Source organism: Falco cherrug, chromosome 15 (genome assembly GCF_023634085.1).
Source record: "Falco cherrug isolate bFalChe1 chromosome 15, bFalChe1.pri, whole genome shotgun sequence".
Taxonomy (NCBI): domain Eukaryota; kingdom Metazoa; phylum Chordata; class Aves; order Falconiformes; family Falconidae; genus Falco; species Falco cherrug.
Genome location: NC_073711.1, coordinates 12,745,983 through 12,867,279, shown reverse-complemented (window position 1 = coordinate 12,867,279; position 121,297 = coordinate 12,745,983). Strand labels below are relative to the sequence as shown.

Below are 121,297 nucleotides of genomic sequence, written 5' to 3'. Positions count from 1 at the left end.
CGGGACTCATACACACCCTGTGCCTGCACACACGCTGCAGTAGCGCACACACCCCCAGCACACCCAGCCCAGCTGCCACCGCTGCTCCCCACACCTCGCTGCCAGCAATGAAGGGCAGCAGGGCAGTCCTCATGGCACCACCAGGTGACCCCAGGGCCACTGTCCCAGCCCCAAATCCTCCCCAGCAGCAGGTGCCCAGCAGCCATGGGGACAGCTGTGCCCTGTGCATGTGCCCAGGGATGCATCCCACCAGCTGATGAAGCAGAACTCGTTTCAGCAAGCCAGCCCTTGGGATAAAAATAACACTGTATTTTCACAGCTGTGGGCAATGCTTTGCCACCACACGCAACCCACAGCTGCACTGGCTCCAGCCACGGTGCCTCCTGGGGAGAGCTGGTCACTGCAGCAGCAACCCGGGCAGGCAAGGGGCAGCCCTTGCTTCTGAGCTGGGGCTCTTGCATTCCGTAGGAGAAAGCCTGGGGGGCAGTCAGCACAGACCAGATGAGCTGGGATGCATATGGGGAAAAACCCCACCACCTTCACGGGGAGAAAAAAGCTGAGAGAAGCAGAGGCAGCCCATCTGCTCCCAGCTGGGCAGCTGGAAGGGTAGTGCCAGTCCAGGGGGCACTCACGCACTAGCCACCAGGATGGGGAATTGTTGGAGGGCCAGGATGCCTAGGAGGCCTTGCAGTAGGGTCCTGAGTGGGGGAAAATAAAAAAAAAGAAAATAAAAGCATCCTGACCCCCATGACAGGCTTGCAAAAATCATTCTGCAGAGATCCCAGTGTCACAGCAAGTGGGAACCTGCTGTAGAACACCAGGTGTAGCAGCTGCACTGCAGCAACTCTCACACCTGCCTCCATCTCCTCCCAGCCTGCCAGCCCCTGGGTTTCCAGAGATTTTGCAGCCAACATTGCCAGCAAGCCTGAGGAAACACATGCTTTGTTTTTTAGCTAAAAGACTGCCATCTTGAGAGGAGGGCTTAGTGCTCTCCAGCAACAGCAGGTCTTGGCCAGATGCGACCCTTTGCAGCAAGTCCCGAGGACACAGGCAGTTTCCCACTCCAGCCAGCAAGTGGGCTCTGAATTAAAGAAAAGCCTGTGGTTGGTGTACACAGAAAAGGCAAAGGCTGAGATCTAAGGCCAGGTCCTAAGATATGGTTACTACTCAGAAAAGTCTGGATGGCAAACAGGCTGCAGTCCCTGTCCCCCAGCAGAGGCTGCAGGCAAAGCCCCAGACCAGGCTGCTCCCAGAGCACCTTTGTTTTGGTGTTGTAGCCTCCTGGCAGGGCCAGGTTTAAAGGGTGTCACATAGCCAAGAGCAGCAAGCCCAGGCAGGGCTGCCTTCACGAGCATCCTTCAAACCCACCCTGCAGACCCCGCATCACACAAGCACACGCCAAACTGAGAAAGGGCTCGTTTTACCTGCATAGCAAAAAAGGAAAGGAGAAACCCACCCAGCTTCAAATTAAATCAGGAAATCCTTTTTGCTTTTATGCAAATAGCCAGACAAGTGGTTTACCATGTGTTTACTCTCCAGCTGTGCCCACCTTTGCCCCAACTTCTTCCTTTCCCTGCCCATTCTCCACATGCTTCTGCTTTGCAGATACTGCAAAGTCTGCTGTAGCTTTTGTCCCTGGCTAGCAGCAAGTGTGAAAGAACCTGGTCCCCATCCTCCCCATGCACTGCCCCTGACTGGCATCAGCTGCACCCACCCCAGCCAAGGCACAGTGTGACACACTGCATCTTCACAATTCTGCAGCGATTTGCAAACCCTGGGGTCTTTGTCTGGGCACAAAGCCGCCGGGAAGAGGAGCTCCCCCTTCCCCGAGCCAACCACAGCTACTACACAGGCACCGCCACGCTCCAACAAACCACGTTGGGAGCAGCTTTAAAGCTAACACTCTGCATTTCCAGCAGGCAAGGTGTGGGGCTGCTGCTGGGGAGCTTTTAAAAATCCATCTTTCACAAAGAACAAGGAGCTTATATCCCAGCAAAAGCTTTTTCCCCTGACGAATTTGCAAAGCCTCCCATAACTGCACAACCTGCCTCTTTCTCAGGCATTTTGGTATTTCTGCTTTCAATAATTGATAACAAAAGAACTGAGACATCAACAGATAGGGGAAAAGCAAAACCAGCCCTGACCCGAAATAGAAAAGAACTACCATCAGCCATTTTAGATCAGTTTTAAATCTCCCACAGAACAAGGCTGTCAGGGCTCAGACACAGCCTTGCTGATGGCCATTTCCAGGAACACTTTATTCTCTTCTCCACGAAGGAGGTTTTCTCTGTCTGACCAGAGACTTTTTTTTTTTTTCCCAGCCTCCTGCCTGCAGGGACAGGCCAGGGCACCACCACAGCCAGCCAGGATCTGAGCCCCCTTCAGCCACCACTACCCAGCTGTGAGCCAATTCTCCCTACTCCACAGGGCAGAGTTTACTCTTTCCTGCTCATTTTTAACCCCAGCCTCCTGCCACAACCCTTCCCTTCCACTGGGGCAGGAGCACAGAGCCCCAGGAAGGCAGCCAGCACATTCTTAAACCAAGGCTCATTCCTCCCATGGATTTTGCTGCTCCTTGTAGTTAACAGATGGGTTTTCTGTTAACCCTTACTACTGCCCCACCACCCAACAGCAGCAGGGCAACCTGTTGCTTTCTCTAGATCACAGAAACACCAACTCTAGGGGGTGAGAAATCATCTGCACACTAGTAAGGCACAGGGAGAAGCAGCAGGAGAGAACTGCTGGTGAGAGCTATTTGAGGTGTCTTGCCTTGCTCTGAACAGCAGACAAGGCCCATTACTTGCAGGGCACAAATGGCCAGACCCACTTCCAGTGGCTTAAAGGCATCCCCACCCTGCACATCAGCTTCAGCTACCCAGGCAAGTCAGCTAGGTTAAGATGCAGGGCTTTTGACTGACTAGTGCCCTTCTACTGCTTTTACAGCAGGCAGCAAACAAAACAGCTACTGGCACCAATATCAGCATCTGCACACATGCCACCACACTCCAGCCGTGGATTAACTTGTTTTCTCTGGAATTTCTCCAGCAGCTGTAAGGAAAGCCTGAGAAGACACCACACAACTCACCTCCAGAGCACCCTGCATGCTCCATACTCACTCCACCAGCTGCCCAGGACAGGCTGGAGAATCACCTCCGCTACAGCAGGTGGCTCCAGATAGCCCAAGCACTTCACAGCACAGCTGATGCTGCTGGAGCTAAACTTGCCTGGGCTAAGGAATGAGCATCTCTGCATCACTCCCAAACTTTAGAGGAACTTGTCACTGCCATTCACACCTCAGGGGCTACCTTCCTCCCAGCCCACACTGCAGTGAAGGAACACCCTTCCCACAGCTGCCTGGTACTACATCCATGACTGCCTGGACACAGAAGAGTGCTTTAATTCTACTACAAGCTGTTAAAGGCAGCCATGCTTGCTCTAATAGCACAGCTTTCACTTCTGGTCAGTCACAACCTGCCTGTGAACAGGCTCAGTAATTACTTTTGAATTAGGGAAGAAAGAATTAGGGAAGAAACTTTGGTAAAGTACCCAGCCCTTCTGATCTGAAGGAGGCTTCCAGAGCAGACGATATTTACATCTTTGGGACAGCTCTCACACCCTATGTATCACCCATCACTTCATAATCTACAGTGCTGTCATACAGCATTTTGAGTCTGTACCCTTCCTCACTCCAACCCCCAAGTTTTTATTAAAGTAACTAAGAAAACAGTATATATGCACCAACAGCAATGGTCACCATTGTACAAATTTTTGGCTGTAAAGCTCATGTTCTGTTTCTCCTCCAAGGAAGGTGAAGTCTGCCACATCACCCTGACAAGACCCATATCACCTCCCCTGCTGTTTGAGGGGGAAAAAAATACACAGTTCACTTATTCATTGACTAGTGCTGAAGTTCATTTTAACAGAGGAATGACAATAGCGATCCTCAGCAAGAGTCTACCTGAGGCCACGCTTGTGTTTCCTGAAACTATGTTCAATCTGGATGCCTACTGTAAGGCCAAAGACCTTTCTCTAGGCCTGCTACCTCATCCTTCTTACTCAGTGTCTGCTTTCCCGATGTACAACACGCAATGAGAAAGGATCATTGTTTAGTTAGAACAAGAGCTTCTCAGGACAATCCTGTTGCCTCTGATCATTAGATTTGTGCAAGATACTTGCTAAACTATTCAAGTTCTCCTACCCAAACGTTATGTGAACAGATCTACTCAGATGCATCATTGAAGAGTACAAGAAAAGCTGTACTACCACCTCTAACAATTAAGTCTAGGAAATCAGATACAGACAAAAGCCACTACCCACCAGAAGTAGCTTTGTCCCAAGCTTTCTCTTCCAAGCAAAGTGAGCACAGCCAAGCTGAGCCTCAGTTACCCCACTGCAAGAGGGTTAAACCACATGACCTTCCAAATCCTTACTCCATGACCTACCTCGCAAGTGACTGAACTCAGAAGATGCACATCACCTTTGTGAAGCGATGCATTTATAGGCAGAGGCCATGTTTTTTTAAATAAAAGTTTAATTCCTTCATCAGGTCTTAAGTTTAAACACAAATGCTGCTGAAAATCCTCACACCGCTGCTCCGATGTCCTGGCTCTTGGCTCTCAGGGCATTGGCAGTGCAGCAGCAGGGGCTCCGATACAGGAGGCAGGAATCAGACACTCTGTAGAGCTCAGTGCAGGATGCAAAGCAAAGAAGCAAGACACATACACTTTCCAGACAAACACCAATTCTTATACAAAAAGAAAAACCCTACAATGTAATAGAAGTGTTAACATTGCCACCGGACAGGAGTTCTAGGAAGGGAGAGAAGTCTTCAGTGAAAGGCACAACTAAAAGTAGTACTTCCCTAGATCTTAACCAAGTCTTTCAGTTCCATTTATACCCCAGCCCCTAGCCTCTTGAAGCCATGCTGGTTACTCTAGCAAGTAATTTCAAGTTCTTTTCCCCCATCCTCCAGCTCAAAAAAAAAATATGAGTGCTTATAAAAACCAGAACATAAAACAGCTTTGTCTATAACCCCATCAAGAGTCCAGGAGAGACTTAACAGTTTACCTTACGATTGTCTGGTAGTTACCAAGTATTCAAGTTTCAGATGATAATTATTAGATTGAAGAGCCTCAGCCAGCTCTAGTTTTGGTATTTTTCCTTCAGGCACTTTGCCTGTCAGGTTGGTGTTAGATCTACAGTTTTCCCAGTACTATGTATCACCAGCCTCTTCAACCCATTGCTGTAAGCACTCATTAGCAGCATCAGACCCACTCCAAGGGCTTCTTCAGGTTCTGTAGTCCTGCAACCTCCTGTGCTCCTTGGCTTACGATCTTTTGCAAGGAGCAACACTTTTAAGGCAAGGCAGACAGTGACCAGGACACGCAACCAGAATGCATCAGGAACTTACAGGACAACAGAACTGCAGGCAATGAGAGGCTAGGACAGCTGGACACAAAGCTCTTGTGTATTAGATCACCCCAGCATTTGAGCAGGCACTTGCTAGATGCAACAACCAAGCTACTATGGGATAAAGAGGCTCAGTCTACTAGTGTACTGGTAAAAAAAACAGATCAAGGATTTGCACAGCAAGTCAAGGTGCAGCTATAGTATGACAGCAGTCCTCTAGTCACCAGCAAGGCTAACAGTAAGCTGTGAAACTGAGGAACTGGTTTTAGCCTACACTAGAAACCGAAGCACACTACCACCACAAGTCCTCTACATAAGAGGGAGAAGAATGCTTGTCCAGGATGCACCTTCACCACCAAGCTACACAGCAAGGCAGTACTGCACAGACTATGCTCTCACCTTCACTTTGCTGTGTAGTACACTAAAGGGTATTTAATTTCATCAATAATTAAGATGAAGTCAAGTTTACAAGCTACACTGATCTCCTTTCATGGGAGGAAGCTGCAGAAGACCCACCTCCCAGGTGTCTCCCAGGGCTTCACCTAGGGTCAAAGCTTGGCCAAGATACAAGCCTTCCCCATGGCTTTTCAAGGGCTTCTGTCAGGTATAGAGTGGTAAGACAGCCAGCAGTCTCTCAGGCTCTTGCTGTAGATCCATATCAGCATGTCCTAGGGACCTCTACTTCCCAAACAATTTGGAGTGCACATGCTAGATCATCTAACCCTGCCCACAGACAAACCCTCCCCCTTCCCCCATCTCAAAATAATTGTGGCAATTAGCCATGTGTCAGTCCTGCTCTCCACAGATCTAAAGAATAGAGTCAGTGCTACTGATGAGCCTCAATGCACAGGGTTGCTGGTGGAGTTGGAGTGTTACAGGGATGAGCTTCCCCCCTCCAGCCTCCCAGTGCTGGGATCAGAGCCAGTAAGCCTGACTTAAGCAGGAGGAGCTGTGGAGAACTGCACTGGAACAAGCAGGGTCTTCTACTGAACTTTACAACAAGCTGAACAACTTTTGGTTTTAAAAAAGCCACACAAGCAGCAGCTGACATCTGTTGTTATAAAGGGACATGGCTGAATAGGTAGGAGACAGATTCCCCATTATGAGTCCTCCTGATGGCCTCCGCAAGGATCATTGAGATGTCAATCACCTGGAGAGGAAGAGAAATGGATCAGCTCACTGAGAACATCACGCCTGGAAGAAAAGCTGGTAAGTCAGGAAGAACTTAAAGAGTAAACTCATCACCCAGATTTATAATATGCCACATGCAGACAAATTAAATCCCAGTCCTGTGTAGAATTCATTACATGAAGTTCTGAAGATATTCTACATACAGTTCTACAAGAATTATTTCACTGTTGACCTTTGTCAGGATGACAGCCTGTCACCTTTCTTCGCTGAACTCCCTAAGCTCAGTCTGTTTACCCTAGGACTATTTTAATCACTTTGTGTAGGTTGCAGAGAAGTTAGGGGAGTCTAAATCAAGATCAGATCACTTCCCTTGAGTCAAAAGGCTTTACTATCACCACCAGCAGTCTACAGATGAAGCTACATGCTGCAGCTCAGCTCTCAGTTATTGCACTGGCTCTGCCTGGCAGGGTAATCCAGTCAACAGGAGGGGGGTGGGTGGGAAAATCAGGTCTCTAAAACTCTAAACCCCAGCAGCTAAAGCATTATGATATATGCAGTCTCAGTAAGAAGCATGGAGTTCATGGTGCATTAAGGAAACCAAGTGAAATCATATTTAACATTCTTTTTTCCAGATAGTTTGCCTCCTAAGAAAGAAAACACACTTAAGAGCTGCAGAGCAGACAGAGCATGAGACTTACAACAAATTCTTCAGCTCTGTATTTCTCAACACTGAACATCAGATGTTAGTGTAAAGGAGTGAAGTGTTAAGTGAGAGCCTGAACAACAACTCCACTGCTGTCTTTGGCTACAACTTTTTACAAACTGATCACCTGTTTAGCATTTTGCCTACATGAACAGTAACATGGAGCTCTGAAAGAAGTTGAAGCATCAGACATCTTATAGATGTGCTCAGTTGTAGGAACATCATCCAGAAAATAAGTGTTAAAAAACTTGCAACATGATAGCAGGCTGCAATGGGCCTATAACTTACTTCCAAAAGCAGCTTAAAATTTACTGGAGTTCGATCAGTTGAGCTTTTTCAACAATACCCTAGTACTGGGGAACCTGTTACACTTAGAACAATACTAGCTGAGTCTTAGCAGTGCCATTCACTTTCCAGAGCTTCTCCAAATACCTGTTTCCTACACATCTGTGCTGTGACACTAGTATTTAGGATGTCCTTAGCTGTGTGTATACTACAGCAGTAACTGAAACTTTTGATGGACCTATTATGCCTGAATGCTCAGGTCAAGCTGCAACTTCCAGCTGTCCATTAACACAGGAAATCCTCAAGTTCTGCCTAGCTCAAGCTGTATAGCCAATTTTTTTTTTTCCTTCCAGGAAAAGTCAGTCTCAGCTTGGGAAACAGAATGTCACAGTGTTCTTCCTAAATGGAAAGCCGAAGACACAGAGTGACCATCGAAAGACCAGCTTTCATACAGATTGTGAACTTTGTTGTTTATCTTTGGCAAGTATCTGAACATTGTACCATTGAGCTGTGTCAACTGTTCTGAAGTCAAACCAGCAAGATGTGTCCATGGGACAAGACTGCACCCTCTCTCCAGCTCACCTGCACTATTATGACCAGACATGAAACATTCACCTTCCCAGGACCAGGCCTACTTTGCCTCACAAAAGGATGGGACACTCTGCTTAAAGTGCTGGGCACTAGGTTACACAACTGAATCTGACATTATCAACTTCAAAAGTTCTTATCTACTTCTGCTTCAGTATGTCATCAGCATATCACTCCCCCCAAATGTACAGATACAACTGCTTGTTTTCATCATAGCCCCATTAGATCAGTCATCCGATATAGGTAAAACAAGCCCTGAAAAAGATTACTTAAGTTAACATTAAGAGCTAGATTAGAAGCTGCATTTTATCAGTGTAACAGGTCTGTTATCCCACAGCAAGAGGGACAAGAGAACTAGTCAACACTGCCACTGATTCTAGTACAAATGAAACTGCTGCAAGCACTAGACAGTATTATGGGGTTTTCCCCTCAGAGGGACAGGCAAGTGCTGCCACCCTTCAGCAGAGACAGAAGAAAAAGTAGATGCTCACCTGGATTTTAGGGCACTGCTTCATCTTGTCCTCCTGGGGTATTGTGTTTGTGACTACAACTGCCTCAAAACAGGCATTGTTGATCCGAGAAATTGCTGGCCCAGAAAAGATCCCATGAGTTAAGATGGCATAAACTTTGGTGGCTCCAGCTGACACAAGCCTACAAGGGTGGAAAAAGGAGAAGGGTAAGAAATTCCTAGCAAGTATTAAACTGACATTAGTACAGGGCACATGGTAAGCATCAAAGGAGACAATACCATATGCTTAGGGCACTGGCTACCTTTGATTTCCCCCCTCCAGCCCACTATTGATTTGGGGGAACAAAACAGTTTAACAAGTACCATAAAATCCCCAACAGTCAAAGTAAGCATTAAAAAATTTGTTCTTAGCCATGGGACATTTGTACTAGATCATACCAATCACCTTTTGTGATTTTTGGCAACACAAGGTAACAGTGTTGCATATGCTGGCATTTGTACTGTAGAAGTCTTCTAAGCTTTTCAAGCTTGGATACCTTTCTTTTAAAAGAAATTCAGATGTATGACCTTCAGTTGATGGACCAGACAGCACTTAGTTCTACCCAGCGTAGTAAGTGATGGTCTAGTGGAAGTCACTTCCAGCACAAGTATTTTTCAAATAAAAGACACTATGGTCTTCTAGCTATTCCTTCTGTGAGAACTTTAGGGTTTTTACTTATTTTGTACGACATTAGAGTTAATACCAGAAACTGTACGTTACTTTGAAATTTGATGTGCAAATAATCTGATTAACTCATTGCACAGTTTTCACTAACAATAGGTTTCTGATTTAGGAAATGGTCAGTCCTACTCACTTGTCTGCAGCATGACAGATGGTACCACATGTGTCTGCCATATCATCTACCAGAATGGCTACTCTGTCTTTCACATCACCCACCAACACCATGCGATCCACTTCATTGGCCTTCTTGCGCTCCTTGTGAATGAGGGCAAAGTCTACATTCAATCGATCTGCGATGGAGGTCACCCTGAAGGGAGAACAGTTTCCAAACACCACTTATTTCCACACAACAGCTTCAATTGAATCTCTTAAAACCATTAAGCACAAACTGCCACCACACCTGTTACTGTTCCCAAGCAATTAATAGAAGTCACTCTGCCACCTCAGTTTCCCTTCAAGCAGTTAAACTGCAATCTCTGATCTCGCCTCTCCTGATGACAGCAACTAGATTAAGTCTTTTATCCTAACCACTGTAAATTATTTTGCATTTAAAGCTTAAAACAAACCATAACCAGCAAGTCTGGCAAACCTAAAGTGATCAGAATATGCTTGGGAGGTTGTCACCTTTATAACACTACACTGGAAGGACATAAGTTGCACTATGACAGGCATCTGCTTCCACTCATATAAGCATTCAACTGTCACACATGCAAGTGCTGACACAGAGATAGTGGCAGGACCACACATCCAAGAAACCCAAGTCTACCACCTTACATTTACTTTGGTTAATGTGACTGCAGAGCAACCTTACCAGAGGGTCCTAAACTTTATATATACTGATGAGTAGCAAAGAGTTTTGATGTATTAAGAGCTAGAATAAAATGCACATGCCCCTAACATTCTACACTTGACATGAGCAGACTCCTAGCCTCAGTAAATCAGATTCATCACCTTGGGAATCCTACACAATTTATGAACTGTTTACTGAAGTATTTAGTTCTGCAGTATCTCCATAAAATACTGCACCAGCCAAGATCAACACATTTCGGTTTAAGTGGCTTTTGAAGAGTATTTTCAGGAGTAAGATTATAGCTGGCTGACTTGGCACTTCATTTACTGCATTATGCAACAAGCTACAGAAGCAGCTGAATATAGAAATGGTCTTGTCCAATACATGGGCCACAACAGAGCTAGAAGAGCTACAGCAGCCTACAGCAAGTATCACTTGGCTTTTTATAACAGATAGCTTAAAACACTATAAAGTATGTGAATCAGGTCAGCACACCCCAACATTTTGGTGTTGCAGTCCTGGATTAAAGAATACAGCTGCATCCCTTTGCTGTTCACTTGTAGCAGCTATAGAGAAGCATCAAGGAACAGCTTCATTTCCCCTAATAAGCACCTGAGAACATTCTGAACTGCCCAGAAACCAGCATGTTTGTCTGCACAAAGATGGGAGATTGTCAGACTATTCAAGTAGGAATGTGCTATAACATATGCTGCTGCTTTTTGGAAAGGAACCATCTCTTATCTCCCTTGCTCTCAGGGAAGAGTAGCAGCAGGCTTAAGTATCCAGCTAGATATTAAAATCAAGAGCATAACAAGAAAATGTCTCAATAGACTAAGCTTAATACTGCAAAGAAAACAGCCTGGATAAAAGTATATCATTAGCCAGCAGCAATAACCTTGTCTTGGCATAGGGGTATGAGCTACATGATTCACTCCTTCAGCCTGCATAACTACCCTTCCACAAAAAACAGCTTTATCCAAGGGATATACTAATTGCACAATTCCTACCTATGCAGCTGTGGTTCTAGAAGCTATTGAACTCTCCACATAGCTCAAGAAACCTTCTAGACATTCCCTAGGAAGGGTATCCACCCGCTCTTCACTAGATGCCAAAGACCCTTACAGAAGGCAGGCTGACAGAGGAATCATGTTTTAAGAATAGCATCATGAGCACTCTCAGGACTTCAAGTAGACACAGAAGCAGCACCTCAAGCTAGCTGTCTGACAGCTTACCTCTTGGCTCCACCAGCATCTGGTGAAACAATGGTACAGTTCTTCCACTCTGCAATATTCTCTTTGATCCATTTAAGTACAGCAGGCTCAGCATACAAGTTATCAACAGGGATATCAAAAAAACCCTGCAAGGAAGATGACAGGAACAGATGTAGTTGAAGGTCACATTCCAAAAACAGTTGGAAGAAGCCTTCTATATGATCAGGCATGCAGCCACTGCCTCTCCACAGCTTTCAGCTTTTTTCTACTTCCCTTAATGCAAGGGCAGTAGTCTTTAGGATACACAGAATAGTAATGTAAGAAGTCTTCAGAGCCAAAAATAGTTTAGCAGCATAAATAGCTCTTTACATCAGACACCTTTACAACATGGAACTACTTCTATCCTAAGAGGGTGCAGAAAACCAGCATCAACCACACTCATTTTGTAAACAGGCAGCTAGCTGCTCTGAAAAGCAAGCTTTAAAGCTCATTACCCAAACTGTTTGCATCTACAGGAAACCTATGAAAAAGCCTTGAGTAACATTTGCTTTTAAACTAATGCAGTGAGTTCCATAACTTTACACTGACCCAGCAGACTCCTCCAGGTAAACCTCAAAGGTCACTAAAAGCCAGAAGTTAATCCTGGACAGGGAGTAACAGGCAAGAGAGTGGGGGCAGCGACTTTAGAGGAATGCTTCAGGGTATATATAGGGGACAGTCCTTCCTACAATCATTCCTCCTGCACTCAGCAGCCCAGCAACCACAAGAACCAGGCTAAAACCAGCCAGATGCTGGAAGCTTACAGACACAAACCCAATTATTCAATCAAGTGTCACCATTGGTGCTGGTGAAAGGTCAACCCTGTGGCACACGTCACAACTTCAGACTTCCTAAGGAAGAGACACAGCCCTTTGGGCTCTGTTCTTTTACTTCATGCTCTTCCTGAAAGTCTTCTCAGCTGTGCTCCCATAGATTCCTCCCCCACCCCCCCTGCCCCCCATCTGAGACAAAGTATTTCTGGGCAAAATTATACTGAAGTGTAAATGGCTGCATTTTCAACTGTTAATTTTAACAGCCAACCCACCTACTGCACCAGGCTGTAGATATCTTACCCTTCTGAATCAGTGTTTGCAGCAATACAAGATATCTTTCCCACTGCCACACCTCTCGGCTGCACTGAGTTGGTTTCTTGGTCTCAGAGCACTTGCTCAAGGTGAAAATAACACTGATAATTTAACAGCTTGCTGTCCCTCCTCTCCCTGGTACACGCTCTTGTCAGTTCTTATACAGCTCAGGTCAAGATTTCAATTGCTCTGTGAGACTATTCTATTCAGTAAGCCAGCAAAACCCATGAATAACTTTCAGTTCACTAGCAGCTTGGGAGAGAACCAAAGTGCCCTATGTGGAAGGGTGGCACTGAATGGATACAAGTGGGATGGCCCATCTTGTCAGCTGAACCCTCACAAGCAGCTGGTGCCAGTACACCTGGAGGCAGAGCTAGCACTGCTTGCTTCTCCCTGAGAATTCAGTAAATATCAGAAACCTCTACTCAATATTCAAGGACTCTTGATAAAGCCATTCTTAATCTCAAATTCCTCAAAGGACCAATAAAGAATACACAGTGTCACTGTGTGGCAATAGAGTTGCACGGATCATTTACTAGCCCAATATTCATTTACACGATTCAATATGCTCAGTCTGATCAAGAAGATCTATAATTTCATTTACAGATGAACCTGTTACCCATCTCCCCATCCTCTTCTGATTCTGCAAGTCCCTTCCATGTTCCCAAGTCCTGATTTCTGCCGTGTCTATAAGAAAGCAGACCACTGGAAAGCCTGCAAGGCAGTGAAGAGGCTCAGCCTGGAGCAGGTAAGTACTTCCCCATTTCAGCTCCTACCTGAATCTGAGATGCATGCAGGTCCATGGTGATTATATGATCTGCACCTGCCACAGACAGCATGTTTGCAACCAGCTTGGCAGATATTGGAGCTCGACTCTAGTAGAGGAAAATAACAACCCAGTATTTAAGACAAGTTTAACTCCATCAAGATGTCAGTCTTCCACTTCTAGGGAATGATTCACAAGCAGTTACTAAAAGGAGTACTCATTAACATTGCATCTTTTCATCAGCTGGAGATTACAGCTTGGTGTATTTTCAAGAACTACTACTTTATGAAAAGACATTTGCAGTCCAATTCCCTGAGGTTTAAAGAAATTAAAATAAGTTTTATCTCCTCCTCTACATATTCAACTTCACCTAATTTCCATTCAGCAGTCAGGACTTAGATGATTTGCATTCATTTTTCCCAGCAGAAACCTTTACCACATCCCTTACCTTGTCCTTTTTGTCCTGCCGAGCATACGGGAAGCAGGGTATGACAGCTGTGACTCTGCTGGCTGAGGCAATCTTACAGGCATTTATCATGATAAGGAGCTCCATCAGATTGTCATTGATTTCACCACAGCCACTCTGCACAATGTAGACATCCTCCCCGCGTACACTCTCACCTATTTCCACACTGAGAACAGATGAGGAGAGTTGTATCCAAATACAAATCAAAACACAGCCATTACATATGCCTCTAAGGTAACCAAGGGATTGCATTCCCAAGGGTCTGTGGGTGACAGTGTGATATAAACAGGGATGCTGAGCAGGAACGCTGTTGCTTATTTGCTTAGTACCCATTTTACATCACTCACTGCTCAAATTTAAAGGTTCAGTCAGTAAGGCTAGGAGCACTCAGCCTGTACTCCCAATTTCAACACAAGCTGAGCATGCAGACACCCTAGAACAGGCCTTGCTCCCCCTGAATCAGAAGTAAACTACCTCAGCTAAAAGCAGCAGCATACAAAGGAAGCAAGGATAATAGCAGATAAAGCCAAGCCAAACCTCTACCAGAAGCTATGCTGTAACCGATTATTAGATTTAGAGTCATAACAGCTATTCACAGGCTTGAACAGAGAAGCCCTCCAGCATTTCACTTTGGAAAGGCTCTTGGGGTTCATTTCCTCCTGCATGTAATGCACGCTAATCCTTGCTGATGAAGGGACTGAATACAAGCCAAAGGCAGTTTGCTGATGGCAAACAGGACCAGCTTCAGCACGTGTATCAAGACACCTGCACCAGAGGCAGAGTTGGAAAGAAAGCAGTAGTCTTTGGCTTGAGGTTTCAGACAGGGCAATGCTGCTTAAGGCCTTTTGTAGGAACAGATTAACTACCGAGTACTTCCAACATTTCAGTTTAGAAAAGCCTGCCACAGATTTGGAAGTCACCAGGAGTCAGTCTGCTGAGGACAAGTGTCTTCCACTGTTTCTTTCTTCCTGCACTCAGAGATGCTCACCCCATCTGCAGATGGCTACCACACCAAACTCTAGGAACAAGCAGACAATTGCCTAATCAGCTCTTAACGACTTCATTTATAGGTAGGGTACCTATAAATAGGCAATTTAGGGTAGATTTCCAATTTTAATATATCATCCTCTGATCTTCACCCTCTCTTCTTCAGTGCTGTTGATTATTGCCAGGCATTTGTAGTCTTACTGCTCAATATCCATCAGCAAACTGCTGTCACCTTCACTGCACACTGGCTTAGAACATACACAAACCTCTCATGAAGAATTTCAAGCAGCATGAGAACTTTTGGCTAAGTTAGCATCTAGATTAACAGTAGTGGGTACACAAGTGCCATCTCTACCTGTACTTACTAACAGTCTAATACTGAGCTGATTCAAGACATTTATTGTCCAGAAGTACCAATTAACTATTCTGCTAAAACAATCTTTTTCTGGGAAGCATCTCCTCTTGCGTTTATTTTGTAACTAGACACTTATTAGGTCTTAAAGTCACATCACCTGCTGACATAAGAATCTGCTGGCTAGCCAACTGGACAGGTAAGTGCAGTTAATAAAGGGCAATGAGAACAGTGCGATGGCTGTGAATCGGACAGACTCCTTTTACACCTCTCCTCTACAACTCTTTGTATTACCCCTGGAGTTCACAGCTAAAAATCAACAGCCATGCAATAGAAATATTTTACATCACATGTATATCCTGGATTCTCCAGGAGAAGCCTCCTGTATCCAGAAGGAAGGAGTGGGTCGGAGCACTCATTCAAGGTTCTTTGTATTACACTGTGTGGTGTGTATATGCTTAATATGCTTCTCTAAACCAAGCTTAAGAGCTCTGAATAATTTTTAGCCTCTCTTTACATTTAGCTGCTTCTTCACATAGGAAGACAGCCAGAGTCATGAAGCAGAGAGATGGAAACGAGATGCATCTGAGGCTTCAGCACCTGGGCAGGACACAGACTGGATGGATGACTGCAACATGGGCTGCAAGGCACTGCCACCCTCCTACCTTTCCTGAGCAGTTTTATCGATGCCTTTCAGGCTCTGCTGCTCTCCGGGGCTGTTTGAAGGCCCCAGCTAACACCCTGAGCCGGCCACTGCCGAGCTGCCAGCCACGGCTGGCTAGGCTATAAGGATGGAAGGGGCTCCACAACGCGGGGGAAAGCCGGGGGGTGGGATTCCAGCAGCTCCCTGCCAGCTTCTGAGGCGGTGGGCCCTGAGCTCTGCCAGCCGGGGAGGGGGCACTGCCCCTGCCCGGCGGGAGCACTGCGGCCCCAGGCTGGAAACCGCCCGTGGGAGCGGGGCCCGCTGCGGCGTAGCGCGCCCCGCACACCGGCCCTTCTCGGCACAGGCCGCTAGAGGCTCCGCCGGGGCCGCGCCACCGGCCCGCACATGGCTCGCCCAGCCGGGAGCTCTCCAAGGAGCACCGCAGCCCCGGCCGCCCCGGCTCGTCCCGTTCCCCCTCGCCCAGCAAGCCCCGACCCAGCGGCAGGATCGCGGCACTGCCCCACGGTAAGGGGCGCCGGGCGGCAGCTGCTCTGCGGCGGCGCTGCACGGCGGCCCCTTCCCCGCGGGAGGCCCCAGGAGACCCGGCTCCGCGCAGCGCAAGGGCGGGACGCACCGGGGGTCTCCGGCCCCGCCGGCAGCGCCCAGGGCTGCCCCGTCCCGCCCGGCCGCCGCTGCCCCGCGGCTGGGCCCGGCCGCAAGGCCCGCCCGGCCCCGCACTACAAACCCCAGCGGCCCCCGCGCGGCGGCTGTGCGGGGCTCAGCGCGGCGGCGCCCCGCGGCCCGCCGGGAGCTGCAGTGCGGCCCCGCCCCGCCTCACCACGTCTCCTGGTTGCTGAACTTCTTCGTGACCACCTTGCCCAGCTCCAGGCCCAGGCGGTCGGCGATCTTCTGGGACAGGTCCTGGTGCGAGCTCCCGCTGAAGATCTTAATGTTGGGCATGGCGGCGGCGGCGCCCTCCTCCTGCGCGCTGCGGCCCGCACCGCACCCGGCTGCCGCGCGGGGACCCGCCCGCCTCCTGCGCGGGGACGCGGCACAGTGAGCGCGGGCCACACCGGGCGGCGCCTACTCCGCCATCTTACCCCTTCCCGCCGCCCGCGCGCGCCCTTTATAGGCTCCCGCCCCCGCGGCCACGCCCCGGCGCGCTCCCCATTGGTCCTCGGGCGGGGACGGGCAGGGCCCGCCCGCCCCCGCAGTGGCGCGAAAGGGCGGCGGGCGCGGCTCGGCGGCCCGAACGGCCGCCCCGGGAGGGAGGCGGGGTGTACGGCGGGAGGAGGCCTGCGATTGGTCGTCGCCTGGCCGTTTGGCCTGCGATTGGCCGGGTCGGCCGCGGCCGCAGCTGGCCGAAGGCCCTGCCCCACGTGGCCTGGCGGGGGGGACTGGACGGGGTTCGTTGGTGGCATGATTGGCAGCCCCCTCCCCCCCGCGGCCATGATGGCCGCCCGCGCTGAGGGGAGGCCCGGCGGGGCAGGGGAGGGGAAGCGGCCCGGCTCCTGGCGCAGGGCGCTGTGCCCGCGGCCCCCGGCGGCCCCTCAGCCCGCGGCGCGGCGCGGCGGGGCGGGGGTTACCTCAGCATGCCGCCGGGCCCGCGTCCGCCGCCTCCTCCGGCCGGCCCTGCCCGGCGCTCAGCAGCTGTCAGCGCGGCGCGATGCGGAGCCCCGTGGCATGCTGCTCCGCCGTGTCACACCGCACCCGCGTCAGCTCGCCGGGCTGCTGCACCCTGCGCTGCGCAGCCTCACCCCGCCGTGTCCCGGGCCGGGCCGTCACCGGGCGGCAGCACCCGCAGCCCCGCTCTGACCAGCGGCTCGGGGTGCGCGGCAGCACCCGCAGCCCCGCTCCGCGCCGCTCCCCCAGGCAAACCCCCGGCGCGGCGGCGGCCGGCAGCGCGGGCCCGTCGCCCGCCATTTCACGTTCCTCAGCGGTTGTCACAGGGGGTGCGCCCTCAGAGAAACTGCAGCTTCTCCCGCAGGAGCCCGGGCGCCTCAGGCGGAGGCTGCGCGGCCAGGGGCGGCGGGGCACCGGCAGCGGGGCAGCGGGAGCGGGCCAGGCCCCGGCGATTAGCTTCAAAGGCTGGGTGGGACCGTGTGTGTCGACACTATCAAATTCCAGCAAGTTTTTAATTTTTGAAGGATAGTGCTTATCTTCTTCGCTTTTGCTTTTTTGTCTCACATGCTTCTACCTGCCAAAATACAAAGAATTAACTTTTCTTTGCCCTCGCAGTATGCCGTGCTCCGTCTCTTTTCCTTTGGCCGAATCGTGACTTGATCTCGTTGCAAAAGCAAAACGATGGTATTGATGGTATCGGGCTGCATGTGCAGGGGCACTGACCTCCCGCATGTCCAACTAGTCCCGCTGCACTCCCCGCAAACTCCATGAGAAAAAAACACCACGATCACCATCATCAACATTTTCGGCACTTGTCCTCAGAATGTGCAGCAATACTTCCTGCTATTTATTTTTCTGTTAGAAATAGCCTTTGGCCACGTTTTGAGATCAAAACAATCATAATTGCAGTGGATACACTGGATCGCAGGCACCCCTTTCCCCCCTGTCTTCTGCATCATTGTTAAAGCCCATGTGAGTGCTACTTTTAACAGGCTAATTTAATTTCTGAGGGTTTTTTCACATTTATAATCAGGGGTTTGTACCTAATTCTGTAGTCTCCTGTCAACTTTCAGCTTGTGTGTCATTACATTACAATTAAATTAAAAAGCTAAATCAATTGATTAATTTAGCTTTTTCAAAAATAAACATTGTTTAAAGGTTTTTAAAATACACAAAACAAAGCCACAAACAGCTTCTTCAAAATTTGTATGCAGTTGTGTAATTCCTACTTGTTTTACTTGACTGTCTTGCAGAGAACAAACTTCTGCAATGAAATTGGCATTGGGAAGTTATTGCTTTGAATTCTTGAGAATTGACCCAGAAGAAACAGTCAGCAATTTACAGAGGCTGGCCACATTTTCTTTTATTTCCTCTTGCAACTATACTGGCCCAAAACGCTGCTGTCACTGACCCCAAAGGCCAGTAAACTAATGATTACAAAATCCTACTTTTGAGGAAGTTTTCTGTAACCTTTTGTAGGGTGTCATTAAACTTGGAATTCATCTGGATTAAAATATATATTAATTGTCATACTTAGCACTGATGGAAACTGGAATATCAACATATGATAATTTTGATTTTTTGGGTGTAACTTTTGGTGTAGCAGCTTGTGAAATGCCATGATACACAGCAAATCCAAGGAATGGAGAAGGAAGAATACAGTGCTTTGCTTCTGATTTGTTGCTAACAAATCTTAGTAACACAGAAGAAAACTTCACTGTCAGATGGCAGCCCGGTGGTTCAAGTGATGGTGTATGTGGACACCTCCCAAATTTCTAGCTTGCAGTAAATCCACATCAGTGTAGCCATTCTCTACTAATGACTCTGGTACTTTTGGCTGGAGGACACCTACAAAAATCCAGCAATTTTGTTGGCATTCTTATATGGGCCTTTCACAGTTCACAGCATTTTTTTCAAATGATAGTTTGGGATAATTGCAAGTTTTCAATGGCTGTTCTGTACATATTTTTCAGTGATAAAGCTACACAGTCTAAAAATAGCTTTCAAGGACTCTCTTCCTTGCAAAACAGACTACAAAAGGTTTGTTGCTGCTATTGCAGAATTTAGAAGATGGATAACTTCTTTCCAGTTCCTGAAGTATTTGTTTTGTTTCTGGATTTGAACCATTTGCTTGTCTTGGTTTAAATTCCATTCTGCCCCCCGCCCCCGCCCCAGCTCTTGAACACAGAATGAGTGTCTGCTGTGCCCCAGCATCCCTGTCCCCTCCCAGTTTATTGGTGAACCACCACTGGGAACCTGAGGCTGAAGGCAAGCAGGAGGTAGACTAAAACATGCAAATTATGCCCCTCTGACGAACTCTGAGTTTCCCCTATACACGGCTTTGTAGCATGTCTATCAGTTTCCTCCTGGGATCACTGAGATGGGATTTGCAGGAGTGAAAAATCTGACAAAAAATGCCATTAGATCCTTAATCCTGTAAACCAGGGACTGGCAAGCTTTCAGATGTAAAATCAAAGCCTTTTTTTGGTTTTCCTCTCCATTCTGATCTAGAGGCCAAGCATGCTTTTGGGAGCCCCAGTGAGCTGGGGGAAGCTGCCTCTCGGGAGGGAGGATTTTGCAAAGCTTCAAATGGATGGCACCACCTTCTCCTCCAAGACCAAAAGCCAGGGGCTGGGTGCTGTGGTTGCTCATTGTCTCTTCTCCAGCTCTGCATCATCTTGCTGCCTTGCAAAGCTCACAGCAGCGTTAAATGGCCGCGAGTGCCATCTAGGAAAAGTCCCTGCTGCCCTTCAGTGTTTCAGCTACCACAGTATCTTTGTAGGTTAGACAGCACTTTGGTTGAGAGGACAAAAGTCCACCTACCTTAGCGATTTATCAGTATCACTAGCAAAGCTCTTGGAACAGGATAATCTCAGAGATTTGACTGAGGAAAAGCTGTTCATGCACCAAAGTCCTAGTTAAACAAAGCCAAAAAGCTTCCTCGTAGGGATCCTCAGCCATAGCTCATCTACTAGCCGCTTGCATTGCCATCACTTCAAGAAGGGACAAGGAGAACCAGCTTTGAAGATGGAGTTATTTATCTGGTTCTTGGCCTAAATGGTACGAAGGGAGAGACTGTGTGGTTGAAAACCACTGGTCTGAGGGTCAGGTTGTCTGTCAAAGGACAGTTAGGGAAACGATCACAGCCTAAGTGGAGGCTGGATGTGAAAGGGCATTGGAGTATTTCAACTCTTGTGTTGACACCCTTATTCAGAATTAAAGTGCTAATTCTAATTGGCTTGCTTCATTCAGAAAGCAAAGTATAATAAATAGAATTATCCACTTCCAATCTAAATAGGTTTATTTAATTTTCCCTGTGGTTTATAATGGAGACAAGCACAAGCCAGTTTTGGTAGTGGAAAGAAAAAGCTTATAGCCTGAGCTGCTGCGTTCCCACATGTTTTGGGACTTGTGAAGTAAATTACTGTCCCCACTAAGGAGAACCTGGAAGCACACAAATGGCGAAATGCCCCTTTTTATTTACCCAATTCTATGGAGGTGCATTTTATCAGAAATACCTTTTGTGTTTCATGCCCTGAAAATATATTTTCCAGGAAGTTTTAAGCAGCCCATTAATACCAGCAAACTTCATGGTGATGTTGATCAAAACAAGTAGCCCTTGTCCGTCTCTTGGCACATTCCTGCATACAATTGCCACTCAATTACCACCAGCCACTTAATCAAGGACATATTTTCATGCAGAAAGCCTATGGCTGAGGATTGTTTTTTTTCTTTCTGTTGCCTCGTGATAGCACAGCCTCACAGCTGGTTCTGTTAATGAATAGCACTTGAGTAACACAAGGCTCTGCCCTTCCCCTTGGTGGCTGAAAGAAGGGTAGAAGCTAGAAAAAAGCAGAGGCCAAAAAGAGGGAGGCAGAAATAAAAACAGGCAAAGAAGGGGTGGGTGGATGAATAGGAAAGCGAAGGCTCGAAGAAATATGGATGCCAAAAAGGTATAGGAAGCCTCCAAGGGGTGCGACAGCAAAAGGGAGTGGGAAGTCAGAGAGGTGTGAGGCCAAAAAGTGGTGGAAGACTGAAAAGGGATGTAGAGGTTGAGAAGTTTGGGGTGAAAAAGCGGGAGGAGGCCAAAGAGGAGGTGGCAGCTCTTGGCATTGGGACTCTATGAGCGCACGATGTACGCCGGCCTCACAAATGTCTCAATGAGGCTGCTTAGCACCTGGAAACTGCTCGTGATGGCGGAGAGCATGTGGGTAGGGCTCTTGTCGACGGCTGCCACGCGGCGGCAGGATGCCCGAAACTCCTTGAACTGGAGGGCGAGCTCTTGCTTGTACTCAGCCAGCTGGGAGATGTAGGACTTGCAGTCCCGCACGTCGGGGCTCACCACACACTGCCTCAGGATAGTCAGCAGCTCGTTTGTGTCCAGCTGCACTTGCAGAAACCCATTGGGAAAGCTGTAGGCATGGCCTCGAAGGGTGCTGATTTTTGCCAAGCTGCCCTCAAAACTGGAGGTCCTTAAATCTATTTCCTGGGTCTGGCTGTCATTGGGACTGCTGTAAGCTGCCGTGCAGGGAGCTGCAGCACAGCTTCGCTTCACTACGTCTTCTGGTTGCTGAACTTCTTCCTGACAACCTTGCCCAGCTCCAGGCCCAGACCCTGAGGCGAGCTCCCGCTGAAGATCTCACTGTTGGGCATGGCGGTGGTGGTGGTGGCAGCGGCGGTGCCCTCCTCCTGCGCGCTGTCGCGTGGGGATGCAGCACAGTGAGCACGGGCCAGGCCACGCCACGCCTACTCCGTCATCTTACCCCTTCCCGCCGCCTGCGTGCGACCCGGCAGTGGTGTGAAAGGGCAGCGGGTGTGGCTTGGCGGCCCGAACTCCAGGGCATGAGGCATAGGGCAGGCGGAGGCCTGCGATTGGTCGTCGTCTGGACGTTTGACCAGTGATTGGTCAGGGCGGCCGCGGCCAGAAGAAAAGGCGGGAGGAGGGGGAGGCTGCGGCACGGTGGGTGAGGCGGGAACTGAGGCTGAGGAGAAGAGGTGTCAGAGGAGGGCAGGGCATGGCATCCACCAGGGAAAAGCACACCATTTGTCAGGAAAAGGAGAAAACTTTGGGAAATAAATGGTATTTTTAAAAGTTTCCAGTAGAAACAATAGAGACTTAGGGATAAAAATCTCTAAAGGATCCTGACCAGTCTCTTTGTGTTTCTGATCTTTCTACTCAGCATTTTTTGCTATGCCTCTGTAAGAAGCCCAGTTAAAAGTATGAGGATGGAGTCCTGTTGCTGTAGCAAGAGGTGCATATTCATTAGATTCAGGAGTATTTCCAAGGTACTTTTCAAAAGTGGGATTTAGTGGAGCGTTATGAAGTGCCCTGGACCGTGTGCGAAGAGCCGGTGCATGTCCCCAGCCCTTTTGTCTCTCTCCCCAGCCCTTGGCATGTGCCACAAACCTCAGAGGAACAGCACTGGGATTTCTGCCACTTTGGACACAGTGTGTTTGCTTTTTAATCACTTTATAATCCAGCTGCAGAAAACGCCCTCCCTGTTCACTCTGTGTCTGGGTGACACTGCAAGGGGCACGGTCTCAGCTTGGCTGGAAGGCTGTGCAGTCACTGCTGTGGAATAAGGCATGGATAGGGTCCTCATCTGCCCATACCTTGACATGGAATCACATAGCCTGACACAAAAAACTTCTGGGAAAGCTTCCTATCATGTGTATGGACTGTTTTCACAGACACTAAATAAGGTTAGGTGATGTAAATAAATTGAAATACCTGTCTTCCCTGGCAGATTTCTCCTGTGTCCATTTAAAGCCATGGGTGTCCCGGCCAGCTCCACTGTGTCTGCCTATGCGTGGAATTTGTTAGGATGTTTTACACAGGAAACCAGACGTTGTGCTTTAAATGAGGATAAAATTTAGACATTACTCATTTCTATTTGACTGTCAGCTCCCTTGGGCATGATGAAAGCAGCAGTGGGTCCCAGCTATTCAGCTTGCCCTGCTGTTGTATCTGGGGCTGCTGTGATTCCTGTGTAGTGTTGCCAGGACCTTGGAGAGGATGGAAATCCCGACAGGAGAATGCGGCCACTACGCCGTGGGGATTAGAGTTCAAAGTGCTTTAAATCGCGGTGCCCGGTTGTCTCCAGCTGACAATGACCAGCAAAGTCCACAGAGACACAAGCAATTTTATCCAAACCTATCTTGGGACTACTGCTTGAGGTCTGCTCATTTTCCAGCTCCTGTTTTTGATGCTTTAACTCCTGAAAGCCAAGTCTTCTGTTTTTCTCATGTATAGCAGAGGGACCAGCACTAGCCCAGTTTGTCTTCCTTTTCTATCCGTTGTCACTGATAGAGCCCTGGTGAGGACTCCTTGAGAGTGGACATAATTTAGAGAAGATTAAGGAAGGGAGCAGACTAGGGGAGTGCAATGACATCAGACCGTCATGAATGCATGTTGTGGCTGAGCAATGCTCATGGGGGCTTTGAAGGCCCTGGAGGATATCTGCACCAGCTGTAACGCTACAGCCAAAAACTCAGGGCAAAGGCCGTGTGAGAAGGGCAGTTACTGCCGATGCTGCTCTGAGGGGGTGCTAAATGGCAGGCGAACACAACCTGCCACACTCAGGCAGATTGCTCTGATGGGAGGGGATGGAGAAAAATTGATTTATCTTTATGCACACACACCTGCAAAACAATGTTGTCCTTTTCTGAGAACCATATGCTTTGCTTTAACTTGCTGGGGGACGGTGGCTTCAAACTGAAGAAATGCTGATGCTGAGAACAAAGCAGTCTGCAGGAAGATAAATTAGATGGACAATGAAATGGGAGCTAGATTGGGGGAAAAAATTACTTTTAATTCCCTGTGCTGTGTAACTGAGATGGAGTTTTTTGAAAAATCTAGGATTCAAAACCATTAACATTTTACCTGAATTATTTCCTTTAGGAGTACTTAAAAGTGCCCAACAGAGTGAGGCGGCAGGGACAGCACCTAAAAGAAGAGTACAACAGTAGAGGCAGGGTTTCTCCATCCTTCTCAGGCTTGTACCAGTATAGCTCCTCGCTTCACAAAGGGACATTTGACTGATCCTGGAGCACATACACGTAACAGTGTATGTGTACAGGTAACAGTGTGCTGTGAAGAAACAATTTCTTTCTGATGGGGTGCCGATTGTCCACTAGATGGTACTAACCATCGACTCTGAAATGCTGATTGAACTGGCTACTGTCAATAGTATTTTCAGGCTCTGGGGGTTTTTAGAAAACCTCTCGGTTTTTCCATTTTTTTTGATCCATACCCAGCTTTATAAATAGGTGTGCTTTGTCCCATTCAGTGTCATCATTAGTTAGTTCAGCATGCAAAATGGTGTGATGCAGATTAAAATAACGACCTGGAGGCACAGAGAATGCGTGTGAGTCTTGACTGCTGCCGCCTTTGCTTTAGACAACACCTTCAATCCCCATACAGAGAATGACCCAGTTGCTAAGGTTTTTTTGTGTTGGATCTTTATCAGACTTGGCTTTTATAGTTCCTGTAGGCTTTGGGGCACATAGAGGGCACACATCAATGCCTTCCTGATAAATAGAGAGTTCATTGTGCCAAGAAAAACGTGTCCCCAGAGAGAACAGCCATCTGTAGCTAGGAAACTGTTTGCTTTGCTCAGATTTCTCCCCCGTCTGGCATTACGCTTTTGCTGGGCTTTCCTCTGCAGACACACCTGAGCAGTTCCACAGGGCAGCAGAACCATCAGGCCACTGATGGCAGGTCGCACACTGTCACCTCTTCCCAGGCAGAAGAGCAGATACCAGGCAGGGGCAGCAACTTGGCTGAAAGCATGCACTGGAGCTGGTCAGCAGTGCTCAGCTTGGTTTATGGAAAAGGGATTAGGCAGGAGTTTCCTAACAGAGGGGAGTTAAAGCATGTCCTGGCTCTCCCCTGCTTTTTTAGGGGCAGGAGGGTGTCCTGTGGGCACCAGGAGGACCACACTTTCCCTAGGGTGACTGCAGCGCCAGCATCAGCAGTGAAGGGGTGAGTGCTGCTGGAGGTGTTCCCCTCCCGGAGGGGAATAAGCCAAAATAGCCATTAACATAAAGTAAACCCGTGCCAAGTCAAACAGTTCATTTCAACAGTGCTGTTTTGCTGCTTCATGGCTTTCTTCATAGCCTGGTACTTAATTGCTGTGGAGTCCAGTGATGTTGTGGAGTCCTTATGCCCTTCCAGGATAGAGATACATGCATTTCTATAGCAGAAAAAATAAGGGGTTTTGCTTACGGACAGCATTTTGTACAGCTAAGAATAGCCACTTTTTGACAGTTCTTAAAAAGAGACACAAATGCTAGTTTTGATATTAAGATTAATATATTTAATCTTTCTTGTTTGTAAAACAAGACATAAATTTGTGTATATATATAATTTATATATTTTTTATTTATACATACTATATACAGACAATAAAAAAATTTTCCTCTGTATTAGACTGATAGGTTTATGGAGGAATGATATAGGTGTAACAGGGAGCTTGAAGAAACTCAGAGTTTCATAATAGATAATTCATGGGGAAGAGAAAAACACGGCTCCCTGTCGGCCTTCAGCATTGTAACAGGCTTCGCCCACCACAGACTGAAATCTGAATTGGCTCTTCCACTGTATATTTGCTACATGGTTCTTGAAAGCAGGAGGCTGTCCCCACAGCAGGATCCTCTCTGCCTTGCTGACAACAACGGCCAAAGTCCGGGACAGCCATGGGCCAGGGAAGTTATTGCACTCGGTAGAGGATGCGTGTGTTAAAAGCACATTGTGCATTTCTGTAACTCCTATGGAAGAACGAGAGATTTCGAATGTGCATATTTATAAAAAATAATAGAGATGGGAAGCGATTGATCATACGTGATCGTCCCCAAGCACTGAGGCAAGCTGGCTGGGTTTGACAACCTGTCTCGCTCCTGGCACTGTGAGGCCAATGCCACAATTTCCCTTTCCAGCTGGAGGTGGGTACGATGGGGAGAGGCACAGGGACCCTATCAGGACCCACTCTCCCCATGCATTCATGAAGTGCAGTGGGTAGCAGGGTAAGGGCAATGCAATGTGTAACCTTGCATTTTTCTCCTTGCTTTGTTTTGGAGACTGGGTGACTGCAGTGAAGCACCAGTTAAGGCGATCTGATTCATTAGGTCTAGAAGCTAGACTGGGAGGAGGAGGGAAACCTCAGAGTGTGAAGGAAAGCAATGAGGAATCATTTTACCATTCATCTGGAAGTAAAAAAACCAAACAATCCGAAACCCCCAACTCCAAATAAATAACCATCACACAGTACTAAATAATGCTTCTTACAGCAGTCAGTTCGGTAGAGACAGGAAAATGATCCCAGCGCCCTGGCAAGGATGGCAGCTCCTTTGGCCGATGGCAGTAGGATTGCCGGGCTCAGGGGCACGCTGTGGCTCACAGACAACGCTGATCAGGGGTTTCTCTCTAATGGGCACAGTGAAAGGAAATAGGAGAGAGTTTGGACTGACTCTTGGAGGCACAGACCTGACCACTGCAGAAAGGTCTGAAAGAGGTCTCCTCTCAGCTGCTAGCCCAGCTTCTGGCTTGCAATGGTCAAATATCAATCTGCGTTCCTTGCAGGCTCTCCAGCATGGACACAGGCATCAAGCAGAGGAAGGGAAACACAGAATCATAGAATTAAAGAATCATTGAGGTTGGAAAAGACCTTTGAGATCGTTGAGTCCAACTGTTAATCCAGCACTGCCAAGTCAACCACTAAACCATGTCCCTAAGTGCCACATCTACATGTCTTTTAAACACCTCCAAGGGATGGTGACTCAACCACTTCCCTGGGAAGCCTGTTCCAATGCTTGACACCCTTTTGGTGAAGAAATTTTTCCTAATATCCAATCTAAACCTCCCCTGGTGCAACTTGTGGCTGTTTCCTCTTGTCCTATCACTTGTTATCTGGGAGAAGTACTTCTTTTCAGGTAGCTGTAGAGAACAATAAGATCCTCCCTGAGCCTCCTCCTCTCCAGACCAGCCCCCCCAGTCCCCTCAGCCGCCCCCCATCAGCCTCGTGCCCCAGCCCCTGCCCCAGCCCCTGCCCGGCTCTGGACACGCTCCAGCCCCTCCACGTCCCCCTGGCAGTGAGGGGCCCAAAGCTGAACACAGGATTCGAGGGGCGGCCTCACCAGGGCCCAGCACAGGGGGACGGGCACTGCCCTGGCCCTGCTGGCCACACTGCTCCTGACACCAGCCAGGCTGCTGCTGGCCCCCGTGGCCACCTGGGCACAGGGCTGGCTCCTGCCCAGCCGGCCCAGCCAGCCCCCCCAGCCCCTTTCCCGCCGGGCACCTTCCCAGCCCCCTGCCCCAGCCTGCAGCGCTGCCTGGGGCTGCTGTGCCCCACGGGCAGGGCCCGGCACGGAGCCGGGTTGAACCTCACACAGCCGGCCTGGGCCCCTCGCCCGGCCTGCCCAGACCCCCTGCAGGGCCTCCTGCCCCCCCGCAGGGCAGCACTGCCCCAGCCTGGTGTCCTCCGCAGACCAGCTGGGGGTGCGCTCCATCCCCCCATACAGATCGCTGATAAAGAACTAAACAGGACCGGCCCCAGTACTGAGCCCCAGGGACACCCCGTGTGCCTGGCCGCCAGTGGGATGTCACTCCATCCCCCACCACACTCTCTGCTCGGCTGCCCAGCCAGCTTTTTACTCAGCAAAGAGTACTCTTGTCCAAGCCATGAGCAATTTCTCCAGGAGATGCTGTGGGAGACAGTGTCAAAGGCTTGACTGAAGTCTAGGTAGACAACATCCACAGCCTTTTCCTCATCCACCAGGCAGGCTACCTTGTAGAAAGACATCAGGTTTGTCAAGCAGGATCTACCTTTCATAACCCCATGCTGGCTGGGCCTCATCACCTAGTTGTCCTGCATGTGCTGCATGATGGCACTCAAAATGATCTGCTCAGTAACTTTCTCCGGCTCTGAGGCCAGAATGATAGGCCTGTGGGTCCCTGGATCCTCCCTGCTTTCATGCATTAAGCCCTCGCCTTTTGCACAGTGTCTGTGCTCAGGACTAGGGCAGTGGTGCCTAAGCTGTGAGTAGAGCCTGCTAGGGCGACCTAGCTCTGCCCCAGGATTATGGCGTCCTGTCCATTCTAGGACTACTTTCCAAGCCCTTGCATAGCAGCAGCGACTTGTACCCCGGAAATCCCTTCTGCTGCTAATTATGTTGCATTTGTGGGCCAGGAAGACCCTGGAGGCAGAACAGCTGTTTACGTGGCAAGACACTGGTTTGGCTCCAAAATGCCCCAAGTGAAGCCAGGAGATCTCAGCTCAGTCCTGCTGACTCACTGGCACACCACTCACCGTGACAAAGGTCTCTGCACAAATGAGGCCCAGAACCACATAAAATCAAACCGGCATGGAGACTGGCATGCTGTCACCAACAAGCCAGCATGGGACAGCAAGCAGAGCATCTGCTTGAGATCCCTGATGAGCTGGTTGCACAGCTTGCAACAAGGCATGAATTTACCCTTCAAAACCACCAGCACAACCAACCATTCTGTAGAGATAAAAGAGCGTCTGGGCTACCGCAAACCCCAGCAGATGTGGGCCTGTAGACACGCATCCTCAGCAGACCTATGCTATTTGAGAACCACTAGCACATGGCCCGGCACACACTGCACACTGGCTTGTTGGTTTTCGTAGCTGGCTTACTTATTGATCAGTGTCTTCAGGGAGCGTGTGAGCGTGCTCATGACAGTGGCAACCGTGGCTGACTGGCGGGCAAGCTGCTCCACCGTCTGCTGGTGGGTCAGCGTTCTGGCCGTGGACTCCTCTGCAGCCTTCAACAGGAAGGTGTAGTTCCTCACCACTTCCTCCACCTTTGTCAGCAGCTCTTGGCGCTGGGACTCTGAGCGCACGATGTACGCCAGCCTCACAAATGTCTCAATGAGGCTGCTTAGCACCTGGAAACTGCTCGTGATGGCGGAGAGCATGTGGGTAGGGCTCTTGTCGACGGCTGCCACGCGGCGGCAGGATGCCCGAAACTCCTTGAACTTGAGGGCGAGCTCTTGCTTGTACTCAGCCAGCTGGGAGATGTAGGACTTGCAGTCCCGCACGTCGGGGCTCACCACACACTGCCTCAGGATAGTCAGCAGCTCGTTTGTGTCCAGCTGCACTTGCAGAAACCCATTGGGAAAGCTGTAGGCATGGCCTCGAAGGGTGCTGATTTTTGCCAAGCTGCCCTCAAAACTGGAGGTCCTTAAATCTATTTCCTGGGTCTGGCTGTCATTGGGACTGCTGCAGGCTGTTGCATCTAGGACCTGAAGAGTCCTGCTCATGACTGGGACCATCTGATTGTCCAGCTTCATTCCTGGGAGTATCTGCATGGGGATGGAATAGGACAGCTCATCCTTCTCACTCCCATCATCTGCAACATCACATTTCCTGTAGTAGAAGCAGTACCGGATGGAGCAGCACTTCTCATCCTCCATGTCTTCATCCCGCAGCTCAGCAGGACTTGGATACATCTCCTCCTGGACAGAGAACACTGCCGAACCCTTCTGGTTCTTTTTCTCTTGTGCTATCTGGACATAGGAGGGGTCAGCTGCTCCAGAGGCTTCCTGGATTTTGCTCTTCAGAACAGGACAAAGGATGCTAGGCTCAAGCTCTTTCTGGGGGCCTTTCTGCTTGGTTGTATAGATGTTCTGGTAGATGTCAGAGGACAGGGATGTCCTGTCAGTCTTATCTATTTCACTGACACTGTAACGACGCAAGAGTTTCCTGTAGTGTGGAGCACCCATGCACTCCCCCCGGGAAGTGCACGTTGCCAAACAGGACATGCTGTTCTCTGGATCTGACCGGTAGTCTCTGGACTCTAAACTTGTGGATCGTATCCGCTTTCCTTTGGAAGGGCTGCTCACGCTTGTCAACCTAATGGCTTCAGCCTGCTTCTGGTCATTGGTAAGTATATCCCTCCCTCGCTTCTCCAGTTCTGGCATCACCAGCTGGTTAGGGGGTGGCCTCACCCCCCTGCAAATCCGCTTGCAGTCACAGCTGCGCCTTTGTTCTCTGGACATTCCTGGGACTTTTTGCACAGGACTGCTCCTTAGCTGGCAGCTGCAGCGCCCAGGGGCAGGAGGGTGCAGATACTCCTGTGGTGGGAGGTCGCCTTTGCTCTTTGGTTTGAGCAGCTCTTCAAGGAATTCCAGCTCATACTGCTTCACCTTCTGCAGCTGGGCCTGCCGCTCATCTGTCTCCTTCTTCATCCGGGTCGGAAATGTTGCAGAGAACAGGTTCCTTAACCTGAAGGGAGCTTTTGGAGCTTTGGGTTTAGCTGGAACATCAGCATCTTGCTGGGTCACCTCCAGGAGTTTTTCTACTTTTTTGGAAGGCACAGTGCTGATCTGCAGGCTCTCAGATCTGGGCACCAGCTGGATTGGCCCTTTGGGTTCCTCACTGGTGCTCCTGAAAGTGCTACCAGGTGATGGAGAGTGCAGATTGCTACTTTCAGCTTTTAAGCTTTTGGCTGAACTTTCCTGTTGCATTTTCTGTCCTTGGTTTGAAGGAGCTGTGTGTTTCTGAAAGACAAGGCTCGTGGCTTCCCCACCTGCCTTCTGACCTGGCTCTCCACTTGCAGCTTTTCCTGGAGCATCTCTAGTCACTTTTTGCTGGTAGCTTTTAGAGGCAAAAGTCTTACCAGGCATCATTTCCTCACCTGCTGAGGTGAGGTGGAAAGCTTCAGCCTTATTGCCATGAGCTTCTTTAGGACTTGGAGAAACTTCACAGTGCTGCTGTGGAGAGAGTTGCTGCTGCTGCTGCTGACAGCTGCACAATGTCTCTGCAGTTTGTGGACCTCCTTTATGTTTCAAAGGCTTGCTGCTGGCTGAGGCACAGCTGCTGGTACTGTTCATGTTCTTGTCTTCTTTCAAGGCTGCTACCACTTGGGGAGCTGAGCCTTTTGCATTTGCCACTTGCTGCAGAGCAGCTGAAATGACCGCTGGAGGTGCACCGCTCTTCTGATCCAGGATGAGCCTGGAGCTTGGCTGGACTTCTTTGGGCACCTTCTCTTGCAGATCCTGTGCCTGCTCCCTGCTTGGGGCTGCTGTGGCATGCAGAGAAGCCTCAAAGCCAGCTTTTGTATGGCCTGCACCTTTGCATTCAGACCCTGGCACTGGAGCCCCCCTGTCCTGCTCATTAACCTGGGGGGTCAGCACCGGCTGGACAGCCAAGCTGTAACTCCGCTCAGCATGCTCCTGCTCCTGTTGGCTCTTGCAGTTGCTAAGGTTGGGGCTTTGGTGAGAGAAAGCTGGCTTCAATGAAGGGCTCGGCTCTTGGTGGCTGAGGGGGTAGGGTGAAGTGAGAACAGCCTGGGCAGCACAGCTCTGGATTCGGAAAGGCAAGTCCTTTCTGGCCAGGAGGTTTTCTTTGTTGATGTGTTGAGCGAGGAAGTAGGCTGCGTTCTGATGCTGCTTCATAGCAGAGACCATCTCCGAGACGTCGGTTAGCTCTGAAGAGTTGGTTTCATGGCCTGAATCCAAGGATGACTCAGGAGTGATGGCAGCCAGGACAATAAGACCTGAGGAGGGACACAAAGAAAACCCCACGACAACACTCACACCACACTGCTACACACAGGAGGGGGGAACTCCATGTGGCAGGAGGGTCCCTGGAAGGCAGGATGCAGCATCCCATCAGAGAAATTTTAGTGATTTCTCACAACTAAAGAGTTAATGCTTTTAAGAGATATCACTTGTCAGCACCAAGCTGGCTTGCTAGCTCAATTTGGCAAGAGCTCTTGGCCCAGGAAAAGGTCCTGGGAAGCTTTCCAGTGTTAGTGATAGCTGAGCTACAGGGACTTGTCTGGCACAAGAAGGAAAATAGGGCAACAGCTACTCTGCCATACTGAGTAGGGCACCCAAGGTGGGCAGAGGGACAAAGGACTATGCTGCCAGAAGGCTGGTCCCAGATAACACCCATCTGACAGCAGGTTTGCTCTGTGAAGGGCTCACATACTGCAAAACCTGGGTGGGAACCTGTGAAGACTGAGGGCCAAAGGTACCAGCTGAGTGGGGTCACAGCAGGGAGGAACTCATGCTCACAGTACTGGTTTGTTAGTGCCTCACCCCAACATTGTGGCATGTGGACCATGGCAGATACGGGATAACCATGAGACTCCTTCAGTCACTGTCAAGGAGAAGATTCCCACCTCAGCTTCTTGGAAATCTGAGCAGCAGCTTGGCTGCTCCTGTTAGAGCCTGTTGCCACAACTTAGTTTTTACTAGAAGCTGCTCCACAACCACATACAGGATGGGAGGAGGAGACCAAAGGGAAGGATGTACCATAGGAAAGAAAGGCTACAGGGAAAAAAGAAAGTCACAGCCACTGAAATACCTGCTGTCTGCTGTGGTGGGGGATGCGGGCAATCCTCTGAAGCAGCCAGGGCTTCCAGTGCCTGCAGGGTGGACACCAGGGCATCGTCCAGCTCTTGTGCATGGTCTCGGACCGTCCGCGGTTGCACGTTGTCTATCAGCGTGACAGGGATCTTGTCGTAGAGGATGCCACACAGATGCCGGCCCTGCTCCTGGCTCTGGGCAGCTGCCCGGCGCTTGGGATCATCCTCGTCTGAGCTGTTGTCTCGGAAGCCAGGAGGAGGTGCAGCGATGGCGGGGAGCAGAGATGTTGTCTCATCTTCTTCCTCATCACTCCCAGGAGGGGGAAGTGACATCAAGTCCACCATATTGTCCCGGGCACTGCTGGGCTTGCCCCCCTTGGATGAGGCCAGACGGCTCTTGATTTTGGCTTGGCAGGACTCGCAAAAGTGCGAGGTGTCACCCCGCAGGTGGGTGTCTATGGTGTGCGCCCTGGCCCTGCTTGTGTGCCTGTCTTGGTCAAGGCCATTTGGGTCATACTCGTTACCTGCCCCGTTGTAGCCTTGGCCAGAGCTTTTGGAAGTGGGGTCAGATTTGGTCCTGGGACGAGTTTCTTCAAAAAAAATCAGGTTTTCATTGATATCCGTCCTGCTCTCTCTTTCCTTCCTCTGCTCTCGCATGTGCAGATAGCAAAAGCTGATGAGCTCCGAGTCCGAAGCCCTGGCAGCTGGAGTTCCAGCTGCTCCGGTGCTGGTGGCAGAGCCACCCACCAACCCGCTCTCTTTCTTTCCCGTGTGTCCCGCTGTGGCAGGCCGGTGGAGATTGTGTGCGTTGATGTAATCTAAACCAAAACCACAGCAGGCACGTTAGCAGCAGCACCCAGGAGAAGGAAAAACAGCATGGGGAAGCTCCTGCTCACCCTGGCAACGCATCCATGTGCTCTCTGTCCTCCAGCGCTCGGTGTGCTGGACTGCAGTGGGACATGCATGTTCCCTGCAGCACAGCCAGGCCACCTGGCTGGTCTCTTGAAAAAACATCTGCAACCAGCTGGGCCTATCTGCCAGTAATGAGAGCAGAAGAATTGTCCTGCAAATGCAGATCACAGAATCATAGAATGGTTTGGGTTGGAAGGGACCTTTAAAGGTCATCTAGTCCAACTCTCCTGTAATGAGCAGGGACATCTTCAACTTGCTCTGAGCTCTATCCAGCTTGATTTTGAATGTTTCCAGGGACGGGGCACCTACCACCTCTCTGGGCAACCTGTTCCAGTGCTTCATCCCCCTCATCGTAAAAAATTTCTTCCTTTTGTCTAGTCTGAATCTACCCTCTTCTACTTTTAAAGCCTTACCCCTTGTTCTTTCACTATTGTCTCTATTAAAAAGTCTGTCCCCATCTTTCTTATAAGCCCCCTTCAAGTACTGAAAGGCCACAATAAGGTCTCCCTGGAGCCTTCTCTTCTCCAGGCTAAAAACCCCAACTCACTCAGCCTGTCCTCCTGGGAAAGGTGTTCCAGCCCTCTTATAATTTCTATGGCCCTCCTCTGGACCCACTCCAACAGGTCTATGTCTTTCTTGTACTGAAGACCTCAGAGCTGGACACAGTACTCCAGGTGGGGTCTCAGCAGTGCAGAGTATAGAGGGGCAGAATCACCTCCCTCGACATGCTGGCCATGCTTCTCTTCATGCAGCCCAGGATACAGTTGGCTTTCTGGGCTGCAAGTGCACATCAGCAGCTCATGTCTAGCCACCACTGCCCCCAAGTCCCTCTCCACAGGGCTGCTCTCAATCCCTTCATCCTCCAGCCTGTATCAGTATCAGGGGTTGTCCTGACCCAGGTGCAGAACCTTGCACTTGGCCCTGTTGAACCCCATAAGGTTCTTGCTTCTTGAGCTTGTCCACATCTGTGTGCCACAAGAATGGCATCTCATCCCTCAGGCCTGTCAACTGCACCACTCATCTTGGTGTTATCTGGAAATTTGCTGAGGGTGCCCTTGATCCCACTGTCTGTGTTGTTGAAGAAGGTAGTAAACAGTACTAGTCCCAATATGGACTCTTGAGGGACAACACTTACCACCAGTCTCCATCTGGACATTGAGCCTTTGACCGCTACCCTCTGGATGTGACCATCCAGCCACTTCCTCATCCACCAAACAGTCCATCCATCAAATCCCTCTCTCTCCAATTTAGAGAGAAGGATGCTGTGGGGGGCTGTGTCAAAGGCCTTACAGAAATCCAGGTAGATGACATCCATAGCTCTTCCCTCATCCACAGATGTAGTCACACCATCACAGAAAGCCACTAGGTTGGCCAGGCAAGATTCTCCCTTGGTGAAGCCATGCTGGCTGTCTTGAATCATCTCCCTGTCCTTCATATGCCTTAGCACAGCTTCTAGGAAGACCATGTTCCATGATCTTCCCAGGCACAGAGGTGAAGCTGACAGGTCGGTAGTTCCCAGGGTCCTCCTTTCCACACTTTTAAAAAACGGGTGCAATATTCCCTTTTCCCAGTCACCAGGACTTCACCTGACTGCCATGACCTTTCAAATATCATGGAGAGTGTCTTGGCAACTACATCAGCCAATTCCCTCAGGACTCTGGGATGCATCTCATCAGGTCCCATAGACTTACGTCTGTTCAGGTTCCTAGGTGGTCATGAACCTGATCTTCTCTTACAGTGGGAGGGACTTTGCTCCCCCAGTCCCTGTCCTAAGGTCCATCCACTTGAGAGGTGTGGGAAGACAGGTTGCCAGTGAAGACTGAGGCAAAAATGTTGTCGAGTACCTCAGCCTTCTCCTTGTCCATTGTTACCAGTTTGCCAGCTGTGCTCATCAGGGCAGGTGTGCTTGCTCTGACCTTCCTTTTCTGGCTGATGTACCTATAGAAGCCTTTCTTAGTATTCTTTGTGTTCCTTACCAAGTTCAGCTCCATCTGTGCCTTGGCCTTCCTTTAACATCTCCACACAACTGGGCAGTGTCCCTACACTCCTCCCAGGATACCTGTCCCCACTTCCACTGCCTGTGCATTTCCTTCTTGCACTTTAGTTTGACCGGCAGGTCTTGACTCATCCATGCTGGTCTCTTGTCTTCCTTTCCTGATTTCTTACACTTGGGGATCGAGAGCTCTTGCACTCATGGAAAGCACCCTTAGAGATCTGCCAGCTCTGTTCTGCTCCCTTGTCCCTGAGGGCAGTTTCCCAGGGGGTCCTGTTGACTAACTCCTCGAACAGATCATGGGCTGGAAGGGATTTTGGGTGATCAGCGTGTCTGTACCCTATCTCTGAGGCAGGAAAACTGTAACTAACTTTCATAAAAACATGTGTGATGGAGGTGAACACATTCCTATGGGTGGCTTTGTATGTGCCACACTTGCCTTGGCCTCCCCACCTGAGTGTGTGGGCCTCTCTAGAAGAAAGGGTTAAGCTCTGAGGGATACCACATGTGTTGCCACCAAGAGCAGAAGGGGACTGCTGACACTGAAGACAAGGGATCTTCTGGCTATGAGACATCAACCCCTCCCAGCTATAAGGAGGCAGAAGGGAGAGGGATGTACAGAGATTTACATGGTGGATGTGGAAGACAGCCAGCAGCCTGCATGGTATCAAAAGAAGCAGCAGCAGGCCACCTCCTTGTGTGGTTTGCTCCACTGTCTCCAAAATGATTACGTGCTATAGAGTTTAATCCTATAAATTTTATAAAGTTAAATATTATGACATATATGATGAGAAAGTATTGACCCTAAGGCTGTTTTTTGTGAGGAATTAGATCAATGACACCATGGACCGGCAACACACTGAGCAGTGCCCTTTTACAAACAACCTTTAGACATCAGAAATATTGTCCTGTTCTTCCCTTTCCAGCTCCCCACCAATCTCTTCTCTAGACTAACCACAGCAAATTCCTTTAACCTTTCCCAATGGGTCTGTTTCCTAAATGTCTCAGCTTTCTTACTGCTCTGGGCTGGACTCCATCCACGTCAGCTACCTGGGAAAATGTGTTGTTTCTATGCTGCGTGACAGCAGCAGGCAGAGGAAGCAAGATCCCAGTAGCTTGCTGGGAGGCAGAGCTGGGCAGAACCAGAGGAGGGCTGGCCAACACAGCAGGCACAGAGACACAGGGATGCGGGTACTACATCACTGAGCCACCAGCCATATTCAGAGGGCAGTGGGAGCAGCGTGGCTGCACTCATGAACAGGGACCTTCAGCCTCAGTCTGCCAGTTGGCCAGACCAAGCAGTTTTCCTCAGGGAATTGCTAAACATGGTGCGATATTGCCTTTCAGGGAGGCATCCAATGTTGCCTGGCTGATTCTGACAGACACCCCTCCCAGTCCCTTGCTCCTTGCTGCCCACGATCCACTCTCTGTCTGTCTGGCTGACAGCTATCGGATCAGGCTTGCTCTGAAATAGCCCTCTGCTCCTGCTGTTAAGCGTTTTGCTGCGACAGCCTCTCCTTGCTCCCTTGTGTGAAGCAAGTGGCTGAAATACTGCTTGAACTTCTGGCCAGTGGTCCAGCCCCCAGGAGGGGCATCTGTCTGCATTACAGACTGAATTGTGCAGCTGTGCTGAGAATGGCTGCCAGGGGGATGCAGGCTCCATCTTACCAACTATAAATTAAATCAAATACATTGTAATTAAATTCATTAGCTCAACAAATTGGACAATTTGTCTCCCCAAACACACGTTTGCATTATACTGTTCATCACCTGCCATGCTAAGATCCCAGCCAAAACAGTCTCTCTCCCATTTATGGACATACCAGGGCTCAGAAATGACAGCTGTGTGAGTGAGCACAGGGCTGCCACAGCTGGGGACGTGCATTCTGTGCTGGGCTGTGGTGGGACAGTGTGAGCTGAAGCAGAGGCTTTCCCAAAGTCAGACACCTCTGATGGGTCATGCTAGCAGCCTGCCCCGCTTGGACAGCCTTGCTGGCTGCCCATGCCAAGCCAGGGCCTGCTGCTGAATGGGGCCAAAACCCCCAAATCCACAATCCAACTGCTGGATGCTCTGGGGGAGAAGGTCCTGACAATGTGCTGAGAGAGCAACCAAGGCCACAGAGCTGCTTGGCTGACCATGGTTGCTGGTGGGAGCAGGCAGAGGAAGGGGCAGGGAGGCAAACCGATGGTGCAGCTCCAGTCCAGCACAACCCTTGCTGTGGAGGGCAAGGATCTGGCATACAGCTTCACAGGGAAATGCAGAGAGATAGATCTAACTGATAGCATCCAGACAAAGCATGCATTTCTAAAAATGTCTGCAGTTCAGCAGGAGGTTTTAATGGTCCTCAGGGAAGGTGGATGTGCTCCTCTTCTAGGCAAAAAGCACAGGCCAGGGCTCAATTTTACGTTTAAGATTCTGACACAGCCTGCCTGCAGCCTGGAAAGTCAAAGCCTGGGCTAACTTGATTCATCCCAGTGGGGCTTTCTTATCATTCCTGCAGAAATGTGCTAATGATCAGCAGTCCCTGCTCCCTGTGATCCGCCTAGCTCCTGACAGCTCAGCCTGCAGCTGTGGTGAGACCAGAACTGTGAGCAGACTTAGTTTTCTTGATACACACTGAATTCACTCCTTCTGAAGGATGCCTGGGTGGCCGGGCCGAGTATACTGGGTCTGAAGGGACACTGTGCCACTCCACTGGCCAGAGGGGTTTTCATTGCACCCCTGAGGACATACTAGGCCAGCTAGAGAGGTGCTAGCTTTTTGGTTTGAAGACCATGGATCCATTGCTCCATTGCTGTCTGACCCACACCGTGACTTCCCCTTGCACTCACTCCGGCTCCCTGCAGTGACATTGGTTTCTTGAGACTGCCAAGAAAAGAGCAAGATCTGCTTCCCCTTTTGGCACAGGTTTCGACCATGCCCACGAAGCAAAATCCCCGAGAAACAATCCTGACTGCTACCACAGTTGCTAGTGTGGAAAAGCACCAGTATCTTGAACATGTTGAGATATCCCGAGTGTCCAGTAACTGGGTGCTGCCAGCCTCCCTCCAAGCCCTTGGGGATGTTCTGGGATGCTCTCTGCTTCCCACTGCATTCCTCTGACTCCCCACAGCCGTATGTCCCATGTGTCCCTGTAGCCCATCTCAGGGTGACATGACCCAGGGAAGGACCACTCTGATGACAGCCAGTTAAGTTGGAAACGCTCTCCACTCATAGCAAAATGTGACAAAATGTGTTTCTGTGGGGCACCCAGAGCAGAGAGCACGGTGACAGCCATCAGTAAGAGGTGCAGGTGAAGAAATGAAAGGAAATCATGTACATATACTTACACCAACATCACCTGCCAGGTCTTTCCCTGGATTTGCTGAGGTTGCTGCAGATGCTTTCCTGATGCCTCTTGTGAGTGTGTCCTCCCACATGTGCTAAGTCGGTGTCCAGGTGCCTTCCTCAGACCTCAGAGGCACTGAGTCCTTTCTCAAGGACAAGGACTCTGCTAGCTCTCAGCATTCCTCCTACCTCCCCAGCTAGTCCCATCCTGAGAAGGCAGCTTTGAAACTCTGTCAGCTAAACTGAAGAATTGTCACAGCTCTCTACATCTGCAGCGTCACTTGGGAGGTCTGGGGGACAATGTTCCAGAGTCAGCTGGGTCAGTATTTTTGCCCATCATCCAGCCACTGATCTTGTATTTTATATTTCTCTATACAGAACATATTTGATGTGAACACCTGCATGGAACAATGGCATGGCTATGGGTGCTCATGGGTGGCTCTTGTTTGAAATCACTCTTGAGAATCATTTTGAGGGTGACTCACACCTGCAAGTCATCCTCAAAGAACAGAGCATCAGCGCCTGGTGGGACAGAATGTGTCTTTACTTCTTCTTGTCTCTTGCTGTGCCCAGACCAGACCTCTGCTCCTTGCATCAGTCTGAGCACCTGAAGAACTGAGACGCCAAAGTTTCCTTCCTGGTATAGGAAATCAGCAGAGCAGCCATGCTGGCAGAGTTGCCCGTGCAGCCCAGAGCCCCACTGATGAAGGCAGCAGTGTCCAAAGGCAGCAGGAGCGCAGTCCCTGGCTGACTGCATACACTCCCATTGGTCTCCGGAGCCAGGATGCTGGCCAAGGAGCATGTGCTGCATCCCTGTAGCAATGCACAGGCTGTTCTGTGAGGACCCAGCATTTAGCTGGCAGCATTATAGGTCTTTTCAAAACAGCACCTCCTGGATCTGCTCTAGGAGTAGCCAGGGACAACACTTGCAGGGAGTATTTAGGGCCCAAGCTGACACTGCAGGTCAGAGCTTATCCAAAATGAGGACTTGTCTCCCTGCTCCTTGTTTTTTGGTTCTGCAAGGGGAATGGGAGCAGAGGGGAGGTGCCAGAGAAACCCTTCTCCTTTCTAATGCTGCAGAGCCCTGGGTGGAGGGAAGATGAGGAGGGGGAGGCTGGTGAAGGGGCTCGCACAGAAAGCAGAGGCTGAAACGTACCTGCCTTGATAATCTGAGGTGGGGGTGGCTGGCTGGGGGCCCTGGAGAATATCATCTTCTTGGAGTCCACCAGGAGACGGCAGTAGCCTGCGATCAGGCAGGCAAAGTTGGTGGCATCGGGCCACTCCATCAGCAACACCAGCGGCTGGAAGGCAAGAGAGGCAAAGTGCATGAAGACCGTGTGGCTCAGCTGACACAGGACCCATGCTCCAAAGAGGTTGTGCCAGGGCCCTGCATTGGTATAACTGGTGAGCTGGCTGGCACTTTTAGCACCCACACAGGAAAAAACAACCAGGTGCATGTCCTTGCTCCTGTGCTGTGCACAAGAAAGCGCCTCACTGTAGCTGTAATGCCAGCTTGCTGACTCCCCTAAGGATGACGGAAGAGGTGGAGTCCCACAGGGCGCAGGCTGTGCATGGCAGGGTCCCCATGCTGGCTCCTGATCGTTTGCCTGCATGTCTACATTCTAAGCCTACCTGCAAGCACCAATTTTACCATCAGGCCCTGGGGAGCTCAGGGAGTTTGTGGAGTCTCCAGCTGTCAGAACCCGTTTCGCTGCAGGCACCACATCGCCCTCCCATAAACTGAGACATCTGCTTCCAGCAAGATGCAGAGGGGGCAAAACCCCATTACAGGCTCCCCCAGCCACCACTCTGAGCCTGTAGATCTTATTTAAGTCTAACCCTTCAGAAAATTAAATTTATGCTTAGGAGCAGATGGTGTCTTCTCTTTTAGGAGAACATTTATTTACATGCTAAAAAGGGTCTTTGCTTTAAAGAGAAGGAAAAAATCTGACACGATCTGTGTGCTACATATAACCTTACTGCACAGTCTAGCAGCAGACGCCGTGACTCCCTGACTGCCAGCTTGTCCCAAGAAGGTTAACTAGCCTAGGGAAGTTGTTGGAGTGGGATCCACTCTTACCCACCCAGTGAGGTCCCATGTACTGCTGGGACCTGGCTGGGCAAAGCATCCTGCATCAGCTCTGCTCGGTCAAGCAGTCCATGCTTGGTCTGAGCCCCCAGCACCACTCAAGGTGGACCCATGAGATGGAAAAAAAATTGACAGTGCCTTCAATGAAGTCATTGCGTGGCACCTCTACCCCTTGCACAAAGCAGCCCCGCCTGAAGGGCCTTTGTACAGGGCTTACATGAGGCAACTGGGGGATGTTTAGCTACTGCTGTGGCTTGGGCTGCCTGTCCTGCTGTGCTTGGTCTCTTGCACACTGACATCCCTCCAAGACTCAGAAGAACTTGTTTACAACATCCATGGCAAACCAAGCCCATTTTAAAAATGACTTAAGCCTATGCAGTGGGAAAGGCATTGAAGCTATTTTGGTCTTCTTGTTTTATAAACACAGGAGGTTTCTGATACCCACTGGCCAGTTCTCTGCCCTGCTCACCACTCGCTTTTTTAAGCCACCAAGACAACTCTGGCAAAGGAAGACCTGGCCTTACAGCACATCACACTCTGGACACAATAAACCCAGGTGTGAAGCCATCAGTCCTGGACAGAACCACGTCTGATCCCCAAGACACATGAGCCTCTGGCAGGGGCTGATTCCTCCTAGGGCCAGGGTAAAGAAGTTCCCTCCTTGGCTGCTGCGCAGGAAGAGAAAGGAAAAGAAATAACCTGACGCGTAAGAGAAATAACCTGACAAGTGAACACGCTCTACTGAGAGGCTCTGCCTCTGCCTGCTTGATGAGGCTCCTTCTGCATCATGAAAAATAAATCTGAGATGACACAGATCAAAGGGAAATTATCAAGATAGAGAAGGGAGAGAAGAGATTCTACACATAGCTCAAAGGAGGCAGGCGTGCAGTGGTGAGGGGGGGTGTGACATCTCTTAGCCCAGCTCCAGTCTTGACATAAGTGATGAAAGGAAACCATGTGTTCCAGTTCTGCCATATGAAGCATTCTTAAAACAACTGCATTCCACACAGGGCTAAGCCTTGTTGGTTTTTTTAAGCCATCTGTTGAATAAAGAGACATTTGTGCATTTTCCCCCGTGTTATGCAGCAGGAAGGGTTTGAGTGCTAGCAACAAGAAAGGAAGCAAACAGCAAGGGTAGAGAGGCAACGGCTGATGGGTACCCACTACTGCCAGATTAAATCAGGAGGCCAAGGCAGGCTGAGAATTCCCTTTCAAAAGCAAAACTAGAGGGGTAGTTTCTACCATGTATGAGTCACATGCCAGAGATTCACAGCTAGCTCCTGGGGACACAAAGGCTGAGTGGCACAGAGCCGTGACCATTCATTGCCTTCCTGTCGGCACCTGCAGTTCAGCCCGTGGTGCTGTCTGGGGACCCCGGCTGGGTACCAGTACCTCTGAGACCCAGCCCTATTTCCATCTTCGCTCAGACACCTCTGCTTCAGGATGAACCCACCCATCCAGAGATGGGACTGTAGGTTTGTGCTGGCAAGAAGCAGCCCCTGCATCTCCCCTCCTCCTGAAGGGAGAAAGGACTGAGACACAACTGTTCCAACTGGTGTTCCTTGCCTACAAATAACACACACACAACACACCATGCCACCGCGAGCTCCCCGCCAGGTCTCCAAGCAAGCCCAGTTTCCAGACTGGCTTCCAGCAATCGGTGCATGGCATGCTGTGGTTAATTGTAGCACTCCGCTCTGAAAAAGAGGAATCTTAATACTGATTAGCATTACAGCTTAGCGAGGGGTCTTAGAAATGATTACTCTCACATCCTGGCAAACAAGCAGTGCGACAGTTCTCTAATTGTCAAGCATTCAAATATTGTTATTAGGGATTAAATCACTTCAGGAGCAGCTTGAAGCTGTCCACCTGCACTCATGGCAGTGCTCCAGCAAGCTCCCCGTGGCCTGGGAGCCTGTCCTGCAGGGGCTCTGTGTCCTGCCGATGGATTACTGGCTGTTTAAAAAGCTACTGAATGGGAGCAAAGCTGCTGCAGTCAGGCTGCTTGTCTCTCCTGGCCTTGGTGGCTCCTCTGCTGCTCAGTAACAGAGGTCTGGCTGGTTACAAGGCTGTACCTCTCTCTTCCACCCACCTAGGTGATTTTACCGACATTGCAGCAGCTCGGCTGCCTTCAAGACTTGCACCTTGCTGACCCATCTCCCTGAAAGTGGCCAACAGATCTGGAAGTGATTTGTGGGGTCAAAAGGCAAAGCGGCAACATGACTGCAGCAGCCTTGTTTCCTTGGAAAATCAGGCCACAGAGAGGAGGTGTCAGGGATGGCGGCTAACAGAGATGTTATTTTTAGACATTGGCAATCTTGGTCACCCTGTTCCATGCAGGCAAGGCAAATGAGATCTTGTGGAGAGAGCCAGGCACAGGCGAGCTGAGCAAACATTGACTTTCTGAACAGTTGCATGAAAAATTTCCAACTAGTGTTGCTAAGGGTTTTAGATGGTAAATTCAGGACAGCTTTGCAAGGAGCTCTCTGATTACCAACAATGGAGGGGTGTAGTCTGTGCTTTGGGCTTCCTTGTAATACCCATGTCTTGTGGCAAATGGGATTGAACACCTTTCCTTTGGAAACATCCTGCAAGCAGCAGTGAGGGCTTGTGCCCGTGGTCAATACTGGCCTGGTCTCCAGGGGGCTGGGGCTCACGCAGCATGCCTGCCTCCTCCTGCAAGTTTTTTAACTCACTGCTCAAGCTCAACCAGACTTGACAAAAAGGCAGCAACCTGAAAAAGCATGAATCTTCGTAAGTTTTCTAAACCCAGTGGTGCAGTAGAGCTCACACCTATGAGCAGCCAGAAGGCAGGGAAGGATGCAGCAGGAGCAAACCCGGTGTTGTTCCTCTAAGACCTGCTCTTTGCCCTGTCAGCACTGATATTTTTTGGAAGTGGACACATAGTGCAGTACCTCTTTCCTGGCTGTTAATCAGGAAATGGTGTTCATCACCAATGGGGAACAAGTTATTAACTAGGATGACCCTTTGGTTATCCTCCAGCCATGCACTGATGATGTGTCTCATGCCAACCAGCCCATTCTCTTCCTCCTCTTCACTGGCACATTCTCTCTGCAACAGTGGTGGTGGCCCATACCTTGGTGGCCCTGAGGGATCTGCTTCCCTGGGATGCCAGAGCAGAAATGCCTGTCTGATTTTTGACAGGGCAGCAGCACCTTTAGCATGAAAGCTGGTTTTACACAGAAGCAAACTTACTGGGATAATCCTACTGCTCTAAAAATGCCAAACATCAGATTCTCAGCGGGATGCACAGGTAAAGGTTTATCTCTGACCTGTAATATGCCAACATGAAAAGAAGCAAATTTTAAAGAGAACACTCTTTCAATATCTAAATGTATAATAACAGCCTGAAATGACTGATGTTTTGATCTTTCACTCAACTGGTTTCCTAGATTTTTCTAGTCTTAATCAGAAAAGGACATTTTTTTCACTTAAAGTTTCTTTCTTGGCAACCAGTTTCTCTGGAAAGTAAAATAAAATATATTTACACTGGATACAAGAGATGAGTTTTCCATTAGCCTATTAAGGATATACTGCTTTTTCTATTATGCTCTGGCTTTAACTCAAACCTTGATGTCCTTCTGGAGAACATTCCCTTGTTCAGACAAAGGTGAAGGTTTCATAAAAGAACGTCTGTAGGAAATTTTATGGCCAGGGTTATGCTAGAGGATCTTAACAGTCCACATATTTAAATTAATTTATGACCTGATCTATGTACTCTATAACCCTTAAGCTTATGTGCACTTCCTTTTAATCTCCCCCCTTTATCATGTACTTCGGATCTCACCCTGCTTCCTTTAATGTAGTGCAGTAGAAAGACGGGAGATGAATTTACATAACTCATGTCCCCTGGTTTATTTGAGGTGCAGTGCCAAGTTTATATTCGATAATATTAGGCAGCCGGGCCTAATGAGACAGCTGTCAATTTTTCACTTGTACATTTACCTTTCCTTCCCTCCTCTTAAGCATTGTTAAATCAGCCCTATTAATGTGCTGCTTGTCATTAGGACCATTATTTCCCATTTGTTGACCAGAACCCCCCTGCCTTTGTTTGCAGCAGACCTTCAGGTTTCTGCAGCAGTGCCTCCTTCCTTAGGGTTTGAGCAGCTGCCACCTCCACTGGGTGAATGCCCTCCTTGTTCCCTGCACGATCCCACACAACATCACAGTAGATCGAGAGGTACCTCTGTAGACTGCAAACTTGTAGGTGTCTCCTTCTCTCCACTCTGATGGTGCTGCCCTGTCCCCAGGGAAGGCACAGGTCCAGCTTGTCTCCCCATCATGCTGCAGCTGCCACCCTGGCTGGCTTTCATCTCCCCTCTCCAGCCGCTCAAAGGGTTCATGCTCTTCCCTGTGGGATTTCTAATAACGAGAGCCTGCCAGCACTTTTGGCATCCTCCACGTTTCCTATTTGTTGAAGCAAGTTCTCAGGACTCCCAAGGTTGCAATACCATTGGGCTGCGCTCACGCCCACAGCACAGGACACCTGAAGTCTGCGTGGTTGGTTTTCCTTTTTTTTTTTTTTTCTATTTTTTTTTGGGGGGGGGTTGTTCTTTGTTTGTTGGTTCTTTTTTTAAATAAATACATCAAATACTTGTAGGCTTGGAAACTGATCCTGTCCACATGTTGTCTGACTCTTGTGTTTCTGGCTGGCTCCTGTCCTGGGCAGTACCATAGGTGGCACTGGGGCTGGCACCACACGCTGGTATGTGCTGTGTTTTGCTTTATGCCTTGCTAGAAAGGTGCTGCGAAGAGGGAAACTGCATCCACCCCTCCCACCCCAGGTACTGAGCCAAAGGAAATCTCAATCTCTCCCTCTCTCCCACGAGATGACAGTGTTTCAGAACGCCTTAATGGAAAGAAAGATGAATTCAGGTTAGGGAACCAGAGCGTTTAGGTCTATCATTGCTCCAAGCCTCACTCTTCATGTAGGAGAAATTCAGTCGGCTTCACTCATTGCTTGCATGAGCAGGAGTAATGCTGGCCTTACCTGCCCTCATCAGCTTGATGTGGCTTCCCACCATTTTCAGACTACAATTTGGCAAATATATGGCACCAGCCTTGGCACCCATAGCACGTCCCTGCCACACTCAGCTGGGGGAAGCACCACTGGGCTCGGGGCCGGCTGCAGCCCCGCTGAGAACCGCTGCTGCTGGTGCTGGCAGGGAAGGCTGGAGGCAGGGGGTCACCATCCCATGGGCATCATGAGGGAGGGGCGCCCGGCGGGCAGGGCTGGCCTCCCAGGGGGAGCAAAGGCGGCTGCACCCTGGCCACGCATGGTGGCTTTTTATTTCCATGGCAGGCTGGAAGCATGCCGTGGCCCCTGGGACAATGACATCAATAGCCACATTCCAGGCACAGCAGCAGCCAGGGATCTTTTTGAATTAATTTTTCTTTTTTTTTTTTTTTTTTTTTTTTTTTTTCTTCCCCTCTGTTGAGTCTTGATCTCAGCTAAAGTGCTGGCTGGCTGCAGGCCCTGCTGGGAGACATAAAGTCAATTACCCTGATGCCTTTGATTGAATTGCACTTGGCAAATGGCCAGCCACCCGGGGCTCCTGTCCTGGAGCCCAGCATGGGGACAAGGCACAGCATGGGACAGCTCCTCTGTTAAATTGCAGACGCTTGTCCGGGCTCAGGCAATCCAGCTGCCCCCAGAGCATTCCTCTTTCATTCCCGTTCAGAGGGCTTCGGCAGCTTTTTTTCCCAGTGTCAAGACCATTAATAATAAAAAGCCCAGTGGCGTGTAGCTGTGTAAATCAGAAGGGAGAATAAATGCTCCATTTGAAAAGGCATTTCAGTAAGCACAAAAGCTTTGCTTCTGCAGGAGCTGTGGAGCTGCAAAGCAAGGGGTGCGACCTGGTGGAGCCACCCAGCTGGACATCAGGAGCTGGCTCCAATCTGCCCACGGAGCTGAGCAACTCTCCCCACACCTTCTGCACTGGGGAGCTTGGATGAGCACAGTGAGCAGCAGCCCCTCTGCCTCCTCTGCACCCCATCAGTACTGCTGGGCTTGGCCACATGCCAGGCAGGAGCTGCTGACACTGCCCTTCCCAGGATGCTGGGAGGTAGAAGAGGACTTTGCAGTCCTGTACTGGGGAGGAGGGCAGATGCACGCCTAGAAGCCCAAATCTGAGCTGGCTCAGAAGCATTGGCTGCTCTCAAATGTTGGTCCCAGCACTGCCAGTGAGCTGGAGGGGAAAGCCCCTGGGAGATGCAGGCCTGAGGGCTCCCAGACCACTGAGACAAGCTACATTTAATGCATAAAGATCACAGGAGAGACCATGTGCCACCACCCTGTCGCCAGCAAATCTATGAGCTCCAGAATCAATGTTTGAACACTGGCAAGTCCAGGGCGCAAGAGGAAGAGCGAAGAAGCGACAGCCCCAGCAGAGAGGGGACTTTGCCAGGTGGGAATGGCTACACAATCCTGCAAAATGCCCACAAAGCTGCAGCACAGCTGGCGAAGCACCATCCTGCCACCAGCCGCATACTGTGAACTTTCTCAGCATTTCCAAGCAAACATGCCCCACTCCTTCCAGGGATGTTGAGGTGAAACCTGCTCCTCTCCTCCCAGCAGCTCCCTTAGACATTGCAGGAAATAAAAATCCTTCTTGGACCCAGTAGCAGAGGCCTGGAGGCTTTGGTTCCTCCGTTCTGTGGCTGTGCAGCTCCTCTACGAGGGGTCCGGCCAGCATCTGCTCCCCCCTTGCCACTGTAGCCATGGCAAAAAGCTAAAGAAAGCAAAGCAGAGGCACCAGACCTGCGTTTGTATCACAAATGGGCTGTTTTAAACAGAAACTGAAGCCCAGGATGGAAAAGCTCCAAAACAAACCAATTAACTACCCAGTGAATAATTTATAAGACAAACATCGTTTTTTTCCTTCTGAACTAAATGCAAATGGCTTACAATCTCCTCAAGCCTGCTTGTTACCTGAAAATCTTCCCCAGCTCTTTCCCGGCAGGTGCGTCTGGGCTGTGGTTGCAGCCAAGTAGTGGATGAGAACATTTGGGTGGTGCTGGCTGCTGTGGTCAGGGTGTGCAGACCTCCTGGCTGACAGCCACTCTGTGACCCGACTCCCTTTTTTTAACCCTTAGGATCAACTACACAACAACAACAACAACCCTGGTGCTTAGAAATTCAAAATGGCCTTTCAGTACAAATCCCTTAACCAACACTGACCATCTGCTGTTTCCACAGTAACCCAGTGAGCAGCTGTGATGGGCCACCACCACCCTACTGACTCAGGCTGGCTCACTCACATCCCTGCCCTTCCTGGAGCTGCCCCAGCACCAGCATCCCTCAACGCAGCATCAGGCGTCACAGTACAATGGCCCCAGGGACATTCCCACCTGCTCTGCAATCCCTAGGGCTCTGACAGGCTTCCAGGGGTGATGCGGATTTGAGCACAGGTCCCCAGAGCAGTCAGGACACTACTTCAAACACAACCCTCTAATGGTTTACAACTCATGGCAGAAACAGATTTATTTGCAACCCAGGGCTTTAGCCAGTGACACATTCGGTGCAACAGAATAATTGCAGAAAGCAGATTAGCACTGCAAGGTAACAACCTTTTTGCCTGCTTTTCTTAGCCTTCCTCATTCATCGCTGTCCTGCGCAGGATTAGCATATGCCTCATTTCAGAGCAGACATTCTGACTTTAAAACCCAGCCCTTGGATAACGGCTAAATGAAGACAGGTAACAGCAGCCTCTGTGCTGGCAGGATGCTGTTGAGCCTGTTGAGATTCACAAATGGGATGCTCACCCTGCTCCAGGCAGGCAGAGGGGCTTTCAGTGGCTGTAGGCAGCTGCCTGGAACTTCTCAGGGAGATAAAGCTGCCACACGTGCGTATGTGCTTGTGGGAAGTTGTATGTAAGCTGCCTTTTCTGCAGCAATTGGGAGACTGCATAGAAGGGACACAGAAGAAAGTCTGCTTCTACAGTAGGAAAGGGCTGGTGGTGTTGCAGAGTTAATTACTGCTGCAGAGCATGGCTGAGGGGAGCAGCACCGCTGGATCTGTGCAGAATCGCCACCTAATTTACAGAAGATGGATGTCAGCATCACGTCTGCCGCTCCTGCAGCCAGTCTCAGCTGGACTGCACTGGGGGGACAACTGCACTCTGCCACGGCAGCGAGATGATGGCAGCACCAGAGGGGCCAGCGCACCCCACCGTGAGCTCGGTGCACTCCCGGGGCTGAGCAGCACCACGTGGAGCAAAGCTAACGCCACACACCTCCCCGCGCAGTACTCGCAGTAGGTGAGACTGCCATGGAGCTATGTGGCAGTGGGAACACACTGTGCTATGAGCGCTCACAGCGAGCCATGAGCAGTCAGTCACAGGGTTGTGACCAGCCTGTTATTAATACAGTAATATTTCAATTTATGCATACATATCCAAGGGGTGTGGGCACCAGGAGGAACCAGAAGGGTTACTCATGGTGCAGACAGTATCCCTTGGTTATACCTGCTCCATAAGCAGTAAGGAGGAGATCTGGTGGGCTCCTGCACAGCCCAGGCAGCTGGAGGGGACAGGCAAGGAGGGCTTCTGCCTGCCCAGGTGGCAGTGAGGGAGGTTTGAGGGTTTTCAAGGGTAGGGACAGGCACAGCAGGACACCAGGACTTCATCTGGGCAATGACTGACCTCAGTAGGTTGCAGATGGAATATTGCAGGTGTTACAGTTGACCAAATATCCACTGAATTACAAACGCAAAAAATGGGCTTCACGGATGAGGCTGCTGGGGGTGGTCAGACAAAGCAGAGGGGATGAGGATAAGCATGGTGCTGGCGGAGGCTGCCAAGGCATTACTGCAGTTCAGCAGAGCTGCTGGAGCAGACACAGCAGCCGGAGGAAAACAGACTTGGAGGAATTAATGCGCCTGGTGGGAGGAAGTGCTAAAATCCACCAGGAGAGGAGGCAGCAGGAGAATCCTAAACAAATCCACCATGATTACATCTGTGAGGCTACAGCTGAAATACAGAGTGCAAGGAAAGGGCTGCAGAGAGGGCTGAGGTTTAGAGACCTTGTAGCAGATGAGGAAATGCAGAGGCAGCCAGCAAAGCAGCTCAGCTTCATCGGCCTCTGGGGGAAAAGGGGTGAATGCAGGGGCAGTAAAACTGACCTACAGCCTACGGCTTAGCAGGCTTGTGCAGATACACCCTGTCAGCTGTGCAGCAGCATCTCCATGCCCCACAGTGGTCACAGCTCCGCTGTGCCAGATGTCACTGTACGAGACAGCCTCTGCCAAACACTGCCTCCGTCCAATTTAGCCCAAACTTAATCTAACTCTGTCCTGTTGAATTCAAGGTGGGAGCAGAGGATGAGGTCTGGCATTTATCTGTCAGATTGCTGCACCTCAGCTCCATCCTTCCCCATGGGGCAGGGAAGAGCTGGGCACGAGGAGGCAGTAAAACCTAGGATACCCTGGAGCAGGCACATGGCTACCTGCCTGCAAGTCTGCCAGAGATGCGTCCTAGCTTATTAAAAACCCAAGCAAAGGCCACTGGATGATGTCCTTAGGATCTTGTGGCTGCCGGACCAGACACCAAAGAAGTCAGTAAAGCTTTTACTGTATTGCTGACAGTCCTTTGGAAGGGTTTGGGACTCGGGAGAGGCAGGTGACTCTGAGGGGTGATGGGGGTGGCAGGGCCTGACCATGGGGACTGACTACCAGAACCAGCACTGCACCACACAACAACTAGCAGGGGACGGCAGGATGATAACACACAGGGCCCAGGAGGGCATGTACGCCCAGGGGTAGAAAGTCTGCTCTGTGGGCTGAAGGCCAGGATAATGGAGGCAGCTATCAAGATACCCAGGGTTTATTTGAGCCAGGGATGCCCAGCAATCTCTTCCCACACTCTGAGTCTGACATGCCCCATCCCATCATTTCCAGTTCATTCAATGATCCTGTATGGCTTGACAAGTTTCACAAGCGCTGCTAATGCATGAAACCCCACCAGTCCCCTCCAGTACCTGCATCCAGCTCAGGTATGGCCATGGACTGCTCCTCTCCAGCCCTGAGCAGAAGCGAGGTGCTGTCCTGCCTCCAAAGGGCCCTGCTACCTGCCTGGCCTGTGTCACCCGTCTGCCCCACGGGCACTGCTTGAACCATTTGGTAGGTGTTTGGGTCATGGCCAGAATGCCACCATGCCTGCACCGTGTACCCTCTGTGTCAGTCAGTCCCTGCCTCTATGGCTCAAGGAGACAGACAGGCAGAGGAGATGTCACAGACCATGTGCCCTGTGACCACAATGTGAAAGGGGCTTTTGAGTCCCTAGAAATCTCAAGGCAGATGCTCCAACGTGCGCTTGTGTCCTGAACCCCCTCAAAGACGAGCACCAAACACCCAACCACAGCCTCCGTACTAGCCCCTCTCCCCAGTGCCTGCCTCCGTGGCACCTGTGCCTACCTTGGCATCCAGGATGCTCGTCTCCACCCGGGCCACCCCGTGGTTCTCCCTGAACAGCTGGATCTTGCTGACCTTGCTGAACTCTGACAGCACTGTGGTGAGGTTGGTCTTCAGGTCAATGACGTGACTGATGCCATGCCGGGGTCCCACAAGAAGCGTGGTGGCTGGCTGCTTCTCGTCCTGGTAGCAGGAGCACATGGAGAAAGAGTGACAGACAGATGGGTGAATAAATGCAGCCTGGGGCTTCACAGACTGCACCTGGCTTTCTCTGTGGAGCCAGCCCTCGATGTCAGCAGCTTGGCCAGGTCCCAGAGGGCTTTTGCAGAGCAGCAGGTGAAGCTGGTGCCATGAACCCCCCTCCCTAAGCCTCTCTGCAGAGCTGGGAACAGTGTGAAGGATGCCAAGGCTATTTAAAAATAAAGCACTGAACTGACTGTCCACATGAAATATTCAGGTTTGCTGGTGTTGCTACAGAAAAGTAAGAGCGTGTTACAAATCTGCCTGATCTGACAATGCCTCTGAGAGAAGGAAGCAGAGGAGGGAGTGAATGCATTTTAGAAAAGAACTAAAGCCTTGACTGAAAAAAGAGATCACTTGCTCTGGACTGCCCAGGAAGCATGCTTCAAGCCAGACCTGGAGGTGAAGAGGAGCTGGGCAGACCAGTGCAGAGGAGAATAAAGGAATACTATTTACCACTTACAAGTGGTTCAGCTCCTAGGTCAGCTCAGAGTCATTGCTTTGGTGTCAGAGATTAAAAAAAAAGCAGGGCACCCACACCAGAGGTGAGCTGCCCAATGCTGCACACCCAGTCAGTATCAGAGGCAGGCTCCCCCTGCTCGGCCATGGCACTGACCAGACACCACGAGGTTCTGCCTTTACTGATTTCCTACAGGCAGCCCTCTGAGTTGCGAGGTGAGCAGCTCCATGGCATGGTGGAAGCAGAGCAGGTCAAAGGCTGCAAGAGGTGGAACCCAGGAGTCAAAGCAAGGGAAGCCAGGGAAGTGCTGAAACCTCGGGTGTGGGTAAAGGGAAGGATGGCAGAGAGGTGACACTTACATGGAGACCCCTGGATGGGAGGTGGAATGAGGGATGGAGAGGTGAGCCAGGCAGCAGGGAGCCGTAGTGGGTCCACTGTTCTCCTATTTGGCTTGGTGGCTTTCATTCTGCCATGGAGAAACTGAGGTGGCTTGGGTGAGGGGTGGAGGTGCCTCTGATGGAGATGAGGGAGGAGTGGGCAGTGGCAGCTTCCTGAGAGCGGTCAGGCTGGACCACTGCTGTCAGAGATGGTAAGGCCAGCTGGGCTATTCCCTGTGGGGACAAGCAGGGAACACAGTGGCCTTTGCCATGGGTGGCCCTCCTCTGAGATGGAGAGCAGGATGCTGCCAGGGCAGGACTGAGCTACTGTGTCCGAAACTACGGCAACTTAATTGAGCGGGTTATGTCATTGCCCAAAAGGCTGGCAAGAACAGAGCCGACCCAGACCCTGTGGAGCTGAAGATCTGACCTACTGTCAGCAGAGGCTCTGAAGGCTTCTCTGGATGGGCTTGCACCCTAGTGGGGCAGAGCAAGAGCCCGAGGAAGTGATTTCTATAGAAGTCACATCTCCCCTGACTCTCCCCTCCAGCACAGACTCAGGACCAATGCCAAGCACCTCCCAGCCCACTCTGAATTACCGTACCAGTCCCACTGTGTTGAAGAGGACCCCAGCAAAGGTGGGCAGCTCGTTCAGGATCCTCAGGTACTGCAGCTTTGCCTGGGCTGTGGAAACCTGACAAAACACATCACACAGGTGATCACCATCAGCATAAGGGGCAATAAATGCAAGAGGCTGGTGCAAACTTGGGAGCTCCCAAGCAGAGGTGCGCAGCATGTTGGCAGGCAGCCTGGGGCATGGGCTGTGCTGGCAACGAGCCTGGGGTTTGACATGGGGTGGAGGGGGTCTCCACTCCCCTGCTGTCTGGGCAGATGCTGGGACGTTACCCAAAGCAGAGGCACAGCCAGGGAGGAGCCCAGACATATGATATGTAACCCCCTGGGAGATGTATATTTCCCCCCCAAGATGTATAACCCTCCTGGGAGATACATAGCCCCCCCAGGGAGCTCTGATGGTTGCAGGGACTGAGGCAGTTGCTCAGCAGCCTCCTCTAGAGCCTTCCAAGCCCAGAGATAATGATAAACACAGGGTTAACGGATGTGTGCCACTTTGGCCAAGCTGAAAGCACAGCTGCCACACTGGGATTTATCTCCCATCCAATGGGACTTAGGTAGCAATAACAGGAGTCCCCAGGCAGCCGGGGACAACAGGACGGCTGGGGCAGAAGGCACACTGCCACCCTACCAGTCCTGAGCCAGGGCCACGCAGGTTGGGCTCACCTTGGTGCCGCCAGGCTGGTTCTGGTGGGCTTTAAGCTGCTGCGAGAGAGATTTCCGGAGGCTCTTCTCTTTGATGAGCTGCAGGAGCGAGGGGGGCAGGAAGGGCTCCAGGCCCCACTCCTTCCTGCGGGGAAGGAAGCCTGCCTGAGCCACCAGAGCAGAGATCCTGCCGACGGGCAGAAACCAGGGATGCTGCCCAAGAGCATCCTCTTGCCATTAGTGGGAACGGGAGCCACACCAGCACTTCCTTGGTGTCACAGCCGGTGCAGCAGCAGCCCCCAGCCCGGGTTCACAAGGGGACTGGACCCCCAGTTGGTGGCACAGCCACTAGCACTGGGCTGGCAAACAGCAGTGCCAGGCTCTGCAGCTGAGCCCAGCTCCTGCTCACCTTCATGTAAGGTTAAGGGATGCAGGGCAAATTCCCAAGCCTCTTTTGGCATCCTCCCTGGGGTGCCATCTCCCCCCGTTCCTCCCCATGCACACTGGGCAAAGCCAGCCTGCACAGATGGACTCCATATGGATTTAAGACCACCGGGAGCCACAGGAGGGCTGAGCCAGTTCTGCACAGCTTGGTGATGGGCTGAGATTACACAGCCACAGTGCCTTCTCTTCACCTTGGATGCAAGGTGGAAAATCAGCCTGGGTTCCCATGGAAATAATCCCAGGCTGGCACCAAATATCACCGCCAGCCCTGGCCAGGCTGCCATGTGTGGCTGGATGTCAGTGTGGGGGTCTCACACGGCCCTGTGGTGGGACCAGAGACTGCAGGTCACTGCTGTCAAGCCTGCGAGCCGGCCAGCTCCAGGGGGACTCTCAGGGCATCTCATGCTCAGCACTCCAAAACTTTGCTGGTAGCACCCCAGTTATGGCAGGGCTGTGAGCAGGAGCATGGGGAAGGCACTCAGAGGAGGGCTGCGCGGTGGTGTGGGAAGAGGGAGGGGGACTCACTCCACATTCTTGAGGGAGACCTTCTGGCTGGGGCGGGTGGCTGAGACGGTGATGTAGATGTGGAGGGCGGCCAGGCCCAGCAGCATCTCTGGCTTGGGGTCTGCGCCGAAGCGCTCTCTGATCACATCGTTGCGGCTCTGCAGGAGGGAGGAGAGGTGTCCTCAGCCAGCCACGGGGACAGGGCACCCGCCACCTGAGGGATGCCTCCACAAAGCCCGGCCTGGGCAGACGCGTGGCCCACAGGCACCATCAGCTCCCAGTTCTTAGGGACGAGTCCCCTACCTGGATGTACAGGTACTCAAACGCTGCAGGATCCCGGCGCAGCAGCTCCACTGGGTCCTTGGGGAAGAAGCTCACACGGAAAAGGCATTTCATGCCATGGTAGTGTGTCCTCTGCACGACCTGTGGCAGGAGCAGAGGGGAGCAGTGAGCCCAGAGGCTGCATATATTTGCCTGCAGAGCATAAGACCCCCTCTCCTCTCCCCTGGGAAGGGATTTGGTTACACCGTGCACCACCTGATCCTTTCATCCCTGGAACAGCCCAGCCTCCCTTGGTGTGACATCTTTGCCTGGTGTGGCAGGGGTTTATGCCACGAGGGCTAACGCTTCCTCCACAATCCTCGTTTTATCCCTGATCCTGTACAGTGACAGCTTCCTGGCTCTCCTGGGCAGGCCAAGGATGTTCATGAATACTGCCTGCAGCTTCCCAGGCTGGAGCACCTCCATGGTGCTGTCAGGGTGGGATGGGTAGGGATCATCTCCCTCTTTGGACACCCTTTGCACCCCTCAGCCCACAGGACCATGCCAGAGGCAAGGAGAGGCTACACCACCCCATGGCACAACCCTGCCATGCCCCACATTGGTGGCAGAGGAGCCTCCCTGTGCCCCAGCCACCAGCCCTGGCCATCCCATGCCTGCTCACACCCAGCGACTTACGTGGGCCAGCGGCTGCTTGTCCTGGAGCAGCAGGAACCGGTGGCTGTACTCTGGGCTGGAATATTCCAAGACCAGAGCAAAGTGCTCGATGTGCCTCAGGGACAGGCGGTCCTGCAACGTCACCATCACATCCTGCAAATGCCACAGACAGGCTTGGGTGCAAGGCAGTGGCTCCCTCCCAGGGTGGGAGATGGCACCCTACTGAAAGCCCTTTCCTCCTCGGCACCTGGGGCCACGCCAGCGCAGGATGAGGCCCTGCAGCACTGGGAGGGGTCACAGGATTGTACCCAGCCACCTTGCAGCAGGATGTGACCAGCAGCCAGACCCCCAGCACTGCGGTGTTTTGGAGCGGGGCTGCGGCAAGCTGACCCCTGGGAGGGAGGCTTGCAGGAGCATCCATCCCGGCTTGAGGGCAGGCTTACAGCAAGGAAAAAGGAGTGGGAGAAAGAGCAAAACCCCATCCCTGCCAGCTGCAAAGCGTGTTGCCCGGGGAGGCTATCAATCATGCGGTGGCAGCTCGCAGCCAGCCAAGCGACGCTGCAGTGTTTGTGCAAAGAAGCAGGAGACAAGGAAAAATGGATCGGGCAGGCGGGAGGAGAGAAGCGTCACCATGCTGTGGGGGGAGCGGAGGGGCCCACCTTCACGGTGGTTCGGCCATCGAACGTAAAGGATTTGATCTGCCCGTTCTCCAGGAAAACCTTCAGCACGTTGGGAATGAGGAGGAGAGCTTCTTTCTTCAACATGTCCTGGCACGCGGGGCCAGCAACGGGGGAGTGGAGGAGGATGGGGGCACAGAGAGACGGACAGAAGGAGGGGAGAGAGAATGAGTGTCATTGATGGAGTGGTTACAGCATCCCCCACTTCTCTGGGCTTATGTGCTAAGAGGCACATTTCCCTTGAAAATCCAGCATCTCTGCTGAGCCATCGAGACGTGCAGAGCTGGAGCAATTCAGAGCTGCCTGACAGATCAACCTCCCCAGCTCCCAGCAGCTGCAGCAGCAATGGAGCATCCCACTCTGTCCAGCACATCCCAGAGCTGTGCCCATGCCTGGCAGCCTGTCCTGCTTCCCAGCTGGTGACAGAGAGGGAAGGCGATGGCTGGGGTGGCTCAGAGCTGATCCCCCTTTCCTGACCCTTAACCCAAGCCTAGCCCACCTGAGCCTTGCGCACGCCCTGTGCAGAAAGTGGGACGAAGGCTGATTTTATGTAGGGAGAAGTGTTTCGATCAGATAATTACTTAATTGACTTTGCTTAAAAATAGGATTTGCTAAAAGCGCTTCACACTGGGTTTTTTTGGTTTGTTTTGTTGTGGGTTTGGGTGGTGTTTTTTGGTTTGTTTGGTTTTTTTTTTTTTTGTAGGCTGCTTAATAAAACCTTTCTGCATTTAAGAGATAATGGCACTGGGCTGGAACGCTACTGCAGCGTAACAGCTTCCATTGCCAAGCAGCAGTGCCCTGGTCACCATGCCCCATGCATGGGCACTCCTGCAAAGCTTTTGGCACCAGGTTGGAAGGCACAGACCTTCCTTAGGGCAGGCGCTGGCACTGCCCGGATGTCATCCTCAGGTGCCCAGGGGGACCAGGTTTCCAAGGACAGTTTCTGGGGCTCCATCCAGATGGAGGGACAGGGGAGGACCACTGCATGTCCCCCAGCACCAACCCAATGCCTCGAGTGTGCTGCAGGGCGCTCTGGGCCAGAGGGCTGCCCTCACCTGCAGAGCCCAAATCAGGGCAGAGGAGCCCTGCAGCTCCCAGCCACCTCACACCCCACGGCCCCAGGGACACCTCAAGTGGGTGAATCACAGAGGAAGGCAGGGTAGGACTTACTGGGTCCGTCTCGCCGACCGTCACCTGCTCTGAAAATCGGACCTTCGCTGGGTTGGACCTTAGCTTCGCCTTCTTGGCTGCACTGATGAAAGCAGATTTGGGAGACTGGAAAGAGAGCACCGGATAAATCACCTGCCTGCCCTTGGAGCTGTGGCATGGGGAAAGCCAGATATGGGGCTCAGAGAAAGTCTGTCAGAAGCCAGCATGACGATGGGGAGCGGGCAGCAAACCATGAAATGGCGGGGTGGAAAGCAAGTCCCCTTCGCTGTGGTTATACAGTGCTGCAGGCAGTGCCAGAAGAATGAGCAGCAGCCCCTGAAGACAGGCCACCAGCCTCAGCGTGATGGGGGAGGCTGCACTCCCAGTAGGCATGTGTGCCCACCCCCTGTGCAGTCTGAGCTCCAGCAGACATAAGCCAGGGCTTGCTCGGAGGCACCAGTATGGGTTTGGGTGTGTGAGATGAGCCCCTCAGATGCGGGTCTGCGGCTGTGGGAAAGAGCTGGGTAGCTGGGAGATGGCAGGACCCTGGGCAGCCCTGTGGGATGTTCTGGTGGCAGTGTCAGGCACTGGGGAGCCTCTGCCTGCACGCACTCCACGGTTGTGCCACGGAGCTGTGTGTATCCGAGGGTGCTGGCATCAGCCGAGCAGCCTGTCCTGGCTGGAAGCCACCCAGAACCAGGAAGAAAAAAGTGGTTTTGGAGCCTGGCACATGCCCTGCTCCTGACAGAGCGGCGCTGGGCAGTGGCATCTCCTTCCTGCAGAGGAGAACACAGGGGAGTTCTCGCACTTCTCTCCTTCACCAACATCAAGGGGCTCAGTAAAGCAGAAATGATGCCCAGCCACCACTGCTGCTGGCATGACGATTCAACCTGCTCCAGCACCGCCCAATGCCAGCACCACCGCTAGCTGCACTGCTTGGGGGTCACAGCCTGGCACTCCCAGCTCTCCAGGGACTCTCCAGGGACACTACCAGGAGGTAGCGATGAGGACAGGGAGATGGCCACTTGCCCACGCTGATCCTGCAGGGCTGTGGCAGCTCTCAGACCTGACAGCTTGGAAGAGCTTTGGGGTGGTGGGACACCAGTCCAACACCTCAGCTGAGCTGCTGAATGGTCCCTTGGGGCCTCCAGGGACCCCACCTCAGTCTTCCAAAGGGCCTGGCTCCCGCTGGTCTCACCTGGTGGGTATGCAGGACTGTGAGGACGATGAAGTCCTTCGCCTTCCTGTGACAGAAAGGAGAAATTAAGGTGGATAGGACTTCACAGCAGTGGACCTCAACATGTGAATTTGGCTGTCAAGAGAACACATCCCACCCTTCCCAGCCTGGTGGCAGCTGGGACCTTTGTGGGCTCCTTGGGGCACTCGGTAATACAGCTGTGGGTGCTTTCCCAGTGCTGCCCGCCTCTTGGCCAGCTCGGAACGGGTATGGCACTTGCTCCAGGGCACTTCCCCTGCTCAGGCTGAGGCTTCCCCATGCCAGCAGTGACCACTGACAACAGAGCTTGGGGACGTGCACTGACACCCCAAGGCTCCAGCTGGGGCACAGCAGCCCAGCACAAGCTCCCTCCCCAGAGATGACAAGAGGTGTGTGTTGTCCTCACCTGACAAGCTCGATGAATCTCTCTCTGGGGGCTTCACTCACATCCTCATCATTGATGGCTAAGATCTGGTCTCCTGGCAGGAGCTTATCCTCAGAGGGGCCGCCTGCCGGGAGAGAGGGTCAGGGCCAGCCCAGGCATCCTGGGGATGCGAGGTGGGGGGAAGCAGGAGGGTCCCAAGCACCCCCAAAACATTTGCCCATGTATGTAACTGTGGAGGGCACCCCACAGGCTCACTGGAGGGGACAGGAGAGGACAGGAGCCCAGGGAGGGGGTCACTAGGGGAAGTGCCCCGTGCTTCTTGGCACCCTGTAGCTGTGTCCAGGGACAGGGGGGTCGCACACCCTACCTGCTGCCACTGAGCGCACCACCACCGGCCTCTCGCTGCCGGCCACGAAGCCAAATCCGCAGTGGGGATGGCGCTGGATTGTCACCTGTCGGAGCGTGTCCGAAGGCAGCTGCCCACATTCCATATCATCGCCACCGCACTCCTCCGGCATCACATGGCTGCACTGCAGAGCAGAGGGGCGGGCTGTAATGCACCCCCCCCCCCCCCCATCACAGCAACCCTCCCTGCTCACGCCAAGCCCTCTGCCACCTGGATGGTGGCCCTACTCCACCTGCCTCCTTCATCGCTGCTGGCACTGCGGGTCCCAGCAGCTTGGCAGGACATCCACGGCCCTCGTCCTCCCTTGCAGAGCAGTGCTGCTCAGGGCCCATCCTTGCCGCAGCACCAGCAGCTCAGGCAGAGGGACATTCACAGAGATATCCCCCAAGGGTAAATCATACCATCCTCTCCTGGCATCTCACTGTCCCATCCCGGTCCAGCCATCTCCTTTCGTTAGATGGGAGACCTGTGTGGGATAAACTCCTGGCGGTGTGACTCTGGCCATTACCTGAGGGATGCCACCGCTGCAAGGTTCAGAGGAGATGGAGCTCTGGCATGGCTGGAGTGCCATCTCTCTGCCTGTTCTGCAGAGATTTAAGAGCAAACTCAAGGGCTGGCTTTTTCACACCAGTAACATAGCTGCACAATATCAGAGATAAGTGGAAGTAAGTTCAGCCGGTCTAAAAACTGGGATTAAGGCAGACTCAGCCATGGCTGCTGGCACTACAGCTGAGTCTTCACTGCCAGCTCCAGGACTCCTCAAAGCACTGCCAGCCAGAAGATGGAAAGACCCAGCCCAGGGCAAGGTCATGCCAAACCTGCCCTTGGCATCCCAGAGCAATGCCAGCCATGGCTCCAGGCTGCTCAGCAGGGCTGTGAGCTTGCTATCAGGGAGCAATCCCAGCACCATCAGGATGGCATCGGAACACAGCACAGACAGATGGCAATGTGCATGGCCACAGCCAGAAAAACAAAGTGATGAACGTGCTGTTTTTTTCTGTGCTGCTCATTGCTTGTTCCTGTCCAGACTATTTAGCCTGCTTAAAAAAGATCCTTCTCAGCCTTTTGGCAACGTATCAATTGTTCTGTCTCTTATCGGTTTAGGATTTGATGCATCATCCCTCTAATGCAATCTATCTGCATTTCTGACACCCCCTGCCTGCTCCCAGCACCGCATGTTGGCACCCGCTGCAGAGTGAAGAGGGACAGCACGTGAGGCTGAAAGAGGATGGGAGCTTCTTGCAGCTCCAAGCCAGCACCTGCACAGTTTCAGGCTTGAGCTCATTGCTGCCAGGAAAGACAGCCCTGTGGCAGCCCTGATCCCCAGGTGACCTGTCCCAACATCCTTTTATGTACCTGTCTCTGCTGCTTTCTCTCCCATGGCAGCCAGGAGGGCTCCAAGCACCAGGTGCCTCCACCCAATGCCGGGGATACAGTGCTAGCTGTGGATGAGCGGTGCTCTGTGGTGGTGGGATGCCAACCCTGCCAGGTCCACACTGACCCACCCCCGGTGCCCAGCTGAATGGGTACTCGTGGCTTTCCCCTCCTTCATGCAGCAGCACATGGCTGGAGAAAAAAACCTGAGATCCAAGGAAGGAAAGTACTGAGGAGCAGAAGGGTGCCGGCACCTCTCAGGGCAAGTGCCAGTCCTGCACCCATCAGCAGTCCCCGTGGGGGTGCAGCACCCACAGGTGCGGGGTGCAGGGCCAGCTCCATCACCAGAGAGCACAGCTGCGGGGAAGCGCAGGCGAGACCATCTCCCCTGCAACTGGCTATGTGCCGCCTCATTAGCTGCTCTGCTACTCCCATGAGCATTTAAAAGAACAACAGCGACAACAACAACCAAAAAAAATCACATGATTCAACCTATTTTCTCAAATGAACGTTATCCAAAGCTATTGTTTGTGGCTGAAAAGGGGACTGAATGTAGCTCTGTGTCTCTGCACGCCTGGCATGGCCACGGAGAATGTCTGCTGTTTGCAGAGCTGGAGCTGGCTGCCAAGAGACAGCAGAGCCACAGAGCTGCCGGCTTCCCAGGGGAGACCACTCTTTCAGCCCCCCCCAGCCCCAAATGCCCACAGCAACTCCAGTCCCACCATCCAACAAGCCCCTGCAGTGCATGAACACGAGAATGAACTGCAGGGTTCAAAGCACTGGGATGCCTCAGAGACGTGGCTGAGCTCAGTGTGACTGCTCTTGGGAAACAGAGGCAGGGCTTTACTTGCCAAGTCACAGCCAAGTAGATGACAAGTCCTGGACTACAACTGCCCCGTTAAAGCTGCTGTGTCCTCACATCTGTCCTTTTGCGTGTAATTTGGGAATGGTCTCACCCCTGCTCCTCCCCGCGGAGCCCGCAGCTGAGCCACAACCCTCCCATGACTGCCCAGGAACAGCAGCCTCTCATGCAGCTGAATTACCATCAGGAAAGGTTAGCAGGGAAATCTTCGCAGCTTAAATGGACAAAAGGCAAAGAAATCACACCTCGTTTCAGACACAACCAGTCTGCCATCCAGTTACAGGGAAGAGGGGAATAAAGAACTGGATACTGACAATAAAACTCCTTTACCAGGCTCTTAAGCTGCTCCCTTCCTGATAAGGCTTTGACACTGCAGAAGCATTACCAGGAAATTAAATAAAAGACGACCAGTGTCCTCATAAGCAGGACTTATCCACTCCTGGAGGAGCAGTAATGTGCTCAGCAGCAGGTAGGACATGACTTCTCTGGGCTGCGGCTCTGAACGTCCTTCCTGCAGCAGCCCTCCCCTGCTGGGCTTGGGGCATAACATGCTCATCCTGGACCAGAGCAAGAGACGAGAAAACCAGCACCCGCAGTGGTAACTCTCTCCCTAACACTGGTAATTACAGCCTGGCTGCACCCCAGAACTGCAGGAGCCATCACTTCCCTGAAGCCTGTTTTTTGTGTTTCTTCTTCCAATTGCTGGGCAGAGAAACACGCTGAGCTGCAAATCTCTCTGCCTCGCTCCTGCAGCGGGGAACTGAGGCTATAAAACAACCCCTGGAGCTCAGCAGCTCTGTCCCATCAGCAGCACCCAATCCCTGCCCCATCCTGGGCTCAGCAGCCAGTGATCCAGGCCATGCTGCTTGGAAAACACCCGCCACCCCGCCCAGTGGGCACCGACCAGTGCTGACCCTGCCCCACTGCATGGAGCAGATGGCTGTTCATGTCCACGTCCCCACCTTGCCTAGGTCCCCCCTGCCTGGCTGCCGCCCACCCCCAGCCTGTGAGGCTGCACTGCATCACTTCGTGTCCCTGGGGACCACCATGGCACAATGCCACCAAGACACAAGGTCACTGGAAAACACAATATAAACTAAAAGCACTCGCCAGGAGAAGCCCCACTGTAGCCAGCAGCAGCCCACCATAAACATGCCCCTGTGGCAGGATGTTTGCTCCTCACCTGGTTCTTCATGGTGTCTCAACCGACACAGCATAAAGATATCCCCTCTCCTGTGACTTGGATGTTTATCTTCTGTGCTCAGAGCTCAGACACTGATCCAGTCATGCTCTGCTGCCCAAGGTAAGAGAGACATCAGCTCCGTCTGGTCACTCCCCACCACAATATGCCACCAAGGGATGTGCCTTCAGACCTCCACGTTACACAGCAGGGCTGAATCCAGAGCCCTCATTCCACCCCCAGACAGATAAAGGCACAGCAAAGAGTTCCTCCAAAAGCTGACATGAACTTTTTTAATTTCCTACTGCAATATATCTCTGCTTTCTCTGAGGACTGCTTTTCTCCCTTTGCTTTTAGTGCTGACTGGCCATCTCTTCTAGTAGGAAAAGCCATCAGAACAAACCAGTACCACCTGCCTAGGAGAAGTGATAGTCTCCATCTACCTAGGACACTCACACCATTTCCAGCTGCCTTTAAACTGGATAGCACCGGGTGGAAACACTGCAGCAGCTGAAGAAGGGCTTACAGCTGAGCCCCAGGATGGGGAGCGGGTACAGAAAGGTCTTGAGCCTTCTGCAGAGGGGCACTTTGCACAGATGGTGCTGCAGGGGTGGGTGCCAGCTCTCCTCCCCCTTCCTCTGCTGGCGTGAACATCCTGAGAACAAACAGAGCCTGTGGATTCTTCTTTCCTGCTGCACAACTGTGCCTGGCTTCTCCATCTGCTGGGCTGCAGTTAGTGAACGGCTTGCAAGGCATGTGGGATCCTGAGCACGTGTGGCAGTGGCAGGAAATGCCGGGGAACGGGCCAAGAATTGTTTTTACGGGGAGCATATGGCAGCTCCAGCTTTGCACGCTGGTCTCCATCTCAGATGGAGCCTGCAGGGCTACCAGGGAGCATAGGGACCAACGGCAGGGACAAGAGCAGAGCAGGCAGAGCTGGCTGGCAAGGGATCCACTGCAATGTGCATCTCTACTCCATCAGTCCTGCACATCTGTGCCCAGCATCTGGTCACCTTGGAAGATGCCATTTGGACCACATTAACATGTCAGACAACTCCAGCAAGGGCAAACAGATGCTGTACTTCCAGACCACCATGACACTGCTCAGACACACGACACACATGGAGGTGGCGTCAGATGGCCTGGTAATGGCTGCCTTTGCTTTGCCAGCAGTTAACGGCTGGCTGAAGTGAGGAGGGCTGGACCGAGGGGTGCCAGCCTGGCTGAGGCTGACATTAAAGGCAGCAGAATGACCTAGGCACAACTGAAGTCCTTCACGGATCCAGCCTGGAGAACTGCAGCCTATGTACAGCTTTGCCGTACGGCCCAGGACTTTACCCCCTGTGCTCCAGCTTGGATATGCTGTCAATACCAGAAGCAATTTAAAATCATTAGAGCCCTCAGAAGGGTTAGCTTTACTGTTGGCGCTGGGCCTGTCCTGAGCCGGCAGCTATGCCAGGTACACTGCTGGTACAGAGGTCAGGTGCCAGACGGCAACTGCTCGAGCACAAAAATACTCTGGGCTTTCAGTGCAGGAACAAGCAAACAGCAAGCAGTGTCCCTCGGCACTGCTGGTGCTGAGCTGCTGGGCAAGCCAGCGAGTGGCCAACGGCAGCTGTAAATAATGAAGCAGCAGCCGCAGCTCTCTGCTGCTCAGCCTGCAGCTTTTTAAATGGTTCTGGCATCTCAGCTAGAGATAAACACAGGCAGAAGGGCAGGGAGGGATGGGGCCCAGGTGGAAATCTCAGGACCTCTGATACTGTGGGGATGGCAGAAAGGGATGGCAGAAAGGGATGGCAGAAAGGGATGGGGAGGGACTCAGACCCCCTGGCAGGGAGTGGGACCGGCCTGACCTGGCACTCAGAGCCACAGGAGAGCAAGAGGGACTATTCCCAAAGTAATGCTGCTTATTACCAGAAAATACAGTGTGAGCATAGTCAACAAAGACCTGCCACCCCAACCTCCAGACATGCTCAGGTTAAGAGAAGCTGTGAAAGACTGCCCTGAAACCAGCCCTGTGAGGCACGGCCGAAAGCACCACAGAGTATCTGAAGCCCAGCCTGGATCACACCTTCCACAGGCAAACACTCACAAACGTTGTCTTCCCCATCTAAGATGGGCTCTTCAGCCTGGAAGGAACAAGAGGAAGAGGGACTGTGATGGGGCCCCTAAAACCAGCCTGACATGGGGCAGGGAGCTGGCACCGCATGAGAACCGGAGGGCACCTGTGGAAGGAGGTTTAGCACATGGAAAAGGCAGGACTTTGCCATCCAAAAGCACCCCTGGTGCTTGCCGCCATAGGATGCTGGGGAGGCTGAAAATTCAACTGGGTGCGAAAAGCAACTTCCAGCTACTAAAGCCAGAAGCCTCCAAAACTCCCATGCTATAGTATGCCATATTTGGGGAGAATTTACACCAAGAAGAGTCTGATCGGGATGAGCCCTCTCCCTCAATATGCGGTGGGGCTAAGGACCTAGGCCCACCTTTCCAGCATGACGATGGGGTGAGTACCCACCTGCGTGTGTCAGGCCACTGGCACAGGCTCCCTGAGGTGCACGTGAGCGTGGCAGAGGTAGGACCCTGCTTGCAGGTGCCCAAACGTGCTGCTGGGTGCCTTCAGGAGGCAGAAGAGCTCCAGGGCAGGCGCGATGCTGCGGGGTGTTGGGTACCTATGGGAGTGAAGGGTGCTGAGGGTGAGGTTATGAAGACCTTCAGGGTGTTCACGCACGCAGCCCAGCTGTGCCCCACACACTGGGGAAGGGCTGGGTGCTGTGCAGCCTGTCTGAATGCCCCCAAAAGACAGCAGTTGCCTCAATTGTGGGGGTTTCCATGCTGTTACAGACACCACTCTCCTATAAATGTGAATTGGTTTTTGCCGGGGGCTCCCACTGTTTTCTCCTCCAATTTTCCCTGATGATTTTTGGCAGTTTAAGGCATTTTTGTACTCCCCAGCTGGAAAAGCTACCTTGTCAAGAAGAATCATAGATCATAGCATCATTTAGGTTGGAAAAGACCTTTAAGATCAAGTCCAGCCATTAACACCAGATTGCCATGTCCATCACTAAGCACCCTAAGCACCGCATCTGCACATTTTGTAAACACCTCCAGGGATGGTGACTCCACCACCTCCCTGGGCAGCCTGTCCCAATGCTTGACAACCCTTTCAGTGAAGACATTTTTCCTTCTACCCAATCTAACCCCCCCCCGGTGCAACTCGAGGTCGTTTCCTCTTGTCCTGTCGCTCGTTACCTGGGGGAACAGACCGACCCCCCTGCCTACAGCCCCTGCCAGGGAGCTGCAGAGAGCGGTCAGGGCCCCCCTGAGCCGCCTCCTCTCCAGACCAGCCCCCCCAGTCCCCTCAGCCGCCCCCCATCAGCCTCGTGCCCCAGCCCCTGCCCCAGCCCCTGCCCGGCTCTGGACACGCTCCAGCCCCTCCACGTCCCCCTGGCAGTGAGGGGCCCAAAGCTGAACACAGGATTCGAGGGGCGGCCGCACCAGGGCCCAGCACAGGGGGACGGGCACTGCCCTGGCCCTGCTGGCCACACTGCTCCTGACACCAGCCAGGCTGCTGCTGGCCCCCGTGGCCACCTGGGCACAGGGCTGGCTCCTGCCCAGCCGGCCCAGCCAGCCCCCCCAGCCCCTTTCCCGCCGGGCACCTTCCCAGCCCCCTGCCCCAGCCTGCAGCGCTGCCTGGGGCTGCTGTGCCCCACGGGCAGGGCCCGGCACGGAGCCGGGTTGAACCTCACACAGCCGGCCTGGGCCCCTCGCCCGGCCTGCCCAGACCCCCTGCAGGGCCTCCTGCCCCCCCGCAGGTCAAAGCAAAATCCTTCAGCAACAGGATGAGGCCCAGAAGGCTCACGCTTCTGCCTTACCCAGCAGCAGGCAGGGGAGCCGCTATCCTGGGGCTGCAGGCAAAACTGAGCTGGGCTGCAGACCCTGGGCTGGAGGGGGACATGGGATAGGCAGGGCTTCCCTTGCAAGGCTCTAAAAAATCTGCCTGCAGTGAGAGAGGGATGGCGAGAGGAAACGCTGTCTCCTCTCTAGTGTGTTAAGCACATGCCCTGAGCATGGGCTGCAAAGTCACACCACAGGACAATATTTTTAGGGTATCTTTATTTCCCTTCGGTGATGCCCAAGTGGCTGGACATTAATCTAGGGCTTGGGAGAAACTGTTTTCCAGCCCCTGCTCTTCTACTGTCCGCTGCAGTAACCGCAGGCACGTTACCTTGGTCCTCTCCTCTGTGGCGCTCCACTGGTGTCAGCGGGCAGGAGCCCCCTCACCCCACCAGGGCAGGGCTGGGGAAGACGTTACAGACTCGGAGGAATTTTTATCTCTGCCAGGTCCATAGGAATACAGTAAACAGACAGTCAACAGCCGGCTAAAATGAGATGAACACATAAGAGGATTAATCAGAGATAAGGAGTGATGGAATAAAATTTGCAGCACTTTTCTCCCTTATTTGTGTGACACTTCAGCTGCGTGGCAGGGGCTTGGAGTGACAGCAATTCCCCACCACAGCCTGGCCACTCTGCCGCTCCGTTACTGCTGCTGATCGAACCACCCAGCTCCTGTGTTCCCCGATTTTAATCCAGGGACCTTGTATTAACTTTGTTTTCTGGTGGTGCTGGAAAAAAACATTCTTTGCTCCACAGGGAGGCGGGGGCTTACACCAGGTGATGGGTGCCAGCCCCAGGTGCTCCTGCTGCTCTCATGCTGGTACAGGCAGCTTGAACCCAACCCAAGCCTTTCCTGCAAGAGACCTGAAATGCACAGTGTGTCCCCAGAGCCTCATGCTCTTTGGGGACAGGCTCTGGCTGCTGCATGGCGTGGCAGCTCCTCTCCAGAGGCGAGGCAGCAGGAGCATGGCTCCCTCCATGCCTGCCTGAACAGCAGGTGAGGGACACTGTAGCTGCCCACCTTGCTCCGAAGGACTTTCAGGAGGAGAAATATATTGCTGCACACAAAGTCCAGAGGAGAGTGAAATAAAGGAGGGAGAGTAACAGATCCTTTACATCCCATTAGTGAGAGGGCACAGTCTGCATCCCCTCCCAGTCAGTGGTGAGGAAGATTCAGAGAGGCTGTCAGCCCCTCTCCCCCAGAGCCACAAGAGGCTTGAAAATCCAATCAAGCACTTTCCTTTGGGCCCTCATGAATCCCAGGACTTTCACTCTGGATTTACAGAGAGCAATTTGCTCAGCTGATGACTTGCTGGAGGTTTTCAGGACTGCTATCTCCACCCAGCGCACAGCAAAGCAGAGTGGGGAAGGGGCCTGGGGGAAGGGATGCCAATGAAGGAGGCAGGACCACAGAAGTGACAGCAACATCCTCAGCCCAGACAGCTGTGGGACAGCCCCCGTGTGCAGAAGGAGCGTGAGCTGGACTCAGTGAACTCATCTAGCACCTCCCAATGTGGTCCAGTGACCCACAGCTCAGCTCTACCAGCCTGTCCAGGGCCAGAGCTCTACTTGGCATAGAGGTGGCAAATCCTGGAGCATTTCTGGCAGCACAACGTTGGCCAGAAGGTCCCCCAGGACACAATAGAGCTGGCCCACAAGCCTGCCTGCGTGGCAGCAGGGACTCTCACCAAGCCCCTGATACTGTCACCAGCCTCGACTAGACTACACAGGAACCTGCTCATGGGAGATGACAAACACAGCATCACTGCGCCCCCCTCCACCCCTGTCTTTTCTGGGACCCCCTTCCAAGCTCTAAGGCTCAGTAAAGCTCTTGAGCTGATGCCAGATAACAACAAAAACCATTAAAAAAACCAAACAAACAAACAGCAAAGCAGCAGAGAGAGCCTTTGAATGCAATGCTTTCAGCCTGGGGCTGCCGCCTTTCTAGCACAGAGGCTTAATTTATACATCTTTATAATCTCTTTATAACCTGCTCTGAGCTCTGCTGCCTGTGCCAGCATGCTCCCGGGGGTGCAGGGTGAGGAGGGGACTCTGCAAGCTGCAGCGAGCGGGCTTCCGAGTGCTGCACACTTCTAGGTAGGCAGGCCTATATTTAGAGGCACACCCACCCACACATAACTCTCTTTTCTACACGTGTGTGTACAAACGTTGCACCAAACCAGCAGCCTCGGGAGACGGCGTCTCTGTTTGTTGACAAGAGGCACGTGCGTCTCACCAGCCGCACGCCTTCTCGCTCACAAGTCATCTGAAGGCCCTTGCCTGGGGAAATGGCACGAGCATGGGGATGTGAAGCTGCTCCTGCAGCAGCATGACCTGACACGCGTGCCCCAGGGTCCCTGTGGGATGCATGCAAGCACGCTTCCCCATGAGATGCAGGCAGCTGGAGTCCCAGTGGGATGAACGCACCTGGGGTTCTCATAGGATGCATGCATGCATGTATGGTCCCCAGTGGGATGCCAGCACCTGGGGTCCCTGTGGGATGCAGGCATGCACAGTTTCCCATAGGACACAGACAGGCGTGCTGGGAACACCAAAGGGACCTTCTTTCTACCAGGCCAAATGCCACCCAAGAGCTACCACCTGCTGATGGCACAAATCCCTGCTGGTCACCCACCATGCTGCTTGCCCACTGGCACACAGGCCCCATGCTCTGCCAGGGCTCCCAGGCAGCACCCAAGGTCACACTCACCTGGCTGTTGCGGAAGAAGGAGCACAGATGCCAGTGCAGCCTTTTGGTTCCCAGTGTACCAGATGGGACCAAATTACCACCAAGGCCGAGATGCTCATTACCCACATGCTGAGCGGGTGCCCCCCACTGCCAGCGGCTTGGCTCTGCCCGTGCCAGTCGGTGATGCTCTGCAGGGCCACTGCGCTCCACATGCACAATAGCATTTGGAAAGCATTGGTAATGGCAAAAAACCACCCCAACAGGTTTCTAAACCACACTAAACTATTTATAAATCAGCGATGTAGTGAGTTTGCCTCCCCTGCCAGTTGAGGGGAAGAACAGCTCAGGCTGCTGCTGGCAGGTGAGCAGCGATGACCTCAAACAGAGCCAGCATGCCAGCCATGTCCCACGTGTGGCTCCCGATAAGAGATGCCAGTGTGGCTGCTGCTGAAGGTATGGTAATGCTCGCAGGCATCTATGCACCAAGCTACATAGCAGCAGACCTCAGCAGTCCTGCTGCATAAGAATCTGATGATTTTCTGAGTTCCTGCTGTAGTAATTAGTTTGATCAGCCCATGCAAATCAGTTTCTATTTGAAACCAGCCTTATTTAATAGGATCTGCTCAGTATTTGCCTCCTGAAGTTTTCACACAGATCAATCTTCCTCATTTCAGGTGTGAAAAGCAGCTGGGGCAGGGAATGGTTTCACCTGCCCTGGCACAACACCCAGCTCAGCACTCGCCAGCAATTTCTTGTCTTCATTTCTCACACGTGACTTGACGTTGTTTCCAGAAACAAAGGAGCTTAGGCTCTGAAAACCCATCTCCTCTGGCAATGGATTGTGTTGTTAGATCATTCCAGTCATTTAGAGGAGCATTCAGATAACCAAATTTACACAATTTAGCCCTTGGTGTCAGTGGGTTCAGAAGAAGAGCCCCTCCACTGTGGCCTATTTTGAGTATGCAAATCAACCGCACACAAGGAGATTCATTTTGTAAAGTGCAAGCTGGAAAAGCAATGCCAGTTCTCATCCGTTTCTGTCTGACATTTTATCTAATAGGCTATTCATTTGCCCCAGCATCCCTAGCAGCAGTCACAAGCACCTCTTAAACCTCTGAAGTCCCAACACCTCGGTGGGATTTAACCCCTCTGATCCCCCTGGAAGCACTTGTTCTCTGCCTGGCAGTTAATGAGCCCTCCAGGCAGGGGTTCCCCTGGCAGCTGTGTCCTGGAGGAGGCTGATCCCATTAGCAGTGGTGAAGCTGTTACAGCAACCTGCCCGCGCTGCTCAATGCCACATCCCTGGCGCTGGCTCCAGGAGCCCTTGGACACAGCGCCAGTATCTTCCAGCACTGACTGATAACTCCAAATGGACAGAGAACCCCCAAACCTCATCCCATAGGCCTGATCCTTCCAGGGATGCAGAAGCCTGAACCCTCTTTGAGCTGCTGGGGCAGGGGTCCCCTGAACTCTTTAGGGAGCCTGGGCTGGAGCCCAAGCCAACGCGTGCTGACTGGGTTTGTGCTGCACAGACCTCCCCCAGCCCCATGGGCCCTGGACCCTGGTTTTGGCGCACTGTACCCTGAGATACGCACAAGTGAGTGAAACCCCTTGGGGACACACACAGGTCTGCTCCAAGCCCCTGCCCAGGGTCCAGGACCCCTCTTGCTGTTTGTGCTGCTTGGGCTTGTCCTGCTTCCTCCTACCTCTCTTCTGCTCATCTCCAGAGCCCTGATCCAGTGCTCCCAGCTGATCTGCAGAGGCTTTAGCTCACTGTCCACCAGGCGCGACTCCACATCTCAGCCCCAGCCAAGGCAGATACAGAGAGCGGGTATCGGAGGCTGTGCTCCCAGTGCTCCCAAACCAGGCTCATGCAGGGCAGATGCTAAGCTTAAATGAGCTTTGCTGAGGGGAAAAACCTCAGCAGGTTTTATATAACCGTAAGAGTGCCTCAGCCTTGCAGAGAAGGGGACAGCAGGGAGGGAGGCGGGCAGCAGGGCAAGACCCTTCCTCTGGGAAGGGAGAGTGGTTTGAAGCAGCCAGCCGCCCTCCGAGACCACAACCGGCACGGCTCTCCCCACCAGCTGCACTACTCTCCTCTTTTTTTGTTTCCCCCTCTCCTTTTCTCCAATTTATCTTTCTGACATGTTCAATGATGCTCCTGCAGACTGAAAACAATAGAGATAAGAGTTTCAGCCACGGCAATTTTGGAGTTGAATCAAAGCTAAAATAACCTAGGCACAGAGCAGCTGAGAAAAGAAAACTCGGCGAGGGGGGACAGAGCAGTGCAGGTGCTCTGTGCCCCTCCGCAGCTCTGACAGCCTGGCTGGCTGGCATGGGGGACAGCAAGTCCCACCACCTTGGAGCTCAGTGTGTCTCAATCTCCTCTCCTTGTCTACCATCCCCTTCTGGCCCTGGCGGCATCATTTCTCCCCTCCCATGGATGCAAGCCCTCACCCCAGTGCAAAGCCAACCCTTGCAGCTGCAGCGGAGTATGTACCTGCTTGCCCGGCGTGCCGGCTCCATGCCTTGCATAGCAAGCACCAGCTTTTGTTTTCCTGACCTTATAGCCCTGCAGAGCAACCCAAATCTTCCAGGCAGGGATTTTTTCCCCCCTACAGATGCTACTTTGCTGTTATGTGAAGGAGCTGTGAGGGAGGGATGAACACACAGACAGGTGGGGAGAGGTGGATGAGCTGATTTCTGCTGAGTGAGTATTGTAACTAGGACCAAGACACAATCCTCAGCATGACTCAGCCTGGAAACACATGCTGCTTCCCAGCTCCACCACAGGGACTGGTGCATCCTCATCACTCAGCCACCAGGCCACAAGAGAATGGCCCACAGCTGTCACCCCAGCACCCATCCCAAATGCATTTCATGGTCAGGACAGGTAGAGCCAGGCAGCTCCTGAGATGTGGACAGGCTGTGCATGCTGAAAGGCAGTTGGGCAAAACAAGGGTTGATGGTCTGCAGGACGAGCTGTGCGTTGCTGACACATTGCTCAGTCTCTCACAGACCTCCTGAAAGCAGCTGTCAGAGCCTGTCTTGTTCCAGCTCCCTGCCTCTCCAGACATGCCAGTAATTCTGCTTTACCGGGCATGTTCCCAGTTTGATTCTGAGAGTGAAAGGGTTTGAACCCACCGGCAGCCTCACTGCTCTTGGAGAGCACCCTGTGGAGCCGAGAAATGGAAGGCAATGGGACCACAAGCATCCCTCCAGGCTGGTCCATGATGGCACCTCATGCCCCTGAGCTCTTGCCAGGGGGACAGTGTACAGGACACTACTCACATCCTGGGTCAAGTTCAGGAGACTGGGGAACACAGCAATATGTCCTTTTGCTCCTGCATTTTACGGGTGAAACTCTACATCCAGTTCCAGGGTTAACTGTGGGGGAGGGCAGGAGTTGCCTCAAGTGTTTTCTCTGAGTGAGCCTCAAGTGAGCATCTCTAGCCCCTTCCTTCTTAAAGCAGCGCCCTGAGCCTGGCAGGGGTGAGTGGCTACCCCAGCCCTAAGGAGCCAATACCATCCCCACCTGCTCCCCAGGCAGGGCATCGGGAGCACTGTATGCTGTGGCAGCCATGGCTCGCTCCAGGGGATGCAGAACCCCTTGCTGGGGCTGGGCAGGGGTGAGCCCCGGAGCAGGGCACGGCAATGCTTGGCTCCTGCCAGAGCCCTGAATCTTCTAAGGGAGGTGCTTGGCATCTCCTTGGACCAGCGGGATGTTAAACCTCACCTCCTCTCCATCCTCCCCCCAGCCAGCTCCATCTCTCTGGAGGATAAAGCCCAGTGCCAATTAATGTGGGGCTGAACATCTTCCTGAAGACATGAAAATAAAACCACAGCCCTTCTCATTCCTTAAACACTGGGTTCAGAGTTACCCATGATGCCTGTTCACGATAAATGCTGTAGTGCGGAAGCCAAAGAGTGACAGCTCTGAAGATGGCACGTCAGCTCCGGCTGTCCCGGGAGGACCTGTCAAACTGCTACACAGCATTAGCTGCAACACATTACCGCACAGCGCCCTGCAACCTGCGCTGGCACGGGGCTGTGCACCCCTGCTGTGCCACAGCACCCAGAGCCACCAACATGGGGGAGTGCTGCCTCCCCTCCATTACCTCTCCGGGCAGCCCCCTAGCCAAGGGGTGCTGGCCACCACTTTTGCCACCTGGCCCCTTGCATCACTTCTCCTGCAGCGGTATGCCCACAGTCTGCTGCCCACAGGCTTTGTAGACCATGATGGGCTGAGGGGATCAGGCTGAAACAAGCAACTGGCTGCCACCTGGAGCTGGGGCTGGCATGGGGGGCAGGGGGCTAGGCTTATGTGTACGGCAAGGAGAGTGACGGACGTCCCATGTGATGGCCCTGGGCCACCTCACACCCACACTGCAACAGCCCTCCAGGAACACATCCCCAGTGAAGAAAGTGGTGGTGGCACAGACAGCTCAGGATGGGGCAAGATACCTCCCCAGGCTAAGTCCCCTGGGATGCAGCCCGGCTCCCCATCCCCATCCCCTCCCTCGCCACACGCTACCTGCCCCTGTCAGCGCCCTCAAGCAGCTACAGCGTGAAGTAAACAGATCTGCCTACAGCACCGCTGCTTTACTTTCACCAAGGGGAACTGAAACAAACCCATTTTGGTGGAACCGGCTGCCGGGCAGTGGCCAAGCCTCGGGGGAGGTGGCACAGCCCAGGACAGCAACAGTGGCTCCCTAAACCACCAGGCCCGTTCACACCAGCCGAGTTAGCATCCGAAGGGCTTTGCAGAGCCAGTATCTAAGCTGCTCCTCATCTGCAAGCAAAACCACTGCCCGTGGTCTCCACAGCTGTCACCTTGGCACTTTTGGTGAATGACAATTTGTAGCTGCTGGCGGGAATACATCAGATGACTTCGTCTGTCCTGAGTCAGAAGAAGCAGGAGAGCTGAAGCTTGGCCTTGGGAGCTCACCGCCCCTTTCTCTGCCTGCCCAGATTGATGCTTTGAGGCAGTGACCAGCTCCGGGCAGCTAAGGCCAGGGTTAAGCATCCCTGGCTGTTTGTGCACCAGCTGGGCTGTGAACAGCACAAAGGGCAGCTGCAGTCCCACAAGGCCAGGCCAGGAACGTCTCTCCCTGACACTCCTAGTTTGGCCGAGAGCACCAAAATCACTTCCCAGAGGCGTGGACAAGGAGCCATCAGCCCCTGCTGCCTCCTCAGCGAGCTCCAGGCACAGCTTCTCCCATTTCCTACTTCACTGTCCAGATTAAATTCCTCCTGCTAGCCTATAAAAAAGGTAATCAAAATAAAAACAACAACAACAAACGCTCTCAGCTGATGAGCCGGTTGGTTCTTAATACCTCCTGGCTGCCAGCAGCTTATTGTCATGGGGAGACAGGAGCTACAAGCTCTGTACTGGGGCTAGGATGGACATCCATCTGGGAAAGCTGGGGGGCTCCCGGGGCAAGGAATGGGAAGAGACAGGTTGGGAGTTCAGCTCCAGCCCCAGGGTTCAGGAATGACTGCAGCAGTAGCCAAGCTCTCACCAGAGGGCAATGTTTTTCATAATAGCCCTACTCAGTGAAGCATGAAGGATGGAAGGCCACCAGGATGGGTGGAAGGAAGGCCACCAACCCAAAGGGCACCCTGGGAGAAGGTCAGTCACAGCTCCCCATACTCTTCCAACTCAGAAAGCCACCTGCCAGGCAGAGGTGGCCTGGGAGCGAGGCGCATGCAAGACCTCAGGAAAGAGGAGCTGGGCTCCAGGCCCACCACCTTGGTGCTAAATCCACACAAAGCAGCCTCCCACCGGCCTGTTAACAGGCTCTCTGCAAGCATGGGAAGGGGTTGCAATGAGGTTAGAGGGGAGCAGGCAGTTTGCCTGGCTCCAGGGGAAGGTGGCTAGCACAAACCTCACCTTGCTGAACATGCTGGGATGCTCTGGGACTCTCGGCATTCAGCCAGCCAGCTCCTCCGAGCCACAGGAGCAGGGAGCCTCCGGTCACGCCTGACCACAGGAGGTGCAGGGAGCCGCACAGGTGCCGGGGAGCAAGGAGAGCTCATGGGCTTCCCCTGCTTGTGCTCAACCACAAAACCCATTATTCCTTGTTGCAGTTAACAAGGAGAGAAAAAGCCCTCTGATCGAAAGCATCTGCAAATCCTGGAGCCAGCGCCCACGACAGAGGAAGGAGAAGCAGATCTCCTGGAGGCATGGCTCCCTGCCAGCCTGTTGCACACTGGGGATGGACTACGCAGCAGTGCTTTTGGTAATGACAGGTGGCATCACAAATTTGCAGGACAGAGATGCTCCCAAGTCCTTGGCCACCTTCTTACAGGCCCACCAGTGCTGCTGCTGCAGATGTAGTGGTCAAGGTATACCAGAGGCTACAGGCAGTAAGAGGCTCAGGGTCTAGGGGCAGTTTCCAAATAACGCCCGAGGCACAGACTCAGCATTACTGACTGAGAGATGCTCCCCAGTCTCCTCGGAGCTGTGGCTGGGGGCATCACTTACACCCTGTGCAGGACTAGGAGATCAGAGACCTATCTAGACCAGCTCCTTCAAGGACAAACAGGAGCAGGGCTCTGCAGCCAAATCACACAGGGGCTGGGGGAGACTCACAGGTGATATACTTGGCCTTTGCTCTTCACATCAAGCAGAGCAATCCCTGGGGAAGCAGCCTGTGCTGAAGCTTGGGTAACAAACTGCCATCTTGTCAGCAGAGGAGCCTGCAGGAGCTCTGATTAGCACACGTGAAGTTCAAGCCATTTCCACAAGGACCTTCTGTTGAACAGAAGTGCCAGGTGAAGGAGCATTTGTTGAGGTGCTGTCATCTCAAACAGGCCTGGGAGACAGACCTTCCCCACGTGCCACGGGCTCTCCAGCTGGATGCCAGCATGATTCCTCCTGACCACACAACCCAGCCTCGCTTTATTTATTGGTCCTTTATACCCACACACAGTGGCTCACACATGCCAGCATCCCTGCTGATGCCTCATTTGCAAGAATATTGCTGGGGGCAGGTAAACACAGGCGAGTTATTAGCGTCAGTGTTAGCAGAGACTATCTAACTTGGATCTCATCCTGAGTGAACATGTAGCAAGGGAAGGCATTGCCATAAAGAGATCTCCTCTGAAGAGCTGAGACAAAGCAAACCCCGGCATCCTCCTGTTACAGAGCCAAGGGATGGGAGCTGACACCAGAGCATCCAGCTTCCCTCACACAGCCACAAGTTCTTTCTCCCTCCCTGGAGGAACCCACAGCTCTGGGATGGCCAACTCTGGGGAACACTCCCTTTCCCTTCCCCAGCTCAGGCCTGGGTTCCTTCTGGGATTAGAGGATCTTGACTGAGGAAAGCACTTAAAAAAAAATAAATCAGGATTTTATTGCTGTTAAGCATTAGTGAGGCACATGCTGTACTGTGTTGGCTGCGATTGTACAGACCCCCAGGTTGATGACAACAGCTAGCAAGGTGGGGATGCTGCTTGCAAGATCTCTTCTCTGTGTCCCCACCCCAGGTAGGACCAGGTATCTAATGCCTTCTCAGAAGTGTCTCTCTAATCAGCAGGGTTACAGCAGGAGCAGACCCAGGGCTCTTCTGCTTGAGTTCTCTGTACAACCAGTGAAAAGAGGAGTCTCACGAGAGCTGCACGGAGGTGACACGGCAGCAGCCAGGAGGAGAATTAGCAGCTGCTCCACGCACGGAATACAATTCCCATTAAAGGGAGGAAAGAAAAAACAGCAAAGCACAAAAAACCAACTGAGCATCTAACCACTTCAAAGCATCCTCTGTCTAACCTGAAGAAAGGATGCTCTGCCAGCGAGAGCCCACAGCCTGGGAGATGCTTCCACTGCAGCCTCCCTCCACTCCGCATCCCATCACCCACCCTGCTCCTGAGATGGTAACAATCTGCTTCCCAGGGGGGCTTGCAGAAACCTCCATGGAATCTCTGAGGCAAGGTGTTGGGTGCAAATACAATAAAAAAAACTCACGTGGGAGGTATCACCTGCCTCTCCCTGGAAGGAATCAAAGCGGGGGGTTTACAGGGTGTGGGGGGAACGCTGCCGCAGTGTCCCAGCACCCCAGGCTCACCTGGCCCCGTGTTTGGCTGCCTGGGGATGGGGGGACCTCTGCCAAAGCCGGATGCTGAGGCCAGGTGGGAGCTGCCAGGAGGAGGCCATGGATTGCACCGCAGCCAAGCCCCTGTGTCCCACGCAGCCAGCCCCTGCCACCAGAGCACTTCTGCAGGGAGAAGGACCAGGAGAGGGGCCATGAGGGGCTGTTAACCAGGCATCCTGCTAATGGGAAAGGGAATTAAAGGCTTCCCAGAGAGACCAGCACTGGCATCCGGATTTAGGAGCACTGCTCCTTGGAGACTGCAAAGACAATGTAAACTCCTGGGGGATTAAACCTGAAGAGGATATCAAACTAGCAGGGAGGGAGGAGAGGCCAGCACCGCAGGAGGGACAGCAATTACAGAATTACCTGCCAGCCTTCAGGAGGATAAATGACATGAGATTTTATACAGATAAACCGAGAGTTATTACAGCCAGGGAGAGGTGCTGGGGCAGCAGCAGCCTCTGCTATCTGTCTGATAGCAGCACAGAAGCAAGGCCTGGAGGGTAAAGCAGGAGATAAAGAGGAGCTGAGGTTGCACGGCAGAGCCACACTGGGAGCGCTGCTGGTGCAGGGGAGCAGGGACAGACGCAGCACCCTGCTCCTGCCCGGGGGGGTGGGGGGGTGGCACAGCTCAGCAGGCACTGAGATGGGTGCTGTGAGAAACCTCAGCCCCTGCTTAGCAGTCAGGTCAGGCAGCACCAACACTGCCTGGGTGCCTGGAAGAGGAGGTGCTGTTTTTCCTCTTGCGGTCAGAGAGCGCAGGGATGGTTTAACCTCTGCACTGCAGGCCAGGCTGGTTTCTGTGTGGCCGCTCGTCCCAGACCCACAGGCATCCCAGGACCTGCAGACAGCACACATGGGCTTTGCAACAGCAAGACACAGAAATAATTCAAGACCAGAACAGGCTCTGTTTCCCCACGCTTAATGGGTAGCAAACCTAAGAGCCAGCTTGCAAGCCTGCAGAGAGCTGGCTGCCAGCCTCTCTTCTCTGGGGCTGTGGATGGCTGAGCCCTTGGAGCTGGGCATTTCCCTTGCTCACCGCCACATCCCAGCCAGCAAGCAGTCACCTCCTCACGGCCTTTCCAACCTTTGCTAATGCTGGGCAAGACCAGGCTTTACTGCTTTCTGCTCCAACACAGGCTGCTGGGTTTGCCACCCCAGGCACAGGGGTCTTGCCCCCCAGCCAGCCACTTCCCGGCTCTCCTTGACAGGAGGGCGAGCGTGCATGCCCTGCCCTGGCCCTGGGACCAGGACCCCCGGGTTCCCTGTTCCACTGTTGCCGTTCAGAGACATCTCCTCAGTCTCTTGGAAACGCTGCCGCGTGGGAGCCGCCACTCGGGGAGTGAGTCACGCTGCCAGGCGGGCGAGGGCGGCACGCAGGCATGCCAGGCACCGGCCACCGCTTGCCCCCCAAGACCCCAGCTCCCCTGAGTGCTGCGCCATGATGGCACGGGGCAGAAAGCCAGGGTGTCCCCATGGAGCAGCATCTCCCGCTGGGTGACAGCTCCACACCTCCCGTCCTGCTCCGCTGCTCCTGTAGCTGCTAAAGCACTGAAAAGCATTTTCCAGCAGCTGCTTTTCCATGCCATGGCATCAGGGAGAGAGGGAGCAGCCACGGGAAGGCAGCTCCTGCAGAGACAGACACTGTGTCCCACTGCGTGGAGGCATGTGGTGTGAGAAAATCCACACACACACACACCCCCAGCTCAGAGGCTCCGGGGCTAAGGGGAAACTGAGGCACGGGGTGAGGAGGGGACTGGCAGCAGGAGGTCACTGATGGTGCAGAAGCCCATGGGCAAAAGGCTCCCCTGAGCCTCCCTGCCCCAGATGAGATGTCCCCTGAGCAGCAGGGCAGCTGGCCAGACACCCCTCCTTGGGGACAACCTCCTCACAAGCTCCCCAAAAACCGATGGGATGACAAGCACCTGTGCTGAAAGGGAGCAATTACCACAAACTACAGATTATGCAAATACCTTGGTTACCAAAACGATGCTCCCTGAATGCTGAGTAGGAAAGAAAAGAGCAGCAGAGAACGAAAATTTGTTTAGCCAAGAGCTGCATCACATCTCTTCAAAGTGCCAAGAGGCGGAGAGGGACCTCTGTGGGCAGAGGGGCTTTAAGAGACCACCGCAGCCACGGTCAGTGGTCATACCAGGGGCACAGATGCCCCTTAGCGTTTCCCCTTCCTCCCAAAGCACTTCAGAGCCGTTACTATCGCTCCCTTGGAAGAACAAGAAAACTGAGGCACAGAAGGAGACGGCACCTGGCCAGTGAGACCCAGCATATGGAGACAGGGAAGAGGTTGAGGTGCAGCTGCCAGGATGCCCCAAGCAGTACAAGGAGCGGGACACCCTGCTGCTTCCCATTCCCCACCAGTGCTCCTGGGCAGCTGGTGTTCGCTGCTGTGGTGTGATGGGTTGGACTTGCTAGAGTCAGCTTTGTGTGGAGTGAAGGTGTTGAGAGAGACAAAGAGCACATGGCTGGAGAAAAAAACCATGAGGGCGGCTATCTGGGATGGGTTGGGATGGAACCAGCCACCATAGCAAGGAGGAGCCTGGTTAGGGGAGGGCTAAGGGGGTGTCCTGTGAGTCTTGATTCAACAGGCAGGGGCTGCGCTGCCTCAGCACACGCTCCCTGGCACGCAGGCAATGGTGTTCTCCAGGCGTGACGTTACCGATTCAAGAGGAGCGGGGCTCAGCATGCCACCCGCTGCTGCACAGCCCTGGCCAGGCCGTGCTCCTCTGCTCTGGGTTTTTTCCAGCCTCATTTGCTGCCACAGCGGGTCAGTTTTGCAACCCCAAGCCCTCGAGTGGGCTGTGTAGCCGGTGTCAGAGCCACAAGGGTGAGCATGGCTATGCCACTGCTGAGAAGCAGACTGGGCCACAGGCGTGATGCCATCCTTGGTGACAGAGGACCCTGACAGTCGTTTCAGCCTTGCAAGCAAAGCAGCTTTGGAAGGATCAGGTGCTGATTTGGAAGGATGGAGGGGGACGCACACATGACAAAGGCCATAAGGCAGTACAGCAGTGGTGGCACTGTTTCATGCCTGGCCACCATGTTTCCCCAGGTGCAAGGTAGGTCTAACAGGGACAGCTGCCATGCCATTACCACGAAGCATCCCTCAGTGGGAACAACCGCTTCTCACAATGTCACTAGAGCCACCAGAACCTCACATGGGACTGAGCTCCCGGCACACTGCTCCCTGCCCTGCATACACTCGCCTGCCTGGCAGTAGTCACTTGCCAAGTCCCACTGACTTTGCACGGGGAGGAAGGACAACTCATGACACAGTAAATGCCAGCAGAGCCATCCTGGCGATGCAATGCTATTTCCTATCCCCGTGAAGCAGAGAAGCCATAAGTCAGCGGAAATGCTCTCTGCATCGTCCTCACACGCACTGACGCCAGGCAGATTTACAGTAGCAGCACAGACACTGCCATGGTCCAGCAGCCCAGCATCCCCTCCTGCAGCCAGAGGCAGGAAGAAGTCCCCAGTGCGAATGTCTCTGTGGACAGCACCAGTGACCCCCTCCCACTGCCACACTGTCTGGCCAGAGATAATGAAGCATCTCCTTCAGTGCTCCAGGGCGGGTGGGGACCCAGATTTTGCACAGTCCACTTTGTGGACTTCATGGACTTTGCAAAATCTGGGTCCCCACCCACTCTGGAGTACTGGAGGAGATGCTGGACCCCAGCAGACGGCCAGACCCTGTTCAGCCGCTCCTGATGGCCTGGCAGTCTCAGCACATGTGACCCTGCACTGCAAGGCAGCCCTTCACATTCCCAGTCCTGTGGGAAGATCCTGCCTTCCCTCCCCTTGTCACAGCCCTATTTTGGGTGCCTTTCCAGCACAGCCTGTTTGCAAACAGCCTGGTGCAGCTACTGGATGTGTAGGTAGTACCACCTGTAGACCAGTGGCACTGCTTGCCCAGGAGATATGTGGCTCCTGCTGCTGCTGCCATGGTGGGGGTGGCTGCCCCGGGGGCCAGCAGGACAGAGCCCAACCCAACCGGCATCAGGAAGAGCTGCAAAGTCAGCTAAGCCTTTTCCATCTCCAGGGTGAAACACCTGCCTGAGGATCAGGACCACGACAGCAGCTTCCTTTTCAAATCCGTCTCCAGATTTTTGAGTGCCCCAACAATATTTCCAGAATACAGGAGTCTCTTCCCATGCCCAGGGAGAGATGGATCTCACTCCCAGCTGCTCTGCAAGCCCCCCACCTTACTGCCCAGAACCTTCTCAACCACACCTTGCCCTTGGGCAGGTCTCCTCCCATCACAGAAAGCCCTGTTTGGCCTCTTAGCACTCCTGCAATGCCAGCATTTCCTCACAATAACATATGCATTGGATTTGGTTTTGATCAGCAAAAAAACCCCTCCTTATCTCCACACCATCCTGAGCTCACACCACCTTGGTACAGAGAGAAAATTACATTTGTGGACAAGGTGAAAAAAGCCAAATGCCTCCTGCTACATATAACCACAGCAAACGTCACAGGTGCTTTGCAGATCCCCGGTGACACCTGCTACTGTTACAGCTCCTGACTTCTCTCAGCTCTGTCTTACTCTTTCCCAAAATCAAGCTCTGCTGGGGGAGCAAGGGGCTTGCTGGAGGTGCCTGTCTACCCAGCAGGACTAACCTGTTTCTACCCACTTCAGGTGGAACAAGTCTGGCCTCGACTGCTACACAATGCTGGGGACCAAGTGACCAGGTGGCAGCACCTGGTCTCTCATCCCTCCCAGCCAGCACCCCACTCCTGCCTGCTTCAGCATCCTGCAGGCTGTTCCACCACCTTCCTTTCCCCCAGCATCCCAGACCTGTTGCTGTGGCATCCCTGCATCCAAACCACCGGATGGGTTTGAGGAGTTGCTGCCGAGCCTTTATCTTAACATAGAGCCTCAACACACCAGCTATGGGCAACCGAAGGCAGCAAGGGTGGCAGATCCGCCTGTAGTACTGCTGGTGCTGTGAGAGCAGGACACTGCTCCAGCACGCTGGCACTGCAGGGCTTCACACCAGAGATGGCTTATGGAGGAGTGTGCGGGTCTGTCTGGTGGGATCAGAGCTCCAGCCTCTGGCGCAGACAAGGCGGACTTGTTCCTGACTGCCTGTCACCTCCCAGCCATGCTCAAAGGGTTTAGTTTTGGGGATCAGAGCTCACATCCTGATGAGCCCTGCTATGGGGTCCCTCCTCCCTCGGGCTCAGGTTCCTGGGAGCTCAGAAGACCTGGAAGGAGCCCTGCTGATGCTGCTGGCCTCTCCCACTGATGCCAGCCAGCCACATGGAAGTATCCCAGCGCTCCTCCCCATGCTTTTGCTGATGAGGATGAAGGCAGAGATCTTTCTCCTATGCCTCCTCCCATGAACACACAGCAATGCTACAGGGGCTTTCTGCAGACACCCAAATCCCTCAGCTGCCCACACACCACCCATCTCCCCAGGCCAACAAGCTACAGCCTGTATTTTCGCTGCCCTCAGGAAAAACAGCTCAGGCATTCAGGCAGTAAGATTCCCCTGGGTTGTATCTGAACTTTCCCAGGCAGCATCAGGGTCCTCTGGAGATGTTTGGGGATTCTTACTGCCAGCCCACTTAAAAGACACCCATCGCTTATATGACAAAGAGCTGCTAGATCACACCTGGTCCCTGGCCAGAGCGCAGTGCCGGGTCTCTGTTTGCCCCTGGGATGGGAGAGGCTTGCATGGGGCTGGAGAGCAGCCAGCCCTGGTAGATACCATCCAGACACCATCTCAGGTTTTCCCCAGAGAGACCTGGGTCCAATGCCAGTAGCGGGGAGGAGGGATGCGACAGCCAAGGCAGGCTGGTTGTACACGCTGATGGCAGCATGCTCCTGCTGACCTCCTGGCCCACCTCCCACCAGCACCACAATAGCCACCTGGGGCCACGGGCAGCAGCAGAAGGGACATTTCCAGCTCGTGCTTGTAAAGCAATGGAGAGAGCAACCTCCAAACTGCTCCCCATGGGTGGACAGATTGCTTCAAATGCCTGCAGAACAGTGCCTTCCCGCTGCTTGCTCCACCCCAACGCAACACTGCGTGGTAATTCTCAGTACTGACCAGTCCATGGTCCTCACATGGGCAAGCCACTCCATTGCAGCCCAAAATCAACAGCAGCAAGCAACCAAAAAGATGAAGAGAGGGGGATGGATGCTCAAAGGTGGGTGCAGACAGCGACAGAAGCAGGCACAGGGTGCAAGGGAGCATTGAAACAGTGGAAATAAATTGCAGCAGAGCAAGGAAATAGGACCTGAAAGCAGCAGCTAAGCCTCCAGAGAGGAGAAAGAGCAGGGCACGGACTGAGGCTGGGTATCTGCACAGGGAGACAGACCTACCTGATCCACTCAGTGCCCTTTTCTCAGACAAGCAGAGCACTCGCTGTAGGCTACGCCACAGCCAGGCAATGCCAGGGAACAGATCTGTTCAAGAAAGGTCTCTAAGCTGGATGGACGCCTGAGACACACCTTTCTGGGGGCAGGAACCACATCTTCTGCATCCTCTGCACCTGTTCCAGCCCCCAGCTGAAGAGCTGGCAGGACAGTGGTTGCCCCGTACCCAGCCCACCCGCAGCACCCGTGGTAGCAGGGCTGCCTGCTGTCCTGCTGGCCCTCCATAGGCATCTCAGCTGAGGTGAGCCTCCAGATTTGTTACAGCACTTACAATATGAGTGATGGCAGAAGGATACTGGCTACACCACATTGGCTGCCCTTCCCACATCCTTTTTAGCATCGCTCCTTTTAATAACTCCAGTTAATATTACATGCCTCTGTCAAGAGTCCTTTTAGACCAGCAGCCTCCGAGTTGCTTGGAAACTGTTTGCTGCAGCGACCGAAAGCCGCTGTTGAGAGGGCTCGACGCCAGCCTGCTTCCCGGCCCCCCAGCACCAGAAACCCAGCAGAACAACCGTGCTCCCTTTCCTGGCATCTGCTGGGAGCCGCAGGAAGCGGAGGTGAGATGGGAACACCTCTGACATGCACCAGGGAAGAGAGAGCCAGGAAAGGCTCGGGGACCATGGGGCTTGTTGGAGGACTCCGAGATCTCACTGCTGCGTTTCAGAACACTCCCAGCCAGAGGGTGAGGGCGAGCTCCCAGATCAGTGTTCATGGAAAACATGCTTGGCCCCGCAAGATATACTTGGCCAAATCTGGACACTGAATTCAACCACTAAGAAGTGAGAGAGAGGGTTTTGCTATATGGGCAAGTCTCAGTGCCACCTTAATGGTGAAGTCGTTTACCAACAGCTCCGTAATACTCTATGAATAATTAGGTATCTCTTCCAATTTATGCCTTACCATAAAACGCTGCTACAGTTTTGGAGACAGTACTTTTTTTTTTTTATACTGTAGCAATGACAAAAAGGATATTTTATTGCAGGAATGGCAGTGTAAGTATATTTATCCATTGGCCAGGATTCTGTGGTATACTTCCCTCTCTAATGGCTGTATAAACACACATACATCCCAGATTTATACCCAGATTTTTCCATACTTTGCTTTTTAATTTACATAATATGCGAAAATTTCTATATAAAATGGAGAAGAGCACAGAGCCGTTCCTGCCAACCCGCCCGCTGAATTCAGCGCTCCCCGTCTCACACCACTCCCGTTTCCCCGTGGTGACAGTGCTCCAGGGATCCCACAACCACTTCTGGGATCCTACGTTTTAGCTCGGCACTGCCAGGGAGAAGGAAGGTCAAGGGCGAGGTGGGCAAGGACCCCAGGGCCAGCTCAGCACGGGAATCCCCAGCTGCAGAAACGTGAGGGGAGCAGGTTCTGCCAACACTGGTGAAATGTATCTCCAACATGATCCCACTGGCACCTTCCTCCATTGCCCCAGTGAAGCTCTGCCTTTTTTTTTTTCCTTCTCCCGAAAATATTGTGGAATTAGAAGTCTGATTGATATGAATATGTAACAACGCTGCTTTATTAATAGCAGCTACATTATCAGTTCACTCCCTGCTATTGGCAGGAGATCTGGGACAATATGTGGTTTGAAAACTAAAGAGAAACGCTGCCTGCAAAGGCAGCGGCAGTGAGATAATTTCATTCCTTTTCCCGGTGAGCAGGCCAGGCTGACATAAACATGATGGTCACTGATGCATTGCCATTGCTCTTTCTGCCCGGTTGCGGGAGCAGGCATTAGGATGGCTCCATGGCATGGATGGTCCTGAGCACACCATGCAGCCATCTGCAAAAGGATTTGCAGCCAGTGACCCCAGCACAGGCAGTGAGGTGCTCCCTCTTCAAGCCAGGGAGCACCACAGTCAGCTTTAACCTCTGCAAATTGAGGTCATTCAGTACAGAGCATCACGTAAATCTCCCTGGCATGGGTAATAAACTCCCTTTGCAGTTTGCTTTCCATACTCCCCCCATCACCACCCTGGAGGCTTAAATGAAAACAAGATTACAAAGGAGATTGGATTGGACATATTTCTGGTGTGCTATTTTAGCTGTAAATTATGCCAGCTTCATAAAACCCCAACTGTTCTTTCCCGAGATCCCTGCATAGATTGGCTTGCTAAAATCAGACGACCCGGCGTTCGCTGCGAGCAGGCATTGTCTAGAAAAACATTTATGGGGTCCAAACAGTAGCAAGATGGTATAGTGCTACATACATGTATACACACACACACATATATGCACATACACATAGGCTTGACAGCATCCAAGAACTTTCCATGCCTGTTGATTAGCTAAACAGTGATACACACGCTCAGGTCTTCCAAGCCCCTATCCACTGTGCTTCGACAATCTGACCCTGTGGATCAGCTGTGCTGTTTCAGCTGCCTGTGCCACGCAGCTGACGCTTTCCTCAGCCTTAGCTAATCCCAGGAGAGAGCAAAGCATCAGGCAGCGTGGTCTCAAGCAAAGCTGGATGCAAGGTACGGGACACGGGGCCACACTCTATCGTGCTGCATGGAGTGAGTGTGAATTGGCACACATGGCAAGGTGAGCGACGCTTGCTGCTGTGGCGGCTGCAGGGCTCCCAGCCCCGGGCAAGGCTGGGGAGTAGGGCTCTGCAGCACCGATGCAAAATGGCCACAGTCTGAACTTTGCTACAGCAAACCTGGCAAGAGGTTTTACAATTCCTCTCACGAGCATCACTGCACCTTGGCTGTGCTCCACGACCCTGGAGGACAGAGCAGCCAGGCTCCCAGCACACAGTGCTGCTTCAGAAAGAGTCTAGCGGCACTGCCCAAAACTGAAAGGACGCCAGTTTGATTTACACTCAGCTCCAGTCCCCGGCCCCTCTCCTACAGTGCTGCCAAAACCCGCTCCCCCCCGCATTAGGGGCTGCCACCACACCGTGCTGCCTGCGCTACGAAGGTGCGCGCAGTGCAGGCAGCTAGGCAACAGGGACCTTGAGCAGAGTGCCACCACTCCGGCTGCTGCAAGCACCCTGCCACCTCCGAGGGGCAAGAACCACTCTGAGCCCCGAGGAGATGATGCTGGCGAAGCCCCCACAGCCCACGGGAGCCCTCCTCCACCCGCTCCCCGTTACCTGGAGGGAGACGGCTCGAGAGCAGCGGCACACTTTGCCTTTCCCCGAGCAGACACGGCAGCGAGCCGTCTCCCCTGCACACTCCCACGGCTCCACCTGCTCGGAGCCGAGCCAGGTCCCACCGCGCTTCCCGCATGCGTCGGCTCACAGCCCGCACCACCAGCCCGGGGAGCGGCAAAAAATGAAACCCTCTCTGGCAGGATGGGTCCAGCCTGTCTCACCCATCCTCCTCTCCAACCAGCCCCTCCAGGCAATGCTACAGCTGATGTGGTTCTGCACGTCTATCCCAAGTCTCCCACATGAGGAATCCCTGCAAGGTCAGCGACCTTTGAGACCACCACACAATTTATGGGCAGGCATCTGCATGTCTTCTCCTACAGAAGGGTAAAGCATCCTACCTGTGAACGAAGAGGCAATGCAAGCTGGCAGATGGGTTCGCATCGCAGCGTCACACATTAGGAAGAAAGGGGAAGAAGCTCAAGAGTGGCCAAGGCAGCACAGTAATGCTGGACAGATGTGAAAGGGTTTTTACCCAAAGACCCTGGGGTGCCTCACTTTGCTCTCCTATGGGGAGCTGCATCTCCCTCATGTGGACATACACGCACATCCCCGCACGCTACACTGTGCCTTTCACCACTGGGACCTGGCACGAGGCTTGTCTGCATGTGTATGTATCTATCAATACAAAACCAGGCTTCCTAGGCAATCAATAATGCTATTTAAGAGATAAATCTCACTATTGACTGGCTGCTGAGGCCAGCTCCTGATTAATTTAAAAGAGAGAGAGAGAATGGCGAGGGAGCTCAGAAGTGTTCCCAACGTCACTGGGCATCAGTCCTGTGTGCTCAGGCTGTGCAGGCAGGGATGGGTTGGGCTGGGGATGGATTGGGCTGTCTGTCTCCAGGTTACAACAGGACAGGGCTGCACAGGGACTCATCTACTGAGAATGCAACTCCACCCCCAAACCCCTCTATGACCTGAGACCAGAGCCCTGGATCTCTTCCAGCCCAGCAGGGACCACAAGGTATGGCTAGGCAGAGGCGCTGATTTTTACACAGCTGAGGATCCGTGCATGCTTGGGGAAGAAAAGGCCCATCTGTGAATGTGTGCAAGCACCTGCTGTGCCATGCATAAATTAAAACCGGACATCGCGTTCCCCGAGTCCAGCTGTGGCTGTGCCAGATTTGAGGCTCCTCTACCATCCCACGCCCAGCCTTGGTGTTTTGATCATCACGTTGAGCGGGCCGAAGGGGCTTGCTGGCTGCCAAGCCTTCAGAGGCAGCTCCTGGCCACCATGTCTCTGTCCTGGCTGCAGGAGAAGTCTCTGCTGTGGTGCACGTAGTGTCTCCCCCAGCCCACACGCAGCTCTCCATTTTCAGGAAAGGACAAGTCCCACCAGAACAGGCAGGGCAGGGGATGAGCAGAGCTCACCCAGCCTCGCAGGGTAAGACTGCGACGGAGCCATCCCTCTCCACCCGTGGGGGAGGCTCACCTCCCTCCTCCTGTTGCAGGCTCCGAGACATCACCCAGTGATGCCACGGCTGAGCCCTGGGAGGGGAAGGTGGCATCAAAAACCATCTCAGCCCCGGGAGATTTGGGCTGCTTTCTGCCCCATGGCACGAGACGGGGGCAGCCCTGCTGCCACGGGCCCCCATGACGGCGGTGGGCGCATTCAGTAGCAGACCCCCAGACAATCCGAGCGTTGTTCCAGCCAGGCTGGTGGCTCCTCAAGGCAGCAGCCAACTTGATCATTATATAAACACTTTTTTCACTACAGAAACATGGTACATGTGGGCTGGAGCTGCCCTGGCAAATGACACCAAACTCACAGGTACAAAACATGAGAGCAGCTTGATTTCAGTGGGAGGGGGGAAGGACTGGTGCTAAGGCAGAGCTGAGGACTTGCTCCTTCAGTGCCAGGGAGCAGCCACCAAGAAACCATAAAAGCATCTCCCTGGTATCTCAGGACTGCAACTGGAGGCAAAATCCCAGCTCTGCAGAGCCATGGCCAACTCCCAGAGCCCTGCGTCGCGCTCACCCTCAGCATGGTCAGCTCCCACCAGCTCAGGTGGTGAAGCAAAGCACGAAGGCGGCTGGTGCAAACAAGCGCTTTATCTCCCGGCTGCTTCCTACTCAGGGACTTCTCCTGTGCTTTATGCTTTTAGGCTTCAGTTCAGAACTCAAACTGGCTTACTTCAAGACAGAAATGAGCTCCAGAGCTTGCTACAAGCACACCATTGTTGACTGCAAGCATCAGGCCACATTCCTGCCTCAGGAAGCTTGAGGCCAATGGGTCCCTTTCCATGCTAAGTCATTGGGTAGCACCTCTTCCCTTCCACAGCCAGATCTCCAGCACCCGGCTCCTTGGCTTACAGAGAGTGGAACTAAGCTTGAGCCCATTTCAGCTGCATCCCCAGTGTGCTCCCCCCACCTGCCATTGTAGAAAGAGGATGTGGTTCTGCATCTGCTCCACAGGCCCTTCCTTAACAAGTGATCCCAGTTCCCCTGTGCTGGGAAAGCCTCCCAGGAAGCTGAGTCAGCTGCTGGCAATCAGCAGCATTGGCCCCCAGAAAGGGATCAAGGACTGCACACTGGGACAAGCTGCAACAGCTGGGGCTGCTGCAGGGGCAGCCCTTGGTGCCAGTGGTGCTGAGGCCCTGGGAAGAGGCAGAAGACATGCTCTGACCGTGGGGCACCAGTGGCTTAGTGCTACCCATGCTGGAGCACCCAGCCAGCAGCACCCTGTACCCCCTTCACAGGTGGGTCCTGCAGTAACTGCCCACCACAGTGCTGAAGTTGGGGCTTCCAGGCAGTGCTGCAGCACAACAGTGGCTGTTGCTATGCCAATCAAGCAGGCAGCCGGCACACTGAACTGCCAAACCAGGACAGCAGTCATGCTACTGGAGACTTACCCATGCCAGGGTGCCCTGGCGGGGGCTGCTTTCCCTCTGGGTTCCTGCAGCAGCATCACACAGCCCAAGGAGAGCCTGCTGCTCTCGCCGATGCCCTCACGCAGCCCCCGAGCCCGCTCCCCGCCCCACTGCAGCCCTGCACCATCACATCGCAGCTCCAGCCAGCAGCTGTTTACAGACACGGGCAGCCGCTCCAGCGGCTGCATGGCCGTACCGTGCTGGAAGGAGGCAGACGGCATGCAAGGGAAAGTTCATCATCACCGCGGGGGGGTGAGCACGGCAGCAGGTCCTCAGCAAGCAGCCGGAGAGCTGGAGGCTGCAGGCTTAGCCACACGCCAGTGCTGAAAGGCAGAGGGACAGGGCATGGTCTGGGCCGGCAATGACCAACTGGGGACGTTGGAGCAGCCCTTTCAAAAAAGGGTTTTTTTTTTTTGCTGCTCAGGTGCGGCAGGAACTCCTCACTGCAGGACGACATGGATGCCAGCAGCTCACACAGGAGCATGGGTGAGTACAGAGGGCTGCTGAACAAAGGGAAGCACCCTGCTGGGGTCTCTGCCCAGAACGGTGGCAGCACCAGCCCTTCCCTGCCTGCCCTTAGCACCTGCCTCCACCCAGAGACAGGCCACAGGCTCAGCCTCCCTTGGGCCTGATCCGGAGCTGCCCTTGCCCTAAGTCTCATGCCTCGAGGTGAGGTTCTCCTGCAAGACAACATACATCCTAGCCCACCCCGGTGCAAACCAGCTTTTCTCTCCTTCACTCTTCCCTTGTAGTCATGGGGAAATTAAGGCATGGGAATGCAGAAGGTGGCACACAGCTCACTGGTTGTCACGAGAGAAGAGAAAGATGCAAATGCTTTCAAATTGCTTTTCCCCAAAAGCAAGTCACGTCTCTACCAGTCCTGCTGCCGACAAGGAGGAAAACTCATCCCATCCAAACTGCTCTAGAGCAGGGAGAGGAGGAAAGAAAACCCCAAACAAGCCTGAAGACAGGTGCCAAGTGCATTCATCTCTGTTCTTTCAGCTCAATCTGCCACGATATGTGACAGCAACTGCCACAACAGTGGACTAACGCTGTGAACGTTGCCACCCAGGAGGATGCCAAGGTGACCTGGGGGGCAGCGGCGGAGCTCACTGCCCTGCACCCCACTTTCTCTGCGCAGCCCTGCCCTGCCCAGGGCCCCCAGCATGGGGAAAGCCAGCTCAGAGAGCGGTGCTCAGCAGCACCGATCCGACTCAGACCACGCCAGCCCCTCCGACCAGCCTCCTGCTCCCCGGCAGCACGGCACGCACCCCCTGCGGATGCACGTCCGGGGGGCGCCGGGGCTGCGACAGGGGGAGCGGGATGGCCGGGCAGGGGACACCCCATCACCGCCCTGGCGCCTGCAGAGGCCACGCACACGCCTCCAGCTGGCCCCGCGGCCCGGGCTCCCGCAGGAGGACGAGGCAGAGCCCTGCTCCGGCACCTCCGCGCTGCCGGCGGCTCCGGGGCGCCCCTCCCGCCGCGCTGTGGGACACCGGGAGCCAGCCGGCAGCGGGTGCTGGCAGGTGCCGCGGAGCAGGCGGCTGGCCTCCCACCTCCCGCAACCCCCTGCCCCGCCGGCGCTCCCCCGGGGGGAGGCCGGCTAACTCCCGCCGGCTGGCGGCACCCCCGCCGGAGCCGGAGCGCCGGGTCTCCGCGCCGCCGCGGGCACCCCCCGCCCCCGGGACAAGGGCTCACCTGGGCTCCGCCGCCGCCGCTCCCTCCGGCCCCCCCCGAGGCTCAGGCGGGCGGCGCGGCGGGCGGCGCGGCGAGGCGGGCGGGCAGGGCAGGGCACCCGCAGCCCCCCGCCGCCGCCGCCCCCATGGCCTGCCGCCGCCGGCCTCAGCGCTCAGCCGGGGCCCGCCGCCGCTGCTGCCTCCGCCCCGCAGCGCCCGCCCCCGCCATGCCGGCCCGGCCCGGCGCTCCCCGTGCCCCCCCGGCCGGCCGGCGGCGGCGGGCGCTGAGCGCGGCTCTGCGGGGCGAGGGCGGGCGGCGGCGGCGCGGGGCGGGGCGCGGGGCGGGCGGGGGCGGGCGGGGGCGGGCGGGCCCCGTGGCTCCCGGAGGGGTCTGCCCGCCCCGCCCGGGGACCCGGCGGGCCTCGCCTCCCTTTGGCCCCCCGGGCGCCCGCCTTCGGTGGGTAGCGGCGCGCCGCGCCGCCGTCAGCGGGCACCGGGGAAGCCCTTCGCCGCCTGCTCCCGTCCTCCGCGCAGTGCGCTGCTGCCCGCCGCCGGCCCCGGCCCCGGCCGAGGCGCCTCGCCGGTCCCCGCTGCTGGGGGTCCCCGCTGCTGGGGGTCCCCGCTCCAGCGCCGCGCCGCTGGGGACGGCCGGGACAGGCACCGCAGGCCGCCGCCGGGTCCCCTTGGCCGGCCGAGCCGCCCGCACCCCCTGCCCGGCGCTGCCCGGTGCGGGGCCAGCCCGTCCGCGCGCCCGCGCCCCGCGGCTGCTGTCCCCCGCACCAGCCCGTTCCGGGGGCGTCGCCGCAAGCCCCTCTGCCACTTACCCTCGAAGGCCACTTGCCGTTTTGTCACCCGCTCACTCAGCGTCCTGAGACCCGTCCGCAGTACTCCATTGCGTGCTTTTTTCAATTACCTTTAGACATGATGTATGATGTGCAAACATTCACACCTTACTCTCCGTCCTCTTTTCCAAATGCATCGTGTTGTCGGCTCGCACATCCATAGGTAACTCCATGGTAACCTCCCTCCCAATCTGGGGGAAGAGGGGGGGAATCAACAAAAGCTCTTAAGGAAACTATGTTATCCATGCATAAAAGGAGGTTTGTGTGCATTTCTTACGAAAATCTTGGGAAACGAGGGCTGGGAGGGAGGTTACCATTAATTCAGGGAATTCAAGGACACTATTAGCTGGGTAACATCTTCTAGAAAGAACATTGCTAGATCTGCAAGCCACAAATTCCACCTTTGAAAATTTGACTGACTTGCATTATATAATTTCCCAAATCTCCCTGCTCCATTCTTTATCACTGCTTCAAGCAACTCATTTGCTCTGTACAGAAGTTAGACTTGTCTATAGTTTCCTGGCTCTAAGCTTTTTAAAAAATTCCAGTCACACTTGCTGCTTCCCATTTGTATGGTATCAGTGCTCATCCCAGCGGCAGGGTACCCGGCCCCTTGGTAGCTCAGTAGCTCCATGCTGCTCTTCATCCAGAGCCCTTAGGGAAATCCTGCCGGATCCTGGCAGTCCCTTGCTCTCTGTTTCATTGGTATTTTCCAAAAACCTCATTTGACATTTCAGTTTGAGAGAGTCCTTCAGATTTATCTGCACAGGAAAGGGCGAAGTATGTGAATTTTCCAACATCCTCCATGGCAGATACTGATGTAAATGAATTAATTTGGGGTTTATGTGATGCTCTGAGAGCTTTTTGCAGCCACAGAAACCCAACAAGCCAGCAGCACACTGCCTTCCTTCTAAAGACATTGGGACAGTCTTCATTACACGCTTTTATGCTTTCAGCGTGTCCTACCTAAAACTTGTCTCATCCTAGATGTTTGCATTTACCTCGTCCAGTTTATGTCCTCTCCTTTTTTATGTGTTTGAACACAACATGCACCTTCTGAAGGCTGTCTGTTGACATTTAATTGTCTCCTTTACATGGCTATTTTATAGCTGTTTGCAATTTTTTGGCCCTTTACAGATGCATCTATGAAAGGAACTTTAAAACAATATTTCCAGAATGGTGATTGAGAAGAAGATATAGCAAAGCTCAAATGTTTTCCTAGATTTTGTTCCATAAAAAAGTGCCCCTCTCTGCCTGTCTGTACCTGAAGACATCCCTCACAAAAATTAAGCTGTTCATTGCAGAGTATTAGGATTTGGGGTTTTGCACCCACCTGCTTATACACACCTGTAACAACTTCTTTCAGTTTGGATACTGGTAGAGAGCCTGCTTAAAAAGCAGTAGCGAAGTGCCTCAGAGCAGCAGTATCATCTGTGAGAATTTTATTCTGTCAGCTGCTTCTTTGGCCAAGTTTCTTTGTTTTTTCCACAGCTTATTTTCCAGAAGGCTGTTCTGCAGTTGGTGTTAGGTGGGAGTTGGGAAGCAGTGGGAAACTGTAACATGTGCAACTTGCTCCCTGTCCTGTGCACTGCCTGGGAGTGACACACAGGGTGATTTCTCTTCTTTGGGTGCCTGGGTAGTTGCTCTGGGGGTATTCTCTGCCCTTTTCAAATGTTTTAAGGCTCATTGCCAGGTACATTTAATTCGGAGACCTTCCTCTGGCATCTCCTAATCTCACAATGTGACCACCACACACATTATCCATTTCTTAGCCTGTGCTTTCCATGGATGCTGTGGGCTTGCCAGCAGTGCCGGTACAGCACCCTGTGCCACATGTCCCCAGCTCCTTGCTGCAGGATGAGACAAAGACTGCTGGGTTTGCACTGCAACGCTTACTACTCTTCCACACTTCTGCTTGGTGCTGGGTTAGCTTCTCGTTAATTAGCTGCTTTATTGCCCTCCCCACAGGAACTCTCACTGTCCGTGGTGACAAGATGGGGGTTTCACCGCCAAGTGCAATACCGGAAGAACCTCAGTTGAGACTCTGCTGGGGCTTTTGATGGTCAAAAAGAACAGCAGAATGGAGGTGAGACCAAGATGACAAGCATGCACCACAGAGCTCGTGGAAAGCAAGAAGCAAATTTCAGGGGAGCTCTTGTTCTCCAGAGAAACTGCATACCGGCAGGCACAGCTACCCCAGTGGTGGAGGCTTGGGTAAAGGAGGATGACACCGGGATGTGGCAGAGGTATTACAGAGACAATGTGAACGGCCACTGATCAAACTGGTGATGCTGGTGGTACCAATTGCTGTTGTAAGAACACCTGTCTTGTTACAACCCTTGCTGCTCCAGGAGCAGCACACAGTGGGGATCAGATGAGGATGGAAGGTGGGGAGCACAGCGTCACACTCGTATCAGGGGGACAGATGAAAAATGGATCTGTGCATACCTGGGTTTTCTGTCTTCTACAAGAAAAGCAGAGCAGACCCCTCCTACTCTGTCCCTCATTCCAAGCCAGAGCGAGTAGGAGAAATCACGACTACCTGACGGCTGTTTGACAGTTGTTGTGAAACAAGCCTGACAGTTGTCAAGCCAGATCCTTGTCGCCTGGTTATAGCTGCACTATCATGACATGGCAGGACTCTGGTGCACGTCCCAGCCTCAGCCCTACCTGCTCAAGGCTGAAGAGTCCTCAGACTCTAAACCAAACAAGGAGCTTCTTCCCCAGGCAGAAATGAGCTCAGCTGGGAACAAGCCCCCTCAGTGGGATCTGGGGATCAGCATTCAACCCCAGCAGCACCAGGAGCTGCAGCAGGGAGGGAGCTTGTGTCTGCTCTGGGAAAGTCAGTGTTGCTGGAGTGATGGTTTGGAGTCCCTCCTGCTGGGTGTTGAGGGAAGGCTGTTGTGGAGTAAACATCCCATTAAGCCAAGAAAAAATAAAATGAGCTTGCAGAGCCCAGTGGGGTGGGAAGCAAACAGCTCTATCAGCACTTGAGAGCGAGCAGTTTATATAAGCAACAGGCTCACCAACTGAGAGGAGAGCAGCAGCACAAGGGAACAGAGCTAGGAGCAGGGGGAGACCCTTGCCTGTTTCAAAGGGTTTGGCACCAGCGGGCAGGACACACTAGCACCTGCAATTATTTCAGGGGACTATGGACATGCTCCTTTGCATGGGATGCTGAGGAAAGCAACAAGTTCCAGGCAGTCTAGAACTGGCAATTTCAAAGCTACAGGTATGATAAGGTTTCTTCCTTCTCCTTCCCTCTTCCCAGGGTCACTGACAGGCAGTGAGGGCATGAAGCTTTCCAGCCTCTCACTCCATAGCTTTCACCACCAGGGAATCTGGGGCATGCACAGAGTCTGGCTGGAGGGACCCACAAGGCAGACACAGGCACTCTGCACAGGCTGGGAACTGGGAGTCCCTGGGGTGACATGGTGACTACTGAAGAGTCACGAGGATATTTGGTAGCAGCATCTGCCCTTCTTACAGGAGTGAGGTGCCCAGTCCAGGCCTGGGGGGGGGTGGGGGTGGCGGGAAAGCACAACACGGCCCATGGCACAGGGACCAGCAGCCTCCACGTCATCGCTTTCCTTCCTCTCCCAGATTTGTTTTTCCCTCTGCCCAAAGCTCATCTTCCATAACACGGTCCTCAGCCCAGCCTCTTCCTCTTCAGTCCCCAAAGGCCTCAATTAAACATGCAATTAGAAATGCATTCCAATTACAGTAAAACAACCCTTCAAACTGGAAAAAAAGAGTGTTCTTCACACAGTAATTTAGCTAAATGAATGCAAGTTTGCGTGCTCACAGGACCTTACTGGAGGCAAAGCCCAATGTTTTCAGTAGAAGATGGGTGATTTTGGCTGTAAAGAGTTGTTTTCCTGTTTGGCAGGACTGCAGTCCAGCTGGGGGCTGACTCCTGCCCCAGGAGTTGTACCTGGTTCACTTCTTTCCTTGTGAGGAAGCATCTACAGCAGCCCAGGCACTGCCACAGCGGCGCCACAAGGCTGCCTTTGCATGTGACCATGGCACAGCTTTGGGTGCAAGGCAATGGACACTCACTTTTGGCTATCACAGCAAGGTGGAGGTTTTTGGCTGGGTCTTTACAGTAGCTGTCAGCTCAGTGCTATTGCTATGGGTGTGCTAGGGAGCCTTTCTGGTCCAGATGGACTGGGACAGCCCCGGGTTCACATCTCACACTCCTTCCAGGACACAGGTGCTCTGTACTAGGGATGATACAGTTGCTCGTGTCTGGGCCAAATGAACAGAGTAGAAAGACAGAGGTTTGACAGGTACCAGGGAAGGTCATTCCCCCGTGGATTTGTCTCTCAGACCTGAAATCAGCCTCCATTGGAGATGTCAGCCTGAAGTGAAACTTATTTGGAAGGGGACACTCAATGTCTCCCATCTGGTGTTATTAAGGAATCATTAATCCTACACAGCAGGTTTTTTCCCCACCATGGAGGGCAGGAAAAGGGTTTCTGTCTTCCATTCAGCTGCTGATTTTCAAGAAACCTGTCAGATACCATCTTTGGGATCTCAGATTTAACCTGACAACTGGTTTCACCCCAAAGCTGAGGGTAGGCCAGGGGGCCAAGCACGCACAGGCAGCACAGCCCCCCAAGGAATCCAGACTGAGAGACCATGAACCACTAAAGCCAGAAGCACCCAGATCCCAAAGCCCTGGGGCAGAGCAAGCTGCTCAGCTGGGGCTCCCAGCCCAGCCTCTGCAGGGATGCAGCACCCAGGGAACTGCACGTCTGTGGTGCTGCCATGGGTGCTGACCCACCGGGAGGCCCCAGCAGGATCAGGCTGTGTGCAGGAGAGGTGATGGATACTAGCCATCTGCTCCCACCTGCAGCAGCAGTTAAAGAGAAGAGAAACACCAGAGCCGGCCGGGGAGATGGCAGCTCTCCAGCTCCTCACCTGACTAGATTGGTCCATCTGCACAAAGCTGTTGGGGCTGGCAGTCACCTCACCCAGGCCCTTCCAAAAGCCAGCAGCTATGGGGAGCGGTGCTGGGAAGCTAAATGCCTTTGCTAATTGGACCTGTTACCATGCCTTTTTTCGGTTGTTTTTGTTCCAGGCTGTGGTAGGAGCCTGCTGGGGTTATCGGGGACCCACCAGGTGCTCTCACCCATGCTGGGATGCAGGACCTGGAAGGCAAGGTGTTAAATTATCTTGAAGAGCAAATTCTTTTGACCATCCCTTTCCCCACGCCACTGACAGGGAATTAAGATCACTCCCCCGGCAATGCTTGCTGCAGGCCAGGTGCTCCCTCGGCAGGGAAGGTCAGCAGTCTCTGTCCCCTCTGTGCCACATGGAGCTTGGACCTCATGGTGCTACTGATCCCACAACAAGGAGCTACAGGGGCTTCTCCTCTCCTTGCTCCTCCTGCTCTTTCTCCCTGCCATTCAACTAGTGGTAAGACAGAAGCGGTTGGATCTTCAGGAGACAATAAATAGCTTTGATTTGACCATGGAAAGGAGATGGAGACATTTGCTAGCCTGGGGAGAGCAGGCAGAGCTGGCTTTGGAGGAGCTGTGGTAATTAGAGTCTGTGTTTGCACTCTTTCATTTAGCACCAGAGGTTGCCATACTTGAAAGCAGCCCTGTCACTACTAGATTACAGGGCCCTACAGCTCACAGCCTGTCTCACTGCGATGCTGCTGCCCCAGCATCTCAACGCTGCTGTCTGCTGGGAGGCATCCTGGCAGCACGCAGCCTCCAGCAGCCAGGCAGCTCTGCCCCTTCCCCCTGCACCCCGGCACAGCCCCAGGGCACCCCTGGGGCACGGCTGCGCTCCCCCCCAGCACCCTGTACCCCCCGCGGATCAGAGAAGGAGCAATGCAGCACAGAGCTGAATTACTGCGGCATGCGTGCTGCTCATTCAGCAGCGATTTACCTCTGCGATGGCAGGCTTGATTCATTACCCTTCTCCCCATGCCCTGTTACTGGAGTAGCCGGCAGTGGAATTACACCCTCTGCTCCACACCCCCGCATTCCCTTACCATCTCCTGGCCAAACACTGCTGCCTGTTGTTATTTTTAGCTCCCGGGAACTCTGATCTTTTTCTTAATGGGACACGTGTACAATGAAATGTGCGCAGGCAGATCACTCCAGCCACAGCATCACACAAAGATCTGCCAGGCAGTCACCCATCTCCCCAGGCACAGGGAGGGAGCAGCAGGTCCCTCCACAGCGAGCATCCCTGGGCAGGGACCAGCATGGCATCACTTCACCTCTGTTTCTCCCTTTACACCGGGCTATAGCCCCAGCTAGGTCTCCATGCTGCTGGCTGTGTCCATGTTCCTGCTGCACCAGTTACCTCTCATCGAACTGAGAGGGGTCAAAACACTTCAGTCCTTCCTGGGGGCTGGGGAGGCCACGTGCAGCAGGGAGGTGCTACAGGGGCTCCACGTTGGTGTATCAGAACCCCACTGGGACATAACCAGGCAGAGGCGCATCCTCAAGCCCACCCTGGTGATGCTGAGGCTGGGTACCAGGCTGCTTATTTATAATGCTAATTAATAGCTGCTGAAACAGACACTTGCCAGCCACCAGGCTCCTTCAAGCACCAAGAAGGCTCTCCCCTGCAGGGGTTGGGGAACTGCTGCAGCTCCTCCTTTTCCAGACCCTGACTTCTACTCAGGGTAAATCAGGAATACAGGAGGATCTGAGCTGCTTACACCTGGTGCTGCTGGATCACGCCAACATGCCCAAGAACAGAGCACCTCCCTAGAAGCTTCTGGGTGCTGAGCAGTACCAGAGAGGAGAAAGGAAGAGGCAAATTAGTGTATTTATTGAAATACCTAAATAAGGAGGTGGGAGTCTAATATTAGACACCTGGCATTGCCCTTCAGAGTGATGAATTAACCACTGCAAGGGCTTGGGTGTGCATTGCTCCTTTCCTGATGGTGTGGGAGAGAGCCTGTGTCTCTGGGGCAGCAACCCTCTAAGATCAGTACTTGCTGCCAGCCTGGCCCGTTGCAGGGGTACTGGAGCTGTCAGACATGCTGTAAGAGACTGGGGACCCCAAAAACCCTAACCAGAGACCTTACAGCCTGATTTGTGAGTGAGCCTGGCTGTGGCTCAACAAAAGGGGAAACAGAGGGCTATAACCGTCTGGTGCAGACAGCACGACTCCTCTGTCAAACAGCTCCCTGGGGCTGCAGGCACCTTCAGCTGAGCCGTGCCTCTGCAGCAGAGCCAGGCACGCTTCATTAATGGTAATGACTTAAGTCTCCCAACACCCAGCCAGGAGAGGAAAGCTGCGCTGCTCTTGCGCACAGGATGAAGCTGGCACATGGAGGTACTGAGGTCAGGAAGGGAGGCAGTGGGAGAGAAGACCTCTACCATCCTCTGCATCCCGGCTGGGGACAGCTGCTGCTCTGGCTCCACACCACCTGTGGCAGGATAGACCCTTCTTGTGTTTTACATTGCCTCATGATCCCTGAGAAGAGATTTTCTGCTCATAACCCAGCCAAATGCCAGACCTCTGCTGCTGGGGGAGACCTCCACCCTGCTCTGTCCCACAGGAGGACCCCAGAGGCACCCGTGGCCACCTCAGACACCCTGGGCAGCACAAGGAGCTTGAAACCATCTCTGGCTCAGCAGAAAGATAAATGCAGAGCAAAGCGCCGTGCTGGCAGATTGCTGCTCAGCAATTGCCCCTTGGAGGCTACCTTCTCTGCAGCCCTGCCAGCCTGCTGCTCTCGTTCAAGACTTTCCAATCATTGTAATAGAGTGAAACCTTATTTACTGCCCTTATCCTGGCTTCCTAAAGTGGCCATGGGCGCACAGCAGACCTCTTTCCTTCTGTACTAACAAGAGCACCTTAATGGCTTTTCTGCCACAGCACATATCAACCCCAAATAAATGTGGGCACTGGGGAAGGCTGTGAGTGGTGGCCGGGGCAGAGCCGGCGAGGGGAGGTATGGCCAGGTGTCTGGCTGGCATCTGCAGTCAAAGGTCCCTGAGCAAGGGCAAGTGAGCACAGCGGGCTGTCCACAGGCTCCAGCTGCTGCTAGGGAGTGATGGCACATTCGCCCATGTTTTAAATGGTCCCGTGGTTCAGCTGGGACTGAAGGGCAACCACTGGCAGACACCAGCAGGTGTGGGGAGCACTGCCTCATGCTGAGTATGCACAGACTCATCACATGTGGGCTCACCACTGGTCTTTGCTTTGGGGAAGCCTCAGGCACAGCACTGTGTCCATGACAGCTATCTGGGAAGCCCTGGGATGTGCACTGTATCCCAGGGACATGTCAGGGCAGAGTGGCTCCCTGGGGCCAGGCAGGGCTGACCAGGCAGGGCCTCAGCTCCAGGCAGATGCCAGGAGTGTGGTGGGAAACCCAACAGGCAGCACTGCCTGTACCCAGCCCCCATGGCTTTCTCCCAAAATGGGGCTCATTGAAGCCTCCTTTTCCAGCAGGTGCAAATGGACCTGTGGCTTCAGAAAAGGCAGGGGTAAAGCTGGGCAGCCCCACTGTCCCACCCATCCTCTGGTCCCGTTAGAGCCATGATGATGGGATGGGAGAGTGGAGGTGCAAAGGAGCCATGAATCACTGGCAGGCACCGTGATAGGGGCACACATGTGTCACACCACAGCGTGAGGATGGGAGCTGGGGATCCCATTGGAGCTGCCTGGCAGGGAAGAAACGCTGCATTTTGCAGGAGCATCTCAAAGCTGCTGATTTCCTCTGAGGAGCTCTTGGCCCAAACCTCTGCTGCGTTAGAAATGCAAGAACATTTTTCTAATCAGCCAGCTCCATCAGCGTGGGGCACGCCAGCTTCCCATCAGTTCAGTATGACGCAGTCTCTCAATTAGTGTGCTAAACGAGGCTCCACCGAGAGCCTCATCAGGAGAGAAACTTCCCAGGAGTCGGGGAAGAAATATGGGTGCAGAGAAACACCAGTGCCCCCATCAGGGCTGGGCTGCTGCAGCCACAGAAACAGCACCTCTGGCTTAGCCGTTTTGGTACGGGGCAAAATTGCTCCCGAGTTGATTAGCAAATAGGCGCTCAGAGGGCAGAGACACTCCTGTCCCCAGCCCCACAGCAGGGGACCTCCAGCCCAACCCTGTCTCAGCCCGTCACTGTCCCTGCCGGCATTATTGATTTGCTAAGGCTCATCCTTGAGATGCAGGATATGCATGGTGGACCCATCCTCTGCGGGTTGCCATGGTGATGCAAAGCACTGCCACCTCCTCATCCCTGTCCCTGCCGTGGGACAGCACGGTGCCCAGGCAGCAGGTTTCCCTTGGGGCAGGTCTGGGGCTCAGTGTGCCTCCTGTCACACACCTCTGGGGTGCATCCTGTGGCCTCTGTCCCGCCAGCACATCTGCAAGCAAGGGCGCAGTGCTGGCTGGCCTCTCTCCCAGTTCAGGGAGCCACTGGAGCCAGAGAGGTGCAGGAAGGAGGTGCTGGTGTGAGCCAAGCTGTTTCTCTCCGTTTCTCTTTACTTTCTGCGCTTTTCTCTTCCCCTTTCTTAGCCTTCCCAGCCCTGTGGCTGGACCAGCTCCACTCCCATCAGATGTGCATCAGCATCACCAGGAGAAGAGCGGGCTTTGCAGAGCTGTGGACAGGCCTGGGCAGACAAAATGCTCTCATGCACCAGAGAGCAATTTCTGTTTGAGCTGAGACGGGAGGAAGCAAGAGGTGAGCCATCAACTGGAAGAGTAAGCAGCTGGGCTGCTGCCAGCCTGCCCATGCTTTCTTCTTCCGGCTGGTTAACAAGGAGGGTTTCCTCCAGGAGTCCCCCCTCCCCATGCACCCCAAAATGCAGACATGTGCTGGCCGGATGCAATCAGAGGAATGGATCCCATACTCTGTATTTCATGGGTGGTTTAGAGGCTGTCCAACCTGTGGAGCTGTACACAGCTACGCCGGGAGGGGTGGCCCAATGCCACAGAGCTGGACATGCTCTGGCAAAGCGGGGAGTGCAGGCCCTCCTTCCTCCCCCAGCCAGAGGCAGCACCCAGCTGGAGGTGACATCCCCCTCCTCCACCCTGGGCTGTAGTGACAAGGTGCACTACCTGCTCATGGGAGGGGACGTGGTCTCCGGGGGTGATGAATTATTCAGTGTAGCTGCTGCTTCCCCGTTGCTTTGCTTTGTATGAGCTGCACTTTACATACGCCTGAGCTGCAGCCAGATATGTACTCGGCAGCTTTACATCAGGGGAAATGGGAAAAGCACCTTGTTGGATGAATGGAGCCGATGTGGATCGTTCCTGTAACACCAGAGGAGCAGATGCTGCCAGCATATGCCTGGTTCACTCCTGGTGCTGATCTCAGTGTGGTCATGGAAGGTGTGTGTGCGAGAAGCTGGGCTGCCCGGCCCAGGGCAGTGCTGCATGGGGCAGCACCGGTGCAGCCAGGGAGCCTTCCTGCCCAGGGCTTCCTGGCCTTGGTTTTGCCTCCCCCTGTCCTCGGCTTTTTCCCCATCTGGCCTGTGCTACCCTGGCTACGGGGACCCAGAGGACACATGCCTACTCCATGTCTTCTCACCCCTGGGCCATGTCTGTTCCCTCCCTTGCCTCACACAACCCTTCAGGACCTGGTGGCTGAGAGCTGAGTGGTCCCAGGAGATGCTCTGCCAGAATGCACATGCATTGCCAGTCCAGGTGTTTGGGTGTGTGTACGTGCTCCCCTCTTTGGGTATGACTTTGCCCTGATGGTGGATACTGATGCTCCTGTGTGCCTCTGACAGCTGTGGGCAGCAGGGGCCGTTAGCTTGGCTCCTGTGGCTGCTGAGCATCCTGCTTGCCCAAGAGCAGCTGCCAAGGCCCTGTGTACATGGCTGGGATGCTGTTGCCCTGCAGAAGCTGTACCGTGCTGCTGTCTTTAAGAGCGAAACAAGCAAAAAAGGTTTCAGCTCTGCAGCATGCCCTCAGGCTGTGTAAGAAATGCTTTCAAGATAGTTGAAGATTCAATGCAAACTGGGCACTGAAGGCCAAAGGCTCTTGTAGCATAAAAAAGACATTTTCTGAAAGTGAGAGCTGCTTCATACTGGCAGAGGTGGACATTTCTTTATGAAAACTTAAAATCTCAGAAACCTCTCACTCCTGTTGCATCTAACGGGGTTATAGGCTCTGCTATAACCTGCCTGTCCAGGGAAAATAACACATTTACAACACTGTCTCTCTAGTGTTGGTGTCTGAACGACCACAGATCTACAGTCAGAGAAAGCGTGGTGGTGAAATCAAACATGATCCAGCCAGACCCGGACTTGCAGTCAGCATGGAAGGGCGCAGGAGCCAGCACGGTCCAGCTCGCAACACAGGCAGTGCTGCTGGAGCCCCGGCCACCAAATTCTCCCAAAGAGAAAGCAGAGGCTGCCTGTGGCCTGCCTTATTTTAATCTGTGTTGCAATGAATTAAACATGTTTTAATATCAAAAATGAAAGATCAAGGATCAGCAGTAATAAATCCTCCACACTCATTTTCCATAATAAGCCGGTGTGTACCCAGGGCAAGCACGATAATTAGAGTCATGCAGTGATTTATTTGTAGGAAGGAACTGAAGGCGCTCAGATATTGGCATTCTCAGTCTTGCCACGTGTTTGTGCCCCAGTTCCCTGCCTCCACGGTGGGGACCCTTCAGGGGCAGCAGGATGTGTGGGTCTGCTGTGTGCAACGAGCCCCTGGTCCCAGGTTCTCTCTGCCAACATGAACCAAAGGGCACCAGGTAGGCAGTGGGCTGAAAGGAAAGATGCATCTGGGGTCAGAAGTAACCTTTGCCTGTCCCAGGAGGACTACAGCTGTATTCCCAGGGGACTGGTGGGAACAATATCAACCAGGAAGGCCCCTTCACTGAGGACCGGGAAGGGGGCTGGCTCTGGCACACCCCAGGAGAGGCTTGGGCTCACGCAAGCAGCATTAGGACAGGGGTTCACAAGCGTTCCTGGGCTTTCATGCCTCTGTGCCTTGCTCAAGCGCTCCCCACTTTTGGCACAGGGACTCCCACCCTGGGATGAGGGTGCCACCACCCCCAGCATCATATCCAGTCCCAGGCACTGAGCATCTTCCTGGGCTACTTCCCAGGCACCTGCACAGCAGGGGCAGCAGTAGGCATCTGTATTTCAGGCATGCACTCCAGAGAGGAAGCCATGGTTACACACATATTTCTATTCTCAGTAGTCATTTTCAGAGTTGCTTATAACTTTTTATTGTCTTTTTACCTTTTTGGATAGGAGGTGACATTTTTTTCATCAGATGGATGTGAATTCTTGCAGGTGGTTTATGCTTTTTGAAGGCTGGAGAGAACTTCTCTCGCTGGCGAAATGTGACCGCAGGCTTTCCTCCCCAACCATTCCAGTCCAGCAGCAACAGGACCGTGAAGTCCTTGGGTAGTGGGTGGGCTTTTGGGTGGTCTGCTGAAAGCACACAGATTGCCCAGCAGCTGGATGAGACCATGGGCTTGAAAACACATGAAGGCAGAAGGGCTGGGCTTGCAAATATCTGGAAGCTTCATGCCAATGGTTCCATGACTCAGGGACTGCCCCATTCCTTGGCAGCCAGAAAGCATGTGAGAAGCTTGTAGATGCCTTTGAATTTTCCCCAGGAGGCACAATCCCCTCTGGAAATTCACTCCACGCATGTACAGACTTCAGACACTACCTTTTCCCTTACCCCAAGCAGAAATCCATGGATGCCCTGGGTCTGTGGATCAGAAACAGAAGTCCTTGCCCCTGAAGAAAGTGGAGGATTTTGCCTCCCCTTAAGATGTTTAAAAGGGGAACATCAGTCCATGCAGTGGAAAGTGTGGAGTCCGCAGGAAGCACGTGGCTGGCACTACTGCAGGTCCCAAGCAGAGGCGTACATATGCACTAATGTCACCGATAATGGGTTCCAAAAGTCAAGGAGACCTCACACCTTGTGTTTCAGGGCTTGTGGCAGTCTCTAATGCATAGAGGTCAAGACTAGAGCACAGGCTGCTGGAGCACAGAGGCTGCTGAGGCTGGCTTTGCCCAGCCAGGTCAGACAGCCGGGTGTCAACACTGCCATCCCAGCCCAGTCCTTCACAGCAGTGACTCTGTGCATACCCCAGTGCTGCAGCCCTGGCTCCTCCTGCAGCAAAATCACTCAGCATCATGCTCTTTCAATCAACATTATAAATGCTCCAGGCTGGCACTGCCATACTGGGATCATCATGGAGCTTCTGATGTCCCAATCTCACTGCCTCAAAATGCTGCTGCTTCTCATTGTCTTACCACACGTCTCATGATGTTTTTGGTTTTGTTTTGGTTTGGTTTTTTTTCCTTTAGACCTCAGCTTCCAAAATCACAGGCCTGCACTAGGAACTGAATTTTTAATGTATTATTTAAGGATTAAATTTCAGGATCTCATAAACACCCAGGGAGGCTTAGGAATACACACCTAGAAGCAGAGGATAAGAATCCAAGAGCTGATATTTAAAAATGAATGAATTGGGGTTTTCAAGTCAATCCTGCTACATTTAAAAGCTACATTCTTGAAGGACCACTGCTCACTGCAAAAGCACTCTGTGCTCAGCGTTGGTGCTAAGACATGGTGTGAAACCGCGGCAGGGGCACAGCGCAGACGACCCACTGCCAGCAGCAAAGGCATGAGCTGCTCCAAGTGCTGGAGGGGTCCAAATCTTTCTGGGGACAGGGACACGCTGTGGGTTACAGCTTTCCCTGACACGACACTGAAGGATAATAACTTGGCATAATTCCTGCCAAGGACAGATCTCTGTAAAGGTTCACAAGGAAAAGCAAAATTTAGATCAAATTTTCTCAGGTCTCCTTGAGTCCCCACACAGGAAAGCCAGAGCAACGCATCCTTTGGCAAAGGGGAAAGTCCACTCCTGAACCATGCTGCTGGAGCACCTGGAGGTCCTAAATTAACTCAAGACAAGGAGATTGTTCCCTTCCTTAAAGCAGCAGCAGCCATAAAGGAAGTCCAGAGAATCCTTGCTTTTTGGACAGTGCCTGCACAGCTCCCTGTGGCAATGTCCTGGCTGCTGCTCAGAGGAGGGAAATGTTTTCCCTGTCCTCAGAGGATGGAGCTGGGAGAAACCTCCTGTGGCCATCCAGTGGAAAAGGCTACATTTCTTTCAGATTTAAAAATCATTAATAATTCCCATGACTCCAGGAGCTGGGGCTTACTTCAGCCACTTGATATCACAAGACTGATGCTTCCAGGGCTGGCAAAGATGTGCACAGCTCTTAAATGTCCTGCCATTAAATCACAGTCTCCTTCAGCTTGTCTTGGTAGATCCAGGGCAGTTGGCACTGCTAGGAGCCCAAGGTAGAGCACTGCAGCAGCATGGAGAAAGAAGAGGAATACATTATTTTTAGCTGCAAAGCATTTGGTTTTTTCCTCTTTTGCAGAGATGGGCTGAAAACCATGAGAGCAGCCTATTGCATTGAAATCCACATCTAACACTTCATATCTTTGCCATCAAAATAGAAACTTATCTGAGATCTCACAAAAATGCACAGGGTTAGGTCTGTCTGTCCAGCATGGAGGAGGTGATGCCCTGGGCTGAGCAGAGCCAACCCAGGGACAGCAGGGAGGGTACCAGGCTGCTGCACTCTCTTCAGCTGCTGTATTTGGCTGGGAGCATCTCTCTGTGCCTGTTATTTGACACGCTAAAATAGATAGAGGTGCCTTTTGATGTTCCCTTTGAATCACTCCTTTCTCTTCCTTCTTGTCCCCAGGGTATTTTATTGGACTTCGTAATAAAGCTGGAGGCGGGGGGGAGGGGTAAAAAGTTCTTTGAGCTTATTGTAAATGAGCAGAATCTTATAATGTCTGCTTCTTTTTTACATTTACCCTGTAATCTTATTTACAAGCTGAATACCAAGTGCTGGAGTAATCAGTAGGCGATCAATAACTGAGAGAAGCTCCTTCTTGATCTGCAACCATTTAAAGTCGATCTGTTCACGTGTATGCAGATGTGGAAGCTGCTTTTTGGGTGGAACAGTGCTGTTGTGAGAGCTCAGCAAGGTCCCCTCCATGCAGATCAAACCAGGGGTCTGACAAGCCCCAGTCCTCCTCCCAGGAGTCCTTTTCCCTGAGCCACCAGCCTTGCCACGAACTGTAATCCTGAGCACAAGCCATGGTTTGGGGGTGGGATGCAGTCAAACCTTCCCTGTGGGCATCCTCTTCCCCCTGCCTTGCATCAGGGAAGGGGCACCACAGTCAGCACCTCTCCTCCCACTCAGCCCGGTGCAAATCAGGACCAACACTCCCAAAACACAGTGACGTGCTTCTGCTTGGGGAAGTGGGACAAGTCACCAGATCCATGGGAAACTTGAGCTGTTGTGCTGGGAAGCACTCCAGGCTCTGTCTGCTGCTAATTAGCATGACTTCTATCCCCTGGGATCACTAATCTTATTGTTTCTTGCTGCCCTCTCTTTTGCATTCAGCTTTGCCTTTTGTTTACCTGAGGATGGTGGCAACCCCGGGGTTTTAATTAGAAAGAAATAAACAAATCTAATTTTTAAGAAGAGCTGCAGGAAGGATGGAGAGAAGACTTGACATCTCTTTGTTAATCTCTAGTCCAGACCTGGCAAATATCAGGCAGTTAAATTCTGATGTTACCCGTCTCACAACCGCCCTGAGCAGAGGGGACTGGGATGCTCGCCCAACCTGCCTGCCCACTGCCTCTGCCTCAAGCTCCCATACTGGCTGGGACACAGCTGGGACACTGCCTGCTGGGTCCCATCCTGTTGCTGCCTCCCTCTCACTGCCTTCTCCTTACTCAGCAGTAGCATCCCCCCCCAGCTCATCCATCATCCCGGATTAGCCATTAGTAAAGCCACCGATCTGCGGGGCTGCAGCTCAAATGAATTGTGTTAGTATTCCAGCTACCGCAATGAATGGCCTGACATCGAAACCATTTTGGATCACAGGAAGAAAGCAATCAATTATTTCATTCCCCTGCCTGCTGCCAGCACCCAGGTACGCAGGGCTGGAGCACACTCTAATCCCTTATTGGCATTTTGAAACACTGGTCAAGAGAATGGTGCATTTCATTTAACTCCATGCATGGCAAGCACCAAAAGGGTGTTATTATAAACCCTGACGGTAAGACAGGCTGTCCCCCTCTGCTGTCTGGCCCTGCCTGCTGGTCCCTGCATCCCTCCTGTATCGCACCAGGTCCTTCCTGGCCCCTGCCCAGGGACACACGCCCCGGTTCCCTGATAGCTTCCTACCAGCACTGCAGGTACTCCAGCCCCGAAGGCAGACAAGGGAAAGGATAGTAGCTACGTGCAGAAGGAAAAATAAAACCAACCTCAAACTGAGTGCCCTGTCTCTCAGTTAGCCCACCTAAGGCCACTGAATTCCCAGCACCAGCGCGTGTCTCTTGCTTGCCTCCTCTATCTCATGTATAAATATAGCAGTGATAATTAGATGAGAGGGCTCTTTGCCTTCTCACTGGCATCTCATTCTGCATGCAGCATGCTTAGGCAGACAGCATGGTATGTGGTCCTCTGCAGAGCCAGCCAGCCAGCTGTAGAGCATCTTCTGGACACATGCTCTCCTGCTGCAGCCCGAAACACTCCTCCCACGTGGGAAATGGTGTGAAATGGCTTCAGTCACTCACCAGCTCCAACATGATGCAGCATGGCTGGGCTTGCCAAGGGGGAAGGCATCCTCTCTGCTAGATGCGTGTCACTCAGGGTCAAAAGAGCAACTGGGGGAGATGGTGCCGTGTCTCATTTTAAGGCACAGTGTCCTCCAGACACTGTCGCTCTAGACAGCTGTCCCACAGCCATAATCATTGGGAGGGGATGAGTGGGAAAGACAATTTCCCCGCCTGCTGTCTCCATTTCTGCAGTGCTGGGGAGAGCACAGCTCTTGGTGATGGAGCTGCTGTTCACTGAAAATAACTTGCTGCAGCAGTTTCTGTTCCTGAGGCTGTGTGTACAGAGGAACAACAGGCTGGGACAGGCCAGGGCTGCTCCCAGTTCCCTTCAGCTGGTGTTACATCCAAGCAATAATGATTTCAGGGTAAACAACTCCATTTTCTGGTTTACAGCACTCATTTCCAGAAGAAGTCTCCAGCTCTTTGGGACCCTGACCACACGCTTTCTCCCCTCGCTGTACTCTGCCTTTCACCCCCCATGAAAGAGAGGTCAAGAGCTCTTCTCACATTCACGTATTAAGGGGGACTCTCTGCTGCTCCCTCCTCTGCTTGGTGGTTATGTGCACCTTAATGACTTTGTATGAGCTTGAAGGCTTTTTTCGCTCTATAACTACACACAGAGCAAAGGAACTGTCACAACCAAGCTCAACAGCAAGGCAAATGCTATGGGACATTATGTTCTTGACACCGTGTCCCAGCTCAGCTGCAGCAGCAGGGCTAGAGGATAGCTTTCAAGTCCTTCTGTGAACAGCATGATTGTGTGGCTTTTCTCCATGCAGGTGTTGAGAAGCAGGCTGAACAGAAGGTACCAGCTAAATAAAAGCTCTGATTTCAAAGATAAGTGATGGTAAGTGGTTTCATTATTTGGGAGCAAGGACCCAAGTTCACTGGAAGAAGCACAACCAGCCCAGCAGAACCAGTAATTAAAGGTAATTGTAGCCCAAAGCAGTTACAGCACTAATAAAGCAATGAATGGAGATTACACTCCTGTGGTGGGTTGACCTTGGCTGGATGCCAGGTGCCCACCAAGCCACTCTATCACTCCCCTCCTCAGCAGGACAGGGGAGGAGAAAATAAGATGGAAAAAGTCGTGGGTCAAGATAAAGTCAGTTCAAGAAAGCAAAAGGCTGTGTGCAGAATCAAAGACAAACAAAAGATTTATTCTCTACCTCCCATCAGCAGGTGATGTCCAGCCACCTCCTGGGAAGCAGGGCTTCAGTACCTGTAGTAGCTGCTCTGGAAGACAAACGTCATAATAATTAATGCACACACACACACACACTTTCTCTTAGCTTTTGTTGCTGAGCAGAAGTCATACGGTATGGACTATCCCTTTGGTCAGTTTGGGTCAGCTGTCCTGGCTGTGTCCCCTCCCAAGACCTTGCCCACCCCCAGCCTAGCGGTGATGGGGGCAATGCTGGAGAGACAGCCGTGATGCTGTGGGAGCGCTGCTCAGCACCAGCCAAAGCACCCTGTGTTATCAGCACCACTCCAGCCACCAGCACAAGCTCAGCACTGTGAGGGATGGTAGGGGGGAAATTAACTCCATCTCAGCCAGACCCAACACAGCTGCCCCTGCTGCGATTGTGAAACCAGCACTCTCCAGCGGCTAGGCACCCGGCTGCAACTGCACCAAAAGTGCTAACTGCAGAGGAAGATTTCTCTCCATCATCGCTTACAGGACAGTGAGCCAGCCTGAGGAGCAGCTGTGCAGGAGGAAGGGAGAAATGCAGATGCTGCAGCTGGCAGGAGACCAGAAATCCAAGTGCTGGCAGCTTCGCCCACAGGCTTTTCACCCCCTCCAGTGGCACACAAAGAAAGCCATTTTTGCCCGAAAGGGTGAAAAAGGCTCACATCAGCACCAGCTGAACAACACAAGGCCCCCCTAAGGATCTGTGTGCCCTGGGAGGTCATTCCCCAGGCATCCCAAATGTCCATGGCAGGGCTCTGGCCAAAGGGGAGCAGCACTGTCCCATTGCCATCTGCCTGCCCTTCACCAGTCCTGGCACCCCCACAAGGAGAGCAATCCGCAGCCTCCTGGCCCAGAGGGAAAGTGTTTCTTGAAGACATAATCTTTACTGCACTCACTCAACCTTATCAAGTTTTGGAGTGGACTGCTGTATTTAAATGAGGTGAAGGGAAAAGATTTAAGAGGCAGCAGGAGGCCTCTTGAAGGGAATGAAAGGAATCATCTACAGCAATGGAGTGAAGAGACAGAGCCTGAACGGGTGAGGAAAGCAAAGCTCTGACAAGCAGCGAGCTGCAGCGCTAGTTAGACACCCACAGCACTGCGCACGTGCTTGACGTGTCAGCGGTGCTGGCAGCAGCGGAGTCTCACAGCTTCGTTCTGCGTCATGCGTCCAGCAGCCGCTGCAACCTGCTGATGAGCAGAACCTGGGGAGAAGGAGCCAGTGGAAACAGCGCTGGGGCTGCTGTGGCATGCCTAGCTCCAACCCCACCTGCCACAGGGAAGAAGCAACCAGCATCCTCTCGCCCCAGCCCTGCTCCCCTCCCTGGGCTCTCCAGGGCAGGGGGCATTGCCTTGGTGCGCTGCTCACACAGGGCGCTGGGTTACTACCGCTGGCCCACAGGGATTTTCAAGCACAAGTGTCACTTCTGTCCCTCCTATCCCAAGGTACATAAAGAGGCTGAAACAATTCAAAAGCCAGGGCAGATACCATGAAGCCTGGAAAGGAGGTAGATACCTCCGTAGGCATCTAGATTCCCTTGAAAATTTGAAACTGGCTTGTGAGTGGGATTGGGGTCTTAGGGCGTACAACAGAGCAGCTTGGCCCAGATGAAGCTTGCAGCCAAGGCAGGAGCTGGAGGCAGATATAGCAAATCCCAGATGCATGTAATAGCCTCAAGCTTCCCTCTCAGCCTGTGGACTTTGCAACCCCCATCTTCTCAGACATGGTTTGCCACCTCTCCCCTCCTTGCATGAAATCTGTACCCTGACATCAGCAAAACTAAGTACTTGTCCAGGAGAATAAAGTAAGATTGATTTTGACTCCAAATGCTGCCAAAAGCATAAAGCCAACACATGGGAAAATAAAGGCAGGCAATTTTGTCCTACTCGCTTTCAGCAACAGTGACATTAGATGTTATTTGATAAAAGAGAAGAGCCAATACTTCCGAACCGAAGGGCAATTATTTAAATCAGTGTCTTTAGAGGATCTGGAAGTGGTTCAGAACAATAGCACTGGGGAACAGCTTCTGACTCAGAATCCTGTTTATAGGGGGCCCAACACGTTTCTTGATGGTTTCACCCTACTCCAGACTTTCCATTTAAAGAAAACCTCAGGCAAGGGTTCCAAAAGCAGTGTCGTCCTGAAATCTCTCTGTGCCATCCATAACCATCAGCTGGATCAGCACTAAAAGTCAGCGCTGAAAGCTTTTGCAAACCCTCTGTTTCCAGCTAGGAATGAAGGAAGAGCCCTATTCACCTCACCAAGCACAAGCTCTGGAGCCCCAGCCTAATAACGCAAATGTCAGTTGCTGAACCTCCAGCTGGCCTTTGTGGGCGTCTCTGGCACAGTAATGCATTGCCAAGATTGTGAAGGATTAAATGAGGCGTTAGAGTCAAAAGAACACAATTACACATCTGAAGGCTGCTTTCCAATACCCTCAGGATTTGGCTCTGACTGCCTGTGACGTAAACGGGTATTGATTTATAGCAAACCTGCCCCAACACGGGCGCCAGCGCTGGCAGGGAACAGGAGGTGGCTCCTACTCGGTCCCTGAGAGCCCGCATCTCACACCTGCCGTCCACAAACTCCAGCCCCATGCTAAGCATGCTGCTGTGCTGCCCCTTGTTAATGCCAGGTCCCTGGTGATGCTCACAGCCCTCCCAGCTCCCTCCTGTTTCAAACAGGAGGTGGGGCTTTCAAGGCTTAGCGTATTCCACTGAGCCTGAAGCAGAGAAGGGTGATGGATGAAGGATCCCCAGCGCCAGGCTATTGCTTTCCCTATAAGTCCATTCCATTTTGCCACAAGAACAGCCAGCAAGCTTTGGCAGGAGGCTGCTGTAGGTGCTTGTGAAAAGCCCCAGTCAGTGCCATGGTACCAAAGCATGTCACTGGCACCAAAGCAGCTTTGCAAGATTGAACTTCGCAGACCTGATCTGCCAGAAATGAAATAAGGAGGCTCTGCCAGAATGGTAGAGACATCCTGGAGAGCAGGCAGGAAAACAGAGCAGGTACAGAGGGGAGAGATGCCGAGATACGAGGCATGGAAATCCAATTCCTTGTTAAATTGGAAAAAGGCAGGGCTTTGAAGATAATGCTGATAGGGTAACATCTCTCAAACAGATATGACGCTGCAGGTTAGAGATACAGAAAGGCACTCATGCGTACACATGGGCACGTAGAGGAAGATGATTGAGAGAACCCATAAGTGAAATACTGGAGAATATGGAAATTAACACAGAAAACAGCCTGGGAAATTCAAATAACCAGTGTGATGGGCTGAATGCAACTTGAGTAGCAAGCTGCCGAGTGCTCTGCGGCTACATGAGGGAGATGTGACGCCCAGGACACTGGGAGCAGCCATTAGGATCACCCAGCTTCTGAGGCTTTTAGGAGCTATTTTTGCAATTCTGTGCAGTTATTCTGCAGGATCTTCAGCCCTCACCCTTCCGCGGAGAGGCTCATCCTTTTCTCTTAGCATAACCTCGCCATTTGTTTGATGTGGACAACTGATGCCTGGATCACGCAGCCATCAGGAAGGCAGGTTTCCTGGCCTCAGATCTCCAGCCAGCCCACCTTGCAACAGCAGAACCCAAGGACATCGAGAGCCAGGTCTCCAATCTCATCCTAGGAGAAGAGAGCAGGAGGGAGCTGTGTTCCTCTGTGCACCAACTATGCAGCTGCTGCTCCAGCACTGCCCTACCAGTCCCATCGTACAATGCTGCTATTCACAATAACCCCTCTGTTATGTTGTTACAGCAGGAGCATGGAGCTGTTATTCATCAGCATCCTGGCAGATAGCTGGGAGCTGTAGTTACAGTCTGCTCCGTGAAGTCTCTCAGATGCTTTGGCTGGGCACAGCGTTCATCATGCCCTTGGGTGCCATGTGAAGCTACCTGCCCTGGCACTGCAGCCTCCCGGGCCAGCACAGCTGCTTGGCCCCAGTTTTGTGTCAACACCAGCTCCATCACCAGTCTCAGAGGGCCAGGGAAGCCCTGCGCCGAGATGCACAAAGGTCCATCCATGCCTGCAGCCAGGCACCCCAGCCTTGAAGGGCCTGGACCTCACTGGGAGGGTCTGGTGGAGTCAGTGCCCACCAAAGCTGGGTAGGGTCTGGTACGTTGTGAAGGAAACCGCCTCTCCTTCAAAAGGGCAGGTAGGGATGTTTGCAAAGTGGGACTGAGACGCAATGGCCACAGGATACCCTGTCACTTTCAAACTCCAGCTGCTTCCAACACACCAGCCAGCATGAAAGTGCCAGCATCTCTATTTAACGAGGAACACGGCAGATGAAGACCACGTTTGCAGAAAATATTTAAAGCACAACTATTGTACTGCTTGATCCCCCTACATCTGTCTTGAACCAAGATCCCTTGATACTCCTGGTCTCTAGATCAGAGTATTTTACCTGAAATGACCACGACATTGCCACTTCACACCCAAACCCTGACCTCTGTTTCCTCTTCTATGCCCTGGTGGGTACATAAAACTTACCATGCAGGACTCACACTGTAGCAGACAAGGGGGGAAGGCAGGCAGGCACAGGGAGGGGTGCAGAGGGCCAAACAGACAAAAGGAGTCCCTGGGATCACCAGCCACCAAAGATGGAGCAAGTGCTGTCTCAGCAACTAGACCCCAGAGGTTCCATAGTGCTGGGGACGCTAGCCCAGCAGGAAAGGTCCATCTGATACACGATGCCAAGAAACCCACCTTGGAAATCTCTGCCTTGCATACCACTGTCTCTTGGAAGGGTGATACCTCAACCTGCAAACCTCAGGAGCTACTGCTCTCAGAGCTGCAAGGACAGGGGCTTTAACACAGCATAGATATTAAGTGAAGACATTTACCAAGCGTAGCATAGACTTTTAAGCACAAAGCCTAGGGCTGTCTATGGCTGTCAGCCCTGGCCTGCTGCAGAACAGATGCATTCCAGCCTGAGCTCTGCTAACAGGAGAAGAGGCTGCGGGTGAAGAGCTCCTGCCGGGATAGGCAGGACTATTTCCAATCTGCCTGTCACAGCTCCAAACTGGTGCTGCAGGCATCACATCAACCAAGGGAGCTCATACAGTTGAAAGGAGGGAAAGATTTAAGTAACCTCCTTAATCATAGTATGTCCCATGAGACAAGGGCTCCTGATGACGTTGAGAGCAAGGAAAAACTGGCGATGGCAGCAGGATACTGGGAAAGGAGATCCAGGCTTCCCGGGACAGAGGCAGCAGCTGTCCTTGTCTCAGGGTGGCAGGAAAACAGCTGCCAGAATCGCACACAGAGCACTTGGGAATTTAGAGGGGGTTAAGGGCATACAGATCCATGTCTTCCTAATCTTAACTCTTTTCATCCTACCTCTCCTAGGAACGAATCAGGAACAAACCCCAAACAGCTCATGTGTTTGCCCAGGCGAATTTATCGCAAAAGCTGGTGCGCTGTGCAGTGCAGTCCTGCCTCAGCCCCTGCACGGCCCATCAACAGCCCTTAGCAACTGTCTCGCTGGCTATATGTAGCCTTAACTACAGACTCACGTTGCGTAACCCATCCTTTCGGTTTCTGCCAAGTATCTCTTAGGATGGATTCCTTCACTCACAAACCCCTCGCAATCCCTAGCTCTCCTGCAAAATTATTTCTGCATAAATAGTCACTGTTCTCTGCTTGCAAGTATTTTTGTGCACGGAAACTCACTGACTGAAAGAAAGAAGGTCCTTGCCACCCCGACACTTGTCCCTGAACTTGAGAGCACCATTTCTGAACAGTGCCAGACTTTCCCCAGCTTAATTAGTGCTGTCTGACTCTGAGTAAAACCAGCCCTTCCCTGCGTGGCCAGATGCTGCATTGTGCCGCTAGCCCAGAGAGAAATCAAGCAACTTAGGCTGTACTGACAGAATTCCTAATGGAATAATTAAACACAAATAATTCAATTAACATTGCAATTGAGTAATTGCATTTAGAGTATTGCTGTAATTGAGCAATATTTGTATTGTCCCAGCAATGAGGATAGGCACAGTTGCCTTTGAACAGGCAAAGGGAAACAGATGGTGCTAATGAAGGGCAGAAGATAAATGTGAGGTCACTAGATTAAGTGCTCTTCCTTTTTTGGCTAGAGAAGAAAGTCAAGCCACTGTGATCCCGTTGCCTTTAAAAGCCTAAGTAACAGAAATAGAAGAGACTCTGCAGGATTGCAGGAGCCTGCTTTACCATTAATTACTTTTTATTGAAAGCTCACAGCCCACTTGGCATTGCATCAACGAGAGGGCAGCCGTGGTCCCTGCCCAGCTAGTCAGTTATCTTAATCGAATGCTGCTTCAGGGTTCAGACATCAGCAGCAAATGGGGAGCTAAGACTTCAAGAGGAATTTCTGCCTCCCTTAGCAACCCGAATGAGCCTGCAGCAAGTGTCAGGCCAGAAGTCAGGAGACCAGATCTCAGTAAGATAAAACAGAGGCAGAAAAATAAAACATTCAGTTTTAGGATGCCTCACTGGTTGTGCTAGGTGTAGCTGTATCTTGGGAGTCTACAGGGCTGAGACCAGTGAGGATGCTCTGGGTCAGTGTAAATGGCAGCTAAATTACCACCCATGCCATCTCCACTTGCATTCCAGCCCAGTTCTGGGAAGGAGTGTCCAAACTGACTGCCCCAGCACCACTGTCTGTCCAGTTCAACCTGAACAAATGCACTAACTCTTCTTCCCTGTACTCCCATTCCCCCCCACCCCAAGAAAATAAAAAAAATAAAAAAGATATTGCAGCAAATGTAAAAGCTGGTATCTCCTGTTTACCTGTTAGTACTGGGGCCTCAAGTGCTGGGTGTTTGTCTTTCCCTTGAGGCTCAAGCTGATGATCACCCTTGGGAGCACAGGCACTTGGGTTTTCAAGGATTACCCTCCAAATAAGAGCTGCAGCTTACAGCTTCCTTGTCTGTATCTGAAGATATGGGTGTTTCCTGGGAACCCAACTTTATCACGTAGCCTAAAGTGCTGGGAATGGAAAGGTTAACAGCATGGTTAACCCCTTCAAGCCTGTGAAGTCACTGCAAACATGATGTACATCACCTCTAGTACTCTGATCTGGGTTCTTTGCAGCTCTGTTACAGTATCACAAATCTGTCACTCTTCCTCTCCCCAAGGAATATCAGTTCTGTTTCCCCACTCCCAGAGCCCTCAAAGGAATTTAAATTTGTTTGGCAGATAATTATTTTTTTTTTTTAAAGAGGCAGCTGATGCTATTCTGCTGTTTGCAGCTCCTCTCCCCTCTGAGCTTGGTGGTTAATTACCTTAAGACTTCTACACCTCTATCAGCATTAGCTGGAATGATAGGGTGGGGTACTTTCTTGTTTTTGTGGTGGTGTTGGGATTTTTTGTATTTCCCCCACACACACACCTTGCATATCAACGAGCAACTAGATGGAAAATAAACCAACTGATGTACTGATTTACTGACAGAGAAAACAGTGTGCAGATTCAGGTTCTACCAGGCATCTAAATCCAGGTGAATGACAGGCACAACTTGCTTTGCAAGAGCACTCTGATCACCAAGGTCCATATCAGGTTCTCCTATGCCCAATGCAAGACAAATCCATTGAAACTAGGCTTTGTCAACTTAGCAGATTGCTCTCATTTGAGGCAAGTTTTCCACACATGCAAAGCTGACTCAGTTTAACTGTACTTGAAATATGTTTTGAAGATCTTTTCCCAGGCATCCATTTCCAAGAAGGAGCATGGGACCCTCTCTGGGTGGGAGAAGCACTGCTAAAACTCCAGGGTCTCTTCTAGCCTGTGACCTGGGAGGGCAGCTGGCCACAGGCTGCCTGCATCTCAGTCCCCACACCTGCCACTTGGGTTTGCAGAAAGAGAGAGCAGAAGTAGGTCTGTTCCTTTGAGCGCTGAATGTCTTGCTGCAGACCTGTGGCAGAGTAAGCCGGAGAGCGGAGTTCTGGTTCCTTTTCCTTCAAGGCAAACAGCAACGCAAGTATAAGAGGGGACAAACACATCCTTGTGACTGGAAAGCCACATGATGGTGACGAGTCTGGATCTGACTCACAGCCCAAGCAATGCTATAGCATACCACCACTGACCGGCTCTGTCCACCCAAGCACTGAGACAGAGCTTTAGCATTCATGTCTCTATTTACTGTAGGACCCCATTTTCCCACCACGATAGCAATCCCGAAACTAGGGGGAAGAGGTATCCTTGCTTACAGTAGCAACTTGTCTTCCAATTAAGATCTTGAACACAAACTCATTCCCAGCTCTCTCAGGGAAACGTTAGCAGTGTTTCTTCAGTTGTGCTCGGGCTTTCTGTGTGCTTTGGTTTGATCAGGTGTTTGAGTAAGAACAACTAGCATTAGTGTGCTCCAGAAAATCCCAGTGTGTAACTCCAACAAGCCCAGACACACACACAGCGGCATCATCACAGGAGTAACGACAGTAGCAGTCTCTCTTACACTCCCTCTGAAAGCAGGGACTGCATTAACAACAAAAGCAGCAAAATCCCTGCAGTGGCACTGTTTTACACTGAGGCAGGTCACCTGAGCCGACTGATACTTCCAACAAACATTGGAAAAATCTCAGCAGGTTTGATGAACCATGCCCTAGACTTGAAGGGTAGCAAGGTCTAATTGCCTCAGGAAGGTCCCAAGCAGGCTGTCATCAAGAGCAGCGTACTGCAACAGCTGATTCCTGAACTCACTAAATGCAAATAAGACTCAGGCTGCTCCAACTTACTGCATATATGCTGGATAAGTATATACTTTGGGGGTTCACAGCTGCATTCTTGCATCTGTAGGGAATGCAGTTGCCATTAGCCCTGTTTCTGCCAGTACTCTGTAGTTAACACACTTGCGCAGAAAGTGGGTAGATAGATACTGGCAATTTTTTTTTAGTAAAAGAATAAATGAAAAGTGTTGTTGTCCACGTGTATATGTACATATGAAGCATACAGCTCAACATCAGCAGGCAATAGCACACATACATCTCCCATCTCCGACTACCCTGTTGCGCGCTAGCTGATGGAAAAGCAGCTGCTACCAGACTCAAGAGTCCAGTCTCCAAATTCCCTTGCTTTCCTTGAAGAAACCTCAAGCCAGCTGTTTTTTCTTCAGACCAAATGAAGGATTTCAAGTTGCGGGAAACAACAGGAAATTTATTTTTGCATGGAAAGAGGAACTCTGTCTCCCCCCGCACTTTGATCCAAGTTGAACTTTTCAGTTGTGCCACTGGTTTTGAACAGTGGTGGGTATGAAATAGTTATTTGCAACACCCAATTTGCCGATTACTTGTTTCATATCAGCCAGTGAATAGCCCATCTATACTTGGAAAAGTATCCAGGTCCCAAAAGCCACAACCATGGTCACCTGCCAGAGTCAACAGCAACTGCCAGAAGCCAGCTGCTCTCCACTCCATTGAGAATCCCTCCGGATCAGTGGGCTGCTGCTTTTGGCTCTACTGCGGACGAGTTCTGCAGCCTTGGGGAAGCTGTCCTCCCCAGCCCAAAGACAGGACTCAGCTGTCCCCAGCCTCCAGCAAGTCTCCACTGCACCGAGGCTGTGCCTGCGTGCCTAGCAGGAATGCTTTGGGAGCAGCGTGGCTCTCTCTGGTGGCACGACACAGTATGCCAGCTTCACTGGGCATCGCCTGCTCTGCCTGGAGAAGGAGCAGCTGTCACCCAGCAGCACCTGAATGCTCTGCCACCTCTAAGTCAAGGAACATACTTCCTGAAGATGGGTTGAATATGGCACACCCTTTCCCCTCCTGTCCTTTGCAGTGGTATCTGCTGCCTCTGTGTCTGGAAATCTGGAATTAAGTTTTTCCACCTTCTAGCACAATGTAAGCTCATAATACAGGCTGCCTCAAGGCTCACAGGCAGGGGACAGCTGTCTCCCCCACCATATGTTCCAGTGTTGTATCGTGTTAAAGGTTGACAGTACGCCCTTTCTTCCCCTCCAGTTTTACTGAGAGCATTTATTTTGTAAAGATTGAAACGCCACTTCAGGGCTGCTGATCTATGGGGGCTGAATGTCATGGTGCATGGTAGGCCTACAAGTTAACTTGTTCTCAACAAATATTGTCTGTACAGAGGCCTCAAATCCCACCAGCTCAAGTGTCCACAGTATGCAACATTTATCACAGAAGCAGCCTTCTCCATTAATCTCTTGGCAGCATCTCTCTGAGGGAAGACATGGCCCTCACCATTTGTGTGCCTGTAGGTGCAACGTACAAGTAATTGGCCAGTAAAGAGTCCTTCAAGTTAGAGAGCCTCCAACAGAAAAATGCAGAAAAACTATGCATAGCACAGTTAAAGAGCATGGCAGAGGCTGAAGCAAGCAGTGGGGGAGCGAACACAGGGTTGATCTTTAAACTATCACCCTCCACCTGCATTCCCTTTAGTTGAGGAACAGGGTCAGAGGCCACCAGGACTCCTCCAAATCAAGTGCGCAGGGGAAATCGCTGCTCAGCAGATTGCTCCCTGCAGCCCAGCACCCCACCTTGCTCAGCAATTCACCCTGCAGGTGCTCCAGTTTCAGGCCCATGCAGAGCACTGACACTTTCCTCCAGGTGGTTCTGGGCTTCACGCAGCTGATGCCTGAGACACAGTGCACAGGTCAGCCCCATCTCTGCTTCAGTCTTATCGCTTCCAGTGAGTACCAAAGCATTAGTCTGCTTCCAGGTGACAGATTATTATGTAAAAAAATCCCACTATCCAGATGGTCTTTTTTTTTTTTTCCCTCCTTTTGGTAGAGCAGATAAGCAAGTAGATTCTCTCTTTTGATCCATATCATACTTTATTCTTTTTTTGTTATATACACTGCCTTATCATACAGCATATATCTTTGTACAAAAAAAATACTATAATAAACTCCTATGAAGTAGTATTTAAGCTGGTCCATGATGCTTTCAGAGACAACAGTTCTAACAGAAAGAAATCTACCTTGGTTAATGCTGCCCAGGAACTGCCCCGATCATCCTTACACTACACTGCACAGCCTTCATTAACTTACAAATGAATTCCTGCTGTGTCTCACTG

The 121,297-nt window shown here is 52.7% G+C and overlaps 2 protein-coding genes and 1 long non-coding RNA gene across 6 annotated transcripts; all 3 read right to left on the bottom strand.

The window, feature by feature from the left end:
• Positions 1-6,427: 6,427 nt before the first annotated feature.
• Positions 6,428-16,759, bottom strand: PRPS1 (phosphoribosyl pyrophosphate synthetase 1). The gene is made up of 7 exons (XM_055727771.1): positions 16,484-16,759; positions 13,646-13,829; positions 13,208-13,306; positions 11,329-11,453; positions 9,440-9,613; positions 8,608-8,767; positions 6,428-6,559 (listed from the first exon to the last, which is right to left on the bottom strand). The coding sequence occupies exons 1-7, from the start codon at positions 16,603-16,605 to the stop codon at positions 6,467-6,469; spliced, it is 957 nt and encodes a 318-aa protein (XP_055583746.1). The 5' UTR covers positions 16,606-16,759; the 3' UTR covers positions 6,428-6,466.
• Positions 16,760-25,563: 8,804 nt separating this feature from the next.
• On the bottom strand, positions 25,564-91,948 carry FRMPD3 (FERM and PDZ domain containing 3). 4 transcript variants are annotated; one of them, XM_055727763.1, is made up of 17 exons: positions 91,666-91,948; positions 67,069-67,222; positions 65,359-65,512; positions 59,389-59,551; positions 59,043-59,145; positions 58,619-58,664; positions 57,442-57,546; positions 56,254-56,361; positions 55,616-55,747; positions 54,962-55,081; positions 54,680-54,816; positions 53,732-53,855; positions 53,037-53,126; positions 51,359-51,538; positions 39,994-40,138; positions 32,604-33,422; positions 25,564-31,788 (listed from the first exon to the last, which is right to left on the bottom strand). In XM_055727763.1, the coding sequence occupies exons 4-17, from the start codon at positions 59,537-59,539 to the stop codon at positions 28,922-28,924; spliced, it is 5,127 nt and encodes a 1,708-aa protein (XP_055583738.1). In that variant the 5' UTR covers positions 59,540-59,551; positions 65,359-65,512; positions 67,069-67,222; positions 91,666-91,948; the 3' UTR covers positions 25,564-28,921. The 4 variants fall into 4 exon arrangements, 3 of the variants coding, with proteins under 3 accessions (XP_055583738.1, XP_005440043.3, XP_055583739.1); XR_008735301.1 differs by lacking the exons at positions 65,359-65,512; positions 67,069-67,222; positions 91,666-91,948 and adding an exon at positions 62,847-64,606 and having other exon boundaries at positions 25,564-26,037; positions 26,753-31,788; XM_005439986.3 differs by lacking the exons at positions 65,359-65,512; positions 67,069-67,222; positions 91,666-91,948 and adding an exon at positions 62,847-64,606.
• Positions 91,949-106,229: 14,281 nt separating this feature from the next.
• On the bottom strand, positions 106,230-110,651 carry LOC114016056 (uncharacterized). Its single transcript, XR_003560328.2, has 2 exons — positions 110,270-110,651; positions 106,230-106,761 (listed from the first exon to the last, which is right to left on the bottom strand). It is a non-coding gene; the product is annotated as an uncharacterized LOC114016056 (long non-coding RNA).
• Positions 110,652-121,297: the final 10,646 nt, after the last annotated feature.

Excerpts from the sequence above, each read along its gene's own strand:
- PRPS1 (XM_055727771.1), bottom strand. The coding sequence starts at position 16,605 with ATGCCCAACATTAAGATCTTCAGCGGGAGCTCGCACCAGGACCTGTCC. Across the intron at positions 11,454-13,207 it reads TGCATGCATCTCAGATTCAG|GGTTTTTTTGATATCCCTGT; the intron begins GTAGGAGCTGAA and ends TCTTCCTTGCAG. Across the intron at positions 8,768-9,439 it reads ATCTGTCATGCTGCAGACAA|GCTTGTGTCAGCTGGAGCCA; the intron begins GTGAGTAGGACT and ends CCACCCTTGTAG.
- FRMPD3 (XM_005439986.3), bottom strand. Across the intron at positions 55,082-55,615 it reads ACAAGCAGCCGCTGGCCCAC|GTCGTGCAGAGGACACACTA; the intron begins GTAAGTCGCTGG and ends CTCCTGCCACAG. Across the intron at positions 54,817-54,961 it reads TTGAGTACCTGTACATCCAG|AGCCGCAACGATGTGATCAG; the intron begins GTAGGGGACTCG and ends TCCCTCCTGCAG.